Source organism: Lontra canadensis, unplaced genomic scaffold (assembly GCF_010015895.1).
Source record: "Lontra canadensis isolate GAN:19392208 unplaced genomic scaffold, GSC_riverotter_1.0 scaffold63, whole genome shotgun sequence".
NCBI lineage: Eukaryota > Metazoa > Chordata > Mammalia > Carnivora > Mustelidae > Lontra > Lontra canadensis.
In genome coordinates, this window is record NW_022631057.1 from 9,644,573 (window position 1) to 9,784,384 (window position 139,812).

The 139,812-nt window shown below is 50.9% G+C and overlaps 4 protein-coding genes and 1 pseudogene across 8 annotated transcripts; 1 reads left to right on the top strand and 4 right to left on the bottom strand.

Moving 5' to 3' along the window:
* Positions 1 to 13,121: 13,121 nt before the first annotated feature.
* LOC116879681 lies at positions 13,122 to 23,306 on the bottom strand (annotated as a pseudogene).
* Positions 23,307 to 29,196: 5,890 nt separating this feature from the next.
* On the top strand, positions 29,197 to 60,699 carry ADORA1 (adenosine A1 receptor). Of its 2 annotated transcripts, none has more exons than XM_032878312.1 (3): positions 29,197 to 29,432; positions 30,298 to 30,695; positions 58,696 to 60,699. In XM_032878312.1, exons 2-3 carry the CDS (start codon positions 30,355 to 30,357, stop codon positions 59,333 to 59,335), a joined length of 981 nt encoding a protein of 326 aa, XP_032734203.1. In that variant the 5' UTR covers positions 29,197 to 29,432; positions 30,298 to 30,354; the 3' UTR covers positions 59,336 to 60,699. The 2 variants fall into 2 exon arrangements, with proteins under 2 accessions (XP_032734203.1, XP_032734201.1); XM_032878310.1 differs by lacking the exon at positions 29,197 to 29,432 and adding an exon at positions 29,666 to 29,947.
* Positions 60,700 to 61,024: 325 nt separating this feature from the next.
* On the bottom strand, positions 61,025 to 69,396 carry MYBPH (myosin binding protein H). The gene is made up of 11 exons (XM_032878313.1): positions 69,109 to 69,396; positions 68,866 to 69,000; positions 67,923 to 68,090; positions 65,400 to 65,488; positions 64,866 to 65,061; positions 64,544 to 64,683; positions 63,811 to 63,970; positions 62,405 to 62,541; positions 62,081 to 62,273; positions 61,716 to 61,763; positions 61,025 to 61,310 (listed from the first exon to the last, which is right to left on the bottom strand). Exons 1-10 carry the CDS (start codon positions 69,338 to 69,340, stop codon positions 61,747 to 61,749), a joined length of 1,467 nt encoding a protein of 488 aa, XP_032734204.1. The 5' UTR covers positions 69,341 to 69,396; the 3' UTR covers positions 61,025 to 61,310; positions 61,716 to 61,746.
* Positions 69,397 to 72,674: 3,278 nt separating this feature from the next.
* Positions 72,675 to 80,708, bottom strand: CHI3L1 (chitinase 3 like 1). 2 transcript variants are annotated; one of them, XM_032878314.1, is made up of 10 exons: positions 80,633 to 80,708; positions 79,438 to 79,467; positions 78,347 to 78,548; positions 77,764 to 77,820; positions 76,863 to 77,013; positions 75,932 to 76,056; positions 74,893 to 75,016; positions 74,254 to 74,436; positions 73,556 to 73,672; positions 72,675 to 73,317 (listed from the first exon to the last, which is right to left on the bottom strand). In XM_032878314.1, the coding sequence occupies exons 1-10, from the start codon at positions 80,706 to 80,708 to the stop codon at positions 73,177 to 73,179; spliced, it is 1,206 nt and encodes a 401-aa protein (XP_032734205.1). In that variant the 3' UTR covers positions 72,675 to 73,176. The 2 variants fall into 2 exon arrangements, with proteins under 2 accessions (XP_032734205.1, XP_032734206.1); XM_032878315.1 differs by lacking the exon at positions 80,633 to 80,708 and adding an exon at positions 79,646 to 79,679.
* Positions 80,709 to 108,708: 28,000 nt separating this feature from the next.
* On the bottom strand, positions 108,709 to 121,376 carry CHIT1 (chitinase 1). 3 transcript variants are annotated; one of them, XM_032878316.1, is made up of 11 exons: positions 121,272 to 121,376; positions 120,186 to 120,215; positions 117,442 to 117,643; positions 116,811 to 116,867; positions 115,068 to 115,233; positions 114,711 to 114,835; positions 113,883 to 114,006; positions 111,501 to 111,686; positions 111,082 to 111,195; positions 109,497 to 109,623; positions 108,709 to 108,974 (listed from the first exon to the last, which is right to left on the bottom strand). In XM_032878316.1, exons 1-11 carry the CDS (start codon positions 121,294 to 121,296, stop codon positions 108,730 to 108,732), a joined length of 1,401 nt encoding a protein of 466 aa, XP_032734207.1. In that variant the 5' UTR covers positions 121,297 to 121,376; the 3' UTR covers positions 108,709 to 108,729. The 3 variants fall into 3 exon arrangements, with proteins under 3 accessions (XP_032734207.1, XP_032734209.1, XP_032734208.1); XM_032878318.1 differs by lacking the exon at positions 121,272 to 121,376 and adding an exon at positions 120,711 to 120,807; XM_032878317.1 differs by lacking the exon at positions 121,272 to 121,376 and adding an exon at positions 120,671 to 120,805.
* Between the last annotated feature and the right edge of the window lie 18,436 nt (positions 121,377 to 139,812).

Here is a 139,812-nt window from a genome sequence, read left to right on the forward strand (position 1 = left end):
ATATACTCAATAAATGTTTTTTGAATGAATGAGTGAGTATTTGTTCCTTTCTTTGGGGGCAAAGCTCGGGGAGTGGTACAACCAGCTATGCTTCTGGTAAGCTGAATTCTAGCATCTGTGGGCTGAACAGGTCATTGAGATGACATTTAGCTCATTCCCAGCCTTTAATCCATGCCAGGCACACACTTAATGAGCTCCCAAAATGGAACCCTTGGTAATGCATTCCCATGCTTCGGCCACGAGAAAATCCCTTCTAACATCACTTCACCCTCCCCCCACCCCACTCTTCAGGGCACTTCATAAGCATGTCTTGTCTTTGACTCTTTTCTGTAGCTGAGCTAGGAATGTGGTGTTTCGCTGGGTTGAGAGTCAGGACATCTGTATTCGACTCCTAGCTCTGCGGTAACTCCTCCATGGCCTTGAGAAATGGAAGCTGATATTTGCTCCGTCTCTACCTTGTTCTGGCCACAGTGCTGACTGGTCCCAGTACATTACCTCACTCATTCCTCACAAGTATGTGGAGTGAAGACAGAGTCCCTGTTTTACAAAGGGGAAACCTGAGACTCAGAGAAATTAAGGAACCTGAATCAAATCACACAGCTTATAAATGATGAGTTCCCATTTCTGACTCCAGAGTTTCTTTCCACTGTCCTATGCTGACTTCTCTAGCAACCTCAGTTTCCTGATCTGTCAAACAAGGGGATCGGATTCAGTGTTCTGGAAGGTTCCTTCCAGCTTTGGCATTTTTGTCATCCCCTGCTCGAGCCCTGTAGAAGGATCTCAAGAAATCGGTGCTTGTCTTCCTGGCTGGGCTGCCCTGCTCTTCTCTGACCTTCTCTTCTGTTTGTCTATCCCCAGGCCCGTCCTCACAATCCTCTTCAGTGAGCTGGTGTGAGACAAGAAACCAAATGTTTCCCTGGAGTTGGGGCAGATACATCTGCTGCGTTCCCCGAATAGCGGGCTGTGGGAACACTGCGTTCTGCCCTCTGGCCCTGGAGTGTTCTCCCTGAGCGGTACTGCCTGTCTGCATTCCCCTCTCTGTGGGGGCTTGGGCCAGCCCAAGGCAGGACCCATTTGCTTTTCTGCGTCTGAAAGCAGATGGCCTCCTGGTGGTAGGGGTGGGGTTGGGTGGGCTTGCTTCCCAGGCCCCAAGGACTCTTCCTCTGTAGGCTGTTTTCATTCCTAAAGTGCCAAGCCTTGCACCCTCAGACCACTGATGGAGTTCACTAACTCACATGCTCCATGCCCTCACTCCTTCTTGGCTCCCCCACAGTGGTCACAGAGCACTGACTTCAGGTCTCTAGCCATGGCTCCCCTCAGCCTATGGTTTGTTTTTCTGCATTTATAGCTGGGGAAGTGGAGGTCCTGGGAAGTGGGTCAGGGGCTCCGACTGGGACAGGAACTCATGCACCTGCCCTCCCCCCAACTGGACTGCACTCCCCACCCCTGTCTTTCAATAGGGCTGCTTTCCCAACATTGTGTCTGGCTTCCCAAGTCTCCAGTTGCCTCTTTCTCATCTTTCTTGGCTGTAACCAGATTTTTGAAAGAGACTGTTTCCTTTGTTGGCTAGTGAGCTCTCACACTTCTTGGCCCAGGGGTGAGGAGCAGTGTTTTCTTAAATTCCCCAGCTGCCTTCTCCATCTCGTGTCGCCTGGTGGGCATGGGCTGGTCAGGGGAAGTACCCCAGGCCAGAGCAGGACTGACTCAGGGGGACAATGTGACTGTCATTTCTAGGTCATCATCAAAAACTACCTCACCATTTAGGACTTTCCTGTTTACCAGGCACGGTGATAAACGCTTTATACACACAAACTATTTGTCCCTACAATAATTCTCTGAAGTAAGTATTATTACCTCAATTTTCAGACCGGGAATCATGGTTAAGAAATTTGTTAACAGTACTGATAGAAGGTGGAGGCAGGATTAGAACCCAGTCTGGCCGACTCCAGATTTGGTGGACGGTCTCCTCCATGAATGTCTACTACCTCAGACTCCAGCCTTCGGTGACCCTGGTGAGCAACTCTCCTTTACAGTTGGTATACAGTAGGCATTTGGCAAGTGCACGTGTAGATGTTCACTACATACTTACTGATTAGCTGAGCTAAACAATGGAGCCCCCGTCATCAAAGCAAGTCCCTTCTTCAGCACAGAATGAGAGTTTGGGCCATTTTTCCTTCTCTGGGCTGACCTGAATGTCAGAGACTTCACGCTCTGTGACCTAGGGTGAGTTCTTGGCTCTTTGGGTGCCGGTGGGAAAAGTGGGAAAAGTGAAGATGTCATGCAGAGGGGCAGAGAATTATAAACAGGTTGAGACAGCAGGCTGGGCGCGTTGACCTTCAAAAGGGCTGCTGCAGAAATAGTGAGCTGCTTCGAGCTGCCTGGGGATTTGCTTATTCTGAGACAGACAGCCTTGCTCCTAGAGTCATGAATTTAGGAATATGCCATCCACCCATTGACGGGCACACCTGGCACCAGTGCCTGTAGCCTTGGGAGTGGGTGTTGGCATGATCGGTGATGCTCATGGTGCCTCGTTCCCTGCCACATGGAGCCGATGGAGACAAGCCTCCTGACTTTTCTTCCTTTTGTTTTGCTCTTGCTGGCTGTCCTCGGCAGGGTTGGTTCCTGGCCATGGAGGTTGGTAGCCAGAAGCTTGACTTCTCACCTCTGACCACCCTAACCCTCCCCCTCCTCCACACTTGCTAACTCCAGTGAAACCATAGCTGCATAGATGTTCAGAGCTGAGAAGAATCTCAGACCAACTGTCTCATTTTAAAGAGGAAAAACTGAGAAGTAGAGAGGAGGAAGTGACTTGTCTAAGGGGACAGATGGCAGAGTGAGGTAAGCCATATTGGACTTCAGCAGCCTGCCTGCCTTGTCTTCGAGAGCCAGGAAACTTTCACTTAATATACATGTAAAGTCTTCTATGTCTAATCACATTGTCTCTAGTTGAGTGATCTGGGTGTACCTACACACCACACGTGCATGCGTGTACACACACGTGTACATACACATCGTTCAGAGCCCCCCATCGGTACCTCCCCTGGCTCTGGCAGCTCACTGTCCCCTTCCACCCTCACTAAAGCTCCTGGTCCAGATTTCTACCCCTTGTGGTCTTGCCTTTTCAGGTGGCTAAGGGCTGATGTGACTGTGGAAGATATCCAGACCCTTGACCTTTCTTCCCTCCTGCACAAGCCGGGATGCCAGGCAGAAAGCTTCATCGCTTAGAGTTATGAAGCCTTAGGTTGGTTACTTACCCTCACCGAGCCTCAGCTTTCTCATTTGGAAAATGGGCATAATAACACACTTAGCTTGGTGCCTGGCACCCAGTCGGCTGATGATGCGTTAGTTACCATTTATTATTATTAGTGGGACCATCATTATTTTATGCTTTTCTGGGGGATTTTTCCACCTAGCTGGGAGAAGAGGTTGGGGTTCCATAAACTTCTTGATGGTACCCCTTTCTCCCCAACACACACACACACACACACACACACACACACACACACACGACTAGCATTCTAGGAGTCCTTGGGGAGGTTTCAGTCCCTACCCTGGCCCCAACCATTGTCAAACAAGCCGGTGGCATTTCACGGATCTCAGCTCTGCCTGTTGCGAGTTATAAATAACCCCCAGCCATCTGTTCTCTGAAACCCCAATACTGAGCCCAAAAGCAGAAGCTTCCTAGATCCCTGTCTCCATCCTTACCCATCTTCTTCTGTTTCTGGCAGGATTTTTATTTTTTCTGCTTTAGAATTTGAAACTCTTCCCAAGCCTGTGTGTGGACTCTCCATCATTGCAGATGTCGAGGAACTCTCTGGGGGAATGGTTCTTTTGGAAGGAAATGCCCGTTTAAAGAAATTGCACAGAAGCACTGTGCTCCCTCTCTTAACCCATGGCCGGGCAGGTCAGCAGCTACACGGTGGATGGAATGTGCACAGAAAACCTGCCAGCCTGTGGGGTATGTGCCCCCCACCCCAACCCCACAGCAGAGGGGCTCGGGAGCACTAGCTCCCAGAGTCCCCAGAGCTAAGCAAACCCTTAACCTTGTTGGGGTGATAAGGTGAGGATCCCTGGGCCCTTTCTTTGTTCTCATTCCTGCCCCTAAAACACATAGGAGTCCTGTGTGCCTCGGCCCCTCTCAGCCTGCAATGATTAGGTATCATATATATGACCCAAATAGAACAAGGGCTGATCTGGGTGGCTATATGTCATGGACCGAATGTTCGTGTGTCCCCCCAAATTCAGATGTTGAAGCCCTAACACCCAGTGCAATGGTATTTGGAGATGGAGTCTTTGGGAAGTAATTAGGGTTGGATGAGGTCATGAGGGTGGAGCCCTCATAATGAGATTAGTGCCCTTTTAAGAAGACACAGCAGAGAGCTTGCCCTCTCTCCGTTTGTACTCACTGAGGAAAGGCCAAGTGGGAGCAGAGTGCGAAGGCGGCTGTCTGCCAGCCAGGAAGGAGGTCCTCACCAGACTCTGACCATGGCGGCACTCTGACCTTGGATTCCCAGCCTCCAGAACAGTGAGACAATAAATTTCTCTTGCTTAAGCCCTCCTGTCTGTGGTATTTTATTATGGCAGCCTGAGCTGACTGAGGTACTCCATAAACACTCCCTCTTCTCAGGAAGAGCATTTCAACAGGCCTTCCTGTTTAGGAGATGACGTCAGCGACTATGGTCTGCTTCTTAGCTGAACCCTGGGATGGGGACAACCATGTTTCTCCCACCACAAGCCAGTTGCTCAGAAATCCATAAGGATGTGAGTATGGAAAGTGTTAAATGTATCAAATTTTACCAAACAGAAAGTAATATTTATAAGTTATGATGTATAACAATAAAACTCAACAAACACTCACAGTCCTGCGGTCTATTTGAAGGAACAGGATGTGACAGCATTGCCTCTGAATGGCTCCCTCCTCTTATCCGTCCCCTCCCCGCGGAGCTGAAGGAACCCTCATCATTAATTCTGTGCTTATGATTTCCTTGCTTTTCCTCACCATTTTATCACATTTCTATTCCCAAATGGGATATGACTTGATTTCATACGTTTGTGAATATTTTATCACAGGAATCAAAGGACACATCTTCTCTGGAGACTGGCTTCTTTCATCTGTGGTGTGTTGCGTGGCCCTTCACTTTTTCTTTCATTATAGTGCAGGATTCCATTGCGTGAATATGCCACAACTTCTCAATTCTATGGCTGATGGAAAGGGAGCCCCCCTCCCGGTTTGGGACTACTGGATAGTACACTGCCATAGGTGTTCTGTGTGGAAGGGAGCTCTAGGGTACACACAGAGTAAAGACATCCTAACCCCGTCAGCTATGTAAAACCTGTTTCCTAAGGTGACTGCACCCATTTACACTCCCACTAATAGTGATATTGTCAAACTTAAAATTTGTTTATTGGGAGGGATTAAAATGGTATCTCTTGGGGCATCTGGGTGGCTCAGTCAGTTCAGTGTCTGCCTTCGGCTCAGGTCATGATCCTAGAGTCCCGGGATCGGCCCCGCTCAGCGGGCAGTCTGCTTACCCCTTCTCCCGCCGCCCTTCCACCCACCCCCCAGCCCGCTTGTACTGTCTCTCTCTCTCTCAAATAAATAAATAAAATCTTTAAAAAAAATAAAATGGCATCTCTTGTGGTTAACATTTACATATCCCTGATGACTAATAAGGTTGAATATTTTTTCGGATATTTACTGGTTATTTATATTTCTTCATTTGTGAAATTCCTGTTCAAGTATGTGCCCCATTTTTCTATGAGATTGTTTATCATTTTCTTATTGATTGTAGGAGTTCCTCATATTCTTTTTTTTTTTTTTTTTTTTTTTAGGCAGGTTCCATGCTCATCACAGAGCCCAACGTGGGGCTTGAACTCAGAACCCCCAAGATTGAGACCTGAGCAGAGTTCAAGAGTCAGACACTGAACCAACGAAGCCACCTAGGTATCCCTCATATTCTTGGTAGAAGTCATTTGTCAGAGCGAAGTATGACGGATAACGTCTCCCACTCTGGTTTCCTTTTCACTCTTAAGATGTCCTTTTGCTTCTTTTCCTTTAAAGTTAAGCATTTTTGTTCCTGCCTAGGAAATCTTTGCCTAGGACAAGGTCATGAAGATACCTTTTTCTGTTTTCTTCAAGAAGAGGGTTTTTGTTTGTTTGTTTGTTTGTTTTTTACCTTTCACATGTGGGTCTCTATGTCTGAACTGAGTTTTGTATACAGTGTGAGGCTGTTGGTGTCCCCAGTGGCAAAAGCTGCTCTGGTCCCCACAGAGCAGGCCACCGGGGACCTTGATGGCACTACCATGTGACTGATACAGATAGCCCCCGTGCTTCTTCTTTATTCCTGGCCATCTTCAGACATTCAGGTAAGGCAGTGTCCCTAGCAGTCTTTCTTTGTGGGTATTTTCTGTTTTTGCTCCGTGGTATCGCTGCAGGTTCTTAAATGGACGACTGAGCCCTCCGGGGGCTATTTTTGTTAGTGGGTAACTGTCTGTTGTTTTTTTGTGGGGGAACAAAGCCTGATGTCCCCTACTCTGCCATCTTGCTGATGTCACTCCAAAGTTGTGTTTGCAGTTGGTAAATTCTAAATGTGTAATTATTTCTTTTTAGCACTTTAAAGGTTTACTCCATCGTCTCCTAGCTGTCATTGTTTCTGTTGAGGAGTTTGCTAACTGTATGAGGTCTTTTGCAACAATGTGTCTTTATTTTGCCTATTTTTAAGACTTTCTCTTTGTTTTTGTTTCCTCCAATTTTACTATGATGTATTTTTTTTTTCCTTCAGGGGAGGGGTATGGATATTCTTAGTCTATGGATCTATTGTTGTTTTTGTTGTTTTCTTCATTTCTCTTTCTCCCCTGTGTGTGTGTGTGTGTGTGTGTGTGTGTGTTTTATTCAAGTATAGTTAACATACAGTGTTATATTAGTTTCAGGTGGACAATATAGTGATTCTACAATTCTGTATATTACACTGTTCTCCTCACGGTAAGTGTGCTCTTAATCCCCTTCACCTATTTAACCCATCCCCCCACCCACTTCCTCTACCATTTTGAAATGTTCTAGGATTTGACATACTTATATTTATTTATTTATTTTTAAGATGTTTAAAAATTTATTTGGCTGGGGGAGGGGAGAGAGACAGAGAGAAAGAGCATGAGCAGGGGGGAGGAGCAGAGGGAGAGGGACAAGCAGACCGCTGAGCAGGGAGCCTGACTTCGGGCTCCATCTCAAGACCTCAAGATTATGACCTGAGCTGAAGGCAGATGCTTAATTGACTGGGCCACCCAGGCACCCCAGATTGCTTATATTTGAAGTATCTCTTCAAATACTGCATCTGTCCTATCTTTCTTTTCTTCTGGCGCACCAATTACACATATGTCGGGATTTTAACTATATACTATATGTCTTACACATTTTTCTGCCTGTTTGGGAGAGTGATTTTAATTTTAATCTGATTTTTTCCCTATTGATTCATCTTCCAGTTTACCAGTCCTTTCTTTTGCTCTGTTTAATCTGCTGTTAGACCCATCAAATGAATTATTTGTTGTTAATTATGTTATTCTATCTTTCAGTCCTAGGATCTCTTCAAGAGAAGAGAATCATTCAAGATTCTACTCCTCTGTTGAAATATACTATCTTTTAATGTATTTCCTTGAATACATTAATCATAGTTATTTTAAAGTCTGTAGCTGATAAATAACAAATCTGAATCACCTATGGGTCTGGGTTTTCTTCTTGGGGAAGGGTCTTTTTTTTTTTTTTCCTCTTGGCTTTCAATCTCTTGTGTTGCCAATTTTTGATTGATTGCTAGATATTGTTTTTGATAAATTGTAGAAGATCTAGATGATGCTAACTTCCTCCAGATAAGGATTTAATTTTCTTCTGGCAAGCAGATAGATGATGATCAAATTAACTTGATTCAATTGAGACTTGTCTGTTTCCATGTTACCCTTACTTCGAGGATCTAGTTCTTCCAGTGGCTAAATTGAAAGCCTGGGGCCCTGAACTCTAATTTGTCTCTCCTGAACCATAGTATTGCCAACATTTCTACTTGGTTTCTTGAAGCATTACCTTACATATGCACAATTTAGGCAAATTATTTGATGGAAAATTGTCTTTAGAATATTGTGATCAGCTGAGTACATTTTTCTTTTCTTTGGACCTTGGCCCTCCATCCAAGATGGCTGCCATGGCTTCATGCCTTCGAGCGTTTTTATCTAGCTTTTAAAGTTCTCAGTGTGAGGGACAATCTGATGCCAGTTACGTTTTTATTTTTTTAATTTTTATTATTTTTTTTAAAGATTTTATTTATTTGACAGACAGAGATCACAACTAGGCAGAGAGACAGGCAGAGGGGTGGGGGGAAGCAGGTTCCCTGGTGAGCAGAGAGCCTGATGTGGGGCTCCGATCTCAGGACCCTGGGATCATGACCTGAGCTGAAGGCAGAGGTTTTAACCCACTGAGCCACCCAGGTGCCCCAGTTATGTTTTTATAAATAAAAGCAAAATTCTTACCCCCACTCAGACTAAAAACTCAATGAGAGCAGGGACCATGTCTCTATTTATTTAATTTACTAAGAAAGGCAACATAATAGATTAAGACCATGGATTCTATGGCTAAGCTGCCTGGGTTCAAATCCCAGCTCTGTCTATCATTCAATAGATTTCTTGTGATAGTTTTTAGTTTCCTTAACTGTAAATGCAATGATTATAATAATAATGTCTTTCTTGTAGGGATGGTTATGAGGAATTAGTAGGTTAATAATTGTAAAGCATTAGAAGTGATTGATATATGTACTGGGTTTTGTGCAACTGTTGTATGAAATAATAATTCCCCTTTTATGTTTTCCAATAAAGTTTTAAATATTTCTTTATAAAAAACTTGCAATCTTCTGTTAGATATATTCCCAGTTACTTTATATTTTGATGTTATTTTGAATGACCATAGTTATAAAATTTGTATTCTCTGTTTTTGCTGGGTCATGGAAATAAAATTAAGTGAAATTGATTTTTGTATATTGATATTTTTGGTCAGTAATCTTGCAAAATCCTTCAATTTGTTCTAATTACTTATCTGTGCATTCTTTAGGATTTATCATACAGATAATCTTAGTCATCTGTGGAAAACAGCAATTTTGATTATCCCTTATCAATTCTTATAACTTTCCCCCTCCCTTCCTTTTCTCCTTTCCCACCTTCTGCGTCTTGCTTCGAACTTCCAGATCAATGGGTTGATAATGTATATTCTCTTCTTGTTCCTGATATTGTAGGAAATAGTTCCAGGATTTGCCATCATGTAGTGTGTTGGCTGTGAGTTTTTCAAGGCTATCTTTTATCAATTTCCTTCTGTTTCTAGTGTGTTAAGAGTTTTCATCATAAACTCTTAAATCAAATGTTTTTTTAAGTTGCAAGTGAGATGATTTATCTTCTTTAATCTGTTAATGTGGTGAATTACATTAATTGGTTTTTTAAAGAAAATGATAGAACAACTTTCATTCCTAGAATAAAATGTTGGTCAAGATGTAGTATATTTATATATGTTGCTATATCTGGTTTGCTAATATTTTGTTTAGATTTTGCATGCATATTCATGAGAAAAATGGCCTATAAAATTTTGTTCTCATACTTTTTTTTAATCTGGATTTGGTATCAAGGTTATGCTAGGTTTATAAAATAAGTTGGGAACTTTTCCCTTTTTTGTATTTCTAGAAGAGTTTTTTTTAAGATAGGAATTATTTATTTCTTAAATTTTTGGGAAAACTACTGACTCAATTTCCTTATTGATAAGACTATTCAGATTTTTTTTCCTTGGGTTAGTTTTGGTAAGTTATACTTTCCTAGAAATTTTTCCATTTTGCCTCGAGTTCCAAAATTTTGCACGTAAAATTTTTCTTAATATCATCTATCTTTTAAAAATCCTTGTAGCTTATGTAATTTTGTCCCCCTTTTTATTCTTCATTTTTTTCTGTCTTTTCTTCTCTTTTTCACATGATCATTCTTGCCAGAATTTTATCAATTTTATTAGGCTTTTCAGAAAAGCTCACTTTTGGCATTATTGACTCTCTCTATTTTCTATTTCATTAGTCCTGGTTCTTATTTTTATTGTTTTCTTCCTTCTACTTTCTTTGAGTTTAATCTGTTGTCCTTTATTAAATTTCTGAAGTTGAATGGTTAAATGTTAATTTTTAATCTTTTTCTTTAAAGGTTTATTTATTTATTTTAGAGAGAGAGAATAAGAGAACGGGGGAGAGGCAGATGGGGAGAGAAACTTAAGCAGAGTCTGCACTGAGCATGGAACCTAATGTGGGGCTCCATCTCATGACCCCCCTGAGATCACCACCTGAGCTGAAACCGAGCTGGGTGTTTAACTGACTGAGCCACCCTGGTGCCCTGAATTTTTAATCTTTTTATTTTCTAATATAAGCATTTGAGATTATGGTTTACTTCTAAAGTACCAGTTTAATTGCATTTAACAAATTTGTCATGTAGTGTTTTTGTTTTTAAGCTTTTAAAATATTTTTAATGTCCATTATAATTTACTTTTTAACCTATGAATTATTACATGTTTTTATAGCTCTTTCGTGGATATTTTCACTAAGAATAATAATTCTAGGGTGAGAGTTTTTTTTAGTATATTAATGATAGTACTCTACTGTCTTCTGGCTTTCACTATAGATGAAAAAAGCAGTCAGTCTAATTGTCCTTTACTTGAAGGTTATATATCTTTTCTCTCCAACTGCTTTTAATATCTTTTCCTCCTTTTGAATTAAAAAAATTGAGGCATTCTGAAAATTTCACTGTGATGTGGTCTAGATGTGGATTACCTTTTATTTATACTGCTTGTGACTAGCTGGGCTTCCCAATTTAGTGGACGGTTATCAGTTATCTATTCTTCAGTCCTAAGAAAATGTCAGCTATTTAACTTCAAATACTAAGTCACTCCTTCTTTCTCTCATGTCTTCCAGGATTCCAACTTAATTTTTCTGTCAAACTTTCCATCTCTTTGTGAATCTGACCTGCATTCTGGATAATTTCTTCAGATCTGTCTTCCAGTACAATAATTCTCACTTCAGCTTTGTCTAATTTGCTGTTAAAACCTGCCACTTCAATTTTAAAACTTTTTTTTTTAATTGGGAAAATGCAACACAATTCAGAAAAGTGTGAAAAAAATAAACACACATCTTAACCATTAATTCTGATATAAATTCCAAGTAATAGCTCTAGAAATAGAACATGACCAAGAGTCCAGAAACCCCTTGTGTGTCCTTTCATGATTTCTAACTCCTACCTCCACAAGAGGTAACCACTACTCTGACTTCAATGTAATTAATGTCTTTGCTTCTCTTTATAGTTTTAGCAGCTCTGTCCATTTTTGTCTGTTCTCTTTAATAATTTGTATGTATTTGGAGTCTTGCTTCTTTTATTCAACATGCTCTTTGAAAGTTAATCCATGTTTGTACCAATGGTTCATTTACTTTCACTGCTGTGAGGTAGTCTATTATATGACTATATTATGCATTTTCATTCTATTTTGTTGAGTTAGTTCTTCCCCCTTGTTAAGGAGGAACCACTTTCAACACTGCTGCTATGAACATTGGTGTATGTATTTGTATATATGTACACCACTGTATATGTATGTTGGAGCACATGTGCAGTTTCCCTAGGCTATATACTAGGAATGAACTTGTTGGGTCACAGATTACATCTATCTTCAATTTTGCTAGATAATTCAAAACTATTTTCCAAACCTGGTTATGCCACTAATTTTTAAATTTCAGTTGTTTTACTTCATTCATTTTGAGATTTTTTTTTTGTTCTTCTCCAAATCTGCTTGACAATACACTCCCTTGTTTTTTAATCATATGTGAAATGTCTTCAAGTCTGCACCTTTACTTATTGAATGTACTATTTTTTTTAAAAGATTTTATTCATTCATTTGACAGAGAGAGACCACAAGTCGGCAGAGAGGCAGGTAGAGAGAGAGAGAAGGAAGCAGGCTCTCTGCTGAGCAGAGAGCCTGATGTGGGGCTCGACCCCAGGACCCTGGGATCATGACCTGAGCTGAAGACAGAGGCTTTAACCCACTGAGCCACCCAGGCGTCCCTGAATGTACTATTTTTGATCATTCCAAAACAAAAACTTTGCAGGTTTGATTCTGCTGTCTCAGGGCTTCTTGACCTTCGCACTGTTGCATTATGAGCTAGGCAAGTCTTTATTGTGGGAAGCTGTCCTGGGCATCGCAGGATGTTTAACAGCATCCCTGGTCTCTACATGCTAGATCCTGTAACTCACATTTCTCCCTTTCCAATTGTGACAACCAAAAATATCCCCTGCAGGGCAAAATTACCCGGGACTGTGAACCACTATGCTTTCTAATTTTTTTTTTTCTTCTGGGACCTCACTGATGGGGTCTTGTTTCCTTCTGTTTTGTGATTTGTTTTTTTACCATAAGCTCATGTTGCTTAGGACTATGACTGTGGAAATTCTCTAATGCCTGGGTTGAAGGTGTTTTCCTCCCAGACTGTTTCTCATTTGCAACTGCCAAGCACCTGAGGGCACTGGCAGCTCAGGATCCCCACAACAGTAAATTCTTAACTGTGATTATTTGGGCTACCTAGATAGTGTAAAATTGGGCAGCAACTCTGCTCAATGCCTAGCTGGTAGTTGTTAATTCTCAAGAGAGATGTTTTTTTGCTTTCTATTCAGTGCAAGTAGGTAGAGCATGGCTTAATTTTGAATTTGCCCTTATAATAAACTGTGCTTTGGGCTCTAGGTTTATAGGTTTATGCTGGGAGTGCAGCCCCTCATTAGACTCCTCACCTTGGACAAGCCCTCCAGCGCGCTGTGAGTTTGTGAAAGTTGAAGCTCATTGTAAATGCTGACGTCAGTGTGAGATTCTCGCTGGATTCTGCTTTCATGGCTTGAGGCTTCCAAATTCATCTTTCATTCTCTTCCAGTCAATTCATGCATTTAAAAAGTGCTGTTTTTATTTGTTGGTTTGGTTTGTTTTGCTTTAAGAAAAAGCCCCAAGTCAATACGGCTTTCAATACATCTTTAAAATACCACACATAAGCTTGAAAAGTTGTCTGGCATTTTGCTGTTTCTAAAGCTGGACAACCTGGATCTTATTCATGAGCCTGCTCAGAAATATAGATACCATCCTGAAACGTTCTGATATCCTTGTTTTTAACTGTTGTAGCTTGCTGAACCAAAATAGCTGAGTTTGACACAAGTTCAATGTCATTTTCTTCAAGAATTAACTCAGATTTCTGGGCTTGAGATACTGAACAAGCAACACCTGGCCTCATCCAAACCCTGTGGATCTATTTGTCACCCAATAAATTTCAGATTTTAACCAGGGAACCATTCTCCTGAGTAACGACGTTGATGGGGAAGTGAGCATACCCAGACCTCAGCTTGTAATGGAAGCCCAGTGTAATGCCCTTGATCGTGTTCTGTACATGACTACAGAGTGTGGATGGTAGCCAGTTCTTTTCTAGGTCCCACCATTTGAAGGACGAAACCTCTTCTTTTTCTTTCCAGGGAGACTGCATTCTACAGTGATGTGATTGAAGACTCTTTGCAGGGCTCCTCTGGGGCCCATCAGAGTAACAGCACATCAGAGTGATGTCAACATGTTCTGGAATGTCGGCAGTCTATGGCTGAAAACGGTCTTCATTCTCGCAGTTGATGAGGCAGAGTCAAAAGAAGTTTTCAGTGGTTTTATCTGTTATTTTTAGTTGCCTTTAGTGAGATGATCAATCAGTAAACTCCTCTGCTATATTTGGGCTCCTCTGAAGCCCACCACTTTTAAAAAATTAATACCAGTAGTGAAGATAGCTGAACAAATGTATGGATTTTTAACAGCCACACAAAAGCAGTACAAAACCGAATTAACATAGTTGATACACAAGTGCACTCCTGTGCACCTGTCCTAGATGTGGGTCAGTTTGGAGAATATCAGTGAAGTCCATGCGGACCGGTGTTTAACGAAAGGAGTGGTGGAGTGTCCTTCGGTCAGGTATGTGTCAACATAGACCCTGGGTATACATCGCTAGTGACTGTTCTCAGTGTTAGTCTCAGTTGTTGTACAGAAAGAAGGAAATGGGCCCAAACATCACCTAGAGTTAGACCACACAACAGATGCATTATTCAGTGCATTCTTAAATTCTAGGAAGCGTAAGTCCTCTTGACTTAGTTGACTTTGGCATAGTTGACTTTCAGCGTAGAAGTTCCCTGGAGATGAAGCCCCATTGGTAGGGCTGACGCCCCATGGTTTGGATCCATCCTCAGGTTCATGAAAAGTGGCCAAGAGCACTTAGGGCAGATTGCCAGGGTCGGAGTCCAGGCACCCCCACTTAAAAGGTTTTGCTTCTCAACCTGTGTCTCTGTTTTACTACCGGGAAGTAAGACTAATACTAGAAACTACCCCACAGATTTGTTGTACAGCGTGTATGAATAAGTGCACATAAGACACCAAGAATAGTGCTGGGAATATATAAACACTCAGCAGATGTTAACTTAAAAAATGCAAAACAAAAAAACAAAACAAAACAAAAAACAAAAAAAACCCACCCCAAAACCAGAAACTTGGAGCAAAACTCATACTTAGCAAAATCCAAGAATTTCTCCTAAAAGGTGATGTCACACCCATCAGAGAGCGCTGCGTTTCTTTACCATTGGTGGTTTCACTGCACTCAGAGTAGTCAAGCAATAAGAAAGGAAAGGAGATGCCAGTGGTCAGTCACTGAGTCTGTGGGTCCAGCTGAAGTTCCGCGCGAGCATCTCCTCCATCTAATGCATCAGCAGTGTTTTACTTTCAAGATGGGAGTGTTTACAAGTCTTGTCACATCAGTGAGACGTGAGCCGTCTGACGTCTGATGAGTTAGTTGGGTCCTTCAAAGCCTTTTAATTCCTTGTTGCAGGAAAGCAGTTCAATAAATCTTTCCGACAACTTTCCATGATGTCATCACTCAACAGCATCAACATAAACAATGTTTCCATACTCCGCTTTATCTTCTTCCAAATTTCCAATAAACCAGCAAAAGCCCACAAAGAGAGAAAATTCAGTTTTGGTGACTTGCTCTGTGGAGTCATGTAATGAATGTGATTTTTGCCAAGTGCACGGTCCATACTAAAAAAAATGATGTCATGCCAACTCCTGCCAATGGGACTAAACTGCTGAGACCCTTCTGCCGCCATCTTTGCTTTTGTATGTGGGAGCCCTGTCTATCTGCAGTGAGCTCTGTTGCATGCTTATAGCCACACTCTTTTTAACAACCTCTTCTTGGGAGGTTGAGGTCTGGTTTTGTCAGAAGTCTCTGGTGGACTGCCTTTTGGGACCAGGGGGCCAAAGTGTTTCCCTGGTCTCAGGGAGAGAGCCGAGCCTGGTAAGTGTGGGTCTTGCTTTGAGTTTCTGCACTTTTTGCTTGTTTTCTTTAAGTTAGCCTTTGTTGGGCACTTACTCTGTGCCAGGAACTATTCTAGGTGCTTTCCATTGGATTCATTCAACTGGGAAGGCAATAGGAAGCCTAAGCCACATTTGGCTCTTCTCAATGGGGTAGGGGCAAAGCAAGAGAGGTCCAAGTTACAACCATCATCTGCTTGCAGACACACCTTTGCCCTGCACTTCCTGATGGCCCCACTGTCACCCAACATCTGAGGCGGGGACCTAGAAGGACCTCCCTCCCTTCCCATATCCCATCTGCTCTTGGCCCCTCATGGTCTCTCCCTCACTGGCTTACCTTTATTACAGCACTTTTCACAGTGATCTGGAACCATCTATCTCCCTGTCCATCTTTCCGTCTGAGGACAGAGATTGTCTTCCATCTCTGAATGCTTGATGCCATAGCAGACCCTCAAAATATGTTCATTGCACAAACAAATACTGTTCTATCATTTCTACATAAGAATTTCTCGGGTTAACCATTCTGTCCCCATCCCATTAACCACCCCAGTTGAGGGTCCTGCTCTTTCCCATCAGAACTCTTAAAGTAACCTCCCAACTGATGTTCCTTCTCTCCACTTTGGCTTACCACCCACTTTCCTCATCCTCTCAAGAGGCATTAAACACTGCAGTGCTTCTTTTTGCCCTTGAATAATTCAAGGTCTCATCACGTGCCTCTGTTTCTCCTGAGTCTTATGTTTGACTATGCCAAATGGGAGTGTGTGTGCGATGTGTGTGTGTGTGTGTGTGTGTGTGTGTGTAGGTTTCAGTGCCTTTGCTCATGTGCCTTCTACCTAGGATGCTAGCCCCTTTTCTCTGCCTGCTAATCTCCTGCCCATCCTTTGAGACTCAGCTTGTGAGGGCTTCTGGGACTCTAGAGCTTCCAGCTTCACAAGATTAGATCTCTGGTTGAGCATTTGTTGATTGTCATTGCTTATAGATCAATGTCCCCCTTCCTACCTACTAGACACTGATCCCCTTAAGTGCACGGTCCATACTAAAAAAAATGATGTCATGGGGGGGCGGGACCTGGGTGGCTCAGATGGTTAAATGTCTGCCTGTGGCTTAGGTCATGATATCCAGGTCCTGGGATTGAGCCCCATGTCAGGCTCCCAGCTCAGCGACGAGTTTGCTTCTCCCTCTCCCTCTGCTGCTCCCCCTGCTTGTGCACATTCTCTCTCTTTCTCTGTCTCTGTCTCTGTATCTCTCTCCAGTGAATAAATAAAATTTTATATAAAAAAAAAAGATCCTGAGCTTGGTATCCCTACCTCTTTGGTAAGCTTTAAAAAGATAATGGAGGAGGAGCAGGAGGGAGGTGTACATCTTCTGTGTACGGTGAAAACTGCTTTCAGCCCAAAGACCCTGCAGGAAGAGCCCAAGTGGACACCGTGGCTGACATGGCTGTGAAGATGGTCCAACCCCCAGAACATGGACTTTTACTCCAGCTTCCTTGCCTCATCTCTCCGTCTATGCCCTCCTCCTTCCCTCTCTTCTTTTCTTTTATTCATTTTCCTTCCCTTCCTTCTTCCTGTTGCTATTTAGCATTAATCCTATGTTGCACAAAACAATATTATGGCAATGGTAATGGGAATAAGTGATAATAATAGCATACCCACAATTCTGCTACTGAAACAAATCTGATTGCTTTCATTTGTCTAGATTCCCTTCCCATCTTTGTATGCCCACATCATTTTCAGAGTTGTAATCATAATGCAGTTTTAATTTTGTAGTCTACTTTTTAACTTAATATCAGAAGCATTTTCCATGCTCCTACACAGTCTTCATAATTATCATTTTAATGGCTGCATAATATTCCTTAGAATAGATATGCCAAGTTTTACTTAACTGTTTCCTTTCTGCTGGACAGCTCCGGTTTTTCCCTGTGGCAGAGTGCTGTCATACCCAGGATCTTTTACTTCTCTTTCTTGCTCCTCCCTGCTCACTCTTCTTCACTTTCTCTCTCTTCACTCTATCTTGTGTCTCCTTCTATCTCCTTGACCATAGCTGTTTCCTAGAACACTAATTTGCCCCCAAGTTGATATTGAGGTCATCTTAGAAGGACCCAGGATTTTGAAAAAAAAAATTACTATGAATTGGTTATAAAATGCTCTTAAGGTTCCTTTTGCTATTTTTGTACCCTTAAAACAGTGTAAATGGTTAACCTTCTTGCCCCCAAGGGGTAAGAACACAGGACTGGCAGGACTATGAGAGAAGGCTCAAGCCTATGACAGGGACTCAGTGTTTGTAAGGGAAGGAAAAGAGAGACGACCTGAATGTCTATCGATAGGGAAACAGCTAAGGAAACTATGATGTGTCTATGCTCAGAATATTATATATCATTTAAAGGGATTAATAGGGGCACCTGGGTAGCTCAGTTGGTTAAGTGTTTGCCTTTGGCTCAGGTCATGATCCCAGGGCCCTGGGATTGAGCCCCACATCCCCCACCCTTGCTCAGCTGCTTCTCCCTCTGTCTGCCACTCCCCCTGCTTGTGCTCTCAAGTGAGCTCTTTCTCTCTCAATAAATAAATAAAATCTTAAAAAAATAAGGATATTGTTGTAGATCTGTATGTACCAGCTTAGATAGATAAGACTTTCTTTTTAAAAGTGAATTTAGTTGCAGAATATTTCTAGTTACAACTTACATAAAAAAATAACAGCAAAACCCAAACCCACATGATAATACCTTGTATTTTCTAGGGCTACATACCAGCCTAGCTGGTACCAGGGATCACCTCTCTGTTTAGGAGAAAAAGTGTGGGTTTGGGGGGACCAATCGAAGGGAATGGAGCCTGAACTACAGTGGTTTCATTTTTGTTTTAATCAAGGAAAATGCATTCACGTATTGCTTGTGTAACAAAAAATTAATTAAGTGAATTAAATGTTGCCCCTGTTGTGTCTTTCTGCTTGCATTGTACACTGACCAGCCCAGATTCAGGGGTTGTCTGTGAAGAAACGAAATGTTAATAAGAGAATGCTGCTAAATATGCAAATGTTCTTTTGGGAGGAGGGGGCTTGTTCCTTCTCCCCCCGCCCCTGCTGGTATGTAGGCTGTTTCAGACAGTACTGGTGGAGCCGGGTGGGGAAGCTCTTCCATCCAGGAGATGAGGATGCCACTGATTTCAGTCCCTGCCTCTCAGCCAGTTCTCCCCACCCCCATCCTGGCAGGTGGAAGCTGAGGGTTTTGAAGTGTAGTCTCTTATGCTGAATCCTGGATGGAGGACAACAGATGGGGCCACACAGCCTTGCTGCTCAGACCGAGGGGAACAGGTGGAGGCTCTGCTGGCGATTCATGAGTGGTGCAGGCAGGCGGAGTGCCCAGCTCAAGGCCGGTGACAGCTGGGCAGCACGTGGGCTGGGGAGGGAGCAGCGGCACAGGGGTGCGCTGGGGTGGGTGGGTTCAGCCATGGAGAGGAGGCACGAGAGGGCAGAGGGTAAGGGAGGGAAAGAGGGAGAATTCCTCTCGCCCACCCCCACCCAGCCCACCAGGGAGATTGGGGCGGGACGGAGGTCAGAGGTCCCAGGCTGACCTGAAAGGCTTCGGGAGCAGCAGGAGAAGTGGACATGGTGAGGGAGTAGAGGGTTCCTTTTCTGCCCCTTCGCCTTCCTCCCCCACCCCCAGCTGTCCTCTACCTAGCCCTAAATCCGAGGCATTTGGGCCATTCCAGCAGCTGTGCCAGGCCTTTGGCTGGGTCAGGGCCCGGGCAGGCGAGGGAAGCAGCTGTCGCCCTCCCTTGCAGACCAGGGAGAGGAGCGCAAGGAGGTGACCAGGTTGGGAAGTCATGAACACATGAGAGGACAGTCCACACTTTTATGCCCAAAACTCCCACCTGCCTACTGCACCCCTCACCCCATCTCTCTTTAGTAAAGTGAAGAATAGGAAAGGTAAGGTAAGAGAACTATGAATATAGTGATAATTATCAGTAACACTGACAGAACACTTACTGTATGCACAGGGCTATTGATTTCATAATTTATCCCCGTATCCTTCCAACAGCCCACTATGAAAGTATAGTAACTTCCATTTTACAGGTGAGAAAACTGAGGCTTCTTGGTTAAGTAACGTTCTCGAAGTCAGACACTAAGAAGGGACAGAAGTGAGATTTGATGTCATATTTGTTTGACACAAGAGACCAAACCCATAACCTTTGAGGAGAACTGATGGAACAAAGCTCTCACAGAGAGCCAGCCGTCCCCCCATTTCCAGAAACAGCAAGAACTGGATGGGCCTAAATTAGCCTTTTTCATTGTCAGAACGGAGAGCAGTTAGATGAGATAGGGTGGAAGGTAAAGGAAACTAGAAAATCCTTTTTCTCGGGGGTTTTTCTGCAATAGGACAATCTCATCCCTTTGGGCTGGTTTAGGACACCTGGCCTGGAAAAAAGGGAACCAAGCACTTTGGGCGGGACATCATGAGACAGGCGTCTCCCCATTCCCTCTGCGTGGGCAGAATTGCTGGCTTGCCTAGACCCCAGGCCCCTTGGTCTTATCTTAGAGCTTTCTGTCTGAGCAAGACAGAGCCAAGGAGCCGGGGGTGGGGGTGGGGGTCGGTTGGGTTGGGGTGGGGCACGGACTGTGTCTCCCTCTGGCCTGGTGCGCTCTGCCCGTGGTACATCCCACCTGACGTGACGCCTGGCGTAGCGCACCTGCGAGTTGCCCTAGCCTGAGCCCAGGTACGGCTTCTTGTCCCAGCCTCAGGAATTCGGCACAGAGCGGGCTGGGTAGAGCGAGAAGGGCGGGAGCGGGGGCAGCCCAGGGCAGCTCCTCGCTCCACGCCCAGACTCCCGTCCGGCCAGCAGGGGGAGCCCGAGGCCCAAGCAACAGCCCCCAGCGGGGCGGTTTCTTTTGGCTCCGTTGCTATGGGTCAACGGATCCACCCACCACGCTGAGCCTTAGTTTCCTGGTCTGAGAAATGGGAAAATAATTCTACTTAATTCATCAGCAATGCTGTGGGCTTTAAATGAGTTTTAGACAATAAAGTGTTGCTAGACTCTCTTCCTAATCTCTTTGTTATTCTGGACAATCCGCATTCAGTAAATGTTTCTTGAGCTCTGCTAGGCACTAGAAACCCATTTTCAGTCCTGGATGAAGCCTGTCTAACTTGTGGGCCGCGGACAGAGGTTACAATGGAAAATCTTGGCAACGGGAGGGTTCCTCTGTGCCTCCCCTGCCCCTGACCAGATAGAGTGGATGGCTCCCACAGAGTGGCGGGCATTCCAGCAAGCTCCTGTTTATTCCTCTGGCCTGGAATTTGGGGCTTTGGGGTGGGCCCCCAGAAGATGCAGGGAGACCAGGCCACAGCCCACCCCTCTGCCCTGGCTTTAGGAAAATGCACTTACTGCAAAGAGCTTTCCCACACGACCCAGGGCTCTCTGGTGACAGAGCCTTGGGCTAGGGGCAGAAAGGCAAGGCAGATGCGAATGGAATAATCCCTGAGCAGCATTCACAGTTCTGCTTAAAATCAGGGTGAGATGAGCTGAGAGAATGGGCTGAAGCCAGGATCTGTGGCCAAGCCTGAGATTTTTCAAAGGTCTCTTGTCTGTTCTTTTCCTAAGAATGTGGCCCCATTTGGAGGCTGCTGTGCGACAACGGAGTCAGTGCCTAGTGGTTGGACTCCTGGCTCCCATCCCTGCTGGGCGGGGCTTCCATCAGCCGATGGATCTCTGTGGAAGCCTGTGTGCAGGCGGGCTTTCCAGCTCTTTCCTTCCAAGAAGGTTCAGCTTCGGTCTGCCCTGCCCTCCCCCACCCCTAGGACACAGTCCCCAAAGCACCTGATAAGGAATTCAGCGTGACAAGGTGACTGTTCACACTGGTTATGCTGCTTTTCAAATTCCAGATATTTTGTTCCCTTGGGGGATATGTTGCAAAGAACCATGGACCCTGAATGGGAGACCTGTTTCAATATCAGCTTTTGGTGTTCTCAGGCCTCCCTCTGAGCCTCTGTGTTTTAACCTGTGAAAGGGAATCATGAGAGCTTCTGCAGCAGGCAGCAGGACGATACCTCGGATAGATGGGACAAAGGTCCAGGCACGTGGTCCGGCCCCTCTTTCTGTCTGTATCTCCCTAAAACAAGTGAGAACACATGTTCACACAGAAACTCATACAGGAATTTCATAGTGGCATTGTTTATAATAACCTCAAACTGGACACCACCCAGATGTCTACCCACCGATGAGTGGGTCAACACAGTGTGGTACAGACATGTGCTGGAATATTCCTCAGTCCTCAGAAAGAATGCAGTACTGACACATGTACTACACAGTTGAATGCTGAAGACCTTAGGCCAACTGAAAGGAGCCAGCCACAGAGGACTGCATGTATGGTTCCATTCATACGAAGGCTCCAGAAGAGGAAAACCCACAGAGACTGTGAGATTAGTAACTGCCTGGATCTGTGTAGGAGAGGATAGGGGTTGGGCAGCGAATGCTAATGAGTGCAAGGTTTTTTGTTTTTTTTTGAGGGTGACGAAAGTGTTCTCAAATTAAACGATGGTGACAGCTGCACAATTCTGTAATTATGCTGAAACATCATTGAGTTGTACACTTTAAATGGGGGAAATTTATGATAGGTAAGTTAGAGATCAATAAAACTGCTTTAAAAAATGCAACTGGGTGTCCTGAATTTAATCTGGAAACTCTTCTTCTGTCCCTCCTTCTCTCTTTCCCCCAGTCTTCCTGGCCCTCTTCTCGTTCTCAGAACATACAGAAGGTTAACAGGCATACTTCTCTTTCTTGAAGGGCAAGGGAACAGTTGGATGTGCAGGAAGGACTAGGAAAGCATCAGGGAATCCGGAATCTACCCTGCCTCGATTTCCCCTTCTGCTCAGTGTGAGGACAGGAAGCTGGGGATCCGTGCCCTTGCATCCCGGAGATGATGTCTGGGGATTTCAGGAAGGTGGGGGAACATGGCAGGATGGGTGGGCTGTGCGGGGAGCTCTAATGAGTCTGGTACATGGTAGAGCCGACTCGGGGTCTTCCCGGCAGTGGCGGGGTGTAGGGGGATGGCACAGAGGTACGTCTTTGGCTGCAGTCCCGGCCAGAGAAACCAAGAAATCCATGGCTGGCGCCCTGTGGGCTGGGGTCAGGTGTGGGGCCAGGCCATGGGTTGCCCTGTGAAGAGTTGCTGGTGTCTGGAGAAGGCTGAGTCTTTAATTGGTGCACAGCCTGACAGGGCAAACCACTGGCCGCGTGTCTTGTGTGGGGGCTGGGGGGGGTGGGGAGTTGGGGAGAGACCGGCTGGGGCAGAAGGCCCAGGGGCCTGCCCTCAACACTCAGTGTGGCGGGGAGAGAGGGGCTTGGAGATGGTGGAGATGTACCTCCAGGTCTGTGAGCATCCAGAGCTCCGTGCCCAGCCAGTTGTCATCAACCACTTAGGATGCTTGACAAGTGGGGTCTGTTCTCGGTTCCTCTTCCCTCTGATTCATCTCTTCCTTGCCCCTGCTTCGCTCCCTCAGGCTGTGCGCATGCTCAGATCTCCCGCCTAAAACCAACCTCTTTTTGACCCCACTCTCCTGCAGCTAACCGTCCATCTTTTATTCTCCTCCCTGCCACTCTCTTTCAAAGCCTTGTCTGCACCCGCGGCCCCCCCTTTCCTACCTGCTCCAGCGCTAACTCTGGAGATAGTGCTTCTCCCCCCACTCCTCCCCCCTCTTGTCACTAAATCCTATCACTTCCCCCTCAGATCCTTCACGGCTGCTCTCCAGGCCCGAACCACTCAGCACCCTTCCTCCCGAAGCACCTGCTACCCTGCTCCTCCCTCTGGCTGTTCTTCCCCGTGCGGTACCGTGGCCACAGCCAGCTTCTTTCCAGTTTTTCTTCCGCAGGCTCCCCCTGAGCGATCTCCTCTCTCCCAGAGCTCTGACCGCCATCTTGATGGAGACGACCCAGCTGGAGCTCTGACCGTCTCCTGGGTCATGTCCCCAAGCCTGCACGCCCTTGTGCCTGGGGATGTCCCCTTAAGCACATCCCACGCAACCTGTCCTCTCCCCCCCCTCCTGAAAGCTGTCCTGCTTCCTGTCCATCTCGAAGTCTCCTGCTTCCTGTCCATCTCGAAGTCTCCAGCACTCCCCAGGAGCCCCAGCTAGAAATCCAAGTCATCGCTCTCCACTCTCCCCGGCTGCTCTGCGTCACTGGCCAAGGAGCCTGGGAGTCCCATGTGACATCTCTCTTGTTCATTTTCTCTGCTCCCACAGCTTCCTCTTAGGTCTGGCTTTTAATCTTCTTTGGCCAAGACAGGTCTTCCTGTCGTACCTCTCCCTCCTGCAATCCACTCCGCACTGGGCCGCGGAACGGTCTTCCCAAAGCATCTTTCAGATCCTTCCGCCTCCTGCTCAAAAATGCCTGGAGGCTTCCCATCACTAATAGCGCAGGTCCTGATATCTGTCTAGTGATTTACACCCTGAAAAGTACTTTTGAACAAATAAAACAGGTAATGTAATTATTCCTCTTTTATAGAAAGAAGGACCAAGGCTTAGAGGGACTCGGTGAGTGGTTGGGGTTCACCCAGTGCTGCGGGGGAGGGGGTGTGTGTGACTGGGGCTGAGGCCTTCTGGATTCAACTGGGTGCATGGCCCATGCGAGTCTTCTCAGCCTCCCCCGGGAGGCCACCAGCAGCATGGCCCTCAGCTATCACCCTGCTGCCCAGCCTGAGGTGAGCACCCTAGCCACGGCCCTGGTCTTGCTCAGAAACGCCGCCTCCATGCCAAGCACTTCTCCCCAAACTCAGAGCACCCGGCTCCTCCTCCAAGGCCCCCAGGCTGGGCTGGCCCAGTGAGCTCTTCTCTGTGGCATCTGGAACATACCCCCTGGAGCTCTAGCTAATTCTGAGTAGGCTTGATGCTAGTCCTGTCCTCTGGGTGCCACACTCTGAGCTCTTGGACAGCACCTTGGAACAGTGTCATCTTCATTGTAGGTCCCTAATAAATACTAGTTGTGCAAGCTGATGAATGGACGAGGCTGTTGGAGAGTCTCTTCTCCAGGAACCCCTTTCAGACCAATGGGTTCAGTGATTCCAATCACCCCCCGACCCTCACTCATCCTTCCAGGAGTAAAACACACCACATCTGGGTCAGTCCCAGCTCTGCCAGGTAGGTGGCTTCCGTTGAACCTCACCTGGCTTCAGTTGACAATGGCTTTGCTACCTGCCATTAAGTGGGATGCTCTATATGGGACATAATGCATGTCTTTATAAACTGTGGCTGTGTACCTGGTGCACCTTTATTCTCATGGAAGTATGTATCCATTCGATGCTGGTTCTGCCTGGTGTGCTAGCAGTACCTCCTCCCCCCGGTGAACTGGGGAGGCTGTGAACACCAACCGGGGTTTGAAGGGCTGGTGCTCAAGGGGTTCCCTGAGTGATCCATGGGGCCGGGGGCTGGGGCAGGGCTCATTTCTGGATGTCTCCCCCTGGCACCAGGCTCTGCCCCATCTCATGGGTGGGTTTGACCAAGTTTATTGCCCCTCTGGGTCTCGGTTTCCTTATCTATACAACGGACATGTTGGGTTGAACTTCAGATTTTCAAGTTTTTTAAAGCCCCAGAGCCCATTAAATCTTATATTCAAATAAAATCTCACACCAGGAAGCCACCTGTAAGATCAGTCAGAGCACAGATCCTCTAGCTGAAGTATGGGTGGCTTTGCGAGCCTCCAAGACCTGACTCTCCTTCCCAGCCTTGGGGGGCCTCTGCCAAGCCCTGAAGGGTCCTCAGCTCCCAGTGCTACTCGCCCACCCCACGCCACTGGTGAGAGGGCTGCCAGCCACTCTTCTGGGCCTGGCATTTTAAGCTCTTTTTCATCCCTGTTGAAATTCAGCAAGACTGGGGGCAGAAGGAAAGGGGAGGGCATGGGGAGGAAAGACCGAGGCTGGAAAGACATCCTGATCCTCCCAGGAGGGATGGATATTGCTCAAACCGGTGTTCCCCACCTGATTGGAGCTTTCTGGAAATCATGGGGGAGACTTCAGTTTTCTTATCTCTCTATCCCCAGGGCTTAGCTCACTTTCTGATACAAAAGAGGGGTGCAATAAATGTTTGTTGAATAGGGTAAAAGAATGAATGAATGAATGAACAAAGGAACAACGAGGCTGACAAAGACATGAAAGTGACATCCTCCTTCAGGAACAGTTCTGTGCTGTCTGGAGGAACTTGGACTAACTAGCCCTGACCCAACCCATGCATCCCCTGCCCTCAGGAGCACACAGGCACGCCGGGGATACTCAGGCTGCACTGAAGCTCCTTCCCCAGCTTCTCCCCAGCAGGAGCCTCTGACCTGGGAGAGGGAAGAAGATATGAGGAGGCAGAGAGACCTACATTCCAAATCTGAAGAGGGAGGGAACTTGGGGGAAGTCACCACAGGGCCTTGGAGGTGGGCTCCCCAGGGGAAAGGCCAGGGGCTTCCCAGCCATCCAGAAATCCTTCCCCTTCAACCTGCCCGCCCTGGTGCCGCCCTCCTCCCCCCTCTCCTTGTGCACAATGTTGAGAAACACCAGAGGGACCAAAATAACCTCCCGCCTGCTGGAAAGGGAAAAGAGACAAATCTTAAAACCTCATCCAGTCCTCCAGGCTTCTCTAGGGGCCTTGCTGGCCTTGCTACCCCATCCTTGCTACCCCGCCCCCTCCCCGGGAATGGCTTCCCTCCTTGGATAGGCCCTTCCCTGTCTAGTTTGGAGAATTCTAGGAAGGGGGGCATGGAAGTTTGCCCCTCAGGAGCGCTACACTTCAGCCCTCCCTCTTCTCTCTACACCCCTGCGTCAGCACAGAGACTGCTGGGGTGAGGGGCCTGGAGAAGCCCAGGATAGGTAGCCCAGGAAGGAAAGAAGGAGGATCAAGAAGTAAAGGGGAAAGGGGAGGAATGTAGGCCCTGGGAGCATTTAGACTCATTGTGATATTTTCTTACTCCCAGAGCCGCATGCTAGATAGAAGCTTTTCATTGGGTCCCTTTAGGGGTCCCCAAACTGGTCCTTGTGGGATTTAGCACAACTAGCTACACCGAGCAATTTCTAGAATTTTGCACTCCCCTACTCCTTCCACTGCTGACACTACCCCACCTGCCTGGTGCTGCCTACTTGCCTTACGGATAAAATTTCTGTGCTAGCCACTCTCCATAAGTCAGCTCACAAAGCCCTCGCAATTGCGGTGAGGTGGTATTTATATGCCCATTTTATGGGTGAGAAAACCAAGACTCAGCTGTTCAAGTCAGGGGAAAGCATGGAGGGTCATGTGTCTGCAGAGCACTAGTAGACCCTGGTATGGGGTGGGTCGTTCTGTCTGGGGGTCCTGGATATACTTCAAAAGCCAGAGAGTTTTTGGCTCAATGTAAATTCTGGATATCTTGTTCTACGTGTTGCGCCTACACTTTCCGACATTGTCGTTTTCCCACTATAGACCTCCAACATCCTCCTTCCCCTGCCACAAAACTCTCTTCCTCTCAGTCCTGGAATCTGCTCCAGTTGGAGTAGCAAGGACTCACAATTTTTCTAGGTGGAAGGCCCAGCACCCATGGTCTCCATCTTGGCCACGTTTCCCATCTTAGAACGAACTTACCAGCTTTTGGAGCTGGAGAGAATTTCCGTTGTCTAAGCTGGCCAATGGGTAAACGGAAGCCAAGGGAGGAAACATGATTTGCCTGGACCGCCCATCCAGTGAGTGGCAGAGTAAGGCCTAGAAGTCAGCTTTCAGCTCTTCTGACTCTTAATTAAGTGCTCTTTTCACATCACCAAATGGCTCTCATGTCCAGGAGTGCTGTGTTTGCCATAGACACTCCCACACTCCCTCCTGCCCAGAAGACTCTGAGGAGATGGCGTGTTTTTTTCCAGAACAACTCTCTGGGATGGACCCTGACTGGGCCAGCTCTGTTCTCAAACAGGCCAGTCTAATCCCCCAGGAGTCCTGGCCCCAGGAACAGGCAGAGGTTGAGGGAGGAAGGGAGGGAGGGAGAGAAAGAGGAAAGAAGGGAAGAGGATTTTGGTTCATTTTACCCAGAACTGAAGAAAAACAAATGATCTACAGGTAATACACAAACATAGCCACTACATATCAACCACCCACAGTAAGAAGAATAGGGGGTGGGCTCAGGTGCCCTCCAGAGCAGAAGATGCTGGAAGGTTGGATAGGGTGATGCAATCCCCTCCCCGCTCCCCGCCCCCTCCCCAGGCTGGACCTGCCTGGGTCTTGGCGGGGGCAGAGGTTTTCTATCAGCTACATCAGGGAAAATCAGGGGGCTGAGTGAAAATTAAAAAAAAAAGCCTTGATCCCAAAAGAACTTGGGCCAAGACAAGGGTTCAAGGCAGGGGGACAGACGCACAGGTTGGCATGTTCACGTGGCATGGGGAGTAAGCAGAATGTCGGGATGTCATTGGGAGTGTTGAGGAAGTCTGCAGAGGAATCGGAGGGAAAGGAAGGGAAAAGAAAGTGGGCACTACCCCCTTTCTCCAGCTGGGCTCTGGGGAAGGACTGCAATTTGGCTGCCCGAGGCACAGATTCCTTGCTCCCCCTGAAGGCAGAAATGGAAGTGATCTTTCCCCAAGCTCAGTTTCTTCCGCTTCCCCCAGGAAGACTCAACCCTTATCTCCTCCTCCCGGCTGCTCAGCTTCCCGCCCCAGCCCATCCCCACTGTGCCTCAGCCAGACCGCTCCCCCCTCCACAGAAGCCTTATGCTCACCCTCCTCTGGGCAGAACTTTTTTCTGGAGATCCGGAGACCCAACAAGGGGGCAGTGCCCACAGGGTCCAGGGTGTTGGCCGGGTGGCACTGATTCTCTTTGTCTGACAACCCGACTCTCTTTGTCCTCCCAAGCCCTTTTCCAATATCCATGAACAAGGATTTCTTAGGTCAGAGTCTTGGCAAGACACAGTGTTCTGGGTGAGGGTCTGCCCGCAGGTGGCCCTTGGTGGGTCCCAGTCATTCACCTAAACTGTAACTGCACCAGGAGGCAGCCAAGGGAGGGATCAGGATGGGGCACAGTGTGGAGAGCACTGTGTCAGGAGTCAGGAGTCGGGAGCCTGGTTTCTGACTCTGACCCCCTTGGGATTTTGCTGTGCGATCTGGCAGAAGTCCCCTCCTTCCCCGAGTCTGCTTCTTTATCTATAACACGAGGGGATTGGACTGGATACCTTTTGGCTTAGGTATTGTGCCACGAAGAGGGAGGAGGAGGAAAGAAAAGGGGCACAAGAGGGAATGACAGTGGCAGAGATCATCTTAGGAAGAGAGGTCACTCCTCTCAGTCCCAGTGCCCTCATTTGTAAAATGGACATTGCTAATAGGTGAATAAGCAGTTCTGAAAGATAGAGGAGAAAGGAATATAATGACTCAGGACAGAGCCTACAAAGTAATGTGCTCTGGAAGGATGTTAGTTTCTGAGAATAGGCAGGGGCTGGCTTCATGGGAGAGCAGGGTTTCAGCAGTGAGGGGTAGGAGCGTGTGTGTGTGTGTGGGGTGAGGGTGGGGGGGCTGCTTCTAGCCGACGGCTGGGAGGGGGTCCTGGTGGGGGGAACCCTGCAGGTGAGAGGCCAGGCCGCCGGGTGCAGGGGTTCCCTGCGGCCAGACCGGGGCTCCGGGCATCTCGCATTGAGAAGCGAGACACTGAACACACGGAGGCTTCCCGTCTGTCCACTCCTGAGGCTGGATTCATACACCAGACCCTGCGAAAAGCTCACATTTTCCCAGCTTTTCTCACCCAGAATCACTTCCTTTGTTTAGAGGAGGGGGTGGGGGAGGAGACGGAGGGCGAGGAGGGAGGGGCCCGCGGGTGCTGCCGCCGCCCCCGCCCCCTCCCGGTGTGCGGAGCCGGGTTGTCACTCAGCTCCCGAGCCGGGGGCGACGGAGGCGCCGGCGCCCGAGTGGAGTCCCAGCCAGCGACCATCCCCCTGGACCTGACAGGCTGGCCCTGGATCGTGCAGGCATCCCCGGAGCGGGCGGCTGCCGAAGGCGTCGAGCGGGAAGGGCGCTCGGACACAGCCGTTCAGGTGGCTAGGAGCTCTGCCAGCCCTGGTGACCTTGGGTAAGTCTGTGCCTCGCCCCCGTGGCTCCCCAGTGGGGATGCAGGAGAGGGCCGAGAGGGGCTACCAGAACGCCCTTTGCGGCAGGAGCGGGGGAGAGTCGCTGGCCTGGGAGGGTCCCTGCAGTGGGACCAGGGCGCTGCTGAGAGGTGGGCGCCAGGCGCGGCTGGGGTGGGTGGCGCCAGGCACGTGTGCGCGCCGGCGGGCAAAGGGGCGTCTGCGCCGCGATCTGCGGCTGGGCTCGGTCCTCCAGCCCCGCGCCTGCCAGCCCCGTCCCAGGTGCGACATCGGGGTGCTACCTCTTTAAAAGCGCCCGGGGCTGAGCCTCCGCCACACCATGTGATTGCTTGAAAGGCCGGGCTGGGAGAGCTGCGGCGGGAGCCCGAGGACGATGAGCCGCCGCGCGGTGCCTGGAGCCCAGCCCTGCCCGGCGCGGCCCCGCAGCATTGCGCGCCGCCAGGTGCCCAGAACTTTGGGAACCGCCTCCGGGACCCCCTGGTGGCCAGCGGGCGGGATGGTGAGCTCCTTGCGGCCTCTTCTGGGGACTGGGTGGGCAGAGCCAGGCACAGGGACCCCCGTGGGGGGTGTGTGCCGGCCGGGAGCTGCCTCACACCTGATAAAAAAAGCTAATGGAGGAGTGAGCACTGCTATTTTAAGTTTTTGAATGGAACCTCTGGGGATGATAAAAGGAGGGGACAAAGATTAGGCAGAGAAAGGGCCAGGGAGGGTTCCCTCCAGCCTGGGCAGGCACTCTATGTATATACCAATTGGGGTAACACTCCAGAGGACAGCGGAGCTTCTTAGCTGCAGGGGCTCCCCCTGCCGCTCCCAGGCAGGCCTCCCCACCCCAGGCTTCTGTGACCACAGGTGCCTGCCTCCTGACCTTTGGTGCCTGGCTGCTGATGTGCCTGGCCTGTGTGTGCCATGCCGCCCTCCATCTCGGCCTTCCAGGCCGCCTACATTGGCATCGAGGTGCTCATCGCCCTGGTTTCTGTGCCCGGGAACGTGCTGGTGATCTGGGCAGTGAAGGTGAACCAGGCTCTGCGGGATGCCACCTTCTGCTTCATCGTCTCGCTGGCGGTGGCTGATGTGGCAGTGGGCGCTCTGGTCATCCCACTCGCCATCCTCATCAACATTGGGCCACGGACTTACTTCCACACCTGCCTCATGGTCGCCTGCCCTGTCCTCATCCTCACCCAGAGCTCCATCCTGGCCCTGTTGGCAATCGCCGTGGACCGCTACCTCCGTGTCAAGATCCCCCTCCGGTGAGTCCAGAGCCGCTGAAGGGACCCGCGGCGCCCCACCCTGGGCCCCAGGCTGGGTGGCTTGAGAGAGGATAAAAGGTAGAGCCGAAGACCCCATGGAAGCCAGAGAGTCCCTGGGCCATTGTGCCCCAGCCCTCACTCTGCCTTCCTGTCCCCTCTACGGTGCCAGGCTGAGCCTCAGTGGAAGTGGGGGTGCGGAGGGGGCTGAGTAGCGGGAGGAATGGGAACCTGGGAGTGCCCAGGACCCCAGAGCCCAAGCTGCTGCGGCTTCTCCTGAGCTGCTTCTCCTGGCCAGGGAAGCCCAGGCTGCCTGCCCAGCCTGGGGTGGGGGGTTGGAGGGAGCCACCAAGACGGTCACAGTGAGCACTGGGTGGGAATAAACCATGCTCCCATGTGGGGATGGGGAAGGGTCCAAGCAGATGGCTAGAGTGGGGTGAAGGTGTCAGGATGGTGGCCTCCCAGGGACAGGAGAGCTGCTTCTCCAGCTAGAGACCCCGGCAGGCTTCCTGAACACACTCTTTAGCTCTCGTGTTTTCTGGCTCTGCGGCAGTCAGCTCCACCCTCCTCGGCTGTCCCGTGGAAGCCTAGCGGTCTGATCACCTCTGCCCAACTTCCACTCACGGGATCTCGGTTGCAGGCAGGAGCAGGGAGAGATGCTGGTGCCTGGTCTTGAAGCCCCCGTTCTGTGGCTAAGCTATGTGTGACTTTGCCGGTCACTGCTAAAGAGCTGACGCTGGGTCCAGGCAGTGCCAGGGTGGGTGGCCTGAGAGTGGCGGTCCTCAGGCAGGCGTTCCGTCCACGCTGGGGCCTGCCAGGCCACAATCTCGTCACCAGGCAGTGCCTGGGCTACCAAGTGCCAGTGAACGCCTGGGCTCACGGCCAGTCTCTTGCCAGCCCCGCTGGGACACTCTCAGGAGGCCCGTTGGTCACCAACAGATTCCCTTTCTACTGGGGAGCTCCGGCCAGCTCTGGCACCTGCCATCCCCAGAGTAGCTTCCATAGCTGGGACATGGGGCCTCTGGCCTCACTTGGCAACTTGCCTGGGCAGGCCTAGGCGCCCACATTTCTCCCGGGTGTGTTACATTTGTGCACGTTTACCTTTTCAGAGCTTTTCTTCATGCACCATTTTTTCCCCTATCCTCCTCACGAGCCTCTAAGGGAGGTGGAGTAGGAGCTGGTAAAGGAGAAACTTTGGAAAGACCCAGGGGGTCTCCCGAAGCCGGGTGGGAGCACAGCCTAGATTCCACTGCCCACCTTCCTTCCTGACTCTCCCTGGCCCCGCGCCAATATGATATGCCAGTCCCCATGCCCTGCGTACCTCCCTCACAGCCTCCATGTTCCCAGGGGAGGTGGGTGAAACTGCTGCTCGGGGGACAGGGGGAGGTAGAGAAGGAAGCCTTGTAGCCGCCCGTGGGCGCGGCTGTGGAGGTGCCCTCCTGCTGCCATTCGTCCCAGGCTGCGGCTGGGCTGTGCAGAGGAAGCCAGTCTCAGCCCATTAGGGCTGCCTGGGCCTCCCAGCCCGGCCATTCTAGCAAAGTGTTGCCACATTAGGAAACTCACTCAGATATGCAGATGTAGGAGGGCTGCTCGAGAAATCCTATTTGCTGAGCGGGTGCCAAGGTGAACCCAAGGCCTGATCCTGATGTGACAGAGGTCACAGGCCTGCAGAATGTGCCCGACTCGCCCTGTGGGAGTGGGGGTGGCTGAGGCGGCAGGACTGCAGGCTTGGTCTTCCAGGGCGCAGCTGTGGTTGCTCCTTGCTCCAGCCTCCAGGAGCTGGGAGTCTTGGGGAGTTGCCTTTTGAGGGCCAAGGCAGGGGGGTGCCTGAGACAGAGAATACAGATCTGGGCTCAAATCCTTGCTATGAGTTCCTAGCTGTGTGCCCTTGTTGTGAAGCTTCAATTTCCTCATCTACAAAAGGGAACATTAGTAAGAGTGCCTTCTTCGGGCACCTGGGTGGCACAGTTGGTGAAGCATCTGCCTTTGGCTCAGGTCATGATCACAGAGTCCTAGGATCGAGCCCCCGCATTGCCCATTTCTCCCTCTCTCCTGTTTGTGTTCGCTCATTAATAAATAAATAAAATCCTTAAAAATATAAAATGATAAACATCATTTAAAAAATAGTAGTACCTTCTTCCTAAAATGATGGGAAGAAGATAATAAACTCCTATATATAAACACTTAGCACGATATGATGCACTTAGTGTTACCTGCAAGCCATAAGTGGTATGTTTATGTGTGTAGCTTTATTAACCTTATTAACATCTGGCTCAAAGTGGGTGTGAACAAGCCAGCCTGGGCGCCGCACCCCACGCACACTTGCGCTCTCCTGCAGCCATGCACATGCCCTCCCGCCAACATGTGCATGCACGCGCACACACACGCACACTGCATTTCCAGGGAGGTTTCAAAATACTGCTACGTTATATTTATACATGTCTCTTCCTCCTTGGTGGCTTGTCAGTGTGTTCAAGGCAGTGACCTGAGCAGCCAGTGCATGTTGTCCATTTCTGCAAATTCTCCAGAACGCCTAGCTCAGTGCCTGGCACAAGGCAGACACTCAGTAAATGTCGATTGAGTTGGATGAGTTTTCAGAGCTCACCGGCTTGAGCCTCCATCAGGCCTTCCAGATGTCTGACCTCTAACCTTCTTGCTGGGAACTAGACCTCCCCTGCATTCTCCTTCAGGGATCTGACCATAGCTGCCCCGACAGCCCAGGCCATTCCTTCGGAGCTACGCCCCAGCACTGCGTGGGAGGTCCTGCTGCTGGACAGGAGTCCCTTCAGGGAGGAAAGGCGGCTGGGGTCTAGCTCCTAAGGCCAGGATCCTGGAGCCTGGGTTGATGGGCTGGGCCACTCCAGACCATGCCCCATCCCTTCCCCGTCCCCCTACGAGAGGAAGAGGATGAGTTCGAGTCAGCAGTCTGCTGGGCCTGGGAGAATATCTCTCAGCCGAAGGTCCCCCTGCACTGGGCTTGCTGCCCTGACAAGCCAGGCGGAGGCAGATGCTGTGGACACTGGGGAGTACTAGTGCCTGAGCACTGGGGAGGCATCTGTGGGGTGGCTTGGTGACAGAAGTGAGCCTGGGCCCCTCACCAAGCAAAGTGTGGTTTGGTCAGCCAACCACAAATTTTATTTCATTCCATTCGGCACAACGCCAAGAGAGAAAAAAGCTTCACATCACATAGTATGATCGAGTTACCAAAAAAAAAAAAAAAAAAAAAAGAGCGAGCTCAAATTGTTGATTCATCAATAACGTGTGGTCATTTACATGTGTTTTGTATCTTATTTGCATAGCACCTCTGCATGCCTGGTAATCCAAACCCTGTTCCCCCAGAGCTCCTACTTCTAGGGAATCTCCAACGTTCATCCACCACCCCTCACCCTGAATTTCTTTGGCGGCCTTCTGACGCCAGGGGGCTGGTTATGGGGTGGGGTGCCAACAGGGGGCTCCCCGACCAAAGCCCTGTCTGTGGGAAGGAGCCCTGAGCCAGGGCTGTCTCCGGCCAGAGAAGCTGGGGTGGCGTGAAAGGGTGGTAGGCTTCTGGGAGCCAGAAAACCTTGAGTTTGAGCCTTGCTCTGTTACTACCTAGCTGTGCATCCTTGGCTAAAATACTCAACCTCTCTGAGCCCCACCCTCACCTCACCCGTTAGGTGATGGGACTAGATCTGAGGCCTCTGAGCGTCCTTTCAACTCTAACTCTATGGTTCTTCCTTATTGCGACTCGGGCTGGTGTGGTGCTGAGACCATGGGAGGGGTGTGTTGGGTTGTATTTTCTAGTTCCCAGGGGTTCTGAGTCAGGCACAATGCTATGTGTTTTTGTTTGTTTTTTACATGGTTCATCGTATTTAGTGTTCTGGCCTCTCACTCGCAGACAGCATTGCTATCCCCATTCAGTAGACATTTCTGTAGATACACTGAAGTCTGAGGGCCAGGGGAGTTCAGTGATTTGCCCAGACAAACATCTTGTCAGGAGCAGAGATAGGATTTGAATCTGGGCTTGTCTAACCAGACGTCTCTGAGCAGTGAGCCCGCAGGTATCTTGAATCAGACCCACAAAGCTGTGGGATTTATGGAGGAGTTTCCTCAAGGCTGCCAGTGGGGTGATTTTTCTCCTCTGATCTTTGCCAGTGGACTCTGCACTCGGCTCGGCCGTGCTGGGTGCCTCCCTCTCAGACTTCCTCACCTTCCCTCCAGTGGGCAGTGGAGCCCCAGGCTGGTCTACCTCTGTCCATAGCTGGAGGCCTGCCCAACTGGGCCACTGACCCCGGAGAGCCCAGGAGAAAGTGCTGGAGGCCAGCATGCTGGAGCAGGGGAGAAATCTGGTAGATTAGGACCCGTTTGCTGTTAGGAATCAAGTCAGCCTTTCCCACAGTGGTGAGCCTGGGTCTTTTTTGATAACCAGAGTGTCTCCTGTGCCTGTACTCCAGGAGTTAGCGCTGCTTGGAAGCAGGGGAATGGCCACGATGCCTTCTAGAGAAGCCTTTGACCAAGGGTCATGGGGTAGAATCTTGGAGGCCGTGCCCTGACACTTGATATTTATTTCTCAGCATGAATGGAATCCATGCTCATGGTAAAAATGTTGAGAAATGTAGGGAAGAAGAAAGATGGTAAAGTCACCAGTAATTCTACCACCTACAGATAACTAGTGTTAACATTTTGGTGTTCCAGAAAATTTTTCCACATGTACCTCTCTATATATCTGTATCTATAAATATATATATATATATATATATAGATAGATAGATAAAAATATAATTTTTACATGGTGAGAGCACGTGTGGCTCTCTATCCCACTTTATTTACTTACTGTATTATAAGTATTTCCCTATGTCAATAAGAGCTGTTTTGTAAGAATTTTATGAGGGTAAAATATTGGATTGTCCCTTCATTCATCTTGTAGGTCTCAGCTAACACAGTCCCTCCTCCGGGAGGGTGTCTCTGACCCCCTCTCCCCCTGGACCGGGCCAGTCTCCTCTGTTAGGTACTCAGGCTGCCTCTACTTCTCCCCAGTCGCTCATGGTCTAGGTGGTTTTCCTGAGCTTGCTAAACAGCAAGAGGACCAGGACCCCATCTGTGTATGTATCCCCTGTGCCTGACCCAGAGTAGGCATGCCAGACACTTGTTTTGAATAAATGAATTTTACGTTTTATTTATTCATTCTTACATTTTTGGCCGTTTGGATTGTTACTGATTTTGTATTATCGCAATTAACTCTACAAGGGTGCTCACAGTTTACATCGTTTGTGCGGTCAGGGCCAAGTCCAGAGCCCTGGGTGTGCATCAGGAATTTTAAATGGGGTTAAATATTTCCCGTCTTTACTCCACCTCTCCCCACTCCTCTGGCCCAACTCCACAGACACTGCGGATCCCCAGAGTGTGTCTCGTACTCCTCTGCCCATTTGCTCTTCCGGGCTAGGCAGGGCAGGACTGGCGGGCCCGGCCTCCTTCTCATTGCCTCGTCTCTATTCCTGGAGGCCTGGACATCCTGTTTCTTTGCCTCTTGGTGAGGAGAGCAGTCCTCTGGGGAGAGGTTCGGAACGTGGCACTTCCTAGTTGGCCCCATTTGGCAGGGTGGGCACAGAGCAGAGAGGAAGGAGGACGGAGAGTTCCTTGGGCTACGTGAATTACCTCTTCAGCCTCAGCTTCCTTACTCCAGCCCAGAGGAGGCTGCCAGCTGCTGTAGAACAAAGAAGGGGCTGGTGGGTTGTGATGGGATGGGGGAGGAAGAGATGGGGGGGAGGATGGGTCTTGGCACTCATGCACCCTTGGAGATACCGGCTTGGGGGTGGGCAGGGAGGTGGAGGCACTGGCAAAGGCCTTCCCTGAGCCCAGAGAAGTGGAGAAGAGGCACTTTCTCCTGCATCGCTCCTCACCCTGGGGGTTTTACCCCTAGTAGAGGCAGAAGGTCAGAGAGATGGTGACTTCCACAGACCTACTTCATAAACTGACATTGAGCCCCTGCTGTGTCCCAGGCACTTTGCAGGCCTTGCACCTGCAGACACAAAGATGAGCGGGCTGGTCCTGTCTCTTCTCCATCTGGAAGCTCTTAGCCACTGTCAACATTGTGGATTCCTGCGGGGCAAGGTGGCCGAGGACCAACTCCCAACCTGCCTGTGGTGGGACTGGGGGTGTCAGGAGAGACTCCGTTAAGAAGGTGCCATCTGAGCAGAACCTTAGAGGAGAGGGGCTATGCCGGGAAGCCATCAGAACATTCACGCAGAGGAAATATTTAGAGCAAAGGTCCTAGGGAAGGAATGTACCTGAAGGGTTTGGGGACTGGCAAGGAGGTCTGTGCAGCTGGGGTGGAGTGAGAAAGCTGGAGAATTGTCCAAGACAGGACTGGAGAGATAATGACCTCCTGGCTTGGGGCCTGCTGGAAGGACACTGGCTTTTATTCTGAGGGAGGTGGGAACCATTGCAGGGTTTAGAGCAAAGGAGCCACATGATTTGACTTGGGTTTTAAAGGCTTCTTCTACTGCTGTGTTGAGAAGGCACTGTAGGGGAAAGCAGGGGTCTCATTAATTAGTGCAGTAATGGCTCGAGGGAAGTGGCCTGAATCAGAATGGCGCCCAGCGGGTGGTGAAAAGTGGTTCATTCTGGCTGTGCATTTCCAAATTTTACTTTTTATTGAGGTAAAATGTTTATATAGTGAAATGCTTAAGTCTTAAGCGTATACCTTGATACATTCTTGCATGTAGGTGTATCTATGTAACCAGCACCCCATCAGTATTTGCAACTTTTTCAGCACTCTGGAAGGTTCCTTTGGGTCCCGCCCATATCCTCGGAAAGGTCACCGCTATTCTGACCTTCATCCCGATGGACTCATTTTGCCTGATCTTGAACTTCTACAAAGGGAATCCAGTAGTATGTTCTCTTTTGTGTCTGGCTTCTGAAGCTTAAAATTACATCTGAGATTCATCCCTGTTATTGAACGAAACAGTAGGACTTTTTCTGTTGTTTGTTGGATGGCTTGTGGTTTTTCTTCTCATTGCTAGAATTCCATTGTATGAATGTACGATGATTTGTTCACATTCTGGATGTATTTTGAAGAGCCAAGGAATTTGTTTATGGACTAGATGTGGGATGGGAGAGAAAGAAGAGTCAAGCATGACCAGACTTTCAGTCCTAAGCCACTGGCAGGCTGGAGTTGGCATTATTTGAGGCGGGAAGGGCTGCTGGGCGGTATGGGTTTTGTGAGCCATGAGGTTCAGATTCAGACACATTGAATTTGGGGTGTCTGTCGAATAGCTCTGGAATGTTGAGCGGGAGGTTGGATGGATACGCAAGGGTGGAGTTCAGATGAGAGATGCAGGCTGGGGATATAAACTCGAGAACCATTGCAGGTCGATGGTGTATGTGTCTCCAAGGAACCTTGATGAGATCTTCAGAAGCAAAGTACAGATGGGGAAGAGACGAGGCCTGAGCACTGAGAGGCAGACGAAAGAGGAAAACCCAGAGCTCCGAGTGAGTGCTTGGAAAGTATGTCAAGGAGAAGCAAGGGATTGGCTGCTGCAAATGGCTGCCCATGGGTCCAGGGAGATGAGGCCTGAGAATTACCAGTGAATTTGGCAAGAGCAATGTCATGGAGTGGTGGGAGCAGAAAGCCTGGCTAGAGAAAGCTCAAGAGAGAAGAGGGAGGAATTGAAGGCAGTTAATGTAGGTTACTCTTTTGAAGAATTTTGTTATGAAGGGAACAAAGCAATGGGGCAGAAGCCACTGGGAGAAGTGGGAACAGGGTACTTTGTTTTGTGCTGTTTTCTAAGATTGGAGGGACATTAGTACATTTGTGTGCTGATGACTAACCACCCAGCAGAAACCGCAAAACTAACATTGGAGCCAAGGAGAGGATTTTGGGGTTGATGGCTTTGGTTTGGCCGGCAGGGTCAGGACCCACACAGAGGGGCTGCCTTAGAGATGCTCGGAGGTCCTCAATCAGGCAGGAAGTCAGAGTATGTGGGTGCAGACGCTGGGAGGTGAAGCTCTCTTCTGCGTGTTTCAGCTTTCTCCCGGAAGTGGGAAGCAAGGTCACTGGCTGGGAGGGAGGATACAAGAGGAGGTGGGAGGAGGCGGGAGGAGGCGGGAGGGAGAGTAGCAAGTGTGGAATAATTTTCTGGAAGTGGGGGAGGGACTAGACTTGGGAAGTGGACTATAATCGGGGACGGCATGAAGAGCCCACCTGAAGTTCAAGGTGATGAATCTGAGGGGAGAGTCCAGTGGCGTGGTTGTGTGCTTATCACAGCCATGTTCAGCTGGGCTGACGCAGGCATGGGAGAAGGTGGAGAGTTCATTCCTGCATCACCGAGAAAGGCCAGATTCTGGCTCAGGCACTAGGTGTCTCATCATGGTCATGGTCAAGGAGTGGGCCCCGGTCCACACTGGTGGAGGGAGCGAGCCAGCACACCGATAAGCGAGTGGTGGCTACAATCAGAACTTGAGGAGAATTCAAGGAACGTGACCATCGTGCTCTTCTCTGCGGCTGGCTCTGGCATCTCCAAACCCCGATTCAGTGTCTAAGGAAACCCACAGGTGCCTGAGGACTTAAGTAGAGCCGTGTAGGCCCTGTGGTTCATGGTCAAGAGTTTGGATTTTATTCTAAGTGCGCAATGAAGCCACTGAGTGCTTTCAGCAGGAATGACATAATCTCAATTACATTTTTAAAGGTCAGAATTCGTCAACAAAATATTAGCAAATCAAATCCAGTGATAGATAAAAAGGATAATACATCACAGCCAAATAGGGTTTACTGCATTCTTGCAAGGGTGGTATAACATTGAAAAAACTCCATCAGTGTATTCAGCACATTAACATGAAAAGGTCACTCTGCCTGCTGTGTGGGGGATGGGTTGGAGGGGGCAAGAGAAGACTGGAAGAGCTCATGGTTATAGGCGGGGGTGGGGGCAGGCAGGGAGCCCAGGAGGCAGTGGAGGTGGAAGGAACTGGAAAGAGTTAGGGTGTGTTAGAGTTAGAACCAAATGGGAATGGACAGGGTGTGCAAGGCAGGAGAAGGGGTCAAGTGTTGCTGCCACGTTTATGATTGAAGCCATTGGATAGATGGTGGTGCGGATTCTGGAGAGAGGGTGGGAAAGGAAGAAACTGGAGGGAGATTCAAGCCCTAGTAGGTACTCAGGTCCTCCGGTCATCTTCTCTCTCGCGCTCCTTTCCCAGCTTCTGCTCCTTCATGGAGTCCAGGACCTGGGCCCTTTCTTCCGCCCGACAGCCTTTAGGAAGGATCCGCTCAAATATCCAGCCAGCTTCCTGGGTGGCTCCAGCTGCTGCTTCTACTGTCTTCCTACCTTGCTTCTTAGGAGGCTGTTGGCTTTCTTAGGCTGGAACAACCGTAACAAGGACGTGTGGCTTTGGGCTCCCTAAATCTTCCAGAAGGAGACAGCAGAGTTGGGGGTTCTTCTTTCCTGCCAGGCTCCATTCAGAACGAGACGCAGTGGCTTCGGGGATAGCTGAGGCCCCCAAGTCCCTGCCCATCCTTGGTGTCCCTCGGTGGCACTGTCCCCAGACTCTCTGTGTCCCTCCAGAGCCTCCTTTCCCACCCACATCGCTGCAACCCACCCGGCCTGGCACTGAGGATTGTGCTGATCCCCTGTGTGGTGGCCGTCCCTCCTCCACCCTACAACAGGGTCCCCCTGCACAGCCGCGGTGGGGTGCTGAGCAGTGCAGTTTCCACCAAGGCAGCAGAGAGGACAGACGGTCAGGAAACAGTGAACCAGTGTCAGCTCTGGCCCCGCCCTGATGGGCAGAGCAGGGGGGACCTGGGCTGCTCAGAGAAGCCCCGTCTGTCCTTCTACGAAGAAGCCTCGTGCAGCAGAGACTGCTTTGCGGGGCAGTTGGCACAGTGGGCACAGGCACCGAAGACCAGACCTCGCGGCGGGCAGCATGCAGCCTGATCTCAGAGGCCACCAGGCTCCGATACTCCCCTCTCTTCCCTGAGGAGGGGCCCAGACTACAGCAAGACAAGTGCCTCTTCTCAGTTCTTTTTTCGCCTGTCCTTCCGGAACCAGGAGCTCCGAGGCACACCCACCCAGCTGGAACGGGAACTCACCAGGCAATGATTCTCTGGCGGGCGCAAGAGGGGGTCTGTTTGCAAAAATCTACCCCAGATATCTTAATGATCCCCTTTTCAGGCAGGCGTCTCTCGCCCTGCTTCACGGAGACACATCAGTGGAATGAAGGGTGACAGCAGTGTCCCCATGCCGATGGTGCCGGCATGGTGGGCTCTGCCACTTTGGAGCGCTTACTTAACCTTTCTGAGCTTCTATTTCCTCTTCTGCCAAAGAGGCTTCTTAATACTTCCTTCCAGTGGTCATCAGGAGGCCTAGAGATGAGCTGGGTTAAGACTGACGCATAGTAGGCACTCAGGGAGCGGGGGCGTTTCCTATTGTCTGATAATCCTGACTCGATTTCCATCCACAGCTCCCTGTTATGTGACTGCTGGGGTCCCACTGGGCTCAGGTCCGTGTCAAATGGGTGCCGCTGCCAGTGAGGGCAGGACGTGGTTCTCTCCTTCGGTCTTGCTCATTGTATCCCAGTACCTAACACATGCACCCCTGCCTCCTGGTAGGCAGCTGAGTCAGTGTCTGTCCCTGGAAGGAACGAGGGAATGCTCGCTCGCATGGAGGGAGGAGGCCTCCGTGGGCCAGATGGAGTGGCCGGCTTGGGAAGAAGTCAGTCGGATCTTTCATGTTCATCCACAGAGGGCAAAGGCAGGTAGTGGAGCGTGAAGGGTTATTTCATGAAAACATTCCCGAGAGATCAGAAGGTGTGGGGGGGCCGGGGTGCGGAGGGGTGAAAGGTCTCACGCAAGCTTCCCTGCACGTTGCAGGGAGAATCCTGGTGTCTGGACCCAGCCTGGCTCCCTCTGGTCCCCATGCTTCTGTTTCTATGAGGGAGGGTATGAGCAGCCTCTCCTGAGCCTTCCTTGTCCTCCTGAGAGGCCTGGCATCTATCCATCGGATGGAGCTGAAGCAAGGGCTCCCCTGGGGGGCGGCGGCTCCGTAACTGCTCTCTGCGGGGGCGGGGAGCATTCCGAGTGTTTGGGGACTCACAGTGCCCAGCAGACACACCTACCAAGGAGTAAACACAGCTCCCAACCCCCCACGTCCTGGGCTCCCAGGGCTGCCTTGATGACAGTGGCCCAGGGAGGGCTGGGGAGAGACACAGACACCATTCAGAGCGGCTGTGTCAGGTCCCAGGGGGGAGGCGGGGGTGGGGGGCTGACAGTCTGGGAGTGAGCCAGCGAGCCAGCGAGGGCTGGGGAGGCTCTTAGCGGGGTGTGTGCGTGCATTCACACGTGCACATCTGGGTGTGTGCTTGTGTGTGAGTGTGTGTGTGTATGTGTAGAGGGTTATAGCTTTTTCTTTTTCTTTTTCTTTTTCTTTTTGCAAATAAAAAATAATATCCTGGAGGGTCTGGAAGCCCTTCCATTTGACCCTGCTTGCTCTCCCCAAACCCCACCCAGCTCTCCCTCTCTGAGGCCCAGACAAGTGTCCCAGCACAGCTGGTCTCTTTAGTGTTTGTGGCTCCCCCAAACCCCAGTCCTCATGCCCCGTCCCCCACCATGAATCCTCCTTGACATAAGAACACAGGTTATGGGTTCAAGTCAACAAGTGTTTTCTGACAACATAGATCCCGTCCTCAAGGGCCCAGACCCACAGTCTGCTCAGCTTTCGTGTGGTGAGACATGGTTTACCAGCTGCCACGTAGCAAGAGGCCTGAGCCGGCCTGGCCTGCACCCTGGCACACAAAGCCAAGGTCACTCCCCCAGCCAGGATGCTCAGCCCCACACCGCCTTGTACCTGGGCTCAAAACCCACTTTCCCTGTCTCTAGGCCACTCACTTCTTACCCTGTGCATCCTCGGAGTGGAGAAGAAGGATAAACAAAGGGGGTTTAACATGTAAGACCACGATTAAACACACACACACACACAAACACCCCAGGAAGCTATTTTCTTCTCTTCTCTTGTCTAACTCCTACTTCTTCTTTAATGCTCAGCTCGGATGAGACCTCCTCCAGGAAGCCTTCTTTGATCTGCCTTCATGTTCCCACAGTTCCTCAAGGGCTTCAAACACAGCCCTTGTCAAATTGCGTGGAGGTAATCTCCCTCACTTGCCCCTGAGCAGTTTATGTGTGTGTGTGCATGTGGGTTGGGGGGGGGCCAGCCTATTCCTCCCTGTCTCCGTAGTGCCCAGTGTGCTTTCTGCCCATTTTTGATATCTGACGACTGGCACAGTGAATCAGTGAATGAATGGTAATAGTAGCAAGTGATTCTTGAGTACCTAATATGTGCTAGGCCTTGTGCTAAATGCTTTATATGGACTCCCTTCGTTTAGAGTGTACGCAAGAGGCGGGTGCGGAGGGAGAGAGACTGGGCTCTCTTATTGAAATCTATGCACAATTTTATGAAGAGTGCTAACAGTGTTTGCCGTGAGTAGTATAATATAGCCCTAATGTCCGTGGTTTCTGAGAAGCTGAGGTTCAGCAAGGTTGGACAATGTGAGTTCAGGCATATAACGGCTAAGTATAACCAGAATTGCTGAGTTAACATCTGAATGGATGAGTGAAAAGATCTGTATTTGAGCCCGGACTCCAACATTTATTCTGGGTGATTTGGGGCAAATCACGTCCCTCTTTGGGTCTCAGTTTTCCCATCTATAAAATGGGCCTAATTCCAGTCCCAACTGCAAGGAGTTCTCTGTGAGGCAGTGTTCTTGTTCTTGGAATGGGATGGGAGAACGGCTTCACTGTTCGGGGATCTGTTGGTCCTGGGGAGTATGGGGGGGAGGGAGGAGTTTCTGTGACCCTCAGCCCCAGCCCAAGTCTGCTCTCTGGCCTGTAGTTCCAAGTGCTGCCCGGGGGGTGGCCTGGCGGCCTGGCACGGAGGTAGCAGAAGGAGCCGATGTGTTCTACAGGGTTGCAGGTGCGTGAGGGGAGCAGAGACCCAAGGGCCAGATGGAGCTGCCACGAGGAAGTGGGGAGGGTCAGGAAGTGGGTGCTGCCACACGCCAGGCAGGGGAGCCAAGTTTGCCTTGGAAGCTGATGTTTAAAGAGAAAGCTCTTCCCTCTTGGGTGTCAGGCCGTGCTGTCTACCACCTGCTGGAGCTGTCGACAGCTCCCGGCTCCAGCCTGCTCCCCGGGCAGGAGCATGAGGGTCGGGGAATGGAGGCTGCATCCCATCAAGACTTCCTGGGGCCACCGAGGTGGGGAGGTGTGCCTTGAGGTTGGCGGGGAAGGACTTGACAGTGACTTGTGTCTGCAGGCTGCTGCGGGACTTTCACGCCTCAGTGAGGGGGCAGGCCCCCCGGGGGGGGGCTACTGTTCGTGCTCGAGAGTTCCTAGGGGTGGGGGGCGGTTACCTGCACAGGAGAGAGTGTCTGCTCCCGCTGCTGGAATCATGTAGGCAAGGAAGGGCCTTCTCTGTGCCCCACTCTTCCTGTTGGAACGTGGCCCGTGCCAGAGCTCAGTCCACAGGCAAGCCTTGAAGAAAAAAAAATGTTCTAGCAAAACACCTGTGAGGAGAATCCAGGCCAGGGAGCCTTCTCCCAAACCAGGGGAGGCTGGGAGAGACGTGATTTCCCCATCTGGCCAGTACAGAGGGAGGCTGGCGGCTGGGAACCAGGAGGCCAGATCTCGGGGCCTGGTCTGGCACTGGGACAAACAATCTCCCCTCGCCCCACGGGACCTGCATCTCCACTGGTAGAGAGCTCACGGCCCCCCACTTCCCCGCCAGGCTGGCCGTACTGGTCTCCCAGTCTGGCCTCTGCTACTTCCGTAATCTGACCTTAGCCAAACTCTGAGCCTCAGTCACTACGGATGAAAATGGAACAGTAACCAGTGCACAAGATTGTCTGTTGTTAGACATGAAAAGGGACGATTAAGCCCAGCATCTCCCTGCAGGATCGTGGGGCTCGTTCTTCCCTTTCCTGCTGTTTGGTGGGAGGGAGGGAGATGGATGGATAATGGTGTGTGTGTGTGTGTGTGTGTGTGTGTGTGTGTGTGCGTGTGTTTCTTCGTCCTCGGTGCAGTTGGGGTGGGCAGCTGACATTATCTGCCTGTGGGGCTTAAGGGCGTCCTCTGGGTGCATGCCGAGGTCTGGCGTTGGTGAGCTGGGTCTTGGGGAAGTGGCCGGGTGGCAGGGCTGGGAGGTGCCGGAAGCCCTACAGGCAGGTAAGGTTGTGTCCCATCCCATTCTGGATCCAGAGCCTTGGGCACCTCCCTTCCTGCTCCAGGCTCCTCCCCTGTACTCTGGCTAGAGCCTGGAGGGTTCCCTGGAAGGGGTGTTGGGGTGTGGACTACCCGCTCAGTGTCCGGAGCATCACCCAGAACCTTCTTGGGCAACATATGTAATTTTCTGCCAGGCTGAGATCAGCATCATTTTACACGTGAATACGGTGCTGGGGAGGTAAAGTCACTTGAAAATGGTTGCCCGGCTCATGAATAGCAAAAGCGGATGTCGTTGCTGATACCCCACTTGCCACTGCCACTGTCCTCGGGGATTTCCAGACCGGGGACCCTGACCAGCTTCGGGGATTTCCAGACCAGCCCTGACCGTCCTCAGGGGGCTTCGAGCCTGAGATGGGCACAGAGCGCAAGGTTTCGCAGATGGTGAGAGAAATCAGCACGGGCTGAGCTATGATGGCCGAGGCTTCTGGGGCAGGGACTGCCAGTGGGTACAGGCCTGGCCTGCTGCCTGGTTTCCTCTAGGCTCTGCCTGTTTTCTCGCAAGCCCCCGGGCCTGCGTGTGCTCAGACATTTGTGCAGTTGCTTCAATCACAAGGGCAGGGAAGCTAAATCCGGAGGTGTTGCCAGCACCATGGCAGCAGAAACGATCCCACACAGTCCACGGAGGTGAGAGTGGTGGAGGTGGGCTAGAGAGGTAGCCCGGCGGGCCCTTGGCTGGGCGCAGTGAGGGGCTTGGAAGGACCTTCTCTGCCACCCATAGGTAGAGGGGGCATCCTGTAAAGAGGCCTGGGCTTCAGGCTCAGGGCTTCAGGCTCAGCTCAGACCCCAAGTGGCCTTGGGCACTCATCAAATCTTGCTGGGCCTTAGTTTTCCAATCTGCAAATTGGCAATAATCCGCTCTTTGTTTACCTGGCGAGCTGATGTTTGCAACAAGTTGGATCACTGGCTGGGAAGCACTTTGCAAGCCGTGCTGGGCTGTGTTGTTACCACATTGCCAAGATGGGGAACTTCTCTCCCCTCCTTCTCCTCTAGTGCTGGCTCCTGGCCTTTTCTCTCCCTGAACAGTGGAGGTAGACATCCGTTAAGAGAAACAGGTCACGCAAGTGGATTTGCAAGGGACCTGGCAGGGGTCTCTGTTCCTCTTTCCTGTAGGATCCAAGACAATGCTTTTCCTTTCTGTGGCCTCCTGAGTCAGCCTCTCCCCAAACAAAGGTGAGGAAGGCTACTTTTGCACCAGATATTGTGCTGCGTGCCCCTGGGTCCTGCCCCTCACGCATACTCTAGTCCGAGGAGCTCAGACAATATGGGACACTAAGGACTGAGAGATGTTAGTCCCTGTCCTCATCTCCCTCACAGTCTCCTGGAACGTCAATGTGTGAAACACAAAACACCGCCTTTGGAGGCAGCCAACCTGAACTTGGGCGATCACTCCGTCTCCTGGGATGACTGCGGGAAAGGAAGGAGAGACTGTGCGCAAACCTCGGTGTCAGATGGTGACAAGGGGCACAGTGGGGGCTGGGCTGGAAAGATTTCAGCTCCATTTTACAGATGCGGAAAGGAAATTCCGATGCTGCGGGGTGGGTCCATCTGCTAATGCGGCAGGTTTGAACCTGACCCCAGGCCAGACCCTCCACTGCCTGTCAAGTGCCTGCTAGCGCTGTGTTGCCCGGAGCTTCTTGCTCCCTGGCCAACCAGGGTGACTCCGTTGGAGACGTGGGGACCCACGTGGAGGTCCGGGGAGGGAGAGGTGTGGGTGGTCAGGCCTCTGCAAGATTTCAGTGTTGGGGGCCCTGAAGGAGGACCTTCCAGACTGCCCAGATTTGTCGGTGTTGGTAGCAGGGAAGCCACTTCAGGGCAGCTCCAGCCCCGCCTCCCTCACCCCCGCGCTGTGGTGCCAGTCCTGACTGCTTCTTGGCTGGCTGAGTCCCCAAGGCCCATTACCGCCAGCTCTCTGCATTTTCTTTTTCCAGCTCCCAGCACGGCACTTTGAAGTTTTCGTGAATGGTAGATGGGGAAAAAAAAAAAAAAAAGAGGCTTTGATTTAATAAGCTTCCTCCTCCCCCACACGCATCATAATGTGAGATTCCCCCATCCAGGGTCATGGCAGATGTGAGTGATTTAGAGGGTTTTGCAGAAGTGGGAGGGCCTGAAAATGAGTTTATCGATCAGCCCTCAGAGCAGCTGCCTCGCCAGACCCCTGCATGGGGACGCTGCCAACGACTCAGCCTGCTCTGTTCTCCCGGTGCAGTGAAGCCGACAGGGGTGCAGGCCAGCTCCCTGCAGAGCAAGAGAACACGCTGTTCGCAACCTCCGCCCAGGGCTGGCAGTGAGGAGAAGGGCTGGTCTTGTAGCAGGAGGAAGTGTGGTTAGACTCTTGCTAGAACTACCTTATTACATGGCTTGAATGTACCAGGGGTCGGGGATGGAGGAAGGACCTGAGGGTCCTGTAGGTCTTATGGAAGGTGCCCGATCTGTGTGCGCTGGGAGCAAGCTCCTGTACCTGCCTGCAGGGATGGTGTGAAGAGGAGAGGGGAGACTCAGCGGACCTCTGACCCTCCTTCCGACTTTATCCACATTTAAAGTGATAATTGATAGCATCCGATGAGTACCTACCATGCCTGTAACTGTTCTCTATTCATTGCATTTGTTCCTTATTCCTTCCTCCTGCCTATTCTTTTTCTGCTTCTTCTGGTTTTAACTGAGCATCGTATGTGAATCCATTTTCCTTCCGCAATTATTATTGGGCGCCTAATGTGTGCCGGGCACTGTGGCCGCTGCTAGGACTACAGCACTGAACCACACCTGTGTCCTGCTCTCGGGGTACTGGCAGTTTCGTGCTTGAGACGAAAGCAAAGAGTTCAACTTGTCGTCCCACGTGGGGAGGAGGAGAGCATCAGACTCCAGCCATGACCCAGGAGATCCAACATCCTTCCTCCTGCCACCTGCCATCCTGGGGATGGGAATCTAGGCCCTCCCTGCATCACACACACACATACACACACACACCCCTGCCACTGGGCGAGACTTCCACTGCATCAGGCCCCCACTGCCAACCCCCAGCTCATTTCCGTGGCTGGGGCAGAATAGAGGGGGCAGAATAGAGAGGGCAGGGGCGCCTGGGTGGCTCAGTGGGTTAAGCCGCTGCCTTCGGCTCGGGTCATGATCTCAGGGTCCTGGGATCAAGCCCCGCATCGGGCTCTCTGCTCAGCAGGGAGCCTGCTTCCTCCTCTCTCTCTGCCTGCCTTTCTGCCTGCTTGTGATGACCTCTCTGTCAAATAAATAAATAAAATCTTAAAAAAAAAAAAAAAGAATAGAGAGGGCGACCAGAGCCGATGCATGGAGGGTGCTCAGAGGAGTGTGGGACCAGGGCTCCTGTACGCTGCTGTCTGGGCGGCTGCTGATCTGGAAGGACTGGAGCCTGGGCTGGGCCTGGCCCTGACTTGGCCTTATAGGGCTGGGTGAGTGTGCACGCGTGCAGTGAGACATGAGGCAAACCAAACAACAGGAGACACCTGGGAGCAACCGCTGGGAAGTGCTGGTGTTCTGACCGCTGTTATTGTTAGCGGGTTTGGGCACCAAACTCCACTGACCTGGGCGTCGGTGGGAAGAAGGGCCAGGACCTGGGAGCACATGCAACTTCTTCCAGGCCTGAAGAGCTAAGTACCACCTTGGGTTGTGAGGCAGCAGGAGGGACTGAAGTTAGACCCAGGAAGGACTTCCTGATAGATGAGGAGATGCTCCAGAGTGGAGGCCTGATGGTGGGAGTGGACTCTTTGGAAAGATTTCCAAGGTGGAGAATTCCCTCTGTCCTCATACATCCTACCATCTGTAACATCTTTTCTAGAAGAGAGGGTACGATTTTAGGAAGGCCCAAAGGCCCAGGTAACAAACACAGAGAAAGAACCCATGCCCCCTGAGAACAGTTGCCCTCCTCCCCCTCCCAGGGGGAGCATCCCTGTCTCCTAGGCCAGGGAAGGTCTGGAAGGGGCACTGCCTGTCCCTCCAGGCTGGGCGCCTGCGCAGAAGGCCTGCCTCCTGGGTCCCAGCTGGGCTACTGCAGTCTGTGTGGGGTCTCCCTGCTGCGGTGTGACATTATGGTCCCTGGCCCACATAGGCTTTCAGGCCGAAGCTAAGTATCCCGTGGTATCTGACAGGCTGGGAGATACTCAGAAGGGAGGAAGGAGAAAGGGCAGGGGCTCCCCACCCAAGTCAGCCTGCCCTTGTCTCCAGCTTCACACCGGCCGCTGCCCCCGAGAGAGCTTTGCTGGGCTCTGCCAGGGAGAACGCCTTCTCCGGGGCCCTGCGTGGGGTTCTGGGCTGGGCTCAGTGAGCTCCCACACCCCCACCCCAGACAGCTCAGGAACACAGACTCAATCTGAACCAAGGCTGGGTTAGGTGGGAGAGCTGGCCGGAAATTAGAAACTAAAGCCGTGTGACCAGTCCTTCAAAAGGAAACAAGTCAATTTTTTTTTTTTTTTTTTTTTTTTTTTTTTTAATCTGCGCCCTTGCAAATTGTTTTGTATCTCTTTCGGAGCTGACTGTATTTTCCGGCGGAATCAGGGATGTCGTCGGAGCAGTGAGGCGATAAGGTTGGGCACCAGTTGCTATTATGTACCCAGGGCCCCGGCGAGCTGGCACACCAGCCCCGTGGTCACCGTGAGCCTGCCAAGCACGTCTTCTCCAGGCCTTGTGCTGGGGACAGAACTGAGGCTGGAGGGATGGTGACTTGCTCAAGGCCATGAGCTGTCACCTGGAGGAGCCGCAGCGAAAAGTCCTATCTGACTCCCCAGCATGCTTCAGGGGAGGGACTCTCTTCTGGGGACTTGTGGGTGCCTCACAATCACAGCCCCTGGGGCCCCTCCTCCCCAAACTAGGAGAGGAGTTTGGTCCACAGGGCTCTCCTCTCCTTTCTGTTCGCGCCAAGCTCAGCTCTCCCTATAGGATGATCATTCCAGAAGAGGGGAACACGACCTGTAGAGCTTGGGAGACATCTGGTTTAGTCTCACATCATCTCGATGCGGACACGGATACCCCAAAGGGGGGGGTCTCCCCCAGACCTGCTCACTCCCAGTGGGGCCCGGACCAGAACCTGGGTCTCCTGGAGAGAGAGAGACCTTGGAAGAGGTGCTCCAGGGGGGATCTCTCCTGCTTTGGGGGGACCTGGTGTTGCTCCCATGTCAGCAGGCACCCCTCAACGGGCAGCAGGGGCCCCTCTGTGCTCATGGGCCCAGCGAGGTGCGCACATTCCCAGGACCTCCCACACCAGCCCTGCTGATGGGCCAGGGGGACAGGTGGATCCTCAGCCGCCTCTTGGAAGTGACCACTGTCTGCAGAGGCCACAGGGCACTGTGGAATGATCCAGTCAGCTCCCTCTTCCCAGAGGCAGGTCTTTCTGCCTCACTGGAAAAGGAATTTGGCCCTTTTCCTGCCGTGGTCGTCACCGTGAGGCCTCAGTGCACCAGCCACTCACAGGTCATTAAACCCGCAGGCAGACAGGACGGGTTTTCCGTCCCACCCCCCGGAGGAGTCACCTGCGGCAGGTGGGGCTCTTTGGCCTTGGTCTCTGCCACCTTGGCCTTACCTGAGAGTTGGAGAAAATCAAGTCTCAGGGCAGGAAATGGCCGGGAATGCTGAAGTCTGGGCCCGTTTCCCCCCGTTTCCTGATCAGGTCAGACACCCTGCTCAAGGACCCCCCTGTCACTGGGATGTGGGGCTCCCCCTGGCCTTGCCAGAGAGCTGCTTCCCAGTGTGGGGGGGCGGGGTGGAGGAGGAAGGGACATCCTGATTCACTGGGGACCGTGGAAAGAACTGGGGACGGCAGCAGATGTAGTTGGAAGATGTAGCTCCCCCAAATCTGAGGACCCGCTCCCTACACACCGCCTCCACCCTTTGGAGCTCTGAGCACATCCAAAGGCCTCCTTGTAGGGATGAGAGAATGAGCCCAGAGAGCAGAGCACCTGTCGGGGGGAGGGGACGGCCATGCCGGGGTCCCTTTGGCCCGTGAGTCTGGGGGTTGGGCCGGCAACCTTGGCCTTGTTTTAGCCGCTCTCTGCTCAGACTGGCTGCTCCCTTTGGGCAGGCGCTGTGCCCCCCTGTCGGACAGAACCTTCCTTGAGGGCAGGAGCTCGGTTTCTTCTGCTCACTGCCGGATCCGAGGAAGAGGCTCTCTCTCCGAAGCAGGGAGGGGAGGGGAGGGGGTTGGTCCCAGACTCACATACGTGCCCTCGACGGTCTTCCCACCAGGCTGTGGAGTTCATCTGTCCCCAGCAAGCGACCAGGAGCGATTTCCAAGGCCCGCTTACACTAATCACCTAACCAATTTACCCAGGTCTTTCCAGGAGCCCCAAGTGTCTTCTCCTCTTGGCAGACTTTAGGCCGGCCCTGGAGGTGTCAGACTGATTGCCCTCCTGGGGATGGGAGACACTGACAGGGGTGGTAGCCGATGCTGCAGGGTCTGAGGGGGGCAAGACTCCAACAAGCAGGACGATCAGGACCTCCTGCCACCCCCCATCCCCCCACTTCCGGCCCCTGATCCAGACTCCCCTGGGCAACATTACTAGTAAATCTTTGGCCCCTGGAGTGCGCCCAGCGCCGCTGATTGTATCTCGTTTCCTGTTCTCCTTGGGGAGGAAGAATTTCTCTGCAGGAAGTAGTTTAATAGTCTGAAAGCCTTACTGCTCTGGTCTGGAAATCCAGGTTTCCCGTTGCAAGTGGCCCAGATCCTTGATGAAAAGGGAGGCAGGAGGGAGGGCACCCGAGCTCTGTAGTATTGCTTCTTCTCAGACATGGAGGGCGGAGGGCGAGGGAAGGAGAGACAGAGAATTCAGTTCCTGACCCTCCAAACTGCTGGGGTACAGAAACATGCTCCCCGCATCCCGCTCCCTTCTCTCCACTCCAGCCCTCGGCCGGGGCTCTGGCTACATGCCTGGGGAACAGGGCCAGCGGGGCCTGACGACCCAGCCCTGGCCCCGGCAGTCGACAGGACACTTCGTCACCCGTGTCATCCAACAGAGCTGTGTCTACCCTTTTCCAAACTGACCATGTGGCTTCTCTCTCTCTCTCTCTCCCTTCTGAGTCCACGCGGATTTGTTAAGAGTCTGGTCTATTCTCTGCTGTCCCTGGAAGGGAGTCCTTCGTGATGACTACACTTGGCTCTTCCCACTCTGGCCTCACTCCTGAGCCGCTAGGGTCCAACCTGGAGCTCAGGGGTCCCTGAGGTGCTTACACTGGAGGAATTGGTTATGCGGGTGACGACGTATCCTAGAAGCCCGCAGGGATAGTGAGGGAACCCAGAGATTAGCAACAAGGGGAAGTTAGCCCTGGGCTGCAGGACAAAGGGAAGAGCTGGAACCGAGGTGGGACTGCTGGTTGGGAGGGAAGGCCAGGGAGGAGATGTAACAGCTACCCGAGGCAGAGAGAGGGGTGGAAATATCCTGGTTTTCCTCTCCTCCCTCCATGCTCCAATGCCTCCCGTGGCCCTGCTGATACAGCATCTCTGGAGATGCAGCCTGTGAGTCTCAGCCCCTGCTGATGCAGAGCAGCGCAGGGCAAGGAGAGTAGGGCAAGGAGAGTAGGCCGAGGAGGGCCGGCTTCAGGACCAGTATGCTCCAGCCTTGTTCGAACAGTGGCAGAACAGCTGCTATGAGCGCCTTTCTCTGTGTGACTGTTCTCTGTCCACCAGACAGAGTTCTGTAGGGCCTCTCTGTCTTGCCCTTCTCTTTTCTCTGTCAAATGTTTCTTTCTTGCCTAAGTCTCAGGGTCTGCTTATCACCTGATGGCATTCAGAACTTTTCCTGTTCGTAGGAGGCTTTTTGTTCATATTCTCAGGGTCAGCCTGAAAGTCAGTCACCAGCGGTGTCCAGGAAAGAGCCCCTCTTTGAGGCTGTGGCCAGGGAGAGGCCAGCCCTCGGCACTCAGCCAGGCCCTCTGACTGGACGTGATCCTAACTGTGAAAGGGCCCTATTTGTGGGGCACAGGACCCCCCGGGGCCTGAGCACACTCATGGGTCCCATGAGGACTTAGCTTGAGATGGAGACACGGCTTCTCCGGACCATAGGCTGAAAGACTCCAGGGAAGCTGGTTCTGGCCAGGGGCACCTCTGTTGGACCCACAGTGTGCCGGGCAGTGCTGGGCCTGGGCTGCCATGGGTGTGCTGGGGGTGCTGGCTGGCGCTGGCTCATGCTTTCTCATCAGAGGCCCTCGTCAGAGCGGCCTATGTCGCAGGACCTGTGTAGGGCTCCAGTGGTTTCCCAGGTCAGCAGTGGGCTCCCCACAGCTCCCAGCACAGCGGGGAGAGACCCAGGGAACTTTTCTTCTCACCCAGGGCACTGTGATGGCGTCCAGGGTGACGGCTGAGCCTTCTGCCTCTGACCTTCTCTAACTGAGCTGCGACACATTCCTCTTCACTTCTGGTTCCCGAGAGGTGCTCACGGGCTAGGTCCTCAATCAATCGCAAATGATCGAATAAGTCATGTTTACTTATCACGGAATTTTACTTATCATTGAATAGATCATAAGCGGTTGTGTAAGTGGGTGTAAGGATTCCCCTGCCCCTTGCTACACGTACGTGTTTGTTTTTTCAGCAGAAAGAGACGGAGCACTGTTCTCGGCACTGGGGTTGTAGTGGTGAACCAGCAAAATAGAGACCCTGTCCTAAAGGGATCTGGTAGTCCGCTGGAGAGCAACAGATGATCAGTGCAAACCTACATATGGAGAATGAGAGAGAGAGACAGGAAGTGGTCGGCTCTCTCACGACAGTTAAACACGGCACGAGGTACAGAGTGGTGGGGCTGTCTTCGCAGGCCGGTTGGGGAAGCTTCTCTGAGCAGGCAACATCTGAGCTGGGATCTGAATGAGGGGAGAGGAGCAGGAAGGGCAAAGGCCCCCGGGGGGACACAAACGTGGGTCCTGCAGTGTGGTGTGGACCTCGTGGTTGAGGGTGTCAGGGCTCAGAATAAGGGGAGGGGCCCCTTGTGGAGACAGGGGTCCGGGAGACTCAGGCAATGGAATCTCTCTCTACTTGGTGGCCAGGAGCAAAACCTGAGCACCATCTTGATTCCTTCCATCAGCCAGACAGCCAGACTGGGCAGCAAATCCTGTTGGGTCCGTTCCCAAGTGCACCTCAAAGCCGTCCACTGTGCCCCGGCTGCCGCGCCAACTAGAGCGCACCACCTCCTGTCTTGCCTGGATGGCTAAAGTAGCCTACGTGTGGTTGGTTGTCTTCTTTCCCGGCTGCAACACCTTCTCCACAGGGCGGTCCGACTCAGCTTTTATAAACAGAAATTGGAGGATATTACCCCGTGGTTTGCAGTGGCTTCCCTGCTCTTAGAATGTAGCCCTGAACCTTGACTGTGGCCCTCCCAGCCCTAGGTGGCTGTCCCTGACCACAGCTGGGACTGACCCGCCCGACCCTTGTCCTCACCGGCCTCCCCATCGGCTCTCTCCTCCTTGCCGTCCAGCCTCAGTGCCTTCACCTGCTGTATCTTCTGTGTGGAAGGTTCTGACCATCACCGCCCCGCCCCTGCCCCACCCTGCCACGATCTTTGCCTGGGTGGTTCTTGGTGATCATTTAGCGATCAGCTCAGCACATCCTGCCCGGAGAGGCCCCTCGGCTGTCTGCTACTCATACTCTCGGGGGGTCCTATTGATTTCACTCTCTGAAATGATCCTTTATTTGTGGTTACCTCTAGTTCTTGTTCCCCTGCCCCTGGAAAGTTAAACTTTCATGAGGGCCTGTTCTCTTCAGCATTTCTGAACCCTACCTTTACCACTTGGTAAAGGTACCACCTTTACCACCTGGAACCTAAAGGTGTTCAAGGAATATCCGTTTAATGAGTCAAAGGGAGGTACCATATTTGCTTTGTTTCCCCAACACCACTCCCCCGCCCTCCGCCGCCCCCCAATAAACAGGCAGCTCATCAGCAGAGCAGTCCAGGGTCTGTGAAGAGGTCAGACCTGAGGGAGGAGGGAGGCTTCCAGGCAGGTCTGATGGCATCTTAAGAACTGGTCAGTCCAGGGAGCTCGCCGTGGCTCCCCGCCACTCTGAGACCACACCCTCCAAACCCCTTCACCCCATCCCATTGGAGTGCCCGAGCTGGGTCCAGCCCGGGGTTTGGACTTGGACAGATCTGAACCTTAGCAATTCTGTCTCTATCTCTTTCTGGCTAAGGGACCTTGGGCAGGTCTCATAATCTGAGTCTCAGTTACTATAATTAGAAAATGAAAATAATAATTATAATAATACCTAACTCACGGGGCTACCTTTAGTCAGTGCCAGGCTCATGGAAAGTATTAGTAAATATTAGCTCTGGTTAGCATTATTGTTGTCATTACTACTGATCAGTTAGCTGTTATTTTTCTTTCTGTTTAAAGATTTGTTTATTTGAGAGAGGGAGCAGGCACATGAGTGGGGGGGAGGGGGAGAGGGAGAGACAGAATCTCAAGCAGATTCCCTGCTGAGCACAGAGCCTGCCCGGGGCCTCGATCTCACAACCCTGAGATCAAGACCTGAGCCAAAACCACGAGTCAGACACTCAACTGACTGAGCCCCCCAGACCCCCCAGGTAGCTGTTATTTTTCAAGGCCCTTCCTGCCACCTTAGCCTTCAGAACCTCCCTCCCGCCGTCCAGGTACTTGGTCTGCATGTTATCACCACCGTCAGGACCGTGACTCCAGTACTCTGGAGTGAGTACTGTCTTGGCTTTCAGAAACAACACACGGGGTGGGGGGCACTTCTCAACCCGAAGGAACATCTCACCCATGGTGGGTTCCAAGCACTGTGAGGGAGACACTGGAGACGATGGGGCTGGTTCCCTGAGGAGCGGCCCGCCCTGCTTGCTCCTGAGGACAGCCGTCTCTCTGGCTCATTCCCAGCACAGCCCCGGGGGTGGTGAGGCCTCGGACCCCAGCTTGGGAGGGAGAGCCCGAGCATTGGAGATGCATTCAACATGCCCCACCCCCATCACCACCCCCCGCCCCAGGACTTGCAGCCTCTGCTTCTCTTTCCCACACGTGGGGAGAGGTGAGTTTCTCCCTGGCCCTGGGGCGCAGCCCTTCCTGTGGGAGCCTGCCCCACCTCAGCTGAGGTCGTGGGTCCAGCCCTTTCCCACCATGGAGAAAATAGCAAGAAAAACAGATGAGAACTGATACCCTAAGCTGCAGGTCTGCTGGGACCCGGCCCTGGAGGAGCCCCAGGAAAGCTTTAACCTTGGGGCTCTAGGCTGTCAGGAAGGGCGACGGGAGGAGGGCAGTGGGGGCCTCCCCAGTAAGACGCTGCCTCCTCCCTCCCTTGCACCTGGGTCAGTGTCAAGAACACGTCTTCTCTCAGTGGGTCATCGCCGCTCAGACGTGGGTCCTGGGCAGCCTCCCCCCACCCCCAGTCCTCAGGCTGGACGGCAGCACGAGGTCACCTTGTCCACTCCCTTCCCCCATCTCTCGGCACACCCTCTTTGAACAGGGTCTGGATGTTCCCATTTTAAAGCTCTTAGGAAAGGGACATTCCCAATCTGCCAACCATCCCATATCTAAGTGACTCACGATGAGCCTGGTGCCCGGGAGGAGCTGGTCTTGGAGTCAGGAGACCTGGGTCATTTGGGGCCATTTCTGGGCCCGGGGTTCCTAATCTGTGAGGTGGTAATCCTGTTAGGTGCTGCATCACGGGGTGGTTACGGGGATGACCTGAGGCACGAATGTAAAGGGCTTTGTGAACAATAAACGTGATGTAAATCATACGTGTGATGGGCGGGGATGGGAGGGAGGGCAGAGGCCTGGCCTCTACCCTTCCTTCTGCAGCTGCAGCCTGATTAGCTGCTGAGGTTCACCTGGAGACCTGCCCCCCGCCCCCATGACAGCCGTGGCAGGGTCCCTCAGCCCTGTCTCTCGGCAGACTGATCGCCGCTCCTACGGTCTTGGCCCATACATTCACCCAGAGCTGCTTTCACTCTAGGATGTGTGGGGGGCACCTTGAGACCATCACTACCAAGCCCTGAGCCAGATATTTGCAGAGCTGTTGGGCCGTGTTGGCCGAGCATCTAGAGATGCTGGAGGTTTTCCAAGTGTGAGTGTTACTGGGGGTTTGGAGGGGTAGGGGCTCTGGCACAGGAACATCCGTGGGCTGTTCACAGACTTTGTCGCTTATGTTTTCTCATCTGATCCTTAGTCTCTGAAGCGGGGTCCGCTGTCTCGTTGAGAGCTGATCGAGTAGGTTACAGGTTGATCTCCAGCGTGCGCACCAGGCCGGCCTTCCTGCCGGGGATCCGAGAGGCGGGAATGGGATTCCGTTCCAAGATAGCAAGGATTAGGTGTAAGAAAACGGAAAGACACACACGTGAACTGGGTGCTTTTGAGGTACCTTGGTGCTTTGGGGGGCACAAGGACCCCATGATCACAAAGCAGAGGAGGGGCCCCAGTGAGGTCTTGGGCTTCTCTAGGTTCCTCCTTTCCCCACTGGAATGATGAGGAGATTGGAAAAGAGGTTCCGTGATCCCTTCTAGTTCTTGCTTCCTTGATGGGGATCTGGTTTCTCCCACCACCCCTGCCAAGGCATGCCCCTCCGCATCCCTGTAAAGCCTTTCTGGAGCAGTGGGGGCTTTGGTGGGTGGACAGATGTCCAGGGTAACATCATCGCTGTGAGGAAGAAAGCCCCTGATCCTGCAGCCCAGGACAGAAGAAACCAGAGTCAGAGGGAGGCTTTGCCTTCACCCCCATGGGTCTCAGTCGCGGCTTACAGGCTCAGGGGGCGCTCCCTCCAGAAGCTGCACTGGAAAATAACAACTGGGCAAGCGACCGCACTGAGCCGACTCCTCGGCGCAGAGCCGGGCAGGCCCCAGCCCCTGGCACTTGCTCCAGGGCAGTGTCTGGGCAGAAGATGTGCTGGCCGCTGGCTGCACTGGCTTAAAGGGAAGTGCAGGGCTCCCAGGACATTGTGTCGTCCGCCTCTTCACCCAAAATGGGAGTGCGGAGAGCCTGGGATCTGTTCTTACTCCAGGTGCAGGGAGCAGTGCCGGCACAGAAGGCACCCGTGTTTGGTGCTCTGCTGAGCAAATGTACCCACGTGTGCGTGCGTGTGAGTACCTGGGTGGCCACAAAAGCTCCGTGAGCATTAGGTATCTTTCTGAGAATAATTCTTCCATTAGCTTGGGGACGCAGAGCTGGTGCATGAGCAGACGCCCTCAGGAGATGAGCACTGTGCTGTGATTGGGAAGGGGAAGGGGAGGTAAGCTGGGAAGGGGAAATGGGGACACTGGTGGGGCAGGGCCGGAAGGAGGAAGCTGTGGAAGGCTTTTTGGCCTAAGTGGAAGAGGGCTTCACCAATGATCTGGCTGTTTTGGGTCAGCGTGGCTCAGGAAAGTGCTGCCACCTTCCATGGGGCCTTGAGCAGCTCACGTGATACTTTCAACCCCCACTTCGTCCTCTGTCAAGGCTTTCCTACCTTGCAAGGACCGTCACACAGCAAGGATGAGGGGACCAATAGCTATGTGCCGGGCACATGTGACTGAGTTTTACTCTGGTGATTTTATTGGTACTTCTGCAGGAGGTCCTTTATTATTTTCCGTGATGATTTTTATCTTGATTTTTTTGTTCTTCATGATTTTTACGTGAACCAGGTTTCCCATCTGCTGCAGGCGGGATGGCCAGGGTGTCGCAAGCTCTGGCCCAAATCGTAGATCCTGAAGTCTTGGACCTCTAGCCAAACCCTAACTCCCCTCTCCCTGGGCCCTGGCTGGGAAGGGGCCCTCCTCTCAGAGACCCCTGGGGACTGGCGGAGACTAACGGGGAGGACTCACACTCTGCCCTCCCCTCCCCCAGGTACAAGACGGTGGTGACTCCCCGGAGGGCGGCGGTGGCCATCGCTGGCTGCTGGATTCTCTCCTTCGTGGTGGGCCTGACACCCCTGTTCGGCTGGAACAGGCTGGGGGAGGTGGAGAGGGCCTGGGCGGCCAACGGCAGCGAGGGCGAGCCTGTGATAGAGTGCGAGTTCGAGAAGGTCATCAGCATGGAGTACATGGTCTACTTCAACTTCTTTGTCTGGGTGCTGCCCCCGCTGCTGCTCATGGTCCTCATCTACCTGGAGGTCTTCTACCTGATCCGCAAGCAGCTCAACAAGAAGGTGTCTGCCTCCTCTGGGGACCCGCAGAAGTATTACGGGAAGGAGCTGAAGATCGCCAAGTCGCTGGCCCTCATCCTCTTCCTCTTCGCCCTCAGCTGGCTGCCTCTGCACATTCTGAACTGCATCACCCTCTTTTGCCCTTCCTGCCGGAAGCCCAGCGTCCTCATCTACATTGCCATCTTCCTCACTCACGGCAACTCAGCCATGAACCCCATCGTCTACGCCTTCCGCATCCAGAAGTTCCGGGTCACCTTCCTTAAGATTTGGAATGACCATTTCCGCTGCCAGCCCTCACCCCCCATTGATGAGGACCCCCCAGAAGAGGGGCCTCACGACTAGACTCCACCTTCTGCTCCCACCTGGCTGCCCACATCGGGGGCATCAGCCCAGTCCCACCTCCCCACTGGTCCCACTCCTGAGCCTTCCTGGCAGGGCTGTGAGGTGTGGGTGCCCTGCAGCTCGGGTCCTGGAGAAGGTTTGGGAGGGCGGTCCGTGGGGAAAGAACCAGGGAACCTGAGGAGAGGAGGAAAGTGGCTTGAGCCTCCCCAGCCGTGTGACCATCATGCGGGCAGCCCAGAGCTTTGGGCTGGATGGACCTGGGGAGCCTGAGGCTGCAAAGGGGCCATGTGGGCTGGGAGGGCAAGCTGGGGTTCCCATGGCAGTCGGGGGAGCCTGCTTGTCTCTGGTGGTAGTGAGGCAACCCTGGGAAGCCTAAGGAAAGGAGAGGATCCCCTCCAAGATGGAGGGCGGGAGAGGAACTGGACATCGTGGTCTTGCCTTCTCTTCTTGCTGTGGGAGAAGTTGGTAGAGCCACTGAGAGGCAGGAATCAAGGAGCCTCAGTGTCCGCCCCCCCCAGGACCCTGAGCTCCTAGCCATGCTGGGTGCCTGGGTGCCTGCTCTCCCTGCCCTGGAGAGCCCAGGTTTATACTTGGGAGAGGCAGAAAGAGCAGGTCCAGAAATCATTCCCAACTTTTGCTTTATTCTCCACGAGCCCTGGGACCCTGAACTGGGGTGGGGCTCCAAGCCCCTTGGAGCTCATGTGGAGTTGAAGTGCAGGCCTCACACAGCCACCAGGTGGCAGCACTGAGCCCTTGCTCTGGCCCCGGCGTCCCAAGAAGGGGCCTGGGCGGTAACTACCTGTCCACTGGGCCCTGATGAAGGCCTGGACTCGCTTAAGTGACACCCATCTCTGCTGTTTCTGGGCCAGATGGAGAGGAAAGCCCCAGACATGACAACACGAAGGAGCATTAAGCCTGCTTGCGGAGGGGGTGGACAAGGGAAAGTGCTGGGGTGACTTGTGCCAGGCTGGAACAGGCCAGGGGAGACCACACCGCTGAGGCGGAGGCAGAAAGAGCTTGCTGGCATTTAAATGTCCCCAGCATCCCGGCACTGAGCACAGTTCTCAGGGGCTTTGGGGCTCTGTGGCACGGCGTAGGCTTTAGAGCATCTAGGGATTGTCCACCCTCTGCCAAGATGGGGGGCGGGGCTTGTACAGAGGGGAGGGGGCGGGTTCTGCGCGTGATTCCAGGCCTCGCCCGTTCTTGGAGGTGGGATGTTCCCTGGGAGGGCCTCCTGACTAATAAAGACTGTGAAACTTGATTGACGGCATGCCCCTGGGTACCCACCTCCACCACCATCTGAGGGCAGCAGAAGACCTCAGCAGAGGAGAGCAGTGGTGGCATGGGGGAGAAGCACAGACCAGACCGAAGCCGAGGGGGGGGGGGGGGGGGGGGGGGGGGGGGGAGGGGAGATATGGAGGCATTCAGAGCAAGGAAGTTTCCAGAGAAGAGTGTGTCTCTTTCTATAGCTATGCTCTCGGCATAGCAAACCCTGAATGTGAAAGCCAGATGCTAAAAAATCTCCTGTCTGGAAACCTGGAAACCCCCCTTACATCCTGAGTCCCCTCCCACTGGCACCTTCCTCCTGGTGTCATATGTGGAGACCTCCTCGCGATGACGCGCTCCACCCCGCTCGCTGTGACACAACCCTTCCTCCATCACAACGATGCTCACCATCAGAGGCCCCGGCACTGGAACACATCACACACTTTTATTTGAGCGGTTCTCACCCAGAATGCACCGCTCTGCAGGGGCACTCCAATCTTTGCATCTCCAGGCCCCCTTGTGCCCAGGAAGCCTGGCCTGGGGCCTGCCAGGCCTACTCCTGGCTCCTGGGCTCTGGCCTCCGGGGGAGGGAGACTAGGCAGGTACCAGGGAGCAAAGCCCTCAGCCGTCACCATGGAAACGGGGCTCTGGGGCATCTGTGGAGCTTGATTCTGAGTCTTGTGGGCCCGACCCCCCAGGTCTGCAGCACCTGGCAGAGAACACACTTCATGAGCCCAGGGTTTGACAGAGCTGGACTCTACCTGTCCTGCTGAAGCAGTGAGACGGGGCAGAGGGACACAGAGACCCTCTTTCCTTCCCAGGCTTCCCGCCGCAAGGGCCCAATGCCCAGCGATTACTCTGCCCCTGCAGTTTGGGATCCTCCCCTACTTGTCTGGAGCCTCAGAACCATCTGGGAGGGAAGGTGGGACACAGGTTGTTGTCCCCTCTTTGCTGAAAAGGAAACAGGCTCAACGGAATGCCCTAGACTGGACCCCTGTCCTATGTGCACATTGCCAGGGACATCAGAGTTGTCCGCAGAAAGGACTGCCACCTTCCCCGTCCCCTCCACCCCAAGCTGTGACTGTGCCCAGAGGCCCCGGGCCCAGCCATTTACCATCCTCCTCGCCGCAGCCTCCTGTCGCTCTTCAGTGTGTGGCTGACGCTGGAAAAAAATGCCACAGTCAGAGTGGGGGAGAGGCGTGTCTGCAGGGGACCCGAGTTGGAGGTAGTGGGACGAGAGGGGCTCAAGGCTATACGTCTTCACCCCAGACAATCGATCAGTTTGGGTGACAGACTCTGCTACCTCCGTTCCCTACACTGGGCCGTCCTCCCACTTGGAAAATCCTTCCACTAGCCGGACCTCCCCATCTTTACTAGCCCTCTGTCTTGCCTTGATTTCCAGCACCCAGCCTCATCTAGCCCAGCAGAAGAGGTGGCCTCTATGAAGGGACGGTCCCTAGCGAAGGACGTTCCCCATACCTTTCCCTTTGACCTCCAGCCGGCAGTCCACAGATGCCTCCCCTAACACGTTGACAGCCTTGCAGGTGTAGACCCCGGAATCAAAGGGGCTGGGCTTCCGGATCTCCAGCGTGCAGACGCCTTGCTCAGAGAGGGCGCGGTACTTGGGGTCACCCTGGATGTTCATCTTGTTTTTCATCCAGATGATCTTGGGCTAGGGGGGCATGGTCAGAGGAGAGCTGAGGAGGTTGTGGGCTGGAATGGGCTTTGAAGTTGCTGCCTGGGAAGATTCCCCATCCCCCCTGCCCCCACCCGTCCAGGACACAGGGGGGCTTCAGCTCTAACCTTGGGTGATGCTCGGACGCTGCAGAAGAGCTGAGTGCTGTAGCCGGGGGTGGAGGTGTGGTCAGCCAGGGGCTGGGTAAATGAGGGGGCTTCGGAGAAGTCTCGCTCCACAAACTCCTTAGGTTTGGCAACAATATCTGGGTTCAGGGGATAAAAGGGGGCAAATTTGAGATTCCAGGAGTAGACCTCTAAAACTGACTTCATCCATCTTCCTAAAATAATCACTGTAGCTTACATTTAGCTGTCTTATTTAATCTACATGGTGTCCCTCTGCAAGACCGAGTTTGTTATTACTACTTGACAGATGGGAAACTAAGGCCCTTCACGGATGAGTGGCTTGCCCAATATCACTTCGGCAATTTGGGGCTTAAAGGGTAGACAATCGCGTGATGACCATGGTTCTCTGGGCAGAGAGCTGGTGGTTTGGAGGATGATCTTAGCATCAATGAGGGCAGGAGACAAGCTATTTCATTGTTGCTGTGGGGAGCAGGAGCTCCACAGCAGGACCCCAGGCTCTCGGGGAGCCAGCCGTGGCCAGTGTGTGGGAATTTAGAGACAGAAGGCCTCAGAGAGGCAGAGGAATGCCGGCACCGTGCCTGGGTGGGTCAGGGAGAAGACAGAGAGGGCAACGGGCAGGAAGACTGGGTAGATGAGATGCTCTTGGCTGAGGCTGAGGACTTGTAACCGAGAGACACCCTTCATTTCTGTTCGTCTTTGGAGACCTGACTGGTTTTCCTTTTTTAAACAAAAATGTCTTCCTAGCTCTGTGCAGCACACGCTGGTGTTAAAAATTTGCGTGTGCTTTCCCGAGCCCACACAGACTCCGCGGTGGGGGGAGAGGAGGCCCGGAGATCGCAGGGTGACAGGGAACAAGGGTTTGACATTTCATATTTGACGCAAGCATGTCACAGGGCTGTGTGGACACAGTAAATACCCCTATCTCTCTTGTCCATCTCTGTGGTGTTATATGAAGGTCAGAAGGCTTATGTTTGAGCCAATTCACCAGACTCTACCTCCCCATGCATCCTACCCCCCAGAGTAGTTCCCTTGGGACACCATGCGTGAGCCCTTGTGACCCCTGTGACGTTGGCAGCCACCAGCAACTTTGGAATAAGCGCGAAGCCTCCTGGGAGGCACGTCTCCTTCCCGTGGGTTTGCTCTGATGTGTTTGTTAAAATCAGTCCACCACATGCACTTCTGTACCGTCCCTTGTGGGAACGGGTGAGCATGTGCATTGCTGCGGAGTCGGGGCACAGAGGGCAGAGGACACTCTGGCGAGCCGCACCCACGAGAAGCCCACCAGGAGGGGTGCTGATGCCCCAGGACAGGCCGAGCCCAGCAGGGGGCAGGCAGAGGGGGTACGTCAGGCAGGCCTGACTTGGTTTTGGTCCCAGGCCCAGACCCACCTGCCTTCTGGATGCAGGCTAGCTCCTTGGTGGTCGCGGCTGAGGTGCTGAGCCCGCACTGGTTCTCGGAGAAGACCCGAAAGGAGTAGGCGTTTCCCACGATGAGGTCAGAGATGGTGCAGGTGGTCGGGTGGTAGCGCTCCAGCACCGTGAACCATTGCTGCGGGGACCCCGGCCCGGTCATCCTCTCCTCTGACCCCTGCCCTTCCCCTCCCAGCTCGCCCTGCAGCCCCTTCCTCAGAGGGGTTCATTCCATGCCTTATCCCAAAGGAGCTGAGCCATCCAGCTTTGGGAGAAGGGGTCCCTGGAGCACTCAGATGACCTCACTGGGGTCCTCGGAGAGTTCTAGATTCTTACTGCTCCAAGTGTGGTCTGAGGACCTGCTAAGTTAGAATCACCTGGGACCTCCTGGGAGGTGCGGGATCTCAGCGCCCGCCCTAGACCTACCAAGTTAATCGGCATTTTAGCAAGATTCCCAGGTGACTCATTGGCACATTACACTTCCAGAGGCACTGCTCTAGATCTGGAAGGGCCTCCCAGAGCCCCCCTTGCAGTCTTCAGGAGGCAACTGAGGCCCACAGAGGAAAGGGATCTTGCTAAAAAGCCGTAAGAGGAGTCAGGTTAAAGGTAGTTAGACTAGAACTTGGTCCCTGGACTCTTGGAGGGCTGGACCTTCCTGGCCACCTTGGCCACTTCCCCCAGCCCCGCCCCACTCTGGTCCAGCAGGCCTCACCCCTGTCTTTTTGTCTGCCTTCTGCACGGTGTAGCCCAGGAGCTCTGTGTTGCCTGTGTCCTGGGGCGGTGTCCACTCAAGGGCAGCGTTGCAGCCCCAGACGTCCAGGATCCGGATGCTGCTGGGGGGTCCAGGTTTCTCTGCAGGACCAGAGTGCGAAGACGGGATGAGGGGCAAGTCTGGGCTTGCTGCAAATTCCCCACACCCACGATCTGGCTCCTGTCACACTCCCTGGCCTGATCCCGTCAGCCATCAGCTCTGGGGTAGGAGGTGGGGTCTCTGGGTCCCATGCAAGACAGCCCTGCCTCCCCTGGTCTCATACCAATCACCAGGATATCGATGGCTGCCTTCGCCTCCAGGCCTTCCAGACGCACAGTGAGCTCGTAGCAGCCGGAGTCGGAGCGCTGGGCTGAGCGGATGAAGAGGATGGAGTCCTGGTCCCCGGTGCGCACATTCACCCGCTGGCTATCCAGGGCGTGGCCATTATGGGTCCAGGAGGCCTGAGGCTTGGGACTCCCCTGGGAGGGAGGAGCTCTCAGGTGCAGGAGATGCCAGCATCCCCTTGCCCACTCAAGTCCGGGGACCTCCGGAGCTGGCCCCATCAGCCTTTCCCAGGAGACGCAGGTGCTGCTCACAGCCACCCTCTCCAGCGGTCCAGCCAGCCCTAGGACCACCCATCCACAGGCTGGAGAATCACAACTGAGTCACGTGTACAATGGAGGGAGGGTGAAGCTCCCTTGGTGGGTCCATGAGGACCGACCCCCATGAGGATCCTGACATTTCTCCCTCGGACATGCCTCAAGTAGGGACCCTGAGTTCCATCCAGGCTGTTATCCTGGGCAGGGGCCACACTTACCTGGAAAGGGATTTGCAGGTTGACTGGCTCTCCCACCTGGCGGATGTAGGTCTGACGAAGGTGGCGGGGGACTCGGATCTTGGGGGCCTCTGCATCAGAGGGAGACAACGTGGGGTTTAGGACAACATGGGGTTACTGATTGGAGGCTACCATGGTAGGTGTAGGAAGCAAGCGGTGCGGGTTGCTGGCTGGGCAGAGGGGGTGGATCCTAGGTGTGTTCTGGGGCTGCCTGCTTGTGGGAAAGGCAAAGTTCACTAGTGGAGATCCCGGGGCCCAAATCCCCCGAGGCCCTTGGGGAGTTGAGAGCTGAGAGCTTCCAGGAGAGCAGGGCCCCCATGGTGTGAACTAGTAAGCATCCTGGGCACTCCCTTGGCGCCCTGAGCCTGCCAGGCTGGGATTTACTCTGCAGCCCAGGCATTCCTGGGCTCCAGATGGGTCCTGGCGGGCTCCTTGGCTCCCCCTAGTGGGGAGAAGGTGCTGCACCTGCTGGCCTGGGTTCTGCATTCTGTTCCTGGGAAATGTGGCCATGCCTTCTTCCTCCTAATCCAGCCCCCTCCATTCCACAGCAGCCCAGAACCTCCAGAGAAGCTCCTAGGAGATCCATTTGCCCATTTCTCTGTCAGGGGCCATATGGGAGGATTAGGATCTTTTCCCTTCTTAAATGAGGCTGGAGCAGTTGTACCCCCTTCACCTCTGTCACCCCTCCCACTACCTTTCAGTCTCACAGTTGGGAAGTCCTTCCTGAAATCTCACTTCAGTCCCATGCTAGGGCGGGGAGCCACCTTCCTGACTAATCAGATGCAAACACCAAAGCCCCTGGGCCTTCCAAGGGAGGCTGTAGCCGCCATCGTCCCCCCCGGGGTGGGGACAGGAGCAGGAGCGGAGGGGGCTGCTCAGCGGCAAACAGGTGGCAGCAGTTGGTCAGTGGTACACAGGCGGGAGGGGAGGAGGCGGTGAGAAGGAACACTGTGTCTCCGAGGATTAGCTGTGCAGGCATTTGGCCCCGGGAGTAAGGAGGCAGCTGCAGGGGGCCAGGAATGCTTGGCAGCTCCAGGTGGCTAAGAAGGGACAGCTGAGCAGCTGAGGATTCTGGACAAGGTCCCCACCCTGCCCTGCCTGTGAGGAGGGCCTGGCTGGTCCCCATTTGTTCATGGCCTCCTCTTTCCCCTCCCGCCCCCCCGCCCCCGTCTTCTCTCCAGGAAATCCCCTTCTCTCCTGCCAGACGAATTTTAATGGAGTCATGGGTGCTGAGTCTGGCTGGCTCCCTCCAGGTTGGGCCTTGGAGTAGAGGGCCCTGACCTCCGTACCCTCTCAGAGTCTGATCTCCTGGCATAGTTCCAGCACCTTCCCGGTCAGGAGGGCTTCCTGACACCTCCAGGCCAGAGCCCACCTGTCCATACAGTGGCTGCTCGCCCAGACTCAAAGGATGGGAGGGTCGCAGAGAAGACTCCCTGATACTTGGTGACACAGGAATGGTCCCGTGTGGGAGGCAGGTTCTGGAATTGCTGCTAATAGACTCAATGACCTCAAGGGAGTGCTTGGGTCCCTTGGGACCTGCTTGGCTTGGAGGGACAAGCTGTCACAGTCTATGATTCTAATCTCCCTGGCCCCATGCTTCCCACATCTCTTGGGCCCTGAAGTTGAGAAGTATTTCCTTGAATCCAAATGTGACCTTTCCTGTGGCTCTGAAGCCCACTCTTTTTGGAGGCTTTGTCCCAAACTCTGGGGGCCAGAGGGTGCAGGGGAACAAGAAGGAAGGTAGAGAAGGCCTCAGGCCACCTGCTGGCCTATATCTCTCTTCACCCTGGGCCCTGGGCTGTCTCCAGAGACCTCAGATCAGCCTAAATGACTCACTGCCATTAACAGACTGAAACCCGATCGGCTCCGGGAAGGGAGCAAGGGTAGGCTTGAGGCTAATGCACCCTGCAAATAGAACTCTTAGCAAAGGGACAGCAGCTGGCCTCCAAGGTCCCCCGCACACTGTTGCCCTCTGGGGATGGAGACCCTTCGCTGGCCTGCAGGCTCTCGTCTTTCTCCCACTAGAGACGTGGTGGGATAAGAGGCAAGCAAAGACTTCTCTCTGCTCCAAAACCTTTGGGAAGATCTGGAACCCAGTCCATAGGACACGAGCAGAAAAGGGGCAAAAAATGAGCTTCCCTGGTCGCTGAAGGGATTCCGATTAGACAGGCGGAAGAACAGAATGTCTCTTAGCATTGGGACGCTGAGGCAGGTGACCTGGGGAGCTTGAACTTTCATTTCTGGGGTTCTAGGAGCCCCTCTCAAAATGTCTGGGGGCTGGGCCGCTCGGGGAAATGGCCTCTTTGACCTCCAGAGGCTTGCTACTGAGGAACTTGGAACTTTCTTAAGGCAAGATGGTGATAGCATGTGGCTTGTGCACGGGAGAGCGGGATGGGGGAAGATGACTGTCCTGTTTCCTCTGTGCCTTAGCCTCAAGTTTCCCTACCTATCACATAAGGTGCCTGGGAAGGGCTGGGGAGCAGGAGGTGAAAGGATGGGCTTTACCGATGATCTTCTGGATGTGGACAGGCTGTTCTAGCACAGCTGGCGGGCCAGTCCCCGCAGAGCTCACCGCAGACACACGCAAGAAGAACTTGTCCCCCAGAGCCAGGTTCCGCACAGTCAGCTGGGTCACCATCAGGGGCCGGGCGTTCACGGGCACCCACTCTGAGGCTGGAGAAATGGACAGCAGGCAAGGCCCCGGCTTCATGACCACGGGCATCCGTCACAGTGGGGCTTTTCTCCTCCCTGGTGATCTGGGGCAGCTGACCTCCCTCCCTGGGCCTTACTTCCCCCTTGCTCTCCTTCCCTGACTTCTTGTCAAACGGTATCAAAGATACCCGGTGTGAGAACCCTGGAACGGTGCTCAGAGAAGGTATCGCTAGAGTCTGGAGAGGGTTTAATGAGTCTGACACATTTGCCAAGTCACACAGCAAGGTAAGAGCAAAGGCGTAAGCCAGGCTGAACTTGGCCACCATGGAGGTGAACAGGACAGTGACAACAGGAACTGAGCCACTGCCCTGGTTCCCTGTTCCTCTTCACTGTCTTCTCCTCTTAAGTCTCCCCACTCCCAGCTTCTCTGTTCTCCCCTCCCACTTGCCCTCGCAAGCAGGGTCCCCCAGGATTCAGCATCTCCTTCACTTCTCATCAGGGCAGCACCCCAGAGGCCCCGACCCTTCTCTCCCTGTTACTCACTCGGAGGCTCCCTGGAGCTAGGGGATGGGGGTGGGGGGGTCTCCCAGGGGGGTGTCATTTGGACACCCCCCTACCTCAGAGATCCATGGGGTGAGCAAGAAGCGGTGGGTGAGAGGGTTGAGGGGACCACTTGCACTTTCTTCTTCAGTATGTCCCCCCCAGACTGGCCCAGCTGCAGGGACTGGCGCTTGTCGTCACGACACCCGCAAGCCCACCTCCCCTGGGGGTACACAGGGCTTAGCCCAGAGCTCACCTCCCTCTCGGCAGAGCTCCAGCATGTAGCCCTGGAGCCCCAGCCTCCCTAGGCTCTCCGGTGGCTCCCAGCTCACGGTCACCGAGCTGTCGCTCACATCCTCCAAGGCCAGCAGCAGTGGGGCGCTGGGCACGTCTGATGGAGAAGTAGGGGGAGATGAGGAGGTCTGTGGTGGAGACCTCTCCCCCACCGCACTCCCTGCCACGCCTGCTTCCCTCCTCCACCTGGCCCGCCTCTTGTCACCTTCACTTGGAGGTGCGGGTTTAGTGGCTTTGGGGGCCGTGGGGGCCGTGGGGGCGGCAGGGGCCGGGGCCTGAGAAGCAGGCTCCGGTAGTGGCGTGGGAGCCCATTCTTCCCCAGCAGACTCCAACGCTGCCACTTCTCCAGCGGGCTCTGTGGTGGGTGCCTTGGCCGACTTAGAGGCAGACTCCTCTGGACCACAGTCGGGGGCCTCCGAGGTGGCTTTCTCAGTCATTGCCGGGCTGGCTGGCGGTGGTCAGGCTGGAGTGTGCCGGGGTCAGTGGGGGAGGAGCTGGGCCTCCGGGGTGCCAGGACACCGAGGTCCAGGCTTATATAGCCAGGGCAGCCCCACCCCCAGCCAAATGATGATTCCCAGCTGTGGGGTCAGGTCAGGCAGGAGGACCGGGGGGCAGGGAGATGCCTCGGCCAGGAATAGCTCTGGGGGAGGAATGCAGGGTCCCTTGAGGAGCACAGTAGCTCGTCCATCACTCCGACTGGATCTCAGCAGCCAGGGTGTTGGTGCCGGGAGAGGAAGACGGCCCAGATGGGTGAGAAGGGGCATTGCTGAGAGCCGGTGCCAGGGTTTAGGGCAATGGGGACAAGAGCTTCCATCTGGAGAAGGAACCCAGATCACGCTTTTTGTGGTTGGTCTCTGTGGAGCCTCTTGGCCCCGGGGCTTCTCCGCCTGGGTGCTGGGACCCAGACAGCCTGAAACAGTCTTCCCTGGGGAGCGCTCCCAGCTTTGTTTCTGGGATCCCACACTCCCCTCGGCCTCCCATGCACTGGACACTCTCCCATGTGCTGTGTGGGGTTGAGGGTTCTAGAGCAGGAGGGGATTGCGATATCCAAGGTGGGTTGGAGGAAGGTCTTCCAGCAATGGGACCCCAGGAAGGGGACCTAAGACCCCCGGTTACTGCTTTTGCTGGAGAGGCTGGAGAAGACCCAGTCTCCCCAATCCCTGTGACAACCCCCTAGCCCTTGGCAATGAGATAAAGTCATGAGGCAGAGCTGGAAGGGACCCCAGAGGAAGACGGCACTCTGAAAATTCTAGGCTCTTCGAAGCGGGGGGTGGGGGGTGTCCAGGGGGTGTTATGAGGCAAGTACAAGCAAATGTCGACTCATGGATTCATTCACCCAGTAAAACGTTCTGACTGGTAATCATTTAACAAGCTGGAAAATACCAGGTTTCAGGGAGGAGGGGAGGCGATGGGAACAGTCATTGCGGGTGGGAGCAGCAGTCCAAGACACCCCTTTGGAGAAAGGGTGATGGGATCTGGTAAAAATGGGAAATGGGCGTATCTGTGACCCAGTAGTGACAGCCCTGGAAAGTGTCACCCGTGCCCAGGAGACACGCATGCAAATGTGCGCAGCAGTGTTATTCGTAGTAACCCACACCTGGGGAAAGCAGCTGGCCCTCCGCAGCTCCCCGTGACCACGTGCCCACCACCTATAATCCAAACTACGGGACAGGACGAGCCAACTGCAGCCCCAGGCGACCTTACGGATCTAACAGTTTCACGGTGCACAGAAGGAGGAAGGCTCAAGAACCGTGGGACCTGGTCCATCTTAAATTCAAACGCAGGCAACCCTAGGCTCTCTTCTTCCAGGGGTTTCTGTAGGTGGTGAGATGCTGAAGGGAGGCAGGGGAGGTCAGGAGTGGCTGCCTCCAGATGGAGGACAGGGTGTCTGTGCTGGTGGGATTTTGGGGGACACTACTAAGGTTTCACTTCTTTTCCTGTGGTGGGGGTTTACCCAGGTTTTCACCAGTTAGTAATTCTTTTTCTTTACTTTTTTCTTTTAAGATTTTATTTGTTTATTTGACAGAGAGAGATATCACAAGTAGGCAGAGAGGCAGGCAGAGACAGAGGGGGAAGCAGGCTCCCCGATGAGCAGAGAGCCCGATGCGGGGATCGATCCTAGGACCCTGCGATCATGACCTGAGTCAAAGGCAGAGGCTTTAACCTACCGAGTCACCCAGGAACCCTGCACCAGTTAGTAATTCTTTAAATGAAACAAATCCATTCTGTGCCCTCTTTAGCATGTATCATACATCCTGACATTTAAAAGTAAACACACATGTCATTTATTCACGGCCCTTGGCCACACGCAGCCTCTCCCCCTTCCCTAGGCCTGGCCACACAGGAGCGTGGCTGCCTTTCACGGCTGGCTGTCCTCGCTGTGGAGTGGCAGTGGAGGGCCTGGGTCCGGCCCTGCCTGGGTGTCCATGCCCTCTGCCAGGTGACTCAGTGTCCTGCCAGGCAGGAGGCGGGCCCTGGAGACCCGATCCCAATCCCTGGCCTCTGACTCCGCAGCTATAAGTGAATGTGACTAACTGCGGGACCCTGAGTCAGCCCTGCAGAGCTTGTCCCAGGCTGGGGGAAGGGCGGCTCTAGGGAGGAGGAGGGGTGTTGGCTGTCCTGGAGGGCTCATAGCCCCGGGAGTTTTGAAGACCCTGGTGTGGTGGGATGGGCAAAGAGCGGAGATTGGGGAATTCCTGGCCCCATTGGTCCGTGATGAAATGCCAGGTACCACCCTGAGTCTCTGGCCAAGTTCTTGCTTTCATTGCCTTTAGCAGGGCTGTGACCTTGGGATCAGCTGCATCTGTTCAGCTCCAGCTGGTTCAGATTTCAGGGTGGCCAATAGGTACTTCCTTCCCTACCCCTCAAACTAGTGTCACAGACCACTAGGCCAAGTCACGGATGGTTGGAACATGAGGGAATCCGCACATAAATTCTCTTTGATTTTGAAGTGTGCCTCTGGACTCTGGACACAAGGCAGGCCTGGGTCCCTGGGAACTCTCTACCAACCAGATGAGAGCATTTCTACATCATAAAGGCTGGAAGACCTGTCGGTCTTCTGAGCCCATCCGGTCTCATCTGTATTCCCGGCCCACTTGCCTGCCACCTCATGTCCCCAGGCAGCCTGAGCACAGCAGCCTCGTCCCTGCTTGGGTTGAGGACCGAGTATGTCCCTTGGGAAACCGAGGGTAGAGCACGAGGAATCTGACTTATTTCAGCCCAGCCATGGAAGGGGCTCCTTCAGGTCATGAATCACCTACTGGTCTCTGGGAGTCTCTGAGGAACCTGGACGGCCATGTCTCAAGCCCCCTGCGGAGGCTCTGGGCCTGGGCTGGAGGGAGGGTGCAGGAGGACACAGGGGTCTCCTTCTAGCCCTGAACGGCCAGGGTCAAGGCTCTTTACCTGGGCCCTGGGTTGGCTCCCTACCCCTCCCAGGAACTCAGAGGAGATGAAGGGTTAGATTGTGGTTTCCTTCCTCCTACCTGCTGGCCTTCAGGAAATAGAAAAGTTTTCTTTCAGTGAGGAACTACGTCAAGAGGTCTGGACTACCGTAATATCTGGAAGGCCGTGGTCCACGGCGGATGGATCTGAGGAGGCTGGCCTCCTTGTGGGGACTCTCTGGGGCCCAGCAGAAGCCAGGGTAGCATCACCTTCTACACCTTCTACAAGCTCCAAACCCCCAGGCCCAAGAGAAGAATCCAGAAGAGACGAGGGAGGGAAGCCCAGGGGGTCCCATGGGGCCACAAAGAGCCCGAAGCAAAAGCGCCAACATGTGGGTAGCCCTGGGTTCTGGAGCTTTATTGAGCAGCAGCTGCAGAATTAGCAAAGGGAAGCGGGAGGGGCCACGGGATCCCATTGCTGGGTGCAGGCTTCAAGTGGGGCTTTGCGGAGGGTGTAATTAGTGTGGTGGCTACTTCGTGAGAGTTGTTTGGCTGCTCGTGCTGGCCAAAGTGCCCTTTGGCAAGGAGACCTGGGGGTAAGGGAGTCTAAGAAATCTCCTTGTGTAGGGCTGGGGTCATGGGGCATTTTCACAAGTCAGCAGGCATGTGCTGACCCTGTGTCTTACAGTGTGCTGGCCCCCGCGGCCTTAGCCGCCCACGGCCCCACCTCTGCCTGCTGGTCCCCTGGAGCGGAGCTCAGACGGCTCCTCTGTGGCCGTCTGCGTGGGGTCCAAGGGAGGGAGACTGAGGCTCAGTCAGGCACTCCACAGGGCGGGCTGTGAGGCTCTGGGCCACAGGGATGCCCCCTAACCCCACGGTGTGCAAGACAGAGGTTAAGCTGCGATGAGCGCGTCCTTGATGGCGCCGGTGAGAGGGAAGTGCACGCCTGTGCCGCAGAAGGCACCCCGGAAGTCATCCAAGTCCAGAGCCCACACCATGGCGCCGGCCAGCTGCCTGTTTCTCAGGTACTGCACCTGGCAGGGCAGACCCAGAGGGGGCAGAGCTGGCTTCCTGGGGCCAGAGTGTGCATGGGGCGAACGTGCTGTCTGGGCCCCTGCCTACGGGAGGGAACAGCAGGCACCCGAGACCTGAGCCACCCCTCCCCCATGACCCAGCACGGGGCGCCCTCGGGTGCAGGGGACCTGACTCTGGCTGCTCGGAGCAGGCCCTCCCTCTCCCTCTTCATCCTGGGACATGGCCTGGAGAACCTACCTTCTTTTGGACGCTCTCTTTGTCATCGTACCCCACCCACTGGTTGCCCTTGGTGGCATAGGGGACCTGCTGGTCAGTGAGTCTGTGGACCGTGGCTTGGTGGAGGAAGTCACAGATCTGAGCAGAGAACAGGGCAGGGTGGCGTGGAGAGCTGGGTGAGATGGTGCAGGTCACCAGGGAGAGGCCAGTCCCCAAACCTCTTTCAGCCCCTTGCTTCACACCCACCCCCACCCCGCTCAGGGCATCCCTCTAGCCCCCAGACCCCAATCCTCATGCTAATGTATGTAAACCAGATGCAAATGTCCCAGGGTTCTGGGGGTACCGTAGCCGGAGAGCACGAAGGGGATTCTGGTTTGCCTCTGGCATCTTAAACAGGGATGTGGGAAATGAGGGGCTGACATAAGGACTGGCCTGAAGTGATACGGAGCGGCAGAGGCAAGGGTCCAAAAAGAACCTGCCTTGGGCTGTTGCTCTTTTCTGGGCTGGCAGGAAAATCTCAGCTAGGGCCCGAGGGGTGTCTGGGAGCTTGGTGGTACAGAACGGGTGTGCCAGCAGGAGGCTTCGTAGCAAGAGGCCTGACTTTCCCCCTCCCTCCTCCTCAGGGTGCTAGGTTCCCCAGAATATATGTTTTTATTCCCAAAGAAACAAAAAGGGGTGGTGTGGGAGGCTCCCCCTCAGGGCCTCTCCCTAGCTCATACCTCATAGTAGGCCAGGGTCCCTTCCTCCTTGGTGAAGATGCCTGGCAATCCGGGCCCTGAGATTGGGGCCCCCACACCGGAATTGGAGGAGGCCACGGTGAAGCTCCTTCCAAAGGTCGGGATGCCCATCACCAGCTTGTCCGCTGGGGCCCCCTGCCTCAACATGTAGCCCACTGCATAGTCCTGGGAGGGGAGGGGAGAGCTGTCAGTGGGGCTGCGGGTGCAGGGCGGGCAAGACCCGACAGTTCCCACCGCCTGGACAGGTGGAGCTCCAGGGGTGCCTGGTATCTAGGACTCGCTTCCTTCTGGGAGCTGATAATTGCAGTCGAAAATGCATTTTGTAGCTGCATTCTTGAAAAAACGGTCTTAGGTACTGGAAGCGATTGTTACTATCGGCAGCCAATCAGGTGGTTGGCTTAGGTTACACACCAAGTGCAAGGCTGGTCTAGACCAGACTCCTGCCTCTTCCCTTCTGCCGCCATGGAGCACTCGCAGATTTTGGGCCTCAGTTTCTTCATCTGCGGAGTGGGCCCCATAAGCCCTCCCTTGAGGGGCAAAGGGTTGGTGTGTCAGCACTGGCAGGTGGCGGGTCTCTGTGGCCCCCTCCTGGCCAGCCACCCTCTCCTTCCAGACACTCACAGCGTTGTTGAATCTGTCAGAGCTCGCATCCATCTGGCCTCGGAACAGGGGGCTGTGATGGCCTGTGGTCTGACGCCAAGCTCCGTGAAAGTCATAGGTCATGAGGCTGATGAAGTCCAGGTGTCTGGAGAAGAGAGGTCAGAGGGGGAGGCAGGGAATTAGAACGGCTCTTAGCCTCACATCCATCACCCCAGCACGAGGGGAGAAGGGCAGGCAGGCGACCCCGAGGCAGGCCCCGTAGAGCCCTGCGGTCCACTGTCCGGGCTGCCTGGCCTCTTCTGCCGTGCCATGCCCTGCTGGATTTCCTAAAATCTGTGTCTTCAAGTCCACTGAGACATCAGCCCCGTGAGGCTGTGAATTGCTCATCTCCACGTGCGGGAGAGGGCTGGGAGAGGAGCTGTGGACAGGGGAGGGTCGCCTGCATGTGTGAAGGCACCTGGAGGCATCTAGCAATGAATGCAAAGTGTTATTGCTGCTTCACTGTGTCTCCAGTGACTAGCGGGGTGGTGGGGCAGGGGGCATGGGGACATGCCTGGAGCAGAGGAAATGCCCCGAGGTGGCTGGCTGCTTTGTATATAATTTCCTACTTCCTTTTCCACAAATGCATTCAGAGAAACTCTCTCAACGCATTAACACAATATCCCATATGAAAACGGAAGGATAGGGGCGCCTGGGTGGCTCAGTGGGTTAAAGCCTCTGCTTTCGGCTCAGGTCATGATCCCAGCGTCCTGGGATTGAGCCCCACATGGGACTCTCTGCTCGGTGGGGAGCCTGCTTCCCTTCTTCTCTCTCTGTCTGCCTCTCTGCCAACTTGTGATCTCTCTCTGTCAAATAAATAAATAAAATCTTAAAAAAAAAAAAAAAGAAAACGGAAGGACAGGGATTATAGTGCCCCATTTGACAAACAGGGAGACTGAGGCATGGAGTGTAGAAGGGACTTGCTCAAGGCCACACACCCAGTTTTTGGAAGAAAGGGGCTAGAAGCCCAGTCTTGTGACTCCACATGGAGTGCTAGGGCAGGGTGGGGCGGGAGACTCACGGGGATATCTGGGTGATGTCGTAGCCACTGTCGATGGTCACCTTCCCCGCGGACAAAGCGGCACTGAGCAGCAGCTGCTGCTTTGTTTCCTCCTGGGCTTCCCTAGCGAACTCAGCCTTCATTTCCTGTTTGGTAGGGAGGCAGGTGAAGGACAAGGGCCCCGGCTGCGTGTGAGGGAGCCTTGTGACAGAGGCCGAGGTCTCGGAGCATGTCATTGACCTTCCCTATCTGTGGGAACCCTCACCCTGACTGGGTTTTAGGGGGAATGCTAGAGCGGCCAATGGGTGGTCCCACTTTGGGCTAACCCACCCTTCTCCTAAAAAACTGCTTGGACCGGTCATGTCCCCACACCCCACACATACCCATCAGCATTGAATTGCTCCCTGTCCCGGGAGGGACCATGAGGACTGATGGTGGTCCTCATTGGCCCACAGATTGTGTTGGAAAAGATTTGTTTTTCAGTCTGTGTTTTGTTCATGCCAGTACAGGAGACCACAAAATTCAAGTGGTCTTTAAATTTATATCCAGTTGTCTTTAAAATTAAAATGCTGTTGGTGCTGTGGACAATTCGTTTAGATAGTCCCTCTGCGCCTGTGGTCATGGAGACGCTTGGGCTGCCCTCATCCGAGGGGGCCACGTGTCCCCAAGGCTGTGCGTGCTAGTGAGTGGCATCTGTTTGGAACCAAACAGTGGGTAATGCCGCTCCCCGGCTAGGTGGGCGCTCTGCTGAGTGACCTTCTGCCTCCACGGACCCCACCGCACCTCCCACCACGGTCACAAGACAAGCCAGTTTGGCCTTCCCCCATGGGTCCCCAGACTCTGCAGCCTGGAGGCCTCAGCACCCCCCTCCACCTGCCCTCAGGGGACCAGCTGCCCAAGACAGCTCCTGCCCACCTCGCTCCCGCCCCAGCTTCCCCCGCACGGCCAGCACCTTGACCAGCATGGTGAAGTAGCTCTTGTCTCTCCGCCCAGGGTGGAGCCAGGCCAAGTCCAGCCCGTCGAAGCCGTGGGTTCGCAGAAACGGTGGCACCGACTTGATGAAAGTCCTGCGACTCCCGGACTCGGATGCTATTTTGGAAAATCTAGGGCCCGAATCACCCCAGTGGAGTGCTCAGTGCGGACAGGACGGTGGTCTTGGGCATCTCAAGGGGTTTCTGAGGCCTGTGAAGTGGGGGCCTGAATCCCGAGTTCCAGAAGGGCGTGGCTGGGACGGGACCCACCTCCAGGCATCTCAGCAGAGCTCTGGAGCGGCCAGTCCCGGGTTCCAGGCCCTGCACTCACGCCCACTAGCCAAACAGCCTTGGAAGGGTCATAACCCGCATCTCAGTTTCCTTGTTGGTGAAGTGGGGATCATTAGCGTGTCTCACGGTGCTGTTGTGGGGTTCCCTGTGATCGTGGCTGGATGGGGTGCCTGATGCCGAGCAATCACCCAGTAAGTGGGAGCAAGTAGGGCCATGACTTGCCCCCTTTTTGGGCCTGCTCCAACCCTACCCACCCCAGGGCACGCCCCAAGGCTCTCCACACTCCCCAGTTTTCCATTCCTTCCCTCTCTCTCCTTCCAGACCTAAGGGCAGTATCTCCCAGAAGTTCTGTGTTCTCAGGTCTGAGAGGCAGTAAGTGGAGCATCTGTAGGGAGTCAGAAGACCCACCGGCAATGTACTGTGTGCCCCCCTCTCTGGGCTCCGGTTTCTTCGCTATACATAGGGTGCCCCCTGACAACCATTTGGGCCCCCATGCCAAGCCTGTCTGCAGCCCCTGTGGCCCTCTCCAGTGGGTAGGGGAGACCTATGCCTCCTCCCCCATTCCATCATCCTCTGGGGATTGGGTCCTACCTTTGAGAACCAAAGTTCCATCCTCCAACGGATAAGAGGGTCTTCAGGTTGGGGTTCCTGTGGGGCACAGGGAGTGAGGAGGGCCGGGTGGAGTGAAGCTGTTGTAACATGGGCCGGCCCCATGGGTGGGAGGCTGTTGCAGGCTTCTAGCATTGAGTGGCAGGTCTTTTCCACCCTTGAGATTCAGGGTTGTAGGAAGCATGGACTTTGGGGGGGTTGCGGGTAACTCTGGGGTAGGCTGCCCGTTTTTATTTCCCCTGAGCGGGGAAGCCAGGAAATGGCAAAATAGGGTCATGAGTATTTTCCATGTTCCTTTAAGAGGTGCCCCTAGGGGGAGAGAGGGCTCCCCTTCCCCAGGGGAGCTCAGCTGGCCTTGCTCTACAGCCTGCCTCTGTCATCACTGGGTATGGCCCAGCACGTGCCCTCGTCACCTGCTCCCCACAAAGCCCAGGCCCTCCAATTCCCCAGCCAGGGTCCCAGGGACCATCACGTAGCTTCCCGAGCCCAGGCCCCCTGCCCTGGGACCAGCCAGCCAGTCTAGCCCTCCCCCCGCACCTCCTGTCCTGGCAGCCTGGGGCCCAACCTTAACTTGAGCATGTTCAGCGTGTCATAGAGGGTGACATCATTCCACTCCCAGGTGTCGATCTCGTTGTTGCTTATGTTGGCGAAGCTGTAGATGACGTGGGTGCACAGGAAGGGGTCGATGGCATCTGGGAAGCAGCTCCCCAAACTGTCCCTGTATTGCGACCAGCTGCTGTAGTAACAGACCAGTTTGTACGCAGAGCCTGGAGAAGAAGTCTGGGGTGATGCCAGAGCCAGGATGGAGCCGGGGACCTCTGGCTGAGCCCCGCACTGAGCCCTCATGGGGTACTGGGGGCCGGGATGTGAGCCAAGTTAGCTTTCTCAACACAAGGGGCTGTCTCGGTTCCCTCTGCTTCTGATGAAAATAAGGCCTATTCTGAAAATGTTTTGAACGATTAAATGCAGTGGGTGAATACGCCGCAGACTAAGGACAGGGCACCGTGTGTGGGGAGCATGGGGGCTGGTGAATAAAGGGAAAAGGGGACTCGGTGCAAGTAAAGAAGGCTTCCTGGAGGCAGTGGCTTGGCAGGAGAGGAGGGACCCAGCCCCAAACAGTGTCAGAAGACCCTGGTCGTCAGAGTGGAGCCTCGTGGAACCTGCAGGGGGTCATGGATCTGGGAGGCTCTGCTTCTTCTCTGCCTTCCTTCGGGAGTGTCCCTGACTTGTAACCCACCCAGAGGGGGCGCGGTCCCCAGTCCCCATCAGCCTGTCCCCCAAGCTGGGGCATGATCACAGCGGACCAGGAAGTTCTTCCTCTCCTCATTCCAAGTCCGCCTGCTGCAGATAAGCCTTTTCCGCCCCTCAGTTACAGAGGGAGTGGGTATTGCTCGCCCCCGCTGCCCCTGGGCCCATCTGCGGTGCCCACCAGGCCACAAGTCCAGGCCTTTAGTGGACCAGAGCCTTGGAATGGTTTTTCTTTTGAAAAATTTCAAATACACAGGAAAATAGAGGATAGTATCATAATCATCCGTATGCGTACGGCCTCGGTTTAACAAATGTACTGTTTCTGAGTCATTTGACGCACAGGAGAAACTGGAAAGTTCTCCCCGCTGCCAGGATCTCCTCCGCATCAACCATGTAAGGGGTACTTACAGCTCTGGAGCAGCACCAGGACCACGAAGCCTGAAGAGAAACCCAGAGTCAGAACCCCCTGCGAGGACCTCCTGCCCTCCCTTCTGCTGCTCCATCCCCCACCCGGGCCATCAAGGGGTTAACAGCCTCTGTGCTGCGGCCCCCTGGCCTGTTTGGGCCTCTCAGCCTGAAAACCCACAGCCAAGCTGGACTTGACCGGCCCCCAGACCTGTCTGAGCCGCCCTTAGCAGCATCCTGGCAGTGGAAGAGCGGGCCCTGGTGTGGCCGGGTCCTGAGTGCTCAGCTCCTACGTTCAGCCGCCGAGACAGGGCCTCTTTCCAGGGCCTCATGCTTCCTTTTTATACCTGTCCCCTTCCACTCCCACGAGCCCCCAGACATCCCATTTATGGGAACTGAGCTGTGTCAAGGAAGGAACTACAGACTGGGACGTGGCCGGGGAGGAGCACTGCGGGCCACCAGAAGATTGAGAAACCTTGGAGAGTTTTGGAAATTTGGGGCAGGTCTCTGGGAGGCATCTGCCACCCACGGGGTTGATGATCTGGTGGCTCCTGGTGAGTGACCCAGCCTCCTTCCCAGCCACCTTCCTCGTTGCCTTCTGCACCCCCCCACCCCGTCCTCCCCTCACTTTTCTGCCTGCAGTTCCCAGGCTTTTCTGGCTGCCTCTCGGTTGGCATCACCAGCCCCCCCACCCAGGCCCTCGTCCAGGTGGAAAGCTGGCACAGCTGAGTTCTGTAACCCGTAGTGCCCCAAACAGGCTGTTATTTACTTTCTCCCCAGGCCTGCCACATCCTGCCTGATTCACTCCCCCCTCAGACTTTCTTTCTCCAAGCCTGGTTCCCACAGCCTGGTTGCTGTGCTGATAATTTAAGGGAAACCAGGGGAGGAATGGAAAATTAATCCCCCCCCCACCACCACCCGCGACTGCTCTGAGGCCTGAAGCTGTTTTGCTTCCTTTTTGAAATTCCAGTTCCAGGGAGAGGGAGGTATTTTCCCGCAAGCCTAGGGCTGCTGCAAGGACCAAGGAGTTAATCCCTGCAGCTCCAGATTTCCCCCAGGAGCAAATAATCCCAGAAGGTCGAGAACCTCTGTAAGGTCTCTCAGTGACGCTTCTGACACCCAGACCTCACGATGTCACCACCCCCCCGCCCCCAAATCCTTGAATGACTCCTTATCATTGTCAGAGTAAGAACGGAACTTCTTAAGGAGGCTGTGCAGGCTTTGCCCTTTGTTTGGGGATACTTCCTTTGGCTAAAGATCCAGGGCAACTCCATTCTCCGCAGGCTGCGAATTAATGAATAGGCGGTGAGTGAACATTTCCAAACTCCAAGAGCCAGAGTGGGTCAGAGGGTTTCTTAGCAAAGTTCTTTTATTTGTACCCTAACGTTAAGTAATAATCCGACACTGGCCACCGCGGTTTCACAGACCTTTCTGGGTGAGTGAGGTCTCTCCCCTCCTCCCGCTCCTCTCCCTTCCTCTCTCTGTAAAACTGGAATGACTCCTCTTTACTGGTCGAGGGGTGGATAAGAAATGCTTTGTCCAGAGTCACTCTCTGCATACCAAAGGGTCACTGCCTCTCCCTTCTGAGGCGACTGCCTCCTTTTTGGACCCTACAGGGTAGACAGCAATGCCAGTCGACAATAACTTTTCCCTCATTCATTGCACGCTGAGAAGGGGACTTCCTCTAATCGTTAAAAGAGGTATTACAAAGTCACATGCAATAAAAATGTGTTCAGGGGCGCCCGGGTGGCTCAGTGGGTTAAGCCTCTCTCTGCCTTCAGCTCAGGTCATGATCTCAGGGTCCTGGGGTCGAGCCCCGCATTGGGATCTCTGCTCAGCAGGGAGCCTGCTTCCCCCACTCTCTCTGCCTGCCTCGCTGCCTACTTGTGATCTCTCTCTCTCTGTCAAATAAATAAATAAAATCTTAAAAAAAATGTTTTCATTACGGGGTGAAGTATGACTTCCAATTTTCAATCTTCCTTTGTTAAAAATTAGCGGTGAGATTAAAAAAAAACGCGGTGGAAACCAGCTGCTTTCTTATACGTTCTCATTTATGACCTATCTTCACTTGTTAGCCTCGTCAAAATCAGGGATAAAATTGTTTTTGTCAGAGAGCCCATACTTACGAGCCCATAGGCTCAGATTGGCGCAAGTCTTGTTGTCCTGTGTCCCTCTTCAAACCAGTTTATTAATTCCACATGTTCTATAGGAAAGTGGCATCGTCACAAAAAATGGCCAAGATATCCCTGTGCCAGCCTCAGCAGTACTGGCTAAGGGTCCCATGGCTCAGCCTCTCCCAGCCTCATCTCATGTCCCCCTCTTCCCTGCACTCCACCGATGCCTGCCTTCTTTTATATCCTTATATATGCTCTACCCTTGCCCACCACAGGGCCTTTGCATAGGCCATCCTACTTGCCTATCAACAACCGAAGGGCCTGAAGTTTTAAGCTGTTTGCAAACTAATGAGACAGCCAGTTTCCTGGATTCTGGCAGAAGACACAAGAATCCTAGGTCAGAGACAAAGGACTTATTTGCACAACAAGAAGCATGAATTTCATGTTTGTGTCATTTTCTGTGATGAGAAAGCAGCTACTTTGAATTGCGGTTTGGACATTTTCTAGTATGATAATGCTGTTCACACTCAGAGTCTGGACATTCAGATAAGGACCCGAGCTCAGATTCCTGCCACAAGTTCCTGCTTTGCTTTTCCTGACATACCTTTTAAAAGAACCGTTTACAGTTGAGCCTGTGAAAAGTTAGTGACCTCCACCCCAACCACCTTGTAGGTAATAGGTGCTTGCTCTCTATCTCCTGCCTCCAGAGGACCACCCTTCTTCCTGCTGATTACCATTTATCCTTGTTTCTGGGATTTTTAAGTAAAAAATCTTGTGACTTGACATTCCTCATGTGACAGTATAGAAACTGTGCCTCCAGTCAAAATGACCCCAGGGTTTTCACTTCCCCAGAATGGGAGCTCTGATGCTGGAGGTGCCACCAGCCGAACCCCTGGGGATGGCTTGTGCCTCTTTCTTCAGCAGGTCATAATCTGCATTTACTTCATTTAACACACAGCTACGGGCCCCCAACACACTTCCCTTGGCCCCACATTCCGGGGGTGGGCAGGGGTGACTTCGGAGCAGCCCAGGTGGGTGCTGTGTATGCAACGTCTTGCCCCACAGCAGAGGAACTCTGAGTTTAAGAAACCCAAAGCTTGTACAACGTGCAGAGAGCCTGCCTCTCCTTGGACCTGCAAGGAGACGTTATCTTTACTATATGGACAGTCAGTGAAGCTGCCTTTTGCTCCTGGGGAAGACACTGTTTCTTCCAAGGCTGTTTGCTATACAAATGTCATCAAAAAGGTACCCTGGAACAAAGACAGACTGGTCCTCTGCTCCTAGGATGTGCAGAAATGCAAGAGACCCAAGGGCAGTCGTCTCCCAACTCTGACCTGTGGTCATTTCACTCCTATTAATCCTTCAGACTGCAGGCAAGGACTCGGCCAATTCTTTTGAAGTTTATTTTTAAGTTCAAGTATAATTAACATACAGTGTTATATGAATTTCAGATGTACAATATATGATTCCACAAGTTTATGCATTAGTGCTCATCATAGTAAGCGTACCCTTAATCGCCTTCACCGGTTACACCCATCCCCCTGCCCATCTCCACTCCGGTAACCACCAGTTTGTTCTCTGTATTTAAGAGTCTGTTTTTTTATTTGTCCTTTGTTTATTTGTTTTGTTTCTTAAATTCTACATATTAGTGAAATCATATGGTATTTGTCCTTCTTTGATTTATTTCACTTTACATTATATCCTCTAGATCCATCCACATCATTGCAAATGGCAAGATTTTCTTTTATATGACTGAGTAATATTCCATTGCATATCTCACACACACGCACACACACACACACACACACACACACACGCAGTGGAGGAAAAAATATATATCTCATATCTTCTTGCTTCCATATCTTGGCTATTGTAAATAATGCTGCAATAAACATAGGGGTACATGTATCTTTTTCAATTAATGGTTTCATTTTTGGGGGGTAAATGCCCAGTAGTAGAATTACTACATCATATAATAATTCTATTTTTAATTTTTTGAGGAACCTCCATTCTGTTTTCCAGAGTGGCTGCACCCATTTGCATTCCCACCAGCAGTGCAAGAGGGGTCCCCTTTCTCTGCATCCTCGCCAACACCTGTTTCTTGTGTTGTTGATTTTGGCCATTCTGACAGTTGTGAGGTGGTATCTCATGGTGGTTTTGATTTGCATTTCCTGGATGATGAGTGACGATGAACATCTTTTCATGCGTCTGTTGGCCATCTGTATGTTTTCTCTGGAGAAATGTCTATTTATGACTTCTGTCCATTTTTAGTTGGATTACTTTTTTTTTTTTTTTTTGGTGCTGGGTTGTATCAGTTCGTTCTATATTTTGAATATTAACCGGGATTGGGTTAATTTTTTTCACTGTTGTGTCCATCTTTAATTATTGACATGGAGTAGATGCTTAGTAAAATACTCACTGAATGACTAGACAAATGAATGAATGAGTGATCTCAAGAATGGTCCATAACTCCAAACTCCTCTATTCTGAGTTTGAAACCTGATATTCATCTCATTCAATAGTTCTTGTCACTCTGAATAAGCCCCCATGTTATCCTGGTCATCCATGTACTCATCCGACCAATGCTTACCGAGCCCTCACAGGTGCCTTGCACTGTAGGGGAGGACAGAGACAGAAAGATGAGCGAGAATAGAGTCAGTCCCCATTCTCTTGAAGTATATGGTCTGTCAGAGAAGATGGACATTAAACAAAGAATCACATAGTAAGTTATTTATTAGAATTGTGAGAAGTTTACCAAGAGGGAGTTGGGAGACTGTATAAGTGGTGTGGGTCTTCGGGGAAAGCTTCCATGGGAAGCGATGTGTAAACAGAGGGAGGGGAAGGTTTCTGGTCTGGCTAAAGAGCATGTGAGGCAGAAGAGACAGAAAAAGCCTGGGATGGGAAGAGGCCGCCATGTTCCAGGAACTGAAAGACCTCAAGAGTGGTTGAGGCGGGGAGAGGAATGAGGGTGGCATGGATGGGGCTGGATCAGGAGCAGGAGTGTGGACAGAACAACGTCTCCTGGGACAAGTTCCTGGCCCCCTGGGGTGGTCTTTTGGGCATAACTGTTTTGAGGATCCCTTCTTTTCTCATGAGGTGTCAAATCAAACAGATGTGGTATTAACTTCCCACAAGATATTTGAAGGGGAGGTCCTCATTTTACAGGTGAGTCTTCTTCTCCAGATGTGGACTTCTGCCAGGTAGGAGTTCAAGTTCATTTCTAAATCCGCAGCTCCAGCTCAGTGCTGTCATTGGCTCTTGCCCGTGCCATCAACGACTCAGAGACAGAAGCACTCAGACAAGGGAACAATTACTTGGGAAAAGGGAAAAGGAATCAGACTTTAGGAAGAATGACTGGATCGTCAAATAGAAAACACAAGCATTTAGAGTGAAAATCGAGACGACCAAGGCTACAGTATTCACAGTGGAAACAAGCCACTTTCTTATACGTTCTCATTTATGACCTATCTTCAACTTGTCAGGGATAAAATTGTTTTTGTCAGAAAGCCCATACTTACGACAACCAGTCAAGGCTTGTCGTAAGCCCTGAACCAGTCAGGAAACCTGTTGTTTGGGTTTTTATCCTGATGCACTATGTCTGCCCCACCCCTCGCCTCCCCCCATCCCGTGTGGTGTACAGTCAGGAATCAGGGTCAGCTTTTGCTTCTACCAGTTTTCTTTCCTTGTGCGCAAGTTCTTGCCATTGAGAAAACTTTAAGATGATTAACACTCTTCCGACTCAACGTCATTAAATTAATATTTTGTTTCAGTTGATGAAAGTTTATTTCCATATGCATATTAAGAGGCATTGATTAATACATACATACTTTGTTTTTGTTTTTTAAAGATTTTATTTATTTATTTGAGAGAGAGAGAGAGAGCACAAGCAGGGGGAACTGCAGACAGAGGGAGAGGGAGAAGCGGGCTCCCCGAGAAGCAGGGAGCCCGGCTCTAAGCTCAGTTCCAGGACCCCGGGATCATGACCTGAGCCGAAATCAAGAGCCAGTTGCTCAATTGACTGAGCCACTCAGGTGCCCTTTACCATCTTTATTAGCATGATTTTCTCTAAGATTCCCCTATTTGTTAATAGTTCTGGCCTGCCAGGAAGTGAAATTTTTCACTTCCAGTAATGCTGGAATTTCTTGTCATAAGGCTTGCTCCTGAGAAGTTTCTTCATCATAGACGTCATTCCCATATGTGAATTTTAGTCTATGTTCTTTAATAATGGGTTCATCCTACCTAATTAAGCATTATTTTTGGCACAGTCAATATCCAATTATATCCTGGCGAGAAAAAGGACAGATTCTTACTGAACCTATGTAAATGACCTCCAAGATTTTAAGTATCAATTCCCTCTAGAGGCAGATAAACTATAGCGATTTGGTTACAGTTTCCCCCTCAAACTTATAAAATAGGAAATTTGGTCACAAAAAAGCAAAGGAACTCAGTAAACTCACTTTCCATATTATTGGACACTGGTTTGTAGGTGAGAACAATCAATACACATCATTAATCTGCAGAACTATTTTTCTCATTGTCCTGATGACATGTTAGCTTATAATCTATATTAAGATCTCTTGTGGAATTTTTTTTTTCTTTTGAAATTTGAAAGTTCAATTGGGATAAAATGACACTGAGGGTGCTTTAATAGGCTGTAAGCACAAAAATAAACACTGGGTTTGAAGATATAAAAGTTTTTTTTTAAGATTTTATTTATTTGACAGAGAGAGATTACAAGTAGGCAGAGAGGTGGGGGGGGGGGAAGCAGGCTCCCCGCTGAGCAGAAAGCTTGATCCCAGGACCCTGAGACCATGACCTGAGCTGAAGGCAGAGGCTTAACCCACTGAGCCACCCAGGCGCCCAAAGATATAAAAGTTTTAACATGTAAAATATTTTTTTTCCTCCTTGTATCATTATTTTATTTATCTTTTTTTTATTTTATCATGTTATGTTAGTCACCATATAGTATATCATTAGTTTTTGATACAGTATTCCATGATACTTGTAAAATATTTCATTAAATTTTTTAGATTGATTACATGTTGAAATGTTAATATTGTGGAAATACTGGGTTAAATAAAATATATTATGACAATCTTTTTTTTTTCATTTTTTCAAATATTTTATTTATCTATTTGATAGAGAGAGACACAGCAAGAGAGGAAACAAGTAGGGGGAGTGGGAGAGGGAGAAGCAGGCTTCCCCCCGAGCAGGGAACCCATTGCGGGGTTTGATCCCAGAACCCCAGGATCATAACCTGAACCGAAGACTGATGCTTAACAACTGAGTCACCCAGACGCCCCTATTATAATATTTTTTAAAAGTGCTTCATTCTAGTTTGTGTAGGTATAATCTGTTGAGGGTAAGAAATCGATGGAACAGAAAGGTTTTTACTTTCTTTATGTCAGTTAGTGTAAATATGAATCATAACAAAATCAGTTCATTTAATTCTAGGAAGTTAATTTTTATTGTGCTGCTCTTGGGTTAGGCAGTCTTCTTCTATAGAACTGTATGGTTTTCCACTGTTCGCACACACAACCACTCAGCTCTGCTGTGGAAGTGGGAAAGCAGCCACAGATAACGGTAACACAATGAGCATCACTGTGTTCCAGTAAAACTTTATTTACAAAAAGATACAGCTAGTTGCATTCGTCCCGAGGGCCACAGTTGGCTGACCCATGTTTAAATTTAGACCAAAACCACTCCACAGATTCTGATTTGATCCCTTAATTCAGTCTACCAGGGCCACGGCAGAGATGGCAGCTTGCACAGGGAAGCTTGTACCCATGGGGGTTTGTCCTGTGGTATCAAAAGTCAACAGTTCAATTCTTTATTTATGCCCTTTTGTAATTTCTTCCAGAGGACTCAATTCCTGATCTTGAGTTTGCAGCAGGAGCCTTTACTAGATGCACAGAAAAAGGAAATATCATCTGTAATTGTGAGATTAATTAATTATCTATAATAATGAGATGAAATGGTTCTGGCTAATCAGCAAGAACAGAGGAGCTTGGAGTCTTTTATGAAGGGATAATATGCAATCAGTTTGTGAGACTGAGGGCATTAGTGAATCTCAAGGGCCTTTATTGTACGCCATAAAGTAAGAATGTTACCAATTGACAAGGACAATTAAGCGTCAGGACAAAATTTAAAGTAAATGACTGTGTTGACAATTAACGTGTCGGTCACTGTCCATGAACATCAGAATGTTTCTTTTCAAAGTGAAATGTGAGCGTGACTGTTTCCAATAGAATCATTGAAATGTTGAAATCAATCCATTTTACTATTCAACCTTAATAAGGCTGAATGTTTCTTTCTGATCAACAGGAATAAACAAGACGGCTCTGACAACTGTGTCAGGCTAATCAGCCATCTGGAGAACGGCAAATAGAACTTACTATTTTTCATATCTCCCATTTCATAGAGTGCAAAAGTAAATCCTTGTGTTAACTTTGGCCATCTTCGGTGTGAAAGATGTCTTCACAGTTTCTGCATATGGGGCCTGAATTTGGGCAAGGTCAAATTTGAAGAAGTTGTCTGAGGATACAACACATGAATGTATTTAAGTATTTAAAGGCAGAAACCAATCATAAAACAATACTTTTAAAAAACACACAGCTATAAGTAGTAATAATTTAGGAACATGAACACGTTCAAAAAGAAGGAATTTCTGTTAAAATGTAGAAATATAACAAAAGAACAGAGAATTAACAGAGTATGTTTATAAAAAGGGATTTGCATCGTTTGGGATAGATTACATTGGTATAAAAACAGGCAGCAAATCTGAATTCTACATTTGCTCCTTGCATATATCATTAGTGTAATAATTTACAGTAAAAATATGTAATACTAATGAGTAATGTAATTAACATCAAGCCAACTGATTAAAAAAATTATCACATCATTTCTCCTTTTGAAGTCATTATTTATAGCTATTCTTACACAAGAAAATGAATTTTACTTCCCCTCAGACCATCTAAGCTGGCGACACAACCTCAAATTTGTCTCTTACTGCCTTCTTTTATGTTTTGGCACAAGGATACTTTTAGTTTATGATAAAATTATTCTTTTCTTCCCTCTTGATAAACAAAAACATACTCATTATCTTGCATACGCATCTCATTGTAACAGACATTTTTTACTCTTCTTTAAAATATCTATATGTACATTAACATAACCCAAAGGCATTTATTCAAGCTTTCCACCTGTTACTGCAAGCTACGCGATGCTGTATTAAATAACCACAGAGATATTTTAAAATTATTTTGTTCAAGTATCCAAAGATTGTTTATTATTAACTCAAATTAATATTAGTTTAAGGTCTTAAAGTTAACTAAGGCTCTGGAAATTATAATTTAATATACTAACACTGTGTGTTCTTTTAAAATGATACAAAATAATCTCTTTCTATAATATGCTACCTTTTATTATTAATGTAGCTGGACTTTTTATTTTGCAATTTTATAATCTTAAATAAATTAATTGTAGTTTATGTGACCAGAAAAAACAGTAGAGGAAATTTAGGCAATTCGAAATAACTGCACTTTCTACAAGTAAGCAAACCCGTGAGTGTACAGGCAAGAATATTGTCTTCACATTGGCTTTACGATGGTGGTAGAATCAGGGAGAAGGCGTAGAGCTGTTTATGAACCAAGATTATTAACTGGTTTAATTTTCCCAAAGAATAACCTTGATTAGAGTATTATACAACTTTTTCTTCTTATACAATTACAGATTAGATTTTAAAACTCTTGGGTTGGTTTTTGTTCTTTTTTTTTTTTAAGATTTTATTTATTTGACAGAAAGAGACACAGCAAGAGAGGGAACACAAGCAGGGGAAGCGGGAGAGGGAGAAGCAACCTCTGCTGAGCAGGGACCCCAATGTGGGGCTCGATTCCAGTCCCCTGGGATCATGACCTGAGCCAAAGGCAGACACTTAACCACTGAGCCCCAGGTGCTCCTAATCTGTTAGATTGTTTTAACTGTAATACTTTTGCTTATTTTATAACCTAGTAACCAAGGCCATTAATTAAACTCATGGGCAAAACTGTGGGGGGTTTTCCCCCTTTTCTCCTACATTAAAGTTTCAGCAAGAAAAAAATTCTCGAAAAGTCAACAGATTTAAAGCATGAAAGTAGAAAAATATTTTAGAAGTCTTTGGATTCTTCACATTTACGTGAGTGCTTGATATGGTAATATTTCTTTCAGAAAAAAAGATGTTTGGCATAGGACCTTACTCCACTAGATTTTAAAAGATTTTATGCCATAATTTGATTTATTATCTCCTGCCAGAAGTGACTAAACTATCAACTGGTTTGCTCAGAATTTTTTCATATTTATAAAATAGATAATTTTATCAACTCTTGTACAAGTTGGATGAAGGAAGAGAATCTGAGGTAGAAACAGGCACCACTCTTATCTTTTAAGAAAGCTGATCAATTAAGTTCTCTCATTAAGCACCATTAGGTCTTTGGGACAGATGCAGTGTTGAAAATCCGAGTAATTTGGGAATTTCCTTCTGAATTAGTAGACCTCTCTCTCCCTCGTAATGCCCAGATCGCTTCCAATGATAACAATCTCCTTTTTAAGCTTATATATAAATTTCGGAAGAGACATTGATTTTGAATCATTAATTATTTAGAGAAAGAGAGCTCTTTTGTTTCCTTTCATCTCAGGTATAGGATTTTCACCTTTGTCACTATCCCCAGCTCCTGGAACCGTAATGAGTACACTGGACAAGCCACAACTCTGGGATGAGGAAAAGTTTCTGAGCTTAGAGTGAACAGAATCTCCACTGGCACCAAGACAAAACACGTGAATACAGAGAATTCGATCAATAGTTCAAGAAACACACACAGAAACCCTTTTCAACCCTGTATTCTCAAATGCCAGAAAATAGCAGAATCCTCAAATCACATTCCCCCCGCCCCACCAAAAAAAGGTTCCCTGGGGGAATCCAATTCCAGAAATCCGACCTGCTGCCCTGGGACAGACATTGCCCGGTGGTAGAGCCACGTTCCACTCCCACCGTCATCCATGTGAGCACAACTGGCTGTGCTCCTTCAGAACCAGAAAGGAACTTGGCCGAGAATCAGATTGGGCTCCATCACTTCACAGAAGACTCCCCGAGGAGCCAGGAGAGGGTGAGCTGAGTTCTCCAGGGCTCCAGGCCCAGACAAGGTGCACATGACCTCGACACCTGTGGTGCGACCTCTAGGAATAGCTGCCAAAGCAGGACCAGAGACCAATGCTTTTAGAAAAGGGAAGAAAACAGTCTCTTGTGGAAAGTATGAGCGAGCCGGTCTTCTGACCCAACTGACCAAATATAAAGGACAAGTATTTAAAGGGAAATGTGAAAAATGACCAAGATTACCATGTTTAAACATTCCATTCATGGTGGAAAAGAGCAGCTTTCTCACATGACCATCATATTCATAACAGACCCTCGGATTCAGCACAGCCAAACTTAGGGATCAAACATTGTTTTTGCTAGGAGTCCACATTTCTGGGAAGTGTTCAAGGCTTGTCATTTGGGGGAACCAGAGCCAGTGAGGTCAGTCCTGTTGATTTATTTTTTTTTCCCCCTCTTTTTCCTGACTGTGGTCTATGAAGTGCTCAGGCATATTGGAAACAGGACACAGGGGCCACCTGGATGGCTCCGTCCATGGAGCATATGACTCTTGGTCTCATTGTGAGTTCGAGCCCCATGTTGGGTGTAGAGATGACTCAAAAAAATAAAATCTTAAAAAAGAAACCCACAAACAAACAAGTAATTGGGCACAGGTTCACCTCTAGCTCTTGCAGTGCTCACACATACTTGGTGAATTAATGAAAGTTGATAGTTCCTCATAGAATTATGAAAATGGGCCTCTCTAGGGAAACCACATGATCATGGACAAGTGAGAGTTCAGGTCCCTGAGCAGACCTGTCATCGGTTTCTCAGTAAGCAGACAGGAGGGCAAGTGACCCAGGCACACTATTGCTGCTTGGTTGGGTGGGATGGCCGTGGTGGGGGCGGGCACCTCCATAGGGGAACCAGAGCCCCTGCGTGGTAGTTACTAGGCAGAGAAAGCTGGGTGAGGAACCACTCAAAAACTTGCGACCAGGAATCGTCACTCACCTGAGGACCCCTAGATCAGTGACCTGCATGTTGATTTCCTATAGGACCCCTGTCCTATAAGGGTCATAGAGGGATGACCATTCTACCTCCTCCAGGCAGTTCCCCGCCAGCGGTCTTGCCTGGCTCGCTTCCTCTCTCACCTCTCTCACCTCCACGGACCCCTCAGATCAGTGAGCTCTCCCTCCCCAGCCCTCTGCTGTGAACTCCCCACTTCAGTCTTCCTCCTTCTGCTTCCAACTCACCTCCTCCTAAAACCTTCCCCTGTTCCACCAAGCTCACCTCTAACCACTCTTTCTTCTGCCTCCGGCTCTACCACCATTGAGTCGTGGGTATTTGGGAACTCCTCTGTGGTGGTGTGTTTGGCTCCCGTGTATTCTAGCTCTCCTTCTAAACCGGGAACTCTCTTTTCCATCTGCCACACGGGGATCTCCCCGAAGCCAGGGACTTTCTCTCCTTTTCTTCTCAGATCCAGTATCTGCTCGGGGAAGGGCTTGTGTCTCCTTCCGCTGAATTTCTCCACCGCCATATTGGTGCAGGAATCTGACACTCAAAGGATCTCTTCAGCGCCAGGACCGCGGTCTCCAGGAAATGTCTTTGGATAATGATGATGGTGATTTCAAGCCACTGTTCTGAGGGATGTCTTGAATACAGATGGTGTTTTTAGTAATCCCTCATTGGGTTTCCCTTCCTGTCCAGGTGATCATCGTACACTCCCATCCCCTACGACATTCTCCCCCTTCTTCTCTCCATTCAGATATCCAGAAGTAAGTAGGAGTTAATGAAACACACACGTACCCTCTCACTTCCACAAGCTCTAAATCCCATCTACGAGTGTATGGCCCTGACCTCTCTAAATAGCCCTCATCATCATAAGCCACGGTCTCCTCTCTGGGATTGTTTATCATGACGGAGAAAGGAAATGCTGGTAATATACAAAACCAGGGCCCAGTGACCCCAACCCTATGCTACGCTGTAGTAGACTCAGAGAGGAACCTCTCACTCCCATTCAGCTCTGCCTCCTACTGACCTTGGAAACATTATTCTCCCCCTTTGAGCCTTGGTTTCTTCCCAGGATTGTGGTCAGAATTATGTGAGACATTGTCAGGCTCTGGTGCATCTGCAGATGTGGAGCAGGGGCTCATTTCCTTCCTTCTCTACTCCCCTACTCCCTACCTTACCTTCTGGCTCTTCTATGGCGTTTCCATCTTCTGCCATTGAGATGCTCCTGGGGGGCCTCCGCTAATCCCTGACGTTGAGGAGTGCTTGGGGTGAGATGTACAGATCTCTGACGCCATAGCCAGGAGACGATTCCGAGACTACTGAGAACTTCCTTTAAGGGCTTTCAACATGAAAAGAAGCCATGAGAGGTTTCTACAGAGCCTCTGTTTTAGGGATCTTCAGCCTGGGGTCCTTTGGCTTGAGATGACAAAAGAAGGTCCCTTCGGGAGCTTGGGAAATGCATGAGGTTTGAAGGGAACAGCTTATATGGTAAGAAGATTATGGTTGACAGCATAATGGCTCCCCGGAGGCACCCTTGTCCTACCGGTACCCCCATACCTGAGGATGCGTTGCCTTACATGGCTGAAGGGGCTTTGAGTTTGTGTCGAAGTTAAGGAGAACTGAGAAAAGAGCCATTATTTCGGATGCCCTTGGTGGGCCCAGGGACTCACAAGAGTCCTTTGGACACAGAAGATGGATATGGTGATGGAGGGGAAGCAGGAGGCTTCTGGAAGGTGAAAAAAGACAGAAAACTGATTCTGCCCTGGAGCCAGAAGGAATGAGGCCAGCAGACAGCTTGACTTTAGCCTCATGAACTTGTTTCAGAGTTCTGATGGTCAGGTAACAAATATATGCTGTTTTCAGCCAAGAAGTTTGGTGGTATTTGTTACAGCAGCCACGGGAGAACAACCCAGAAATGGTGAGCTCCATCTAAAAAGGCAGCCAAGAGTGGGAGCCTTGTTTCCAGGTCTCTCGGCTGCCTGCCTCAGGGTTCGGCTCCGTTTTCTTCTAGCAGACCTGTGTGTGTGCGGGCACAGTGAGGACATGCCCGAAAGTGCCCCTTCTCCTGCTAAGTGGGGCCCTCTGGGAGCTGAAGCCTGCATGGTCTGGAACGAGTGGCCCTGACGTGTTGAAAGGAAGGGCCAGCGCCCTTAATAAAAGCAAAGTCCAGGCGGGACTGCCTGGGTTGCCACCAGAAGAAGAATTCCCTTGTGGGGAGGGGCAGCAGACAGCACCATCCCTCCTCTGTCTCTCTCCAGATTCCAAGAGGCACCTTTCCCCTTGGAAGGTTGTCACCGAGAGGGCCTTCAGGACACTGGTCATCCATTCCCATGCTGGCCCAGGAGGAGTTGGCACCCTGTCCGTCTGCAAAGCTGGCATTCAAATAAGCCTTTAGGGGAAGCTCCAGGGTCTCCAAGGGAAGCTTACACTGAGACGGGTGCTAGATAAACAGAGGCCCATCCTCCCCCCTGGTTCCACGTGGAGAAGCCATCTTTCAGCCCCTATCTGGGGGCGGGGGGCACTGCAGCTCTCAGCCGGGCCCTGGAAGAACCGGTCCCAAGAGATGGGAAGCCCTCTCCCTTCTGCCTGAGGCTAGTCTTCTGAGCTCTGGTTTCCAATGAAGACTTGTCCTTTCCCTGAGACTGAACCCTGGAACATTCTTCATCAGGAGGACTGAGCCCCCCCATCTACAGATATGACCTGGCTCCCCACGGAGACCCCAGGAGAACTGGGAGAAAGGACTTGTCCTTCAACACCCTTTCAGTTACCCACCTATGCTGTTTGGTGAAAGCACTGAATTTTTCATTGGAGCCCAGGCATCTTTTGGCTGAAAATGTCATGCCATCCATCCATCCTGAGAGGGGAGGTGGGGGACTTCCTATGAGCGCCAAAGGCTCGATGCCTTTTATGCCAGTCAGCTCCTAGCCAAAGCCCGGGAGGAAGGTACTGTTCTTCCTATTTTACAGATGAGCAAACTGAGTCTTGGGGAGGCTAATTTGCCCAACGTAACACAGACTTTAGCATGGGGAAGCAAGGCTTGAAACTTGAATGGATGGCCTTTTCACTCTTGCATGTGGGTGTGGTTTGAAATGCTGTTGGGGTGGGGAGGAGAGCAGGTGGAGAGGGATAGAGGGACTGTATCGTAAGAAAACTCATGATACATAGTCAGACAATAGAACAGACAGTTGAAACGGGGACTGTCCTAGATAACCGGTAAGATCTTGCCAAGAAAGGAAGTCAGGAGCTAACTATAGAGCACGACCATGACTGTAGGAGCTCAGCTGGTCTCCGGACTCGAAGCTTCTCCCTGCTGGTGAATTTCCATTCTCCCACTGCTCCCCTGCAGGACTAGTTTTAAACCCTGAAACTGAAAGAGACAGCCAGGAAGCTGGCTGCCAAGGAGTCTTTGTCCGGTTCTGCAGCTAATTTGGGAAGAGTAAGAAACCCTACAATATGGTATTTGTGTGGGCAGTTTTGAGAAATTGTAAAAATAAAGGGAGCCTGCGCTGCATCCTGAGTAGCAGATAAAGAGGGAAACAGGACCTCTCAGGAGGTGGCCTGGGATCAAGGCCACACCTACCCTTTCAGGAACAGTTACTGAGACCCTGTGAGGTGCCAATCCAGGGCTAAGCTGGGCGGGGGTGGGGAGGGATTTAGTTTGGATGGTCAGGGAGTCCTCTCCAGAGGAGGTGTCCTGAAGCTAGAATCTGGGGGATGAGAGGGGAATTAGCCATGTCAAGAAGCAGGGAGAGAGAGGGCTAGGTAGAGAACACCATATGCACGGTCCCATGGATGAGAAAGAGGTTTGGATATTAAAAATTAAAAAAAAAAAAAAAAAAGGAAGCCTCTAGCCAACCTGGCTAGAGGGAGAGCAGCCGGAGGCATGGGGACGAGAGCAGAGGGTCTGCGTCAGGGGTCCTCGTAAACCATGAAGGGTTTGGCCCTTGGTGTGGTCAGATGCCATTGAAAGTTTAAACAGGGGGTACACCATAGGATGGATGTTTTGAAAAGCCACTCTTTCTTTCTGCAGAGACCAGATTTGGAGGGTTACTGGGGTGGAAGAGGTGAGAGCACAACTAGCTATTAGGGATCCCCGCAGGACCACTGGCGCTGGCGGCTGGGGCTAGCTGGTGGGGAGGGAGATGGAGAGAAGCCGGCAGACGCTAGACATTTACTGGAAGGAAAATGAAACGGACTGATGGGTTGAATGCAAGAGCTGAGGGGGAAGGGGAAGGCAGGAATCACCTTGGGGTTCCAGCTCAGCCACGTGGAGAGGTTGATGGCAGTTTTCTAAAGAGAGGCACATTGGAGGTGCGGAGAGCTTTTATAATAAGGGCTTCTATTTCGGGCAGAGTAAAGATGGGCTGTTTACACCTCATCTGAGTGGAGAGAGCAAGTGGGCCAGTGGATGTATGCATCTTGGAGGGGAGGTTCCAGGCTGGAGATACACTGTAGGGGTGGAGTGGGGGGAGTCATTAGCATAACCATGCTATTTAAAGTCTTGGAAGTGAATGAGATCATCCAAGGAGGGAAGGGCAGAAGGGCCGGGGCTAGCCGTGAGGCTGTGGGCTAGACCTGGAAGGTGCAGGTTCAACTACCCCATTCACGCAGTTATCGAGCCTCCAGGAGGTGGTAGGACAAGGCGCTTGCCCCCCCAGGGGCTCACAGTCTAGGCAGGTGCAGCTCTGTGAGCCGATATTTCCATACAGTGTGGTACAGTATTAATAGAGATGGGCCCAGGAGAAGGTATGGGACGTGTCTGTAGTCTCAGGTCCCAGAAACAGGTGTGGCTGTGTCTATGGAAGGTGCCATGAACCTCAGGAAGATGGAGAAAGGATACAAGGGCAGGGAACTCTGCTGGAGGCAGCCTCCTTCCTTGAAGGAAGCCCTGAATCCTCAAGAACCCAGCTTTGTTGCCCACCCCAGCCTCCTTCGACCAGAGCCCCCACTGTCCATGAGCCCTGCTCATTCCTCACTTCCACCCCATCTCCAGGCCTCTAGGTTTTCTCCCCCTTCCCAACAGGCTAGCACCCTTAGGAAGAGAACTGTTTTCTACAACAGGATTCACTTGACAGCAGAATGGCGCTCCAGGAAGGCTGGCTGTCGTCTTGAAAACGGTTTCTTCATTTCCTGCTGTTGAGAAATCAGGCCTGTTGACTAGTTTGTATTTCACACTGCTTGAAGAAAAGAGAAACCTGTCTCTCTGAGCTTTTCAGGGAGAAACGAGGTCAGCCCCCTCGTGACTGCAGGCAAGAGCCCTCCACCCACCAACCCCCGCTCCTGTCAGCTGCTGAGCGCAGGGGACCAGGCTGTTCTTGCTCACTTTGCTGCCCGGGTCACGGTGCCCTCGTGGCTCACCATCCCGTGCCTATGTTGAGCCCAGGAACCCACACAGTCTGGCTCTAACCTCTCCCTCCGTCCTGATCTGCTGCCTCCTTCCTGTGCCCCCTGCCTGGTCCAGTCTGGACAAGCCCCGGGGTTCCTGGCTCTTGGCACTCACCTGGGTTAACTAACGCTCTGCCTCCGACACTGAGGAGGTCTGGATTGGCACTGAGGCTCGGCCTCAGGGCTGGCACCTCTGTTTGTTAAAGCCTCGCAGCTCACTCATCCAGAGGGCCTTTCTCTTCCTTCAGACGTGGTTAGTGTGTTCTCAGTTCATTGCCCATGGCTCCTTTCATCTTGAATCATAATGCCTCGTGGGTATGATTTATTACCCCTTCTGGACTCTATAAACTCCAGAAGATCAAGTGTGTGTCTGGGGTCGAATCTCATTTATCTCCATCCACAGCCTCGGCAAAGAGTTTGGATATGCTTGTAGAGTGGATGAGGTCAGGTTCAAGTTGAAGGGACTTGTGCCAATGTGGGAAATGCAGCCTAGGACTTGATGTCATTGGCTCCCTGGGAAAATGCTCTTCTGCTAAGAGAGTCTATGAAGGGATAGAGAGTAGTTTGTCCATCCATCCGTCCATCCATTGGACAAATCTTTATTAAGCATCTATGGTAGAAATGGTGCTAGATACTGGAGATAGAGTCATAAGGCTGAATCAGTTCTCGCTCACGTGGAGATTCCGTCCTAGCCCAGGGAGATAGATAACCAACAAAGAAAACACCATGTCGTGGTAAGTGTCATGATAAAATAAGTCAGAGTGATATGCTTGTGTGACCGCAAAGGGGTTGGAAGGGGTCTCTGAAGAAGGGACGCTAAGGAGACACTTGCAGAGGGGCAGAGGTGGCCGTGGGGAGAGGGCTGGGCGTGAGCAGTCCCAGAAGGGGAAGAGATAGGACAAAGCTTTGAGGTCAGGGAAGGTGGGGACCAAGATGGGACGAGTTTAATGGGTATGAGGAACAGAAGGCAGGCTAGAGTGACCGGATCCTGGAGAACAGGAGGCGATGAACACAGATGATCCACAGTTCAATAGGGAGATGGTGGTGAGATGATCGATAGGAGGGGACGGAGTGCACAGAGCATAAGCTTTGGACCAAGGTCTGGATTCGGTCCTGACTCTTATTACTCATGCGTGAACTTGGGCAACTTTTCTGAGTCTTAGCTTCTTTCTTTATAAAATGGCTAATTTGCAGAGTTCTTGTGAAATTAGACAATGTAATGGAAAGAAGCCTCCACCATGTCGACTACGAACGGTAACCTGGAATCTAGGCAAGAACGTGAGCGCCAGCACTGACTGGGTCAGGGAGGACCAGGAGCCCAGGGCTGAGAGGGGACGGGTTAGCAGTCATCCTGAGGAGGCTCTATGGCCCTGTCCTAAGTTCGTCTCACTCTTCCTCCCCACACCTGACCTCTCTCCTTCCATCTTTATTACCTCTTCCATCTTTACCTCTTACCTCTTTACCTTACCATCTTTCTTACCTCTTACCTTCTTTATGTTCCTTTTTATTCTTACCATAATTTCTGACACTCACTTTCCTTCATGCTATTTCAAATCACATCAGCTCAACTGTCTTAAATTTAGAATAAAGACATATTTTGGGGCACCTGGGTGGCTCAGTGGGTCGGGCCCCTGCCTTTGGCTTGGGTCATGGTCTCGGGGTCCTGGGATCGAGCCCCGCATTGGGCTCTTTGCTCAGCGGGGAGCCTGCTTCCCCCCCTACTCTCTGCCCGCCTCTTTGCCTGCTTGTGATCTCTCTCTCTGTCAAATAAATAAATGAAAAATCTTAAAAGAAATAGAATAAAGACATATTTTAAAATATTGACTGTTGAGTATGGTTTTGCCTTCCTTTAAAAATCAGGAGTTTAATGCTTCATAGATCTCTGTAAATACAAACCTAGCAGCAGCATCCACACCTAAACTAATTTTATATGATTGTATGGCCCCTGGATGATTTTTTTTTTCCACTGAGATCACTGTCTCTTAATAGAAAATGGCTCCTACCGCTGGATTAAAGGATTAGAAAGAGATTGTCTCAAGGCATTTGGGGACTGGTGCACCGGGAGAAGATCTCCACTGGCTGGGGAGCGGAGAGCTGGATACCCTCCACAGGCCGTAACCTCTGAGTCACCCCACGGATGCTCTGGAACACAGCCTGGACATTACGCTCAGCCTCTGGTTGGCTTAGGGTCTGTGGGTGCCCCTGCAGATATGGCAAAGGACAGGTAGGAGGGTATGGGTGGGCTCGCTGGGGTCTACTCGTGGAGATGGAGGCCTGGAGTGATGGGTGAAGACAGGCTATGGCATGAAGGGTAATGTGAGATGCCCTGTTCCCATTGTTGCAGTTGCCTGTAAACAAAGGCAGAGAAAGGATAAGTTTTGTGGGTGTGAGTATGTGTGTGGGTAAGGTGGGAAGAGGGAGCGTGGAGAAAGCCCCCTACATTCTGTTAAAGGCTTATATTGAAAGGGGCTTGTGGGTGGGAGAGCAGGCGGGCCAATACTTAAGCCAAAGGAGGCTCTGGCCCTCGCTTGCTTTCCTATTTTCTGGGAAGGGACATCCAGTGGCTGGTGGTGGCTGGCTGTGGCCTGTAGGTCATCTAGTCCAACTGCACACTGTTCAGTAGGACCTTGAGGACCCAAGATGAGAAGTGACTTGCCCAAGGCTGCACAAGGAGGCAAAGGTAAAGGCCTAGTGTACTTTCCTTCATACCAGGTCACCTTTGAGTCTGGGTGATGGCAGTAGGAATACGGTAGGGTGACAATCTTTCTGTACTCTGACTTTAGGGATCCCAAATGTCTAGCTTCAAGTCCTGCCCTGGCTCATGGTACAGGGCCTGAGCCCCGCATACTCAACGTCTGCCTTTCAGCGGGGTGGGGCTGAGTGGAACCCTGGATTGTGGATTGGAAGGTGGCCCAAAACTTATCCATGGACACAAATAAGCTACATGTGGCCAATTGAGAGCTAACTAAAAATGAATGAGGTGAAGATTTTCATCCCCACAGAGGCCGAAATAAGGTCGGCCTGAACTATTGCTATGGCTCAAGGATCTCAGATTAGATGCCTGGAAGGAGCTTAGGCAAAACAAGACCACCAGACAGTGGGTCTGGGCTGGTCTGGAAGGGTCTGGCCCCTTGATGCCCTAGCTGTTCCGCTTCAGAAGAAGGTCAAAGGCAAGTGGTAGTGATGGCAGAAGTTACGGGCACTGGGTCCTCCTGCCATTTTCCTTTGACACCTCCCCTTCTCAGGTGGCCCCTTCAGTGCCCCTTCTTGGCATGAAGGGGCCAGGGAGTGTGGAGACAGGGAGGGTGTCCTCCGCTAAGCCTGGACTTCTGGCTGCCTGGCCTCATCAGTTTATTACTGGCCTGGGTGACAGCTGGGAATGGCCAGGGCACACTGAGGAGGGAGTGGGTGGTACTGAGGCCATCCTAAGCTCCCAAGATCTCACATGCCATGTGGTAGGGGTTGATGGGGGTGGTGGGAATGGAAGGAATGCCTGTCCCTTCTCCCCTCTCCACTCCCATGCTAAACGGAATGGCAACGCCCAAAAGGAATTTAACAGTGGAGCTTTGGAAGCCATCTTTCTCTCTTTGAGACGGTTTTTTTTTTTTTTTTTTTTTTTTTTCCCAAATGACTGAATTAACGAAGAGGAATCTGGCTATTTTCTCTTTGCACCAAACTCTGAACATGGGCAAATGGGCTTCCCTGCAATGACAGTGAGTGGAATGCGTGTAAGGAGTGCTCCGTAGCAGTAATTCCACAGTGGAGCAGGTGCTGGCCTCCGAGCAGGTATGTGACCTGGCATGCGGGGTGTCAGGGGGTCCTTTAGCTGCTCCCCACTCCTGATAAAATACCCTCAGACACCCTTTCAGAGGAAGCTCCCTCTACAATGATTTGCCATCCTTTTTCATTCTGTGTCTCTGAGGGCACTGTTTCCCCCGTCAGGGTCCTCTCAGTTTCCCCCAACACTCAGCGGCAGCAGGCCCTGGAGTGAAGGGAGACGCAGGGCTCTCCCAGGTGTGGGCTTACAGTGCAGGGAGAATGGCATTCCTAGGCTTTCACCTTGTATGTGTGTGTGGGGTGACAGGGGGTGGTCAGCAAAGAGGAAGGAAGCCAAGAGGAAGGAGGAAGATGGTTCATCGAACCTAAATCCCCCTGGGGGAAATCTGTGGACTCCCTCAATGACCTCTTGATGAACAACCTTTCCAGCAGGCTCATGACTGTCCATGGACCTTCCATAATGTAGGTCCACTCCTGAGACCTCTGGGAAAATAGCAGGTTTACAGCCTAACCCAACCCCCTCCAGGGCCACTTGGGAGAGACAGATGGAAGGGAGGGATGACTGGCAACCTCTCTGACTTTCTTTCAGATAAGGGCTCTTCTCTGGGGAACAAGGAGATACTGAGTTCTGAGTAAAACAAAAGCAGCCTTAACGCCACCAACTATGATCCTTAGGTCTCTAAGATCTTAGTAAGTTCAACTCTCTACCTACTCAAGGGAAAATTGGAAATGCGGTGGTTCTGTGACCACTAAAAGACAGTGACTCAGCAGTTACAAGTCATCTTTGAGAAAGCATGGAACCAAGATGGCTTTCCTGGTGACAGCTACCAAACATCTAAGGAACAGATAAGTCCTGTGACGCAACTCTTCCAGAGAGTGGAAAGAGAGAACCTCCCCAACTCATTTTATGAGGCTAGTCAAACACAGATACCCTAAATTAGTTTATTATTAGCCTGGACAGCAGCAGCCATGGCCACTGCATCCTAGAGTGTAAGAAAGAAAACATGCAGGCCTGTGTTACTCATTAATATATAAACACAAAAGTGTGAAATACAGATCAGCCAGATCCAGCAAAGTACAGAAAAGATAACCCATCATGATCAAGTAGGATTAATCTAGGAATGCAAGATGAATTTAACAGGGGAAAACTCATGAATATAATTTACTTTATTAATAGAATAAAAGCAAAAATTTATTATAAATAAAAGCCACTTGACAAAATTCACATTCCTTCTTATGGAAACTTTCAGGAAACCAAGAATAGAAGCAAACCTCCTTAGTCTTATAAAAAACATCTGTGAAAAACCTACAATAAATAACATAGTTAACACTGAAATATTGCAAACGTCTCCTTACAGGCCGGGAACAAGATAAAATGCCCATTCTCACTGTTTTTATTCACCACTGTATTGGAGATCTTAACTACCACAGTCAACTAGAAAAATAAATAAAGGCATAATTTTTGGAATGGAAGAAGCAAACTTATTTGTGTAGATGGTATGGTTGTCTATTGTCTATAATGATCATCTACAGGATGATCATGACAATTAATAAAATTAAAAATATAGGGTAAGTATAATAAAAGTTGTATGAGATCTTTAAGATGAAAATCATAAGCTTTTTTATTAAGATATATTTTATAAGTATAAGTAAATAAAAAGATAGATATTTTTAGATTTGGAGACTCAATATCATAAAGATGTCAATTCTCCCCAAATTGACCTGTAGAGTCAACGAGACTCCAATCAAAACCTAAACAGAATTTTTAATTGAACGTGGCAAGAAAATTCACGTACATGGAAAAGTAAGGGCAAGGAATAGCCAAAATATTCCCGAAACAGAGAGCATAATACATAGAAGGATTTGCCCTACTGGATTTCAAGACTGATCATAAAGCTTTAGTAATTAAGTCGGTCAGTTACTGGGGCAGGGATAGAACCATAGACCAAGGAACAGAAAGATATCCATGCATATTTAGAAATCTATTTGTTAGTATGAAAAGGATGGATTTTCAGTAAATAATGCTGGGAATTTTCATATGAAAAAAAAATGGGAATAGGATCTCACCTCACAGCACATTCAACTGTCACTTTCAGAAGGATTAAAGACCCAATGATAAAGAACTATAAAACCTGTAGATGGCAATTTAGGAAAACATCTTTTTGATCTTAGACTAGAAAAGATTTCTTTCTTTTTTTAAGTTCTTTGATTTTTCACCAGGTGTGGGGCTTGGTTTCACAACCCTGAGATCAAGAATCACACGCTCTTTTTTTTTTTTTTTTAAAGATTTTATTTATTTATTTGACAGAGATCACAAGGCAGAGAGGCAGGCAGAGAGAGGCAGGGGGAAGCAAGCTCCCCACTGAGCAGAGAGCCCGATGTGGGGCTCGATCCCAGGACCCTCAGATCATTACCTGAGCCGAAGGCAGAGGCTTAACCCACTGAGCCACCCAGGTACCCCGAGAATCACACGCTCTTCTGACTGAGCCAGCCAGACACCCCTAGAAGAAGATTTCTTAAACAAGATGCGGGAAGCACAAACCATAAAGGATAAATTTGGTGAATTTAACTACATTAAACAATAAGAATGAAAAGCCAAACCTTAAACCGAGAAAAGGTACCGTCAAACCTGTAACTATCAAGGGTCTGGGTTTGGCATATGTACATTTCAACAAGAAAGAGACAAACCACACAACAGGAACATGGGCAAATGACACAATAGATTGTTGACAAAAGAACAAACACAAATAGCTTGCCGACATAGAAAGATACTAAATTAATAAATAATTAAGGCAAAGGGAGTTTAAACCAAAGTGAGATGCCATTTTACACCTCTCAGATTGGCATAGAGAGAGGGTAGGAATGGTGAGGACGAGGTGCACTAGGAACTCTGCAGTGGTAGGGAAGGGCTGTACATCCACTTTGGGAAAATATCTGGCCACACCTAGTAAAGATGACCCGACACGTTCCCCAAATTCTATGCATATGTACCAACGGACATGTTCAGAGGTACTCATAGCATTGTTGTCCACATGAACCCTAAAGTGGAAACACCACCAATGCCTACTGACCGCAGAATGTGTAAGTCATGGTTAACGCACATGGTGGAATACTATACAGCAGTGAAAAGGATCAGGTTCCAGCTAAGTGAAAAGAAGTGAGCCACAGCAAGCCCACACTGTATGTTTCTACACATGTAAGAGCAAAGACAATCTAGACCAAACAATATCTTGTTTAGGAATATACACACAGTCAGTAAATAAGAAAATGAGGGACCGAACAACTAAAATCTAGCTAGAGGGGTGTAGAATTAGGGAGGGGTGCATCAGGAGCTTGGAAAGTACTGGTAATATTGTGTTTCCTCACCTGGGTGATGGACTTATGGGACATATGAAACATACACTCTTTTGTCTATGTGGCAGATTTCATAATGAAAGCAAAATAAACACAATAGAGTTTCAGCTCTCACTGCTTAGGTAGGGTGTAGCACACCTGGAAGTGGGTGCAGGTGGGAGTGCGGGGGTTTTGGGCCCATGAGGAGAGCTGGGTCCTGGTTGGGAGAAGGGATGGGGGTTAAGTATTTGCCTGGGGTTCCAGCACATGTATTAGTCATGGTGGTGAATGTTACAAATGTGCTTGGAGAGAAGGCCAGAGGGACCTATCCTTTATAGGGCTCAGTGGCCATCCCTGTTAGGAGAGTGGCCAGATATTATTCATGAGTGACGTCACCCAAACATGCGTGATACAAAAATTTCCTTTCAAACGATATTGCTCAAAGCTCACTACACCAATATTCCAAGCAGCATTCGCACCCGACTCAAAGGCCTGTTCCACAGAATAGAGAGCCCAGAAATAGACCCTCAACTCTATGGTCAACTAATCTTCGACAAAGCAGGAAAGAATGTCCAATGGAAAAAAGACAGCCTCTTCAATAAATGGTGTTGGGAAAATTGGACAGCCACATGCAGAAAAATGAAATTGGATCATTTCCTTACACCACACACGAAAATAGACTCAAAATGGATGAAGGACCTCAATGTGAGAAAGGAATCCATCAACATCCTTGAGGAGAACACAGGCAGCAACCTCTTCGACCTCAGCCGCAGCAACATCTTCCTAGGAACATCGCCAAAGGCAAGGGAAGCAAGGGCAAAAATGAACTATTGGGATTTTATCAAGATCAAAAGCTTTTGCACAGCAAAGGAAACAGTTAACAAAACCAAAAGACAACTGACAGAATGGGAGAAGATATTTGCAAACGACATATCAGATAAAGGGCTAGTGTCCAGAATCTATAAAGAACTTAGCAAACTCAACACCCAAAGAACAAATAATCCCATCAAGAAATGGGCAGAAGACATGAACAGACATTTCTGCAAAGAAGACATCCAGATGGCCAACAGACACATGAAAAAGTGCTCCATATCACTCGGCATCAGGGAAATACAAATCAAAACCACAATGAGATACCACCTCACACCAGTCAGAATGGCTAAAATTAACAAGTCCGGAAATGACAGATGCTGGCGAGGATGCGGAGAGAGGGGAACCCTCCTACACTGTTGGTGGGAATGCAAGCTGGTGCAACCACTCTGGAAAACAGCATGGAGGTTCCTCAAAATGTTGAAAATAGAACTACCCTATGACCCAGCAATTGCACTGCTGGGTATTTACCCTAAAGATACAAACGTAGTGATCCGAAGGGGCACGTGCACCCGAATGTTTATAGCAGCAATGTCTACAATAGCCAAACTATGGAAAGAACCTAGATGTCCATCAACAGATGAATGGATAAAGAAGATGTGGTATATATATACAATGGAATACTATGCAGCCATCAAAAGAAATGAAATCTTGCCATTTGCGACAACATGGATGGAACTAGAGGGTATCATGCTTAGCGAAATAAGTCAATCGGAGAAAGACAACTATCATATGATCTCCCTGATATGAGGGAGAGGAGATGCAACATGGGGGGTTAATGTGGTAGGAGAAGAGTAAATGAAACAAGTTGGGATTGGGAGGGAGACAAACCATAAGTGACTCTTAATCTCACAAAACAAACTGAGGGTTGCTGGGCAGAGGGGGGTTGGGGGGGGGGTTATGGACATTGGGTAGGGTATGTGCTATGGTGAGTGCTGTGAAGTTTGTAAACGTGGAGATTCACAGACCTGTACCCCTGGGGGGAAAAATATATATATATATATATGTTTATAAAAAATAAAATTATAAAAAAAAAATAAAATAAAAAATAAAATAAAATAAAATAAAATACTATTAAACTTAAAAAAAAAAAAAAAAGGCCTGTTCCACACAGGGGTGCGTCACCTGGTCTCTGAGTAAGTGTGGGAGGCTGGTGGGGCAGGCTGATGGACAAGGAAAAAGTTTAGTTTAAAAGGTAGTATTTGGGGCACCCGGGTGGCTCAGTGGGTTAAAGCCTCTGCCTTCGGCTCGGGTCATGATCCCAGGATCCTGGGATCGAGTCCCGCATCGGGCTCTCTGCTCAGCGGGGAGCCTGCTTCCCTTCCTCTCTATGTGCCTGCCTCTCTGCCTACTTATGATCTCTGTCTGTCAAATAAATAAATAAAATCTTTTAAAAAATAAAATAAAAGGTAGTGTTTGCTGAGGTGCTTGGGCGGCCCATTCGGCTAAGCGACCAACTCTTGATTTTGGCTCAGGTCATGATCTCAGGATCCTGAGATCGAGCCCCGCATTGGGCTCCCTGCTCAGCAGAGCGTCTGCTTGAGATTCTCTCTCTCCCCCCGCCCACCCGTCCATTCTCTCCTCTAAAATAAATAAATAAATCTTTAAAAATTTTTTGTTTTAAATAGTATTCGCTTTGGGGGCGGGGCTCAACCTTATGGGGGTAATGGCAGACATCTGGGGGATTCTTGTGAGAAGCTGGCATGGCTGAGGTAAATGCTGGCGTCTGGGGATATCTGACCACCACCCTAGGGTAGAATGAAAGGAAGTGAGACCAGGAGACAAAGCTGGGGCCTGATAAAGGGTTTGGACTCTGTGCTGATGATGGAGACCCAGCTCTCCAGCCAGTGGAAGCTGCTGGGAGTTACTAAGCACAGAGAGGGTTGGGATTTGATCCAAAATTTAGAAAGATCGATCTGGTGGCTGTGTGGTGGTTGGCCAGGATAGGGGAGGGACTGGAAGCAGGGAGACCAGCAGGAAGACCCGTGACAGGTGGCACTGGCCTGAGCTGACACAGGGACCATGGATTTGGAGAAGACCAGAGAAAGGCTGTGGTTAATACTGCCCCGGGGATAAAGCTAGTACTAAGTCAATACTATGTATTTAGGGGGTCTTGGGCTTTGGACACCCATGCAAGAGCTCATTTTGTCAAAAGGAGACTCTCCGATAAATTGTATTTTTTAAAGATGTATTTATTTATCAGAGGGGAGGGAGGGGCAAAGGGTAAAGGAGAAAGGCAGACTCCCAACTGAGCGTGGAGCCCAATGCGGGGCTCGATCTCACAACCCTGAGGTCATGACCTGAGCCGAAATCAGGACTCTGTATACTTAACCACCCAGGTGCCCTTCTCTGCTAAATTCTTGACTTATCCAGCCTCCAGAAGGTAAAGAAAGGACAGAGGAGGGAGGACGAAGGGAAGGTGTGAGTGTGCATCACGAAGAGGAGGGGTTAACCCCACCTGCCGGATGAGTCCATGAGCTTCTGTTTCTCTGCCTAAAGTCACACAGCTAGTAGGTAGAAGTCAGTTCCGCGCTCCCCAAAAGGAAACAGCCACCCCGGACCCCATTTGGAGCAGTGAGGAGGCTCCTGCCAGGTACAGATGTGCCATATTTCCTTTGAGTTGAGACCTCAGAGGAAGGAAATGTGTGTAAGAGCAGACCAGTGCCCTGAGCTGAAGAAGAACGGATTTGCGAAGGCCTGAGGACAGGCAGTGTGGAGAAGCGGGGAAGGCATTTTTCTAGGGACCGGGACTGGCCGTATTCAGCTGAAGGGTCAGGTCCCATCCTCCCTCCCACCCATCCCCATCTCCAGCTGCCTGCCTGAGTCCCACCCCAAAACCCAGTATAGGTAAGTGCAAGTCCAGACGGACCATTCGGTGATGTGCACATTTTCTTCAAACTGAATGACCAAGCTTCAACCCAAAGCTGCAAGGGGCATCCGGAGGGCTCAGTTATCCCGGGGGCTGTGAGAGCGCTCTCTGCCGGCCCATCCTGGCCCCTGGAGGCCTCCGTTCTGCACTCAGATGCGGCGGGCAGTCAGTCTTCGGTTTTAATTCCTGTGAAACGAGGATATCATTGTCCCTGCCTTTTCTCGCACATCAGAGCCATAGGAGACATAAGGCAAGGGAGGGGCTTAAAAGAGGAGTCATCTCAAAGTGAGCGCTCAGTACCTACCTGGGGCCTGGAATCTCATTTTCCTGCTGATCGGTGCCACGGAGTCCCGAGGGCCAAGCAAATCTCTTCTCTGCTGCCATCTAGTGTGAATCTTGGGGATGACACGTGAGCTGAGGCAGGCGGGAGGAGCTCTCTGGTGGTCACCTGGGTCCTGAGAGCTGCCCGCTGGGATGTGGTGAGACGTGACGCGGCCTCTCACACCCCAAATGGACAGCTTTCTCACCTGACTCAGACCTCTGCGTGCCTTACGCTACCCTCTCCTCGTGGCTTCCCCACCTCCCCTTTTTAATCAACAGGGTGTTTAGAGTCACAGCACAGTGTAAGTCACAGCACTCGGGACAGTGGAGTGTAAACCAGATTTATTTTGCAAGTAAAAGAGGCAGCCCAGGAGAGCCAGGACAAAAGGAATCAAGGCTGAGAGGTCTGGGGGATTGCAGTCCCCCTGGGAGAGCTGGGAAGGCAGGCCGTGGAGTGACCCCAGGGCCCCGGCTTGGTTGGTGGCCGCGGCTCTAGGGGTCTCAGGCGCTCATCTCCACGTGCAGCATTTGCAGGAGGAGCTGAACACCAGGCTCTGTGGACAGCTCTGCTGGAACAGCCTCCCCCCTGCACAGGTGTAGTAGCTGCTCCGGTCCTGAGGGTTAGGGTAGAGCCCGTCGGCTTTGCCTCGGCAGAAGGTATCCTGTTTGAGGCCGGGGCCATGCTCAGGTTTAGGAGGCTGGCCTGGTATGGGGACTTCAGGTTCTATGGTGCCTAAAGGCATAGAGGGAAGACCTGGGGAAAGAGGGAAGATTCAGCCAGGTCTCCCCCAAGGGATCCCAACCCGCAGGCAGAGAGCGGCCAGGCGCCCCAGGTGGAAAACAGCCTGACAGCATCCATGCCCTGCGGCACTGCTCAGCGGGACACGTGGGGGCAGGCCGAGGGCAAGAGGCCATCAGTAGCCATCTCCTATCTGCACAGACCAGCAAGGACCACTGGGGGTCTCGCACTGCAGGCCGAGGGCAAACTTTCCCTTTAAAAGGAGAGGAGCGAGCTGCGGTTCCGGGCTGAGGGCCCCCAGAGGGAAGCCCCGGTTACCAACACCCCCAAAGGGCATTGCCACAGTTAGAAAGGGGAAGAAGAGCCTGGGGAGAGAACGGTTTCACAGTTTCCTTAGCCCCCCGAGCGCATGAAATTTGGGAAATTGCAGTATTGGGCAAAGTTGTTTCCTCAGAAGGAGCCAGGACCTGCAGCTCACAGAGGGGGTGTTGGTACCCTAGCCACGGATTCTGCCTCTGTCCCTGGCTCTTTACTCACTCAGCTCCAGCTGCAGTGCCTTGATGAGGGGGTAGTGGCCCTGGTTACAGAAGAAGCCAGCGAAGTCGTCCATGTCCAGTGCCCAGACCATGGCCCCGCCCAGGCCCTTCTGCTTCAGGTAGCTGGCCTGTGTGGGGAGCAAGGTACAGGTGGCGGAGCCCGGGGCAGCCTGGGCAGGCCGCCCCACAGTCCCTCCTCTGGCTTCCTCACTGAGACGGGGCTCTTGTTCCCAGCACCCCCAGGCCAGGAGTGGTCCAGGCTGCCGGAGACAGGCCCAGGCTGGAAGCCCAGGAGACTGAGACCTGATCCCCACTGTGCATAAGTCATTCTGGAATCCTCCCATCTCAGCAGGAGTATGGCCTGGGGTGGGGGTGAAGGTGGAGGTATGAGGAGTGAGTGTGTGTGGACTTCCCTAGGTTGGAAGCTTTAACATCTCCATCTTTCCTGGGCTGAGCTGCTATGTTTGGGGGCACTGCCTGCTGGTTGTGATGAATCCAGTTACCATAGGGATGACAAAGCTTCCCCAGAAATCTGATCAATTTCCTATCTTCAGGTCTTTGTCCTCCCTTGAGGGCCTTCTCTCCCCCACTAGGTCCCCAACTCGTCCCCGGGAAAGGGTTGTGTGTTCTCTTAAGGGGCTTCCCTATCCCCCTAAGCCTGCCAGAGGTCGGGGGAGGCCCTGGCGTGAGGCGGGGGCTGGAGGGTAGGGCAGGTTTGAGGCCCACGCCCCTTCTCTGCTTTCAGACTTTCTCAAAGACCCTTCCATCATGACCCCTTCTCCTGTCTCCTCCAGCTGGGATCACACTCCCTGCTCAATTCTTCCAGAGCCCTTGATCTACCCTTCTAGGAAGACCTACTGTTCCCTGCATCGGAAGGGAAGTGACTTGTCCAGAAGGCGCCCTGCGGTGCCTCTATAGGAGGTCACGATCTCATGGGGGAGAGAGTCATGGAAACACATAAATGCAGGGGTGGGGGTGGAGGGATGGGGTAACTGGGTGATAGACCTTGGGGGGGGCATGTGATGTAAAGAGCACTGGGTGTTGTATAAGACTAATGAATCACAGACCTGTACCTCTGAAACCAACATTTTATGTTACTCAATTAAATTTAAATTTAAAAATGTCAAAAAAAAAGAGAAAGAAATACATAAATGCACTCTTTTTCAGCCACTGATACTGAGCAAGAGTCAGTTGGGGTGGGTCATATAAGTAAACCAAAAAGTCTATACTCTGAACATGCACCAAATATTGTCAATGAGCTGAATAAAAAATACACCTCACTGTATGTATTTCTCCTCTCCCTATGTCTGTAGAATTTGTATTTTGTTGAATACAAATGCAAGTATGTCAGAAAATACAAATTCTTTCAAGAGTGGTACTCATGGTAGAGTGACTTTTTGTGATCGCGTCTTTTCTTAATCAATAGGTGGTAAAAATGTAAAATGCTATCACGAGAAGGTCTGTGACATGTTGAGATATTTTAAAGGAGACTTCTCTTTGAAGAGGTTCCGAATGCTACCGTTTAGTGCTGTTGACAGCCTCGGGCCCACCCAGGTCCACCCGCTCCCAGCAGGGCTGGGTCTCACCTTGGTTTTGAAGCTCCGCACATCATCGAAACCCACCCACTGGTTGCCCTGGAATGCATAGGGCACCTTCTGGTCCTCGATTCTGTGCTGAGTGGCCCCCTTCCAGGAGCAGACCTGCAGGAGCAGAGGGCAGAGCTGGGGAGCCTGGGGAAGAGGGACCTGTGCCTCCTTGGCCAAGAGGAGACCGGAGAGTGGAAAACTCCTGTCTGAGGGAACTTGCAGGACCTAGGAGGTTCTAGATTGAATGACCTAGAACCCCCCATTTAATGAGGCACTGGAGCTTAACAGTGATACGAGATGACAGATAGGGATGGAATTCACCAGGCCAGAATTTGCCTGTCATCCTCATTCAGAAACTATGGGAGAAGCAGCAGCCCCCCACCCCACCCCATATGAGGGGTGACTGTGGATTCTCCTACCTCATAGTAGGCCAGCAGCCCTCCCTCTCTGGTGAAGGGGCCAGGGGTTCCAGGCCCTGTGGTTGGGGCCCCCACTCCAGTGTCTGATGGGGAGGCCAGGGTGAAGGAGCGTCCGTAGGTGGGCATGCCGAGGATCAGTTTGTTGGCAGGGGTCCCCTTCTGCAGCCACAGCTGCACGGCAGAGTCCTGATGAGGGATGAGGAGGGGCCGGGTTAACTCACTTTGCCTTTGGCCTGGTTCTGGCCGTCCAAAGCCAGGAGCTTCAGAGGAACATCACAGGCCTTAGTAGTGTTCCAAGCCTGTCCTGTCTTCTTTAGGTCCTGCCTTAGATCCTTGACCCCAAAGACAGAGAAGCCTCATGGCACTCTGGCCGACGAGCATGAGCTTTGGAGTCTGACAACTGTTCACAGAGCCAATGTTTAGGGACGGCCCCGCCTGGCACCGGGCTAGATGCTCCGGATGCGTCAATGCGCCAAGCGGCCAAGATCCCCGCCTGGGTCGGCCACGTCACTACTTCACCTTGCTGAGCCTCCGGCTTCCTGTCCATGACATGGAAACAGTTAAAATTGCAAGAATTGTAAGATATGACGCAGCTAGACGGTCCAGCAAAACGTGAAGAAGGTCCAGCAAGGTGAAGCTGTGATCACGCTTGTGCTCATTGTCGTTTGAAGTTCCACTGAGTACAGGAGCCGGGAATCCGGTCTCCTTTATCTCTACATCCCCCGTGCCTAGAACAGTGCTCAACACTTGGGTGCTCCAACAGGAAGAACCAATGAACACACGGCGTCCTCATGTGTCCCCGACCAGGGCTTTCCCCCTCACGCACGACTTGACGTGACACCCCCTGCCTGTGGCATGCGGAGGTACCCAGTCTAAGGATTTGGAATAAATGAATAGGGAAGACCCCGCCCCCAAGTCAGGATTATAGGCTCGCTTCCCCCAGGAAGCAGCACCGTTCAAATCCAAGTCCTCCTGTCACTCGGTCCCCTCCCAGCACTTAAGGAAGGGACACGTCTCACTAAATGCATCTGTATTTCTTTCTTTCTGCTGGTCTACATGATTTATCTCTGATCAGACTGGAGCTTTCCGAAGGCAGAGGGTGGGACCCCCCTGCTGAGCTCTATGGCACTTTGTGCACGTTTCGAAAAGTCACTCTGTGGCCAGAAGCAGTCGTGGACACACAGTACAGAGAGCAGAAGGCCTCCTCGTAAGAGGAGAAGGGCCTCCTTTCCCCTACGTGGATCCAGGGCACACAGCCCAGAGAGCACAGTGCTGGTGGGACTTCTGGGCCCTCGACTCTCAGCTGAACATCTCTGGGTATTTCCCTGCTGGGCTGGGCTGGCTTCCCCCCGGGACCCGCATAGTTTTCCAGATGGGGGTGCAGGGGCTGGGCTCAGTGTGAACTATGGATGCCTGACTCAAATACCCAAAGATGTGTCCCTTATTTGTGAAAGAGCCCCAGAATTCGAAGATGTTCTATCCTAGCTGATACACTAGGATGTGGGCTCCCCAAAATTAAAAAGCATTTTTATTTAGGGTGTTTTTGTTTGTTTGTTTATTTTGAATAGAAATAATATGGTTGTTCTTAACTTTTTAAAAAATGTAGAGTGGGCTTATAAAAAACCCTCTGGGCTGCTCCACCAGGGTGAGCCGGGCACGAAGCCTCCACCCACCCCAGCCTGAAACCAAACCTGCCCTTTCCAGGGTCTGGGGTGGGGGAGGAGGAGGCCCAACCCCGAAGGACATCCGCTGATGTGTTATTAGCTTGGGAAAGCTTCCGCCTCCGAAAGCACCTTCCAGAAGGTCAATCAGAGTGACCAGGAGGGAAAGTTTACGCATGGTCTTAAAGGAAATGCGGTGGGGGATGTGAAGAAAGTGAGAAGTCATTTTTGCAGGACATTGAAGGTCAAAGACAGCCTCCCAATGAGTCACTGCTTTGTTTGATGTCGTTAAATTGGTTTGCTGTGTCTACTATCAGCCAGGATGCTAAACAGGAGAACAGGAGTAAGTTTTCCCCTCAGCACTTGCACAGGAGGAGAAAAGAAACAAGCAAAGGAAGGGAAAGTCCCAGCAACTCTGCGCTGTTGGTTATCCTGCTTTTGTTTCCATTAGGGCCTCAAACTGGGGGCCCCTGGGGGGCTCAGTCAGTTAAGCTCTGTCTTTGGCTCAGGTCAAGATCCCAGGGTCCTGGGATCAGGCTCCCAGCTCAGCGGGGAGTCTGCTTCTCCCTCTCCCTCTGTCCCTCACCACCACCCGGCCCAGGCTCCTGCTCTCTCTCAAATAAATAAATAATAAATAAATAAAATCTTAAAAAAAAAAAAAAAAGGCCACTTGATAGGGCCTGGGGATGGTGAGTACTGCCTCCTCCCCGCAGCTACTCACCACGTTCAATTCGGCTGCTGACCCGCTCTCCCCCTGCCTCTTGTAGAGGGGGCTGTTGTGTCCAGTGGTCTTCTCAAAAGAGCCATGGAAGTCATAAGCCATGAGGCTAAGAAAGTCCAGGTTCCTACAGGAGGTGTGGAGAGAAGGGTGAGGGGCTAGCGAACAACCCCTCCTTGTTCCTTCCTGCCCTCCCTGTGGGGCCAAGGACGGGCCCTCATGGTAAGAGACAGGGGTGCAGGTCACCCTCAATCTGTAAGAGGTGATTAGACAGCACTGCCTTATTCCCCCTAAGCTGCCAGTATTGCGGTCACTGTCATTCACACTGTGGGGTTAGCAACTCCCATCTTGGGCATCCTTCCTCCAGCAAGCTCAGGACACCTCGTGCTTTCACCATTTTGGAGGGAAATCTAGCTCAGTGTTGCTCAAATTTTTGTGTGCCCACGAATCACCTGCGAACCTCATCCAAACACAGGCCCTACTTTAGGAGGCCTGTGGTAGGGTCAGAGATTCCACGTCTCTAACAGGCACGCGGGTGCACACGCAGCACGTCAGCGTGCAGGAATTGAGAGGACTCGTCCTCTGGCCTTCACGCTTGCCCTCAGAGGGTACTTGATGTTAAGACTGAGTTTCCAAGGAAAAGGGCAAGGATTCCGAAAGAGATCATCGGGACCCTGGAGCAGCAGACATAGGGAGCAGATCCTTCCTGGGTGCACTGCTGGAGGGGCCAGTCTTTTCCAGAACGACACCTCGCAGGTGAGCACCTGCTCTCCTCCTGGGGCAGCTCAGCTTCAGAGGGCGCGGGTTCCATACCATATGCCTGAGACTCACCGAGCAATTTTTTCCACCTCGTATCCGGCTTCTATGTTTGTTCTCCCGGCTGGGACTGCTGCGCTCAGAAGAAGGCGTTCCTTCCCCGAAGTCTGGGCTTCCTGTTGGAAGGCTTTGGCCAGGTCCTGCAGGGGCAGCTCAGAGTGAGTCCAGAGGCAGGGACCAGTTATGTCCCTGGGGGCTCCAAGCAGATACTCCCCTTTGGGAGTCTGAAAACTGACCGCAGGGCTGGTCTGTGCTATGCTAACACAAAAGACAGTGGGCCCTGGGGACAGAGCAGCACTCACGTGTCCCCTGAGGCCGCTGATCTGGGCCCCCCTGGCCAGCGGGGTGACCCCCTTCCCTGCCCAGCCACACCTGCACCAGGGCTGTGAAGCGCTGCTTGTCTGAGGGAGGGCTCCCCCGGCTTCCTGGGTACTCCCAGTCAAGGTCAAGGCCATCAAAACCATGATTGCGCAGAAACTTAATGGCTGAGTTGACAAAGATCTGACGGTTGCTGGCTGTCGCCACCATATCTGTGAACCTGTGGGGTGATGAAGGGCTTTGTGGGCCTTCCTTGCTGACAGGGGCTCTCTCTCTCCCTCAGACGCAAGTGAGAAACTCCTCTGGATATTGGTGGCCCGCCATTGGGCCCGGGGGGATGCTGGGAGGGCTGCGTCAGAGGCCTGCTGCAATGTTGGCCGTGGAGCTATCAGCCTGGCCTTGGAAAAGAGACGGTCCTGAAGTGTGTCCTGTCCCCAGGGCACACTGACTTGTCTGGAGCTTTGCCTCCCAAATTCCCTCCACCAGCCTGCTGCCATGTCCTTGCTCAGGAAATGTCCTACCCTGAATGGGAGCTAGCTGTCACCCCAGCGGGGAGGTTTAGAAAAGAAGAAAGATCAGTTTCTAAAATGAACGGGGAGAGTACAGCGAGGTTAGTGAGGATCTGGGCAACCCGAGAGCCAGCTGCTCTGTCCCTGGTCGGTTCACATGGTCATTTTCTTCAAACTCACATACGTAAAAGGCTGTGCTATTACCAGACCAGAGCTCCTCGAAATCCCTCGCTGCCTGAGGAGCCTCCTCCCCACATCCTCCTGACTCCCAGGATCCCTCTAAGAAGTGTCTCAAGGTTATAGACTGATCTTATTTTAGTTGGTTTTCTATTGATTAATTAATTAATTATTTAATTAATTAAATTAGTTCTGAAGTGGGTTTGACGTGCCAGGATCCTCAGGCTAAGAACCCCTTATTCCAGTAAAAAAATCTGCATATATACAGTATTTGGGGAAGGTGGGTCATAAATTTCATCGGGTTTTCAAAAGGGTCCATGATCCAGAAAGTTTTAGAAATGGGATGTCTGGGTGGCTCAATTGGTTAAGTGTCTGCCTTCAGCTCAGGTCATGATCCTGGGGTCCTGGGATCAAGCCCCAAATCGGGCTCTTTGCTCAGTGGGAAGCCTGCTTCTCCCTCTGTCTGCCGCTCCCCCTGCTTGTGCTTTCTCTCTCTCTCTCTCTCTAACAAATAAATAAATAAAATCTTAAAACAAACAAACAAAAAGTTTTAGAAAGAATAGTTTAGAACTTTGGGAACCTTGTATTCTGGACTTTCTAGGAAACGTCTAGATTCAAATACCTCATTCCGTTATCTCTATAATTCCTCAAAAATGTTCTAGAAATGCCAGTATTTTTGGCAGCCAAGCTCGCTCTCACAGACGGCCTTTGACACCCAGAAGTGGAACAAAAATTCTCAGATAAGATATCCTGTTTTAGAGCTCAGAAAATATAGACACTCTATGTTCCCTGGGATTAGTTAGGACTCTCCCTTGACCCATTTCTTGGAGGAGGAGACTGAGAACTGGAACGGGGTCAGAATCTGTCCTGTGCTGCTGGCAAGGCTGCATGTGTAACAAACATTCTGGAGCTCAGCCTCCTCCACGGCCCTCCCAGGGAGGTACCAAGAGCTCAAGAGGAAGGTCAGCCCCCAGACTCCAGGCTCCCCTCCCGACCCCTTCGCTCTGATTACACTTCAGCCTGGTCTGATTCCCTGACCAGGGCTCTCTCTTGCCAGCGAGTCAGGTCCCACCCAGTGGCTCTGCCATACAGGTGTCCACGGCCAACTCACTTCTGGGTGCCGAAGTTCCAGCCCCCAATGGCAAGCAGTGTCTTCAGCTTGGGATTCCTAGGAAAGACAACACACATGCTGGGATTTACAGATTGTAACACCCAGCCAGCTCTGGGGCTCACCTCACTGATGGAGAAAGCAAGGGGTGGTGGGTGCCCTGATGGGCGCTGATGGGGTGGGGGTTGTGTAAGTCCCTATGCACAGCTCTAGATTGGGAAAGAAAAGGCACGTCCCTGCCTCCAAGGGCTCCCATCTCGCTGGGGAGATAGACACACAAAGAACTCAGAAGTGAGAGGTCAGGTGGATCCACAGAGAGGCTTTGTCAAAGTGGGGATGATGCTTGAGCTAGAGGATGGATAGACTTTAGGAGGAAGAAGGGCCTGCATTCCCAGCAGAGGGAAGCAGTTTCCCAACCCAGAGCCCACGTAGACTTAAACTGGAAGGGGCCTTAAGGAGTCCCTGTCTATGCCTACCTCTTCCACGTAAGCACGGGAAAGCCCAGAGAGGTGATGCGACTTGCCCAAAGCCACACAGCAGGTCTATAGCCTAACTGCAGTGCTGGGGAAGATTTCTGGCTCTGAGAGGAGGTACCCGGCTTCTCTACTTCCCATCCCCCTCCAGAGCAGCTCACATCTTCTTCAGGCCGTTGAACTCCTGGTATAACACCTCGTCATTCCACTCTATAGAACTGAGCTGGTGATTGTTCATGCCGGCAAAGGCATAGATGAGGTGGGTGCACAGGTTTGGGTCCACATCCTTGGGTAGGAAGCGAGCGGCCCCCTGTCTGTACTGGGCCCAGTTGGTGAAGTAGCAAACCAGCTTTGCGGCAGAGCCTGGCCATTGGGGACAAAGAAAAGAAATGGTGGTCATAAAGGTCCGCTGAGGACTGGCACCTTCTGCCCAGGGCAGAACCTACATAATGTCAGAGACTCTGGACCGGCTGAAGGCAGGGAGGCAGAACTTTCAAAATGCAGTATGGAATACTTCAGAAGTTTCATTCAAACGCAAACACATGAAGTAGCAAGAAAGAGGGCCCAGTTACATGCTTGCATTTATGTTTTAGTCTTGCTTTAAAAAGTTTTATTTCTTGCAGAGAATCTAGGTTTATTAATATCGCTGATAAAGTTCTAACGAAGAGCTTATTTAATCTAGGAAAAGGTGGGGCACGTGGGTGGCTCAGTTATTAAGCGGCTGCCTTGGGCTCAGGTCATGATCCCAGGGTCCTGGGATCAAGTCCCGCATCGGGCTCCCTGCTCAGAGGGAAGCCTGCTTCTTCTTCCTCTCCCACTCCTCCTGCTGTGTTCCCTCTCTCACTGTGTCTTTCTCTGTCAAATAAATAAATAAAAGCTTTAAAAAAATTAATCTAGGAAAAGGCAGCTTATTTCTGGAATCCCCAGGAAGTTTGGGAACTTTGGGGGAGGGGTGCCTGTTTCTAGGGGTTGGTCTAGCAGTCACGGCCCCCATAGAGGCCAGCTTTATGCTAGGTTGACCAGATAACCAGACAGGGAGAAGGCTGATTTTTTATTCCTGCATCTGTCAGAAATGCATTTTGGGGCGACTCCCTCTTCAGCTCTAGCCCAGGGCCCCTATTGGAAAATGACTGTGTGGTCTCTGAGGTCTCTTCCAGAACTTGTGGTCTATGAGGGTATGGTTTGCACGAGCCAACATATTATGCCACGGACTTGGCGGAATCATGGGTTTGTACTGGAGCACATCTATGGCCAGTGTCTAGACCCTAGGACTTCCTTTAGCCCCGAGAGGGTCTCTCTGTAGTCCCCTTTGGCTTCTAAGTGGCTAGTGAGAGGTCAGGCGAGGAAGAGGAGGGTGCAAAGTGTCTACAGGAGGCTGTGTGGAAACCCAGAGCATGAGGGGCTGTCTGGGACTCCCCTGGGCAGATGGATGCTCCCGAAGGAGAAGTTGGAATCCTTGGGGGGTCACCGGCTCTAGCCAGAGCCCATGCAGGAGTAGAACTTGCCAGTGGGGGCTGGAGATGTAGCCTGCACTGATGTAGGAGGAGGACTGGTGAACTCCTCAAAGCAAAGGGTTAACCCGGAGAACAAAACATCCTAGGACTATCTAGGAGGAAGCATGGAGGTCCCTCTTATATCGTATCTTGTTATATCAAATATCATGCATGGATTTTTGTACTATAGTGGCAATAAAATGCGGTGGTTAAAAGCAGGGTCTCTGGAATTGTAATGCCTGGGCTGAAATCCCAGCTCTGCCACCTTCCAGCCAGGTTACTCAGCTTCCCGCTCCAAACCATGAGAATGATCATGGTTTCTACCTCAAAGGACTGTTGTATGAATAAAGAGTAAATATATTATGTTAAATACTCAGAACAGTGCTAGCGGACAGCAAGCTCTATTCTAAGTGCTTTACATGTATTAACCCTTCATTCACACAAGACTCTGTTAATATATACACCAGACCATAAGCCCAGAGTAACTTGGACTGAAGCTTTTAGGGAAATCTTCAACCTTTCTTCCCCATGTTTGTTTTTTCTGTGGCTCCTGGCTGTTGCCTCCTGTGAGACGAGGAGGACAGCCGTTTGTCTAACATCACAGCCCAGCCTCAAGATGAGGGTCTGAGGAGCCAGCATTCCTGGAGCTGCTGACGCACAAGGAGTGGGGTGGGAAGGGAACCCCAGAATCCTAGTTGCTGAGCATCCCCCAGAGATCTCTCACCTGTCTGAGATGGGAAGAGGTCCCCTCGGGCTCTCCCGAGCCCTATATGCCATCAGTCCAACAGAAACAGGAGTGAGTGTGTTGTCCAGGCAGAGCTAAGGGGCTGGGGCATGGAGCTGGGTGAGACTTGGGCTCCTTACCTCCAGTAGCTCACCGCCTGGTCGGGGAGACATCTAGGCTGATAATTAGCAACACTGACGTACACATAGGGAAATGTGTTCAGCTCTGTGAGAGCACAGAGGTTGGAGCAAGGACCTCAGGGAAGACCTGAGAGAGCTTGACAGTGAAGTTGGCCCCAGACACACGCAGTTCAGCTAGTGGGTAAGGCGGTAAGAACCTGTTCCTGGCACAAGGACACCTGCAGTGGTCTGACCTTTGGAGGAGAGGCCCCACGGAAAACTGGCGAGAGCTCTCAATGTGGGGTGGGGGTCGGGGTGCGGAGTGAGTGGGGAGGGGAGCAGAGGGAAGAGGCTGAGGGAACCCAGGGCTAGCCTCAAGAAGGTGCCGCTTACCCTCCCCCTCCAAAAAAAAGGGGGCGTCCAACTCTTGATCTCAGCTCAGGTCTTGATCTCAGGGTTGTGAGTTCAAGCCCCTTGTTGGGCTCCACGCTGGGTGTGGAGCCTACTTCAAACAAACAACAATCAAACAAACAACAAAACAACAAAACTACAAAGAAGATTCCACTCACCCCATTGGATTGTCAGCAGAACCATCAAACCTAAGGCGGCACAAGAGAGAAGGCAGAGGTTAACTGGTCATTCGTATTTTTCCCGGACCCTGTCTGCTTCTTGAAGCCTGGGAGGTAGGGGTGGTCAGAGAGGGATAGGCAAAGGATGGTTTTCTCCGAATCAAACTTCTGTCCAAAAGGGACCGAGGAGGGCACTGGGTCCATCCCTTCACCCCGGCCAGATGGCAGGGGCCCCTCCCTGGCCTGGACTAGCCCCAGAGCTGATGGAAGTTTCTGCGAGAGAAGACGGCTCCTCCCTAGAGCGTCAGTGGAGAGCGGAGTGTATTTAGGAAGATTCTAGGAAAACCCCTGACTCGTGAGGTTTCAGAGAGAATGTTTCTCTTTTGGAGCAAGCAGAAAACCTGTCCTGGGGCTGTTACGAGCCAGTGTGGAAGGGCTAGGCCAGAGACACCGTCTCTCCGTGTGGCCTCTGTGCCTCTGCTCACCCCCACGAGTTTCCTACTTTGTGCCGCTTTCCCGACACACCTCACAAGAGCTTGGTTGAATTATCAGCATCCTTGGAGACCTCAGGCCCAGCAGGACTCCTTTAGAAAGATTTATTTCACCTTTCTGTTGACCTTGGATGTTCCTGTTATCCTAATAGAACCTTTGCGAACACTTGCAAGGACACCCAAGGTCATGGCTCCCGGGCTGCCCTCTTCTTATGCAACAACCAGCACAGGGTTGAATCCTTGTGGGAAGAATCCATTGCCAGTGGGCATCCCTTGAAAAAGGCCAAACACAGAAGCCTAAGAACATGGAAAGAGAAAACCACCCACTGCCGTGGTGTTCACTGACTCTGGGCTTGCAGGACAGGAGGAGGAAAAGTCCATTTCAGCCAGTTGAGAAAAGCCTTTTCTTGCAGCACAAAGACTCTTGGATTGAAAGAGCCCAGGGGGACCCCACAGGAATGGAATGACCCTCTGAAGTTCTCCCGAATGTTCCTGCTTCCTTGCAGACAGCACCAAGAAGCCGCCTAATAGCTACATTCTCACCTCCTCACAGCTGCCCGTGCCCAGCCCACTCTCCCGGACAGTGCCCACTCACCTGCCCAGGCCATGGACCGTGCCATGGTGCTGGCTCGGCATCAGACTCCAGCCAGTGCCACTGGCATGCTAGACCTTCTCTCCTTTTATCGGGCTGCCCTGTTCCACCAAAGCCTGGAGTGTTGAAATCAGGGGGTGGTGGAGGCGGGAGAGGGGAGCTGGGGTGTGGCGTGAAGGGCTAGGGTGTCACATATCATGGGTTGGGCAAACCTAACACAATGGCCTTTAGCAATTCTTAGTTATCTGGAACAATCACAGAGTGTAAACTGGGCCCTTGGCATGATCCAACTGCGCGGGCCGAGAGAGGGAAGCAGGAAGTGATTCTAAGCATCCTGCTGGATGAGCCTGGTTCTGATTTCCTTGGTTGGGGGTTCGTGAAGACCGTGAGTGACCTATTGCTTAATGGGCTTGGCGGGGGCGAAGAGGAATGATTCACAAGTCAGGGAAGCTGGACTTCTGACCAGCCTGGTGGTTCCTTCTCCACCGTTCCCTCTGGAATTCACTTGCCCTCCCTGTAAGATGATGGGGTTGCAAATATAATATGTATTTCATGAAAATCTTATTTTGTGACCCTCCAAGGCTAGTAATACATTTTATCTGCACTGATTGAGAAAAATATCTAATGACAAACAGCAGCTATGAGCTTGTAGGAGTTTAAAATGTCTTGGTTTTCTTTGTCTTTTTTATTTTTCTTTTTTTTAAAGTAAACTCTATGCCCTACCTGAGCTACACACCACCCCAAGATCAAGAGTCACACACTCCACTGGCTGAGCCAGCCAGGTGCCCCTTAAATGCCTTGTTTCCTATAAATTATATATATATTAATTTCTTACGGCTGCTGTCACATATTCCCACAAACTGGGGAGGCTTAAAACAACAGAAAGTTATTCTCGGTGGTAGAGGCCGGAAGTCTGAAAGTGAGGTGTTGGCAGGGCCATCCGTCCTCTGAAGTTTCTAAAGAAGAATCTTTCCTTGCGCTTTCCAGCTTCTGACAGCTTCTGGGGTTCCATGGCTGGTGGTGGCACCACTTTGCCTACTGCCTCATGGCCTTTCTCCTGTGTCTGTGTATCTTCTGTCACCTCTTAGTAAGACACTTGCCATTGGATCTGGGGCTCACCCTAACCCAGGATGATCTCATCTTGAGATTCTTACCTTAATTACATCTGCAAAGACCCTTATGCCAAATAAGGTCACATTCTGAGGTTCTTTTTTTTGGGGGGGGGTGGCATGGGGAGGAGGACCGTTCAACCGACTATAGGATCTAACCATGTCTGTGCTACTTATTCTGTCTGCAGACAATGTCTGGTGTGTGCATGAACTTTAGGGTCCCAGGCGAAACGTGGCTGATTTTAGGTGATCCGATCTTTGGTCCTTGACCTTAACTTGAGTGGCCTGGCCAGCTGAGTGGGAATGTCCGGTGGGAGACGGCTCTGGGGTCAAGTTGCCTCGATTTTAATCCCCACTCTGCCATTTCCCATCTGCACAACTTCGAGCCAGTTCCTTACCTTCTCTGAGCTCCAGTTTCTTCATCTATAAACTGAAATCCACAGAGGATCGCTGGGGGAAGGCACTACATGCTGCAGCTCTTCTTACTCCCAATTCTGCCCAGTCTCTGGGTGTGTCAGAGCTCAGGGCCCCGGTAACCTCTGTGAGGTCCCTGAGAGGGCTGGACCGCGGTACCCAGAGGGGCAAGCCCTGTGTCCTCGCTTTCCCTGCCGCAGCCACTGCCTCTTTTTTGGTCTTTTCTGTTCCCTTCACTTGGGGATCCTGCAAAGGAGTTCAGGGCCCCCTGAGATCAGCAGAGGCGCCTCAGCTCCTGCATGTGAGCGAGAAGGGGCGGGTGAACGTGGGAGTGAAGACTGTTTCTCCAGAGGGGCCGGTGGCCTCCTTCACTTGCCTGCCACCCCCACAAACACAATTGACCTGTCATCTTGGAGCTTTTCTGACTCAGCTTTCTGACCCCATGAGGACCCTGCACTGCAGGGGCCCGGGGTTCTGAGTTGCTCCAAATACCCACCTGCTGCGACTCAGGTAGGGTCCCCATTCTACCCCAGTAGCCCACCATTAACATTGCTACCCTGGTTAACACGGTTGATCCTCCTCTTCTTATCCTTCTTAATATTGTTTTCTTTGAATTTTTGTCCCAGACCCTTTCTTCAAAGGAAAATAAGTAGAAACCTAACATAGGAAACAAGCTCCTCTAAGTTCCTCTGGTAAAAATCTGGTGAGGGTCCGGGGCTCTGACCCTTGTCCTCTTAACACTAAGATCAACTCCTCTCCACATCAGCTCCCAGGGCACCCCTTGTGGGGGAAGGGCTTGTCTTTGGTTGGGGACACTGACAAGTGCAGCTATGGCCCTGTCTTCTAAAACCCAACAATACACATCATAAACTTTGAAATGCTAAAGGCACTTCCATTAAAATAAGTAATAAAGAAAGCTTGAAGCCTACCACCACTGTTGCTCAGCACTGTTTTAAAAATTGTTCCTACTCTAGGGGCACCTGGGTGGCCCAGACAGTGGAGGGTCTCACTCTTGATTTCGGCTCAGGTCCTGATCTCAGGGTCGTGGGATCAAGCCCCGTGTTGGGCTCCACCTTCGGTGGGGAGTCTGCCTTGGATTCTCTTTCTCCCTTTCCCTCTGTCACTCTTCCCCCTCCTGCTTTCTCTCTCTCTCAAAGAAATAAAAATAAATAAATCTTTAAAAAAATGTTTGGCTATTATACTAATAAAAGGGGAAATTATATATAGTATATGAATGATATAATTGCCAATAATTGTAGACATGTTTGGATATCTGCAAAACCCTTCAGTTTTTTAGACTGAAAAAAAAAAAAAAAAAACCAGACCAGGAATGAAACAGAATTTGCTGGATTTGGTGAATATACAAAAATTTATAGCTTTTCTCTATAGTAGAAAAGCCAATTAAAAATAGAAATGGGGGCAAATGTCTAATCTACAGAAGTGTCAAAAGCTATAAAATACTTATGAGTAAATTTAATAATAAATTTGATACTAAAATCTATAAAACAGAGCACCTGGGTAGCTCAGCGGGTTAAGTGTCTGCCTTCGGCTCAGGTCATGATCTCAGGGTCCTGGAATTGAGCCCCGCATTGGGCTCTCTGCTCAGTGGGGAGCCTACTTCCCTCTCTCTCTCTGCCTGCCTCTCTGCCTACTTGTGATCTCTGTCTGTCAAATAAACAAATAAAATCTTTTAAAAAACAAAATCTATAAAACTCATTGCAGGACACAAACAAGATTCAAACATCTGCCTGCACAGGGAAATAATACCATTTTTTAAAAAAATAAATTCTCCTTAGGGGATCCAGCTGTCTCAGTCAGTTAAAGCACTTGCCTTTGGCTCAGGTCATGATCCCAGGGTCCTGGGATCGAGTTCTGTGTAGGGCAACCTGGTCAGTGGGGAGTCTGCTTTTCCCTCTGCCCCTACCCCTCCTTCCCACCCACATACTCTCTCTCTCAAATAAATAAATAAAATCTTTTTAAAAAAATGTCAATTCTCTTCAAGTTAAAAAAAAAAGATAGTAATGATGAGGGACATACTATACAAAACTTACTATAAATCTGTTGGGATCAAAGCATGGAATCAAATCTCCAGAGAAGACAAACAGAGGTAGATCTGGGCACATATGGAAACATATGTCCAACAAAGGCAATGTTTCCACTGGGCAGGAAAAACAGGTTTCCTAGATGTCAATGACTTAATTGTCTTACCAAACTGGAAAGAATCAAGGTTGGGCCCCGCACACAATATACAGCAGTGAAGACAAGGGTAGGACGGAGGGGAGCCCTGGACGTGAAGGGGGTGGCGGAACCCAGCCAGAGAGGGCAAGGGGAGGCCAGAGGGAGGGGTGCTAGGGCGGAGCTCTGAGAACTAGTGGGGTGGAAGGCAAAGAGAGAAAGGCAAGATGGTTCTGGCAAGCACACGGGATATTCAGCGACGGGTCTTCTCAGACAAAGCCGCCTATCACACTGCAGCGACAGTGACAGAGCATGCCATCAGCTGAGAAGCAGTGATCGAAGACAGCAGGCTGGGGTGATCTCTGTTAAGGGGCTCGGGGTGGGAAGGAACTGGCCATGCAAGCTGGCGAGGAAGGGGCTGTGTTGATTTACCAAGCTAGACATCTTTTGCAATAAGGTCTCAGGCTGGGTAGGGCGTGCTCAAGGCTGACCTGATAGACCCGACCTAGACTGCAAAATATCAAGAAGTAGAAAGCTGCAGCCTGGAGATCAAGGCCTGGCAAGCAGAAGGCAGGCCCATGTCTGGTGGACCTGGGGAAGGATCTTCCCCAGGGACTGATCCAGAGCACCCACCCGTGAGTTTCTAACTCAAGGAAGCAGGTCTCGGCCTCCAGGGCAGGTGGCCCATGTCTAAGCTGAAAGATCCCTGTTATTTTTAGCAAGCTCTCATCAACAGCACGCCAGGCCTCTGCTCCCTGACCTTGCCCTTCCTGGGGCAGCCTTCCTGACCCCGCACATCTTATAGGGATCATCTGAGTCAAGGCTTGTCTCCTCCCCAGTCGTGCTGTGTTCGCACCAGCTCCTGCCACCTGGGAGCCATCCCTCCCATCCAGAGCAGAAAAGCAACCGCTTGGAGACCCACAGACCTGGGTGGGCATCCATGGATCTCCCAAGATACGACATCAGGGGGTTTTATACCCTACCTTCATCCCCAGTGGCTTCTCTCACCCTCTCCCACGCTCCAAAAAAACAAATTCAAGTAAGACCCATGCGCCTGATACACAATAAAACTTCAAGATAAACCTCCAGCCTGCCCCACCCGAGAGCAGACTCCGAGGCTGAAATTCCTCCTCTGGTTCACATGCATCCTGGTTGTCCCAGCCGAGGCGAGTTACAATCTCTCCAAGCCTGTTTCCTCATCTGCAGAATGGACATCACACTCCCTGTCTTCCTTGTGAAGGGACTCGATAGAGAATTCATGGAAGGGCTTGTAAGTGACCGAGCACCAACCAGATCTTATCACGAGACCATGAGCGCAAGGGCCAGTGGCACGTTGTTCTGCCCTTGCTGGCCGCTGGCATCCCATCGCGGCGGCTGCACCGTCCCCAGCAGGGCGGGCCCGGGCCTCTCCCCCGACACCGCTCTGTGCCTCCCTGAGCTGAGCATGTGGTGAGCCTTCACTTAAGTCCGTTAACTGCTTCTTCCCACATTCCAGCCAGTTCTTCCAGTCACCCAGGAAGTCTCCTGACCTCCCCCTCACAGGACCGGGTGCCACGAGGAGTCCTCCCTCCTGTTCCACCTCCTCTGCCACCCCCAGACCCCCTCCACCTCCTAACTGTCCTTCCTCCTTCCTTCTCTTGTCCCCCGCCCTCCATTCTCCACACAGCAGCTGGGGCGAGCTGTGAGAAACTTCAGTCCAGTCCTGTCACTCTTCTGCTAAGACCTCTCTGTGGTCTCCACTGAACTCGGAATAAAATACAACCTCCTTAACGTTGTCTCTTGAAAATTCCAAGTCTGTTCTTTCATTAAGGCCTTTGCACCTGCCATTGCTTCTGCCTGGAATGTTCTTCTCTGTGATCTTCACACGGCTGGCTCCTGGCCCCCATTCAGGCTTCTCCTGAGCGTCCATGTAAAGTAGTGCCTGCCTTTCAAGGCTCTCCTTCTTCTGTTCTGATTTGTTTTCTCCCAAGTACTTCCCCAAGCTGATTGATCCATCCATCATCTTTGTGTCCACACGGAGGCAGGTAGGTCCCTTTCCTACCGTTAGAGGCGGGCTCTTTGAGGGGAGGGACTTAATCCTGTTTATTCCTTTAACTCTGGTGCCTCAAACATTCCCTAGCACATAGCAGATGCTTTATCCTTGTCTATTGGAGAAAAAGAAAGAGGGGTGCCTGGATGGCTTGGTCGATTAAGCCTCCGACTCTCGGTTTCTGTTCAGGTCACGATCTCAGGGTCATGTGATGGACCCCCATGTCGTTGGGCTCCACACTGAGTGTAGAGCTGGCTGAAGATTCTCTCTCTCTGAAAGAAAGAAAGAAAGAAAGAAAGAGAAAAGAAGAGAAAAGAAAGAGGAAGGGAGGAGGGAAAAGGAAGAGAGAGAGAAAGAAAGAACTTGAGAGAGAGAGTATGGCTTCCAAGGGATCGGCCCCACCTTTCATTCTCATTCTGGTCACCACACCCCCAGCATCTCCTTCGTGAGCATGAACATGACCAGTGCTCTCCCACCTCAGGGTCTTGGCACATTCTGTTCCCTCTGCCTGGAATGTGCTTTCTTCCCTCTTCTTATCCTCCAGGTGTTGTCTCAACTGTCACCTGTTCCAGAGGCCTCCCCTGTCCACCGGGTCCCTGATACCCTCTCCTGAAGGAGCATGCACTTTCCCTTCCAAGCCCTTATCCTAATTTGCAATTATATACATATTTTGTAAGTTTGTGTATTTAATATGTGTGTCTCTCACTAGACCAGAGGCTCCAAGAGAAGGGACCAAGTCTGTTTGTCCACTACTATGTGCCAACTGCCCCAGAGGCTGGTGCATAGAACAGGAGGCCTCAGTAAATATCTGTTGAGTGAACTATTTATTGAATGTTACTTCTCCGTATCCTTCAATGCTCGATCAATGTCAAGTGCTCAGTAAGTAGCTGCTTGATGGGAGAAATGCAAACATCTCCCTAAATAAACAAATATGCATATATGGTCTAAATATACAAATCAAAACCTCTTACTGTATTAGCAGAAGGCTTTCTCCCCTAAGTCTAGGTGAGGAGGGAGAAAGAATTTGCAACCTTACCCAAAGCTGGATAAAAGAAGAGCCAGGGTGGCGTGGAGACTTCTGAGCTCTTCCCTTTCCTCCCTGGGCACCTTTGGATGATGAGTCCCGGACAGGGTGCAGTTCATGGTTGCTGGCTAACGTGGCCTTCAGTCATGCTGAAACTCACACCTGGGAGTCAGGACACCCTCTGGGGATAAAGGAAACACTGGGTCCTCTCTGGTCATGAGGACAGTGGCCTTGCCCATCCAAATGTCAGCTTGGTTTTGGATCCTGGTGGACCACATCCCAGGGGAAGCTGCTTTTCTTATCAATAACAGGTTTGGGGGAGGCAGTTGGCATGCAGTGGGTACCTGAACAGGGAGAGAAGGATTGGGTCCAGCTAGAGTGGGTCAACATGGGAAATACAGCCTATTCACGCCCCCCAAGGCTCTTCCCATCCTGTCTGCTTCAGATGTCAGATGGAGACACCGGCTCCTTCCCTTCTCATTCGTTTTCTCTTTCTTTCTCTCTCTCTCCCTCTCCTCTTCCCTCCCTTGTATATTTCTACACATAATTATTGATATACAATAATGTCCATTGCATTCCTTGCAACATTCAAAAATGTAACATAAACTGAAAACCGGCTTAGGTGTTGGCCTCTTGGAGCTTGGAATTCTGTGTCCCATCAAGAAGAAATAAAGGGGGTAACTGGCTGGCTCAGTTGGTGGATGACACTCTTAATCTCGGGGCTGTGAGTTCGGGCCCCATGTTGGGAGTAGAGATTACTAAAAAATTAAATCTTGAAAGAAAGAAAGAAAAGACTAGAAAAGAAAGAAAGAAAAAAAGAGAGGGAGGAAGGAAAGGAGGGAGGGAAGATGGAAGGAATAAAGGAAGAAAAGAAGAAAGATTTTCTCAATACATCATTAGAGAGAACAAGCAAGGTGTGCCCATAGCACATGGCAGATTGAACAAAGGTATTTATCTCCACTCTCCTGAAAACCCCCCAAATAGCAGTTAAATGAATGAAATGGTATAAGGAAACTAAAACAAGGCAAATGGGAGGGGGGACCAAAATTAGTGAGACATGTCAACAAATGTTTGAGCATTTGTTCTAATCTTCACATTTGGTAATGAACACGGAATGAACAAGTGGAATGGACTTAACCAGCCTGAAGAAGCCAAGACGTCCCACCATAGGTGGGAAGCCCATAGGAAACAGGACACTCATGCCAAGTCGCCCTGGAGAGCCACAGGAGTTGGCAGGATGTTGTGAAGTGGGCTGAGGTTGACAACAAGTGTGGGTAAACTGTCAGACCCCTCAGATCCTCTTATTGTAGCCTTGCCTGTCCAAATGGGTTCTGCCCAGCTTCTGGGGAGCCAGCCATAAAATATGGATGGACCACAGTGACTGTAGACTTGGCAACACCTTGCCCAACACAGAGGGGAGCGGAGATGGCGGTGTGGGTGCCAGACTGAAGGCAGAGACTGATGACTGGGGGAATTACATGAAAGTCTGCATGTGGGATGCTCAGGCCCCAGTCCTTCCTTCCACAAGAGCCCCATGCAGGGCACTGGAAAGTTCCTCTCAAGGAAATCTGGCCAGATTGAAAGAAAAGTTACTTAGGCTCAGACCTCCAAAACTCCAATGACATCTGGGGGCCCCCAGTTGGGATAGCTGTGTCTCTGTCCCATCATCCCAAGGTGGGGCCCCGAGATAAGAAACCACCCAAGCCCCTGAGCTTCCAATAGTGATGACTCACTATTGCAATGGAAGAAAAGCTAGGCTCACCAGACTCTTGCCCCACATGAAAGATAGAGTAAAACAAACAGAAAAATAGGAACTTAAAGAAACCAGAGTGGGTGGCAGGAAGGGCATCTAATTTTCTAACCTCAATTATGTTCCGCCTATTAAAAATGAGCATACATTACTTTTATTATTTAAAATTTTTTTTAATTAATTTGTTTCCTGTACACCTTCTAGATAGCAAGAATGAGCCAGGCACTGGGAACCCTGAGATGAATTCACAGCCCCTGTCTCTGTGGAGCTCACAGCCTGCAGGGTTAAGCACTATTTTTTGCTGAGGTCATTTCTCAAAACGCAAATCCCCCTGGGAGGGGCAACCTTCTGAGTAATTCACACTTCTGCCTCTTGTAGGGAGCATCTTTGGTCCCAACCGCAGGCTCTGAAGCTTTTCTCATCTTCCCCCAAACTTGAAGTTGAGACTCCTTATCATTTAAGGATTTAAACATCTGTGCAATGGTGGTGGCCTTTAGCTTGGGACCCTGGGCCAGAACTTGATAGTCCTTCTGAGATGGGTTCTACCCAGCCTCCGGGGAGCCAGGCAGGAAGGACTGGCCAAAAAGGATCGAGATGTGGGAGCATCTCAGCCTTAGAAGGGTTCCTCAGCTCCCACTCAAGGGCTGTGCTCAGTCTTCTATTCTGGGGGCTTCCACCCACTCCCTCCCCGCTGCCTAAGTGACTCTGAGTATCAGCTTCCTTTCCCATGAGCTCCCCCAAGATCATCACGGGATGCTTTAATCCCATGTCCTGACTTGGGCTGGGCAGAAACTGGCAGGACGCCCTTATATCCATGTTTATAATTCTCACTCTCAATTCTGGGCATTTGAGTTTTTCCCTTAAAAACAAACAAATAAACAAAAAACTAGCATGTCAAAGCTTTGTGTATTTCATTCATCTATTAAAGGACACAATCTCCTATGTTTGTTAGTTGATTCTACAAGTTTAATCAACTGGTAGGAACACTCAAAGAGCAACTGTAATGAATTGTCGGAGGCTGAGCTTGGGCTAGCTGGAGAATGAAAAGCTGCCAGGGGCCCAGTCTACATAGTGGTGTTGCACTTTCTAGATCTTACCTCCAGAAGCCCCACCTGCTTCTCACATTAAAATTTAGGAAAAAGGGGCATCTCAGTGGCTCAGTTGGTTAAGTGTCTGCCTTCAGCTCAGGTCATGGTCCCAGGGTCCTGTGATCCAGCCCCATATCAGGCTCCCTGCTCAGCAGGGAGTCTGCTTCACCCTCTCCCTCTGCCTGTTGCTCCCCCTGCTTATGCGCTCTCTCTTTGTCTCTCTATCAAATAAATCAATAAAATCTTTTTAAACATTTAGAAAAAAAGTCTCTTCACATTCCCTTCAGGTGGAGGGGGAAAGCAGCTATTTGGAAATAGGCCTTGAGCATTGTCCATAACAAAGGCTTGTCCTCTAAGGGAGGTTACTCTGCCAGAGTCTTATCTGAGCTCTGGAGAATCGGTTAGCCCACTCCAGCCCCTCTAGCCTTGTCTTAAGGGGAGAAAACACAAAGGCTGAGAAATTCTTTTGAAGAGCAGAGCCCAGAGGCTCAGGTCCACTAAAAAACTAAGATTTAATCATAAGATTATAGAATGCTTCACCTCCCTGACTATTTACCTCCACATCAACAAAACTCCAGGGTGATCACAGTGGATTCCAACTGAGAGACATGCAGGACACAGACTTTATGTAAGAAGCAGTTCTAAGGGAAACCCAAAGACAACAGGGGAGGCAGAAAAAACAACAACAAGGAAACTAAAGGAAACTGAAGCCACTGGTACTCACAGCCACGTCAAATACGAAACTCAGGCCAGCTCCTTGCTTGATATTATGTTAAAAACTTTATTATTTCAGTTTCTATTACTTCGTACATCATCTCTAGCTTTCAACAAAAAAATTATAAGACATTACAAAAAAGCAAGAAAAAGCAGAGCTTGAAAAGAACCAAATTCAGATGGGACACGGATTTTGGAATGATCAGATATGGAAGTTCAAATTCATACAATGAATATGTTAAAAAAGAACATGCACGAATGGGTATGTAATGTAAGCAAGAGATGGAAACTCTAAGAAAAAAGCAAAGGAAATGCTAGAAATCAAAAACAGCGTAACAGAAACGAAGAATGTTTTTGATGGGCTCTTCAGTAGATTAGACACAGTTAGGAAAAGAATCAGTGAACTTGAAGATATGTCAATATAAATTACCCAAACTCACAAACTAAGAAAATAAAAAGAATTCTAAGAAATGGAATAGAACAAGAATGGAATAGAACACCCATGTTCCACCCAAGAAATGTGGGACAATTACAAAAGATATAACATACATGGAATTAAAAAACAAGGCCCACCTATGTTATTTATAAGATAAATATAAAGGTAAAATTAAAGATAAATATATCCACTTTAAATATAAAGACAGATTACAAGTAAAAGGATGGAGAAAGATATCCTATGCTGACACTAATCAAAAGAAACCTGAAGTAGATGTTAATTTCAGAAAGCTGACTTTAGAATAAGAAAAATGATCAGAGATAAAGAGGGACATTACGTAACGATAAAAGTGTCAGTTCTCCAAGAATACATAGCAATAGTTCACGTGTGTATACCTAACAACAGGGCATCAAAATACGTGAGGCAACAACTGAAAACTTCAAGGAAAAACAGTCAAATTCACTGTTACAGTTGAAGACTTCAACATCCTATCAGGTACTAATCGCGTTCATGAGGGCTCCATCCTCCTTCCCAAAGACTTCATTAATTAACCCCCCAAAGGCTCCATCATATTGGAGGTGAGGATTTCAACCCATGAACTGGGGACAGAAGGGACACAAACATTCAGTCCATAACATCAGGATAAATACATAGATGCAGAATGACAGGATCGTTGAGTAGATATGTGATTAACCTTATAAGAAAACTCCAAATGGCTTTTTGAAGTAGTTGTACCATTTCACACATCCAAGAGCAATGTGCGAGAGTACATTTGGTTATGCCAAATATTTGCCAACATGTGTTGTGGGCTGTTTAAAAAATTTTAAATATTCTGGTGGGTGTGTAGTGACAGCTCACTGTGGTTTTTATTTTTTCCTGCTGACTAATGATGTTGAACACTTTCTCATGTGTTTACTGTCCATTTGCATGTCTTCCTTGGTGAAGTATCTGCTTGAGTCTGTCATCCACATTTTTATTGAGTTGTTTGGTTTTGTTAGTGAGTTACGGAGGTTTTTAATATATTCTGGATAGCATGTTCAGATATATGTATTGTGACTGTTTTATACCAATTCGTGGTTTTGTCTATTTCTTTTCTTAGTTGAGTCTTTTGATGAACAGTGGTCTTTAATTTTTAGTAGGTCATATTTAATTCTAAGACTTCATAAAAGAAGAATTCCTTCTCTGGTTAATGGTTTTTTAATATCCCATGTAGGACATCATTTGACATATATATGTGAATTTATTTTAGAACTCTGTTCTGTTCTCTCCAGTAACTTTTTCTGACCTGTCTTCAAACCCATACACTTGCACAATTATGGACGTCTCCCACGTTAGATGAAAAATTAAACTTTGCAACTTCCCAGTGTTTGTCAAAGTCCTCAGTTTGTAATGGTGCAATCTTTATTATATACGATTGTAAGGATTATCTTTATCTCATTTTTCTGGAGTTTTGCATCATGTGAATCACAGTTACTTAGTTCACGTGATGTTATTTAGTTCTACTGATTTAATCCTTCTTTGCCTTTTCTCTTATAACTTCATTTTTTGAGTTCTCCATTCATTTCTCAGCCGGAAAGCATATTTCCAAAAGTAAGAGCTGTCCCACCCTACCCCCCCCCCGCACCCCCATGGAACCCACTAACATCCGTAACAGTTATCAACATATTGCCTTTCAGCTCCAAATTCACCCTTCATAGACGCCTGGAGCCCCTCTCCCTTGCCAGCTGGTGCACGTTAAGCTTCGTCAGTAGAGGGCGCTAGAGGCACAGGGCGAGAGGGGAGAGGAAACTTGGGTTCGTGGTTCCGTTGCACCTGCTTTCCTACTTGCTGGCGGGACTGTGGACCCTGAGGGAGTTCACTCCCTGCAAGTTTCGGCATCACTCCTGCTGGCCTCCTCATGGCTACGTCAGTGGGTGTCCCACCTGGTTTCCCAATTCCATGGCATTCTCATGGGTGCCCCCAAAGAAGAGCAGGGGTGACTCAGCCAGTTTCTTGGAGAGTGCAGCACGCAGTGCCTTCCCAGAGCAGCTTTCCAAGGAGTTCTGAGTGAGCCTGAGGTGGCTTCGCCATGAGCTCATCAACATCCCCCAAAAGCCACTTCCTGGGGAGTTATATGGCTACCCGCCCTAGAGGCTTCCGGCCTGCAATCCCAGCCTGCCATTCTCTGCACTCCAGCCTTGGCTCTCTGAGTGTGGACCAGCTTTGTCCGGAAACAACCCAGACAATTTCTCTGCCATTAGGGAGCTGCAGCCACGCCTTCTCCAACAAGGGCGGAACCCCAGCCTTGGGTGCTCCCTCCCGGTCTAAGTGTGTTTCTTCTTCGTACACTCTCCATCTTCTATTCCCACTGAGTAGTTAATTCCCTGAAAATAGTTACTATTTCTTCTATGAAACCTTCGCTGTTCAAATTACTGCATGACTCCTCTCTTCTAGAGCAGAGGCTAGAGACAGCTGTGGGTCACTTCTTGCCTTCCGTACACGGAATGGGAAAGAACCAATGGAATCTTACAATGCTATTAACATGTCTGAATATTGCGCTGTTTTCTGGAATCTACACAGAGCAGGAATCCTGCAGAATTATGGCCTGTTGGGAAGGTGCTGTGTAGGGCGAGATCACTGTGGACACCATAACAGGGCAGCCAAGCCCGTTGGAGAAGATGCTGTCAGGGTCCGTCTTGACTTCTGCCCCTGCATCCAGTGGGCCCATTGTTCTCTTATAACCCGTTGGCTGGAATTACAGTCCTGTTTCCCTCGTTGAGGTCCTTCATACACTCCCTTAGCCACCCTTGCTGCCATTGCTCTGCCCAGGCCCCATCACCTAGCCTAGGCTGATGGCTTCCCCTGGGGACGTTGTCTCCCAACCACTCCCTTCGCTCCAGAGTGCCCAACTTAAGCTTCACCTCCCAGGAAGCTTCCCCACCAGCCCGAATCAGTGTTTCCCGCTATTCTGTCCTCTCCTATTATCTGTACTGGTTCTAAGGCATTTTCCTAAGTCTGCTCTGCTATATAACTGATTATCCCTACCGACCTCCACAGCCTTGATGAAACTTGGTCCAGATTAGCGGAGGAAACGCACTTGTTTGTGTTGAAATGGCGCCCTCTGTTGGTGAATGTATGCAATGACTGAGATTTTTTTCATTGGCTACGTAAGGACCAAAGCAGAGAGAACCAGTGACAGCCAAGAAAATTCAGCTGCCCCTCTCTGTTCATCCTATTCCCTTAGCAGGTGAAATTCAATCCACTGGCCAACCCACCATATTTCCACCCCTTACTATCACATTAGGATGTTTCTAATACTCAGGTCTCCCAGATAACAATCTCTAACATCTATTAAACACTTACTACGTACCAGGCATGGGACTAACTTCTTTCTCTCTATTATATCATTTTATCTTCACAGAAATTTTATGAGGTAGACACGTGGGTCAGGTTCCCTAAAAGCATATTTCAGCACGTGTGATCTACTGGAGAAAGAGAAGGAAGCAGGATAGGGCAGGATGGAGCTAAGCGAGTTTGGGGTCTCCACTGAGGACCAGTATCAGCTTGATTATCTGGGGAGTCCTGGAGCATGGATTGCACCAGAGATAATCCTATCTCAAGGGAAAGGGGGCCAACCTTTCCTACCCCCGTGTCAGGCAGTTGTTGGCTGCAGGCTCCCAAGCAAGGCAGCTTCCTTTCAGCCAAGGGAATTCTCTGGAAAGGGAATAGCTGTGAACTGTTAGCAGCAGTCCTCACACAGCTGGTGTGTGTGTGTGTGTGTGTGTGTGTGTGTGTGTGTGTGTGTGCATCAACCCAGGAAAGAGGATCTGCTTGGGTACAAAGTGTCAACAACTATACAAATGAGGAATAATCATGATCTTTCACATTTGTAATCGCTTTACAAAGTTTGGAATATTTTCATATTTAGCATCTCATTCAGTGTTGCAGTAACCTTGAGAGATAGTGATTATAATTCCCATCATAGGAACCAGGAAAGTGACAAGGTAGGAGACTTCCTCTAGGTCACCCAGCTAGTTAAATGTCTTCTCTGTTTGCAAGGAGCATCTTCTCAGACATATACCCGGCTGTTGTGAATCCTACTTCAGACTCTCCTTGGCGACATGGAGGTTTGGTGGTTTACAGTAAGATCTCAAAGCCCTTTTAACTCAGACTAAATTCTAACACCCCTTCTGAGATTGGGTAAGAGAAAATATACCTCCTCATCAAAAGCGGGTCATGCCTTGCCTATGTGAAATTGTGCTGGGCTTCAAAGCTCCTGCAAAATTCCCCAACGGAAAGAGAATGCTCCTTTGGCATTGCTCACCTGTGTTAGCACAGTTTACTTAGAGGTGTCCCAAGTGACCAGATTCTGTCTGATGAGACTGGGGTCGGAGAGAGGGGGCTGCGTGAATGCACTTGTCACAGGAGGTGGCTGTGTGGCAAGTTCAAGGGAAGAAGAATGGAGTTTCCTGGATCTTAGAGGAAATGTTCCCTCCACCACCCTCTCAGGGTCCTAGGATTTAGCTCCAAGGTGCCTCTGGATTCATTCAAGGTCCCTGGGCTATCCTCGAATAAATGTGTGTGAAGAGTTACAGACAAGGATCCCCCTCCTCCAACCCCCACACCATCGTAGTTCCAAGTAATGCTTCACACTAAGAGCTTATGGCAGTACAGTGGGAGCACATACAGGGGCCCCAGAAACACCACATTGTAGTGAGAAATCTTGGGTTTAAGATCTCCTCGAGGGGCGCCTGGGTGGCTCCGTTGGTTCAAGAGCTGACTCTTGGTTTGGGCTCAGGTCATAAGCTCGGAGTCATGGGATTGAGCCCTACACTGGGCTCTGCGCTGAGCATGGAGCCTGCTTGAGATTTTCTCTCTTCCTCTCCCCTCTACCTCCCACCCCTTCTCTCTCTCCCTCTAATTAAAAACAAAACAAAACAAAACAAGAAAACCTCATTGACTCAGGTTCAAATTCCCCATTCCATCACTTACTAAGTACCTCAGTTAGGATGAGATACAAATGAAGGTAACAGAAAACCCACAACAACGTGTCTTTAACAGGTAGATGTTTATTCCTCTCCCACATAAAAGCCTAGAGGTAGGAGTCGGGGGCTGATACCATGTCCTGGTCTTCCAGCTCGCCGTCCTGCTGTTCCTAGAGGGTGGCCCTCATCTTCATGGTTCTAGGTGGCACCCACCTACTAAACAGAAAAATATTAGAAGGAACAAAGAGAAAAGGGCAGAAAACATAAACACAAGCTATACCTTAAGGAAGGTTCCTGGAAACTGCCCCAGGACACTCCATTTACTTGGTCAGAACTCAGTCACGTGACCGCACCTAGCCACACAGGAGGCTGGGAAATGTAGTCTTCTTTCTAGGCAGCTCTGCTTCCCTAACCGAGATGAAGTAGCAGACAATTATTGGGGAACTACTAATAGCTTCTACCACAGTAGGTGTGTGACCTTGGGCAAGTCTCATGACCTCCCGGGGCATGGAGATTATGCTATTTTACCATATACACGTTGTCGTATTGCCCAGAGCCTGGAACAAACATACCCTGCACACCCTTCCTTTTGGTTCCTTTTTGATTCCAGGATTCTGGAATGTGCACTGATAAGCTCTCCTCCTCTCAAAGGTGACCAGAGCCACTACAGCCAGTTTCTGAGCACTATCCCCAACCAAATTCCCAGAGTCAGCCTGAACTTTCCCAGGTCTTCTGCCTTGGGCCTCAGAATACTAGAGTAAGCAAGAGCGACTTGCTTTATCCCTATGCCTCCCACCCTGGAGTCTGCAAAAAGAGACTCTCCCCACCCACCCTTCTTCATCAGCTAGCAACTTTGCACAAGAGAACACCTACCCCAGTCTCTCCCTGGGGTCTCTGATTCTTGTCCTTGGGCTGGTGGCTGAAGCCCAGGAAAGATGTCAAATGTGGGCTGAGACAGCTCCGCTGAAGAGGTCTGTCCCGCTGTGCATGAAGAGGGACTTCACACACCTCAGACTCTTCTACCGAAGACTCCAGAAGGCTGAGAGAGGGACCGTTAACCACCACCCCTACCCCTGAGTTTAGAGAGTAACCCAACAAGTGACCACAAGTAACAGCATTTCTTTCAGTCTGCTCTTTCTTCTTGAAAATGCACTCAGAATTTACATTTTGCTGATTTACTCCAAGATACATTTCCCTAATGATTCTTGGTAAAATGAACACTCCAGCAAGATATTCCACGTTTATCCTCTAGCTTCCCCTCTCCTTGACCCGGCGTGCATACTCCATGGAGTCACTGCATTATTCCCTTCCATTCCTACACCACCTCGTGCTGGACACGCCATGGTTTGTTAGCCTTTGAACAATATGGGTTTCAATTTCATGGGTCCACTTACATACAGATCTCTTTTGATAAATGTATTTTCCCTTCCTTACCCCTTTTGTGATAACATTTTCTTTTCTCTCGCTTGCTTTGTTGTAAAAATATAGTATAGAATACATAAAGCAAATAGAATCATTGTTAATCGACTATTTAGGTTATCAGTAAGACTTCTGGTCAACAGAAGTGGGCTCTTAGTAGTTAAATTTTGGGGATTTGAACATTATACTTTAATTTTCGACCATGCAGGGGGTTGACACCCCTGGCCCGCAAGTTGTTCAAGGGTCCACTATATTATCCTCGCTGACAGATTTGTAAACTGACATTATCCTGACAGGTAATGCCGATTGCCCAAGGTAACAGAGAGTAACAGTTTGAACGGGGTTCGGATCCCAGTCTGTCTGGTTCCAAATCCTCGTCCTGTTGTTAGCGCGTTGCAGGAAGTAGGGGTTACCTGTGATCCAGTGATGGAATCTGTTACTAAGGGATCTTGGCCACACAGGGGGATGGGTGAGGAGGAAGGGCCACAAAAGAAGCCTCTCCCAGGTGAGGAGATAGCTTTGGGGACTGTGGGTCATTGACCCCAGTAGTTACCACCAAATCAACCCAGCAAGATGCCCAGAGGCTGGAGAAGCGCTATGACGAATAGCATGGGGCTAGCTTGGGGCTTACCCACACACTCCCCATATCGCCCTGGCCTCAAGGGCAGAGAGCCAGGACCCGGTAGGCGTGGGAGCCTCTTTGATCCCTAACCAGCAACTCTGAAAAGAAAAAGCTCTTACATGATCTGCAGTCAGTTATTAGGATTTATTTCAGCCTGGAGTCCAGGGTTGTCCAGGAGAAGTGACACCAAGGTGGCCTGGGCCCAAGAAAAGCAGGACATGGACCCTATCTCAACCTGTATGTTCTCTAGAAGACCAAAGAGGGACCCCTTGCTAGAAGGACAAGTGAGTACCGAGTGCCCCTTATCATCCTGGAGATGCTAAGCACAGAGGCAAGGATGATAAGGGAAACTCCTGACATGGTAGGAATGATCTAGGCCTGAGACGCCCACCTGACCTCAGCCTCAGGAGTCCCCCCACTTCACTTCCTTGTGTAAATTCAGTGACGTTCCTCTCTTGAGGATGTGATTTCTTGGTAGTTCTATCTGGCCCGCCCTTCCCATGACTGAGAGCTCCCCCACGGGAGGACATGGCAGGCTCCTTCTCCTGGACCCCCAGTTCCTACACCAGGACCCCCTACCTTCAAGGGGGTGGGTGCCTTGTCCCACTGCCCCATCTGACAGTGTCTCTGTTGAAACATTAGTGATTTCTTTGGCCTAGACACTCACCAAGGGGACCAAGAATGCAGAAATGGCTCCTCGTTCTCCTCCAAAGAAGGTTTCCACATCACACAGCCACCACAGAATATGCTGTTCAGACAGGTCACATGTAGCCCAATGGGGTCAGTGGTGCGGCGGTCGT

Excerpts from the sequence above, each read along its gene's own strand:
- ADORA1 (XM_032878312.1), top strand. The coding sequence starts at position 30,355 with ATGCCGCCCTCCATCTCGGCCTTCCAGGCCGCCTACATTGGCATCGAG. Across the intron at positions 30,696-58,695 it reads CGTGTCAAGATCCCCCTCCG|GTACAAGACGGTGGTGACTC; the intron begins GTGAGTCCAGAG and ends CCCCTCCCCCAG.
- MYBPH (XM_032878313.1), bottom strand. The coding sequence starts at position 69,340 with ATGACTGAGAAAGCCACCTCGGAGGCCCCCGACTGTGGTCCAGAGGAG. Across the intron at positions 68,091-68,865 it reads GGAGCTCTGCCGAGAGGGAG|CCTCAGAGTGGGTGCCCGTG; the intron begins GTGAGCTCTGGG and ends CCATTTCTCCAG. Across the intron at positions 65,489-67,922 it reads CCACATCCAGAAGATCATCG|AGGCCCCCAAGATCCGAGTC; the intron begins GTAAAGCCCATC and ends CCTCTGATGCAG.
- CHI3L1 (XM_032878314.1), bottom strand. The coding sequence starts at position 80,708 with ATGGAGTTGCCCTGGATCTTTAGCCAAAGGAAGTATCCCCAAACAAAG. Across the intron at positions 75,017-75,931 it reads GACATCACCCAGATATCCCC|ACACCTGGACTTCATCAGCC; the intron begins GTGAGTCTCCCG and ends TCTCTTCTCCAG. Across the intron at positions 74,437-74,892 it reads CTGACAGATTCAACAACGCT|GACTATGCAGTGGGCTACAT; the intron begins GTGAGTGTCTGG and ends CTCCCCTCCCAG.
- CHIT1 (XM_032878316.1), bottom strand. The coding sequence starts at position 121,296 with ATGGCACGGTCCATGGCCTGGGCAG. Across the intron at positions 115,234-116,810 it reads TGGAACTTCGGCACCCAGAA|GTTCACAGATATGGTGGCGA; the intron begins GTGAGTTGGCCG and ends ATCACCCCACAG. Across the intron at positions 114,007-114,710 it reads GAGGTGGAAAAAATTGCTCG|GAACCTGGACTTTCTTAGCC; the intron begins GTGAGTCTCAGG and ends CACCTCCTGTAG.